Genomic DNA, 144,179 nt, shown 5'->3' on the forward strand with positions numbered 1-144,179 from the left:
GCTAGACTTCTCAAAGGAACGGTCACCCAGCTTCCTCAGATAGCGCTGGTCCCGGCCAATAGTCCATTCACTGGCTGCTTTATCGCGGAGGGAAAAAAATGCATTGCATCTAACAGACCTTCGAGTAAGTGAGAATGATTTCACCTGAACCCCTATAACCCTCAGCCTCCAAACCACATCCTCCACTGGCAACCTGGGAATGAGCACAGCAAACAAGCGGCAACAAAACCAGCCTTGGGCTGAGGACTCCGTGCAGAGGTGACGTGTACACGCACTCACTCCACCCCGCTCACGTGGGGGAAAGTGCTGCTGTAGGGGAAGAATGCAGCCATAAGAGGTGGATGCCCAGAGGGGCTGCCTCTCTCAAACCGGAGGCTGAGCGGTCACGAAGTCTGTTAACATCTTCTGCTGTAATGTTTAATACGGTTTGGTTGCTCCAGTCGGACCTTGATGACGATCTACGTGGAACACAGCCAGGGTAGCCTTGGGTAAGTCATTTATCCTCCATAGGCCCCTCTCCTCATCTGGGAAATGGACGTGTTGGGCAATCTAGTTTCCCTCTTGCTCTAAGAGAGAAACAAGAAGAAGTTCATTATAAAACACGGCGTGGAAAACGTTCACTTGTTCCTCCATGGTTTCTTTCATTCAGTAAACATTTACTGAGCTTCTACAATCCCCAAGGTTCTCTGCTAGGCAAGGAAAAGTGGATGTGACTATCGTCCTCTGGAAGCCCAGTGAATAGGAGAAGAAACTAGACATATACACATGTAGTTATACCATGCACAGGCAATAAATGCCCTAACAGAGTTATAACAGGCTATGGTGCATGGAAGCACTTCTTGTGGAAGACATCTAGAAAGCCCCATGGTGAAGCTGGGCTCAGACGGTGAAGAATCTGCCTGGAATGTGGGAGACCTGGGTTTCATCCCTGGGTCAGGAAGATCCTCTGGAGAAGGAAATGGCAACCCCCTCCAGTATTTCTGCCTGGAGAATTCCATCGACAGAGGAGCCTGGAGGGCTAGAGTCTGGGGGTCCACAAAGTCAGACATGACCAAGCAAATAAACACTTTCTTACACTTTCATGGTGAAGTTAGATCCAAATTGGATGCCAAGTGGATGTGCGAAGGTAGAGGTGGAGATTCCAGGCAGAGTGTACCATTAGCAAAGGTTCAGGTATTGGAGAGCATATGGTGTATGCAGACCCATTTCCCTGGAAGGGGGGCTGCAGAAGCCCCAGAGAAAGATGAAAACAAGTGTCTTATCTGGGTTCCTCTTACTTAAAAGCCAAGGTATGGCTTAAGATACCACAAAGGTTTTGGAGAAAACTCCTTTTATAAGTAGCCTCTTCTAAAAATACACAAATAAAGCTAAACATCTCATTTTTATGTTACTGGAATATACTTCTATGACAGCTAACTTAATGCCTTATAATATTCTTATTTGTTTGTTCCACCGGCTTGTTTCCTGCCTTGAGGACCAGCTTGATTACATTTGGCTTTTTTTTTTTCCTTCCCTGCAATTGGGGGAGCCACTTGTAATGCGTGCCAAGTCGCTTCAGTCTGACTCTTTGCGACCCCATGGAGCCTGCCAGGCTCCTCTGTCCATGGAATTCTCCAGGCAAGAATACTGAAGCGGGTTGCCACTTTCTTCTTCAGAGGATCTTCCCAACCCAGGGATCAAATGCATGTCTCCTGTATTGGCAGGTGGGATTCTTTACTGCTGAGACAGCAGGAAAGTTACTACAAGGATGGGGGGCCAGGCTTGGGAGTTTCCCAGAAGAAGCCATAGGTATCACCCAGCTTTACAGCACACACTCTTATTCCATTTAAATATACATGCAGTGACAAATATGTATTGATTATGTATTATATGTAAATATAGTATTTATGCCATATAACATGTATAATATACTATTCTATTATTGTATTCCCTACCCCCAGCAGACATTGGAAAGCTAAGAGAAATGGAAGCACTCACTAATGGTAAGAATACATGGCCTGATGCTACAACAATATGTTTTGGCTAAAACACAGAATTAAAAACTTCCAAAACAACCAACATTTGAATCAGCCAAAAAGGTTCAAAAGTTCAAATGAACTATTTAATGACATGACTATTTATGGGCTTTCTTGCCATCTGGGAAGGCCACTAAAGCAAAGAATCCTAGAACGCCGGGGCCAGAGAGACCGTAGGAATGACCTAACTTGCCCCGCTTTGTTCAGATAGGGAAACTGAGGCCCACATCAATAGTGATAAGTGTGGGGTGATATCTTCAGTACGGAAAACAGGTGAATTATTGAAATCTCTGTTATTAGTGCTTAATTCTAAGAAAATTAAGGATCTCTGAATTAGCCCTGTGGAACAAAGAAACACAGCTTCCATATACAAATACAGCAGTGATGTTTATACAAGCAGTGTTACAATCTAACAAGGCATAAAACATTGTATAAATATCATCTGAACAATGTTCCTGGGCTGTAACGTGTAATAGAACTATGGAACCGAGGGCTGGCATTTCAATGTATTCCAATACTTCTCAGAACCTCAGTTTCTTTGTCTGTAAAAAGGGGACAGCAGGTGTGCCTATTACACTTTCTGGTTAGAGGATGTACTGAAGTGTCCATAAAGCACCTTGAGTGACACCGAATACAGACTTCATAAAGGAGGGTCTGGCAGTAGCTACAGCTTAAGTGGTGCCTCATTTCCCTCCAGGATCCCCCAAAGTACTAAGAGCCGTGAGGAGCTCAAGCCTGGGCGCCCTGGCCTGGCCGCCTCCCCGCTCCCTCCCATGCCCGTGTGTGCCCTGAGGATTCCCACTGCATGCTAACCACCAAACTCACCAGTGACTCAGAGCTTGGACAGAATCCACAGCAGGCTGGAGAGCAAAGGCACAGCTTATGTTTCAAAGATTAACTAGCTACTTTTTTTTTTTTTTTTCTTATGATGGATACCTTTCAGCAATTGAGAAGAAACCTCAGGGAACTCTCTTAGAAGACCCAGCTTAGAAGACAGGATCACTGTACAGGGCATGAACCGTGTCAAAAAGCTACTCCCCTGTAGCGTACCAGGGCTGAGACAACACTGCCTCTAAGCAGCTGGGCAAGGCTCTCTCCCCCCGCAAAAGAGGCTGGGAACTGATCTGTGTGCCCAGCGCTGTTCCCACCTGCTGAGAACTAATCCCTTATCTCTCTGCTGGCCCCAGAAACCCCAAACAGCCCAGGCTTTTGAAAGGCTTTATCTCCTCTTTCCAGGAATTCCGCTCAGCCTCTCCGCTCTCTCCAAGGTGCCACGGAGCAGCTGCTGCCCGGTGAGCACCCGGGGCTGGCGATCCCGGGTCTTGTTGCCGCGTTTCCAGCCTGCCTGGGGAGAGAGCCATAGTTCCCCCCTCGCTCCCTGCGCTGCTGTCTCACAATTAGAAAATCCTTTTGGGGGAGCAAAGCAAAAGTCACACTTTACTAACAGCTGCTCCCGGTCGAGGGCAGAAGAGGAAAGAGGGAATTCCTACTTTTGCAATAAATTGTATGCAAATAGGTTCTCTCCCTGGCAGAGAGCAGGGAGCGAGTGCGTCTTTCATGAGCTAACGCTGTTCCGCTGGGAGGGCTGTTCCTTTAATTCACCAACTGAAAAAGTGGGAAAGGATGACTGGAGGCGAGGCGTCCCATTTCAGAGGAAGGAGCTCGCTATATAAGCCAGCCAAAGCTGGCTGCACCGGCCACAGTCTGCCTACTGTCACAAGCTCTCCCGCGCGCAGGCACTCACTCCGCGCGCCGCCGGTCCTCCTCCGCACAAAGACGGGCTCGGGAGGACACTGGGGGGCCGCGCGCAGGGAGCCCCGCTGCTCACATCCAGGTACTTGTTCCATGGAGCTGGTTCACTCAAGAATCTAGGGCTTTCCCAACTCCAGAAAGGTAAGTCTGTTTCACCCCATTACCAAAGATCACTATGATAGACTGCTTGCATTTCCGGTACCAAGTGGGTCGTGGTTTCCTAAATGATAAAACTTTGGCTTTATTTTGGTTGCTGGCAGAATGTATATGCTATGATCCGATGCACCTTGACTTGTTTCTACTTGCCCCCTTCCAGTCTTGGAGATTTCTGTCTGCTTGTTTTAGTTCTATGAAGAGTTCCACGTGCAGGGAACTTTTTAGGAAGTTGTTAGCGCTGCTATTCTTCAGAGGGAGAGTAAGAATTCACTCTTCACTGACTACCTGGCTGACTCACCTGTGAATATTTCTGTTTGAGAGTTTTAAGGTAGCAGAGTTTTACAGTGGAGTTTGCTCGTGGCCTTTCCATGGGATAGGTTAGGAGGAGATTCAAAGAAGATGGTAGAAGAACAATAAGATTTTACATCTCAGCGACCTTTACCTTACAGTTTACAAAGAGTTGTGTACCATCCCTAGGACATCCACCCTGTGGTCAGACTTGGAAGGGGATGTGGGCTGGGTGAACAGAGATGGTAACTCCTAAGGTCAGATGGACAAGTGTGGACTACAGGATGGGAGCGGTAGATTCTGAAGGGCCGCCGGGGGACTCCCCAAGGATGCCTCCTGATCAAGGATGCCTCCTGATCCCTGGGCTGGGCACCTGGGTATGTTTGAGGTGCTCAGAGTCAGCAGCATCCCATATCTTTCTAGAATCACCTCTCCCTTCCCACTTCTCATTGCAGAAAGCCCTGAGAGATAACTGCCCCTGGGGATGGGAAGCACAGCTCCCCTGGCAGACTGGAAAGAACATAGGGGGATTTCTTGGTTCCAGCAGTGTTATCAGGGGATTAGGAACTTGGTTTTTGAAGCCAAGGATCCCTTTAGTGTTCCCATAACTGCCACACCACACAGGACCCTGGTAAAAATATGTAACCTCTTCAAGCCTCAGTTTTCACTTCTTTAAAATGGGGACAATAACTTCTGTTGTCATTATAAGGAAATGAAATATAAAGAAATTGGAGGAGCAAGGGCTCCAGAACTGGAAGTCTGGGTGATCACTGTCATTGCCCCAAACTGCTACCACCTTGGGGGTAAAATGAGGCACTGCACCGATCTTGGGTTGTTTCTTGTGCGCGCCTCACCCCACCCCGACTCCTGCTCCCTGACTTTCTGTCCCACCAGGTCTGAAGGCACCTCTCTAGCTGGCAGGTTGGACTCTTGGCTGCATTTTACAAGCTGGAGGTTATGTTGGCACAGCTTGGGAGAAAAGGGAGCAGCTTGGGTTGGATGTAAAATGTCGAGCACTGATGCCAGAAGGCACAGGTTTTGAGTTTGGGCGTTTGCGGATTCCAAAGCTGTCGGTTATAAAGTACCATGCTGCCGCCGAGGGAGTCCTTGGAATGTGTTCCATCCAGAGGGAGAGTGGGACAGGGAGCCTCCCTTGAAGAATGAATGCCTCTTTTTCATGTTTTTGTGAACTTTCCCCCTTTAGGTGGTATTTTCTCATCTGTGCTTTAGAAATAAAACCTCCTGCCTGCCCCAGCCGGCTTCCTGCCTGGTCCTGAGATGTGGCGAGGCTAACTCAAGGGTGGGGGAAAGCTTTGCTGGGTGCTGTTGAAACCTGTGGAAGTCTGCTGGCAGTGTGCGCATCCAGCCCTTTGCAGCAGATAGAAGCGACTGCGCGTTGAAACTGTGTGTTGCTGGGAGGTGATGGCATTTGGGGGAAGAAAACGAATATGCCTATTCTCTGATTTGCACAAGCAGTTTGAACTGGATAAGAATTGAGAAGTGTGTTGCCAAGCTCTTCAGGTGTTAAGATCTTTTTCCCTATGCTTTGAAAAACCTAGCTTCCCTATCTCCTTTCACCAACTCCTCCCTCACCCAAAGGAACCAGCCTTCCAAACACTGGCTTTATCATCCATAGAGAGGAGAAACATCTGTATCTCATAGGGCTCTTGTGACTCTCAGTGAGATAATATATATCAAACTTGGTATAGCACCTGGCATGTAGTAAGAGCTCAACAAATGGAGGTTTTCCTTGGTTTTCCTGTTTATCAATTTGCAAGGACTTGGCCAAGATTAATGTTCTGAGACAGTGGTTTTCAAAAGGCAGTGGAAATATTCATTAAGTGAAATGGAAATGAAAATGAATCAGGCAAAATCCTGATATACAGCAGGTAAATGTGGGCCGATTTGATTGAAGCAGGTTTGGGGGTTCCAAAACTCACCCCAGGGCCCTGAGCCTCTGGGACACTTCCGCAGAATCTTGGACACGCAGAATACAGTTAAAAATTAGGAAGCCAGGTAGTGTGTGTTCAGGCTGCAGTTTTGCACTTTGACAAGGATTTGTGGCCCTCGCAATCCAGTAGAATTCCAAGAAGTTTCCCAGGTAACACAGCAGATAGACATATATGCCAGGGCAGGGCAGGGGCGGGGGTGGGGGGAGGGGGAGGGTGTTAAATATTTAGTAAAGCACGAGTTTGTAATTAACTGTCATGACAGCAACAGCCAAAACACATGGAAAGCCCACTCTCTAAATCTTTGTATACCTCATCTCACTGAAGATCCGCATGTGTCCGAAAGGGACCATACCCACTGGACAAACCTCGAAAAGCAGAGAGCGTGAGTCACAGATCTCAGAGGGATGGAGCCTTGTTTCAGACCCAGCTCCCCACGACCCTCAAATCGGACCCATTCGGCCACATTCCTGCTGAATGCTGCTGCTTCTTGAACTGCCTTTAGAAGGGAAAAAATAAAAGTTCTCTCTGACTAAATCTGCCCCTCCAGCCAGACTGTGGCCACCCATAAATACAGCAGTAGCCTGATCATATAACCAGAATGGAATTTGGAAAGGGAATTCAAGCTGACAGAATGAAAAACATATCCCCCTTAATCCTACCCTTTCTAATGCTCACAATGGACTTCGAACACCTATTCTCACCTCCCCTTGGATTTCTACAAACAGCCATGCTTTCTTAGAGGCAAAAGTATCCAGCTGGCTTAATACACAAGTCACGCTGAAGTCACGGTGGTTTGGAATGCAGAGTAGGGAACAGACATTTAAGTTAACTCCATATACAAGCCCTCTGTGATGATAAAACACACACACACTCAAAATAGTTATGCAGAACTATATATCATATGTGTGATAGGAGGGTTTGCCTTTGGTTCCTCATCGATTTCTCACTCCAACACTGCAAGTTGTGAATTACTGGACCCATTTCATGGCCAGAGAAATTGAGACCCAAGGAAGTTGAAATGATGCATCGAAGGGTTTCCATAAGTGAGGGCAGAGCTGGCTTTGAACCCAAACTTTTGGCCCAACACCCTACTATTTTTCCACTAGGCTGTATCACCTCCAGCAGTCAGGCTGGGCAGACTTCCATGAAGCCCTGAAGGATGTCTTTTAGTGGTTGGCCAAGGTGGCAGAGAAGCCCTCAGCTGGCTTTGGCGTCTATTGATTTTGCAGAATAGCCTTGCGTATATCATTTTTCATGGTGCTCAGAAAAGGTCAGCTCCTGGTGTTGAAATGCTCTGCCTGGAGACAGAAACGTTCAAATTTCACGCCTGGGAGAGAGAAGAATGACCCTAGAGGCAGCGGTCAGGTCATTATTGCTGAGTTTCATCCTAGAAAAGGAGGCACGCCCTTCGCCTTGTTGGACAGGTGGGAGCTCTGACTGGGAAAGCAGGGCTGTACCTGTACCTGCATCCTCTCTGAAAGCCAGGTGAATGAGAGCATCTGTTTTCAAAAGGGCTGATTGGCAGATGAATTGAAGTCAGGGTGCCCAGCCTTGGGGCAGTGAATCCCAGGAGATCAGGAAATAGATGTAAGCTCTGAGCCACAAATTCCCCTGGGTTATGGTCGAGCTCAGACTCCCTGCTGTCTCATGTGGAGCAGCTGCTCCAAGCCTCATCCTGAAGGTGAGTGTACGTGATGCTGTCCTGGACCACAGCCCCTCAGGTGTGCTCATCCACCACCCCTCTTCCCTGGGTGTTTCCATCGTTCCCCATGTTGCTCTATGTCCTCAGGCCCTCCTTGGCTTCACCAAGCCTCTATTTCTTCCTGCCTTTGAGAGCCCCTCTAAAAGCCCACCAGGCTTCCCTGGTGGCTCAGTGGTAAGGGATCCACCTGCAATGCAGGAGACGCAGGTATGATCCCCGGGTCGGGAAGATCCCCTGGAGAAGGGAATGGCAGCCACTTCAGTTTTCCTGTCTAAGAAATCCCATGGACAGAGGAGCCTGGCAGGCTATAGTCCATGGGGTCAAAAAAGAGTAGAATGCAACTTAGTGACTAAAAATCAACATGAGTCAATCACATCTTACTTTGAGAAGATCACAGGGAATCCCCTTGAATCTAATCCCAGGCCAGTATACACACCTTTGACATGTGGGAAGCATTAGATGAAAGTTCCTTTCCAAGAAGGAAAGCCCCTCTAAACTCCCGTAAACTCTAGGCCATAATTCCATTCAAAACGAAGAGCGGTGGCCTTACTTTCACAAGGGACTGTACATGCCTACATGCGTACCTGATTCTCACCCTGGTGACCAGATTACTTATTTCAGTTATGCCCTGAGCCTAGAAATCCCTTTTCTGTTTCCTCCCCTGTTGTCCCATTTTTCTGGTCTCTCCTTAACTTCAGCAGCAACATAAGTTCAACACCTCATCACTCCCTTTGACCCTCCATCCTGGAAAAAAAAGTCAGATGCCCACACTGAAAGCAGATCGGGAGTGGAAAATCCCTTTCATGTGTATTTTTAGTCTATTTGTGAGTGAAAATGAAAAAAAAAATCACTTCATGCCAAGTTGTTTCAGATTTTTTAAATATCCTGAAATTCACAGGCCCTTAATTATGCAGCCATGGTAACTCAAATAGCTTTGGATGGTCTTTTAACCTCCCCTCTGTCAAGAGCCAGAAATATTTCATAAGCTCTGAAAGTAGACGGCTTGTTTCAGCATTAACCATTGATCAACTGTTACCCTGGAGAAGGTGAGTTGGCAGCTACTAACTTCTACATGAACGTGTCCAAAACGTTCTAGGAGGGACTGACAATGGTAATAACTAATATTTACTGAGGACTCTACAGGCATTGTGCCATTAATCTGCAACAATTGCTTCCAGCAAGTAGAAATGCCTCTCAGTTCAAACCTAGGGGACCCGAGGCTGGATAAGTGTAAGTGGCTTCCCCAAGGCCACGCAGATAGTGATTGCCGGAGTCAGAACTCAAAGGCAGTTCCAAGTCCTGAGCACGTGGATATAACCGTCACACTCCACACTGAAGTCCTATTCATCTCTGACAACAGACGAGGTGGACAGAGAGCAGAGCCCAGAAAGAGGCAGAGATGTGTCCTTCAGACTCTAGTGTTTTCAGCAGGTGGCTGCCGCTGCTCTCTCCAGCTCATTCTTTCAGGGCCCACTCCCTGCAGAAACTGTAACGAAGTAAGTAGTGTGTGATCTCTAGCATAAAATGTTTCCCCTAGGGGCTTCCCAGGTGGCGTGAGTGGTAAAGAACCAGCCTGTCAGTATAGGAAACAAGAGACGTGGGTTTGATCCCTGGGTCAGGAAGATCCCCTGGAGAAGGAAATGGCAACCCACTCCAGTACTCTTGCCTGGAGAGTCCCATGGACAGGGGAGCCTGGTGGGCTACAGTGCATGGGGTCGCAAGAGTCAGACACGACTGAACAACTACGCCACCACCACCTTCCTTGTAGTATTCTGCAGTCATTGATTAGGGCCTATTGCCAGTGGCTTGGGGCTTTCCTGGTGGCTCAGCAGTAAAGAGTACACTGCCAATGCAGGAGCCTCAGGAGACATGGGTTCGATCTGTGGGTTGGAAAGATCCCCTGGAGGAGGGAATGGCAACCCACTCCAGTATTTCTGGCCTGGAGAATCCCATGGACAGAGGAGCCTGGCGGGCTACAGTCCACCAGGTCTCAAAGAGTCGGACACGACTGGAGTGACTTAGCATGCATGCACAGGCATGTTTCCCCTGCCAGGCTGGAAACCGCAGGAGGGTGAAGCCTGATCCAGGCTCACCCCTGCTGCCAGCCTGAGACATGCAGTAGGGCACACACACAGGTGAGCAAACGCTCGCCCTGCTGGCGGGCTCACACACCCCTCTGACAGTTCCCGCAGAGCTCTGCACCTTCCCCACGTACCTCTGTGCACCATAACGGCCCTGACGGTCTCCTCCGCCCACCACCTGACTGCAGTGTTGAGGACAGTCATCAGGGAGGCGGGAACGCTGTCTGCTGGAAGCTCACTCTCCCCAGAGCTTAGCCACCTGCTGGCCGGTGGCAGGCCCTCCGTAAAGTATTGTTGAAGAAACTCTGCTGTCCTAGTGGAAATGAACAAAAAGCACACCACCACTTGGCTTCTGAACTGGCTCCTATGGTGACAGAAGCATTTTCACATGCCAGACACAGTTCTGATAAAGCAGGATTCTCATACATTTACAAAAGTATAAAATAAATTTTCTGTGTATCACTCTCAGATTTTCCCAGCAACCAAATATTATTTCACAGCTAAGTGAACTGAGGCCACAAAAGGTTATCACCTGCACAAAGTAGAAGGTGGTGGCATTGGGATTCTCCGCCAGGAACTCCCCAAATGGTGCTTCTCTCACTGTGTCATTGGACATTCAGGTATTACTTCCATTTTCCAGATGAGAAAAGAGGTTAGAGGTAACAGGCTACTTGCTAGAGGAACAATCACATTTTTAAACAGTGTTCAATAGAGACAGTAATGCTTAACACAAATACAAGAATTTCCAATGGTAGACTTTAGACAGAGAGATATATCAGACAACTTAAATTTAATCTCCCAGGGATGTGTTCAGGATAAAACCATACTTGGTGGTAGGCAGGAAAAAAATGAGACTTCTCATGCTGGCCAATGCGGGATGTGGAGATGTGGGTTTGATTCCTGGATTGGGAAGATCCTCTGGAGGAGGAAATGGCAACCCTCTCCAGTATTCTTGCCTGGGAAATGCCATGGATGGAAAAGCATGGCAGGCTACAGTCCATGGGGTCGCAGAGTCGGTCACAACTGAGCATGCACATACACACGAGGCAAAAAAGAGATGGAACATTGAATCCTGAGTGCAATTCAGTATATTTTGGTTCAAAGCAGATTGAGTATTGAGTGCAAGTGCAAGTATTTTGGATCTAGCTCTATGCAGTGGATGCCACATAGGGAAATCCTGGCTATTGGCAGTGCCCTGGGAGCTCTGCTAGGCATGCCATGCAATAAGCATATGCAAACCTTGCTGCAGAAAGTGACACATCACAGCCAGCACAGGAGAACTTAGAGCAATACTGGACTCCCTGCCAGCCAGAGACCCTCAGCAGAGACCCTACCTGCATCCAGGGTAGGCCGGCACCACGAAACCCACCAACCACCACCACCACCAATAACAGCAGTGAAGTTTGTGAGGGCCTCCAGCCAAGGAAGCCATGACTGCCCACCCAGGGAGGAGACAGCCGGGAGGAGCACACACCTGACGAGCTCTGATGGTCCAGGAGAAATGCATCTGCTGAGGAGGTGGCTCGCAGTGGGCAGAGATACCTGCAGTGCTGCCTCCAAGGAAGTGGTCTGCTCTCTGAGGTCCTTATGTCCTGGGTCCTCGCGTGGATGCATAGAGGTAGCCCCATGCAGAGATGTCACAGGAGGATGTTCCAATTGATAGGTGGGGGCGGGAGGGGGGTTAAAAAGAATTTCCCTTCAGCCCATAGAATGTTGAAACTAAAAGGGCTTGTTGGTAGTCTCCAAGCCAGGGTCCTGGACAAAAGAATTGAGAGGCTCCTCCAAGGTGTTCTAGGGGCGGCCAGGTAGAGGTGGAAAGGCCAATCACCCAGCCTATTTCAACCAAAGCCTTTCCACTCTTTTTTTTTAAATTATTTTATAGTAGAGTGTAGCTGATTAAGTGTTGTGATAGGTTCAGATGAACTGCAAAGGGACTCAGCCATACATACACATACATCCATTCTCCTCTAAACTCCCCTCCCATCCAGCCTGACACATAACGTTGAATAGAGTTCTCTGTGCTATACAGTAGGTCTTTGTTGGTTATCCATTTTAAATAAGCAGTGTGTACATGTCCATCCCAAGCTCCCTATCTCTTTCCCCAGTTCGTCTCTCCGGCAACCGTAAGTTTTTCTCTAAGTCTGTGAGTCTGTTTCTGTCTTGTAAATAAGTTCATTTGTATCATTTCTTTTTAGATTCTGCATATAAGGATATCATATGCTATTTCTCCTTCTCTCTCTGACTTACCTTCACTCAGTAAGACAATCTCTAGGTCTATTCATGTTGCTGCCAATGGCATTATTTCATTCTAAAACCCTTCCACTCATCTCTTTGGGGCACTAGCTTCCTCATGAGATGTCATTTGATGAAAGAGTTCCACGGCCAAAGAAAAACAAAAGGTTTTGGAAATTGCTGGCATAATTTATCTTCCCTCATTTTAAAGATGGTGAAATGGAGACATGGAAAAGGAAAAAGTCCTTCTAAGACCTCATGCCAATTGGCAACAGGGCCAGCACTGAATCTGAGGTCTTCTAACTCATGCTCTTGGAAGACGGGGGCAATATAAAAAGTGTCAGAGCTAATACATTCTTTAGAAAGGAAAAATCAGCAGGGTTTTATTCCCTGAACAGCTTTAGAGCACATGGGCTGAGCCAAGGAGTCCTCTGTATTAGCGATCTATCATTACATAACAAATTCCCACAAAATTTGATCGTTTAGAACAACACACATTAATTATCCTGCAAGTTGCTGTAGGTCAGGATTTCAAGCACAGCTTAGGTGGACGTCTTGCATCATGGTCTCTCATGAGGCTGCAACCACAGGGTTGGCCAGGATTGGGGTCTCGTCTGAAGGGTCAACTGGGGAATGATTAAAGCTCACTTATGTGGTTGTTGGCGAGATTCAGTTCCTTTCTAGCTGTTGGTCTGAAGCCACCCTCACTTTATTGCCACGTGGGCCTCTCCAGCATAGACTCCAGCATAGCCTCCAGCATAGCTGCTTCATCAAAGCCAGCAAGAGAGATAGAGAACTTGCAAGCAAGATAGATATCACAATCTTGAGTAGCCTAAGGGTGGATGTGACATCACATTATCTTAGCTACGTTCCATTGGTTTGAAGGAAGTCTCTAGCCATCCCACACGCAACAAGGAATTACACAAGAATATAAACAGCAGGAGGTAGAAATTGGAGCCAATCCTTTACCTGCTATTCACCTGCTACTGCCTCCATCACTCCAATGTCACCAATGTCTAACAACTTAGTAAGTTCATCCAGCCCACCTGCTCTCATAGTGATGAGCAGTCAATACTTATGGTAAACACTAGTGTGGACTTTGTCTTATTTAAACTTCTTATCCATTCAATAGCAGGTGGAGCCTGGTATGTTGCATTAGAAGTTATAGGAGAGCCTTGAGTCCTCTTGAATATAATCCCAGGGTAGGATCTTCCAAGGAATGACTTCAAATGCATTTTACTAAAGGGCAAGACAATTCAAAGTGACCCAAACTGAAACTCACCCATCGTCCCCCTTCCCTGACCTGTTTCTCTCTTAGCAGATATTATAATGAAAACTTAACTCTAGGATTAACTCCTTATCTTTTCCCACATTTTTGTTACTATCCCATCATACACCAATTCTCCGGACTCTACCACCTTGACCTGTAAAAATCAGTTCACTGCCTCCCACCCTCCCCATCATCATGCTAGCTCAGACTGTGATGTCTCACAGATGGATGACTGCGGCATTTCCCTATTATTTCCCAGTCTTCCCTTTCAATCTGTCCCTCAGCATTGGATTATAGAAATCAAGATTCCCAGGCATAAAGCTTTTGTCAAATGATTCTCTTCTGGCCACAAAAGAATCCCTAGGAAGGCATCAGTTTTCCCCGTGGTCTGGGCCAGGTCTCCAAATGAACCTTGTACCTTCAGCTGTAATCTGTGCTTTCCACACCAACCATTTCGTGCTTTTTATGTTTTTCCAAATGCCATTCCTTGTTTCCCAGAATGTCCTTCCCTGTATTTGTCACCTACTCATATTCTTTTGTTAAAACTCAGTTCAGGACCCACCTCCTCTGTACAGAGTGAATGTCCCTTTGCTGTCATCCCATTCCATGGCATGTTTCTCTCTATCATCACTTTATCATCATGGAATTCTCGTCCGCTCATAGGTCAACTCTTCCTTTAAAGTTTTAAAAAGAAAGATCTGTCTATCTAGTTTTTCTAAAATCAAATACAACTGGAATAAAATCCATTGTGTTCCAGATTTGGATTTCCCTTCCTCACCAGAGCATGTTCAGAAAGCCTAAAACTTGAACTTGTTTTCATGCTTAGCCCTCTAGGCTCTCAACTATGCAAAGTGATGTCATAATACATGACTAGGGGAAGCCAGCCCAGCCCTGGGACAGGAAACCGTCTCAGACTGCAGACTTTAGGGAATGTCCTTGCTTTCAGAGGTGGCCCCCAGGATCAAAGTTTGCATTGCCTGGGATTTTGAAAAACCAGTACCAAGGACAGAGGAGGCCCGTCTAGGGATCTGAGGCTGAGTCACTAGAGACAGCGGAAAATCTGGCAGTTATAGCAAGGACTTGTCTACAGCTAGTGGGAGGAAGGGGAGGGCAGAGAAGGGATGGAGATAAGGAGTTTCTCTGTCTTAGCGCATGGAGAAATTCACAGCCCAGGGAAAGGGCTGGGTAAGGGTTAAGAGTATGGTTCTGGCATCAGAAAGCTCCAGGTCTGAGAGTTTGCTATTTGCTCTAAGCCTCATTTTCTTCATCTGTATTAAAGGCAAAACATTAGTAACACCTACTCCATAAAGTTATTGTGATAATTAAATGATATAGAGCAACTGCATTGCTTAGCCCAGAAATGCACTCAGTATCAGCATCCTATTGTTATTGCTGCTCTTGGTGTCTATCATTGAAGTAGTTCTTGGCAGTAAGACTGCACTAGAGGAGCAGTTCTCTGTCCAGTGGGACAGTCTCCGCATGAGATGCACCTCAAAAAATTGTTCGTACAGACTCACAGGCTTAGAGAACGAACTTATGCCGGGGGGGAAGGGAGGGGGAAGGGATGGTGAGGGAGTTTGGGGTGGACATGTACACACTGCTACATTTAAAATGGATAACAAACAAGGCCCTACTATATAGCGAGGGAACTCTGCTCAATATTATGCGGTAGCCTGGATGGAAGGGAAATCTGGGGGAGAATGGATACATGTATATATATGGCTGAGTCCCTTTGCTCTCCAACTGAAACTATCACAACACTGTTAATAGTCTATACTCCAGGATAAAAAAAAAAAAAGTTAAAAAAATAAGTTTAAAAAGTGTCTGTGGCCAAAAGAGTGGTGAACACTTGACACCGTCCTGTTCTTGGAAATTCATGGCTCATGTGTTCATTCAATATGTAATTCCAATTGCTAGAAATACAACAGAAAACAAGACATGTGGGGTCGTTTTATTTGTGGAACTTATGGTGAAAGAGTAGACGAAAAAAAGGAAATCAAACTTATGCTACGGTCTCCAGTAGATACTTGCTGAGAAGACGTCTAAAACGAGGCAAGGGATCAGACAATAGCTGGTGGTGAGGGGGGGGTGTTCTTTTAACTAGAGTAAGACATGGAGGTGACCTTTGAACAGAGATCTGAATGCAGTGAGGATATGAGATCTGTAGGCAGTAGTGAGGAATTAGGATTTTATTCATTGTGATAGGAAGCCACTGGGAGATTTGAGGTAGGAGAGTGCATGAGGTGAGACATTTTGTAATTTGTAATTAATTTTGCAATTAATGTTCAGCTTCGTTTAACCTAGTACCTTCAGACTTATTTGAACACAAATACCCTTTCCCACTTTCAGACCTGGAGCTTTCTGATGCCAGAGCCATACTCTTAATCCTTACCAGCCCTTAACCCTTAGCCCAGCTACCTAAGAACGTCTTAGAATATAGTCTGGTAAATTCTGCATTGGTGTACCAGGCTTCATAGATTATAAAAGGACTGTAAATTTGCTGTCTAGATCTATAGCAAAAAGCCAAACAAACTCAGGCTGAAACAGGCAAGCTCAGAGTGGGAAAACCTAGCTCCAGAGGTAGAGACAAGCAGAGCGTCCCTCTAATTAGCAGCTCTTTTTGGCTAAGACGGTCAGTGAGCACAGCCAGGCTTCAGCAGACTCTGGAACTCCATCTCAGGCCAAATAAAACTTGCCAACATCTGTCTAGCATCTAATAAGCATTTGCAAACAATACACCTTGGCTTAAGCATTCTCCAAGGCGGGTGGGGAGGGGGGTTATGAAACTCGAGGTCCAGCCAGACGCTCTGAAAGAAAGACAGGTCAAATATTTCTGCGCTTACACACGGACAGCCACCAGCTTGCTGTCGAAGCTCTGGGAAGTGGAAGCTGACAGTGTCTGCTCCCCTTATCAAGAAGTGCTAATTTCAATTTTCACCTCATATGAACTGCAGGAAATTTCTTGGTGCATCACCCCAGCGTAGTGATTGGAAACACATATTTTAGAGTAGCAAATCAGGGTCCAAAAGTGCCTTTGCATCTTCCGTCAGCTGCTGAAGCTCCCCGAGTCTAGATTTGACTTCTAAATAGGTCTATTAATACCTGGTGTCGCCAGGTATTAATACCTGTCTCACCAGGTTGTCATGACAAATGACAAGATAAATGATTATATGTTTTTAAAAAGCAGCTGGTATAAGGCTTGGAACAAAATAGGTATATAGTAGGCTTCCCCAGTGGCTCGGCGGTAAAGAATCTACCAAGGAAATGGCAACCCACTCAAGTATTCTTGCCTGGAGATTCCCATGGATGGAGGAGCCTGGAGGGATGCAGTCCATGGGGTCGCACAGAGTCAGACACGACTGAGCGACCAAGCAGCAACAGGCTTCCCCAGAGGCTCAGCAGTAAAGACTCCGTCTGCTAATGCAGATCCAGGTTCAAGCCCCAGGTCAGGAAGACCTCCTGGAGGCGGACATGGCAACCACTCCAGTATTCTTGCTGGGAAAATCCCACGGACAGAGGAGCCTGGCAGATGACAGTCCATCGGGTCCTTAAGCATCAGACACAGCTGAAGCTATTGAGCATGCACGCTCAACAAAATGTTAGTTTCCATCCTGCCCATTTCAATCTGTATTTGCTTTTATAATAAGGTCACCACTTATTAACTAATTACTATATTCCAGAAAGCATCAGGAAACTATGGGGTGACAGCTTATTTTGTAAATAAAGTTTTACTCGAACACATCCATGCTCATTCATTTGTGTCATGATTAGGGCTACTTTGCTATTTCAGAGTTGAATAGTTGTGACAGACCATCTGGCTGCAAAGCCAAACATATTTACTTAAGAAAAAGTTTACTGACTAGTCAGTGTATTAAATTTATACATGTAATTTCCAATCACTACAATGCTGAAAACTGGATATTTTATATTTATATGAATGAAGAAACTGAAGCAGAAATAAAGGTTCATCTAGTAAGTCTTCCTCCAAGAACATGAAGCCAAATTCTATACCTAAAGGACGCTTAGAAAAATAATAGAAAAGTTATTCATTTGTATAATCCAGCCTTGATTTGCTCCTGACTACCTCTGACTTTTATGTCTCTCAGGCTAAATTTCTTGACTTTTAGGCTACTGTTGTTGCTCAGCTAAGTCGTGTCCGACTCTTTGCGACCCATGGACTGCAGCACAACAGGCTTCCCTGTCCTTCACTATTGCCTGGAGTTTGTTCAGACTCATGTCCATTGAGTTGGTGATGCCATCCAACCATCTCATCCTCTGTCAGCCCCTTCTCCTTCTGCCCTCAATCTCTTCCAGCATCAGGGTCTTTTTCCAGTGAGCTGGCTCTTCACATCAGGTGGCCAAAGTATATGCTGAACTAAATGATCCTGTATAGAATGGTTCCCTCCCCCACCCCATGTTTCCTTATTTATCTATTGGTCTATTTGTTCATGTAAGTCCATTCTTTCAAAAATAAGAGCTGTAATTCCTAGACCCTCTAAAATGCTCTCATGTCTTAACTAACATCTTAGAAGTCAAACTTTTTTTTTTTTTTGGAAAGCATGTAGCATGAGGCCCAATCTTCATCCAGGAGAGATTTTTAAGCCCCCCCCCCACCCCCCATCTGCTACTTCTCACTTTATCTCCCTCTCACTTACTTGCTTTCTCTCCAGGCCAGACACATGGAGAATAGGCTGTTTCCAGGGGCTTTAGAGATTTGCCTGAGATATAGATACTATAGCTCATTTGGCTTTGTGCCTTACCTTCAAGTTCAAAACTGTATAAGAGCTACGTGCACCCCACATCTCCAATATCACCTTCCCAAGCAGTCCCATTTTAGAATTTCAGTAACTCTCTTTATATCAATGATGGTGGATTCCCTGCTGATATTTATTGCATGAATACTAAATCATTAAACTGAACAATGAATCTTGTTGCAAAAGGTAACGTAGTATAGCAGAAAAAGCCTAAGGTTTGGAATTATAAGACTCAGTTCTTTATTCCGAGTCAACTGATTACTGACCGGGAAACTTATTTAACCTTCTCAGATCTTCAGTTCTCTCTTCTTTTTAAGGTCGATTTATTATTATTCATGGCTTCTTTGTCACATGTGGGCTCTCTCTAGTGGTGGTGCGCAGGCTCCAGAGCGTGTGGGCTCATTACGTGGTGCACGGGCTCAGATGCTCCACAGCGTGTGGATCTTAGCTCTCTGACCAGAGATCAGACCCGCATACCCTGCATTGGAAAGCCAGTTCTTAACCACTGGATCACCAGGGAAGTCCTTAAGACTTCAGTGCTCTTAACAGTAAAATACAAACAGTGCTTCCTAAGTCATAAGGTTGGCGTCAAAGTTAAATGGCATCGCTAAAGTTCCTGGCCCAAGACAAATGTTCAATTGCTAGAGAGGCTCCATTCTGGAGCTACACACTTATCATGGACCAGTCATCATTGGGTATGTCATTACTCTCATCTAATATACAAGGAAATGAAAGAGGAGAAGGTTTAGGATTGCTTCCAAATCTGTACTTTCCCACTCTGTGCCACCAAACTTATGACATACTTCAAACAGAATGATCAAGTAAGTTTGGGAAACACTATGAATGTTCCCTTTCTTGGATATTTCAGATAAACACAAACATATGAAAGAGCCTAGAAGATCCTGAAGTAAAGAAGTCTGGGGTAATTTGTTTGGTTTAAAATAACATTTTCCAAGTAGGTTGAATTAGGAATCTCTTCTCTTTGCGTTAATAGCTGTCAACATGTTGTAAATAACACTCTAGAAAATGCTGCTTAAAGTTACCCAGCTAGATTAAACTCAAGGCAAGGGTTGGAAATCATCTCTATTTTTCAGGCTATGTGAAGCTTCTCCTGTTCTCTCTCTAAGTTATAAAGGTCTTTCATTGGCAGTAATTATTCTGGACCTTTATCACTGAGTTCTTTTGCAATTAGTCCTTTTAACTCAGTCGTGCAAACCACTCCTAGACATCATTAAAGGAAAGCTGCAAAACCAAAGGTTAGAAATGGAGTCTCTGACTCATGCGTCAGTCCACCCAAATTAAACCCCTGCTTCCTCTTTTTTGCTTTGTGACCCTGAGCTGTGTGAGCCTCTATTTCCTCATCTATAAACTGAGGAAAATAAAGTCAGTTACCTCAAAGGTCTTGGAGAAGATTCAATAAGAATCCACACAAGACACCTTAGGCAGTTCCTGGCTCAAATGTATTCAATCAACCTTAGTTATTATTGTAGCATTTAAATCACCCCTTTTTTGAGAAAGAAAAAGTAGACAATGAAGGTATGTCTGTCTTGCCTGGGATCATACTCATTAATTACTACAGTAGTTTGAGTTTTTTTCTGAGAGTCTAGTTTCCTGCTTCTAGTCTTGGAGGCATATTTCCATTTCGGGAGTCAACTTTCATCAAAATGTATCAGACTTTATTGAAGTTGATTCATACAGGCTTTTATAATCGTCAGTGACTCCATCTGGCTCCCTCTGACACAGGCATCAGTCAAGCTGCATTCCATCTATTTAAATATCAGCACATTGGGTTGGAAAAGATTGCCAAAGCTAGGTAGTCTTGCTATGCCAAATATTTGCACACATACTAACACCAGCCCCCACGTGTATACCCGTGGCAGACATTGCTAATCACAATACCTTTTTCCTTGAGTTCAAACATGGCCATAGACTCTTTCTCAAAGTGGCTCCAGGCTGCCATTATCAGCTGATTGAAATTGACACATAAACTGAAACTTGTCATCTCAAACCAGATTCAGCCTCTTAACCAATACTTGAGTGACCTCTATAATGTTATTATTTATTAAAATATATATATATACATGTTCAGTGTTATAGAGCTTCCTAATAGGGGAGGACAAGAAGGAAAAGGAGAGACAAGGAGAATAAATACTAACATCTGGGTAGCACTTATTATTAATACACCAGGCATTTATAACTCCTTATCACACTCTGTCTCCAAAAGCCCTGAAAAAATCTTTGTTACACTGAAGAAACCACAATTCAGAAAAGTTATAGGACCTTGTCAAGGGCTCCCAGCAGGTAAACAATTTGATTTCAGGTCTTCCTAACTGAGAAGACAATTTCCTTCTCTCTCCCAACATAATTCCCCTTAAGAGTTTCCATAGCCCCTCTCAAGGCTCCATCTCTGGCCTTAGGTGGCTATAACAAGTTCACAAAGACCACCATGTTATGCAGCTCTTTTTAGAAAAGTTTCTTTTTTTAGGGTTGAGTTGTGAGTCCATCTATCACCTGTCCTTCCTAGATAAATCTCTTTATTGTTGTACCTTGCTCAAGAGTTCAGGAACCCACTTTCCAATACTTGTGCAAGAGTCAACGAGATTTCTTAAAATTCTGGATGAAAGCCGAAACAGAGGAGGTCATTGTTCCACTGGGAAATGAATTCAAATCTATTTTTGAAACAGTTTTCCAGAACTTTATAGGAACCTATATTATTGCCACGTGGTCAGACCCACTTTTTTTATTTTATTTTCTTTTCTGTCTAGGCAAAGAAATAGGAGAGAGAAAGCAAGTGCTCTGCAGAATTTTTATTTCAAAAATTGAAACCAGACCATACCAGGGCAGTTTGTGGTCTGAATGTATCAATGGATCCAGTCATATTTCATCTGAGCTTTTCTTAGGTATACTAAACCACAAGTATGAATCTCATTATTGTGTCTGGGTGGAACTACTTTACGGATTAAGATTTGTGGGCTTAACTTGGTTGGTAATGAAACGTATGTTCAAGGGATGGGAGGGAGGAAGCCACGAAGCAGTTGTAGTGCTTAGCCCAAACTTTAAAGAAAGAAGCACTTAGGATTGTGCGGGGGTGGGGTGGGGGGTTCGTAATATTGGCCATGTGACTTGGGTCTAAAAAAAATGAAATCCAAAATTAGGTCCGGCAGAAATTTTGCCGAATCAGCAATGGACTACACGTCACTAGAACAAAAGCGACTCTAGAAGTGAAACCATACACGACTCCTTATTTCCCAAGAGAGTCTGCAGCCCCAAGAGTGGCTGTGACTTGCCCACAGAAATTGGCAGAAGCGTGGTTCACAGCTCATTGTGTAGTTTTTCAGACTACAGCACGTGCTACTATGTGGCCCCATGAGAGCCTCCAATCTCCAGGAGCTTAAAAATAAATAATGAAAATTCAAAATACAAAAGGAGAGAGAGTGTGGAAGGATTCCTAGTTACCCAGGATGCTGCCTTTGCACTGAAATCAGAGTTTTACACTATCTTAAAGGCCTGGTGAAGTCCACCTCCTGCCAAAGGTCCAGCTGAGTATACTTCAGTCAGCCAGAAAGCAGGCAGTACTGGGGCCTCCCGAGCTCTTGAGGTATTGATTAGAATCTCATAGGAAAGAGTCAGGTCTGTCTTGGATATTTTTTGTAACACTTGTGCTTATGGCATCTGGCACATAGAACCGATACAAGCTCACTAAATAGCCGAATGAGAAAAATCAACTAATTCCAGGAGTGGAGCTATAATGAATTCCTTGATACGTCGTGCCTTAAAAGAGATCACAGGAGAGCCAATTACATTAAGGCCATTATGAAACAAAGATTATTTGTTTGTTCATTAATTCCATGAAAATAAGCATCAGCTAACTGTATGTAAGCTCAAATCAAGAAATATATTTAGCTATATTTTATTCAAATATAAATGTACTGTGCATTGATGATATTCAGGACACAATACTTGGTGTTAGGTATTAAGAGATGAATGACACAGATATGGTTCCTGCCCTCATGGGGCTTGCAGTACACACACAGCCTAGCTGTTTGGAGATGAACTGCTTAGTTGAATGTAAGTACAAGATAGAATTTGCTTATTGCTCTAAAAGAGGAAGATATACATATATGATAAAGCTACCCAAATCATTTGTAGAATGACATGTGATGGAAATAATATCAGATCAATACTCAGACAATTCAGAAGAGGAAAAAAGTTACCTGAGAAAGCTACTAATAATAGATGATTTTTTTGGAGCTGGATGTTTAAGGATAGAGAAATTTGCCTGCTCAGATGGGAAAAGGACTGCTGAGGAGACTTCAGGGCATCTGAAATCCTTCCTCAGTGATAGCTGAGCTTGACAGCATCTCCAGCGTGTCTGTCAGCGTGCTTCCTTTCTACAGACCTGGCAGGTTCTGTGGCATCTTAAGGTCCCAATTCCAGGATATTGATAGTATTCCCCCCTCGAGCCAGGTGCTTGGAAGTTATATAGACAGAGCCTGGGTTTGGTCTTGAATCATAACTCCTTCCCTTGGTCCAGCACAAAAGACTTTATAAGACGGTGCTCAGAGCACTTACTTTGGACTTGGATGGACCCATGTTCAAGTTCTGACTCCACTATCTAATGACAATCTGAACTGGCATAGCAGCTCAATTGTCCTCTGTCTCAGCTTCCTCATCTGCAAAGTGAGAATAAAGATACCACCTCATATCACTTTGTAAGAATTTAAACTGGAGATTTAAAATGCTTGGCACAAGCTCTGGCAATTAAGCACTCAGTGAATGATAGTTTATTACTTTTTATTATCTTTGTCATCATTTCAATCTTTTCTTGATCTTACAAGGCCTCTTCAATTGGTATTTGGGGATTCTAAGCACTTCCTCCTCCAGGAAGTCCTCTGTGAACTTCCAAGCTCAGCGTGACACCTCTTCTCTCAATGCCTTCATTCATACTATCACTGCTACTGAACCTTGTGTTTGTTCTAATTTCTGAGATTTCTGGAGATAGAGAAGAGGTCCTAAGCTGCTTAGTTTCCCCAGCACCCAACATATCATGAGGCACATTATAAGTAAACTGCAGGTAGCTTCTGAAAGAGGCTTAACATTTCTATTCCTGCTACTGGCTTAGAGTGTGCTGGGACACTTAAGAATATCACATATATTCAATCCACAGTACAAGGATTTAAAGTCAGTTCTTCGAACGAAATGTGACTATCAATAAATAATCATTGTAAATGCCTAAAAAATAAAGTCAATTCTATTTCATGACCTTTCCAGAGGAAACTGTAATCTTTTTGATAATAGAGAACATGCTTATTTTCTTCACTTTTGCACCCCTCATGCTTAACTTAGGGCTTGGCACATGGCAGGTACTTAATTAAGGCATACTAAAAAGATATCTAATTGGATGGATGAATGGATGGATGGCAATTGAAGAAATCCTACAGGACCGTGAAATCTAAACATCTCAACACAGGTGCTCTCTAAGATCCCATTGCAGATCTTTCTTTCTGGGGACCATTACAGTGACCTCAGACTAAGAATTACTAGAAGTCTTTCATATGCACTTTTGTTGACAGCCTCCCAAGGGTCTCAGAAAATAGGTAAACCTTAATCAAATTCATTGACAAAACAGGTAGGATATCTGGGACTTAATGTTTGCTTTACACTAATAGCCAGTGAACCTCTTTGGGTGTTTCGGTCCAGGCATTCTCTTTCATGGCATGTATTACGTTTACTCAGGTCCTTGTGGCTGCCTGAAGTGTACAGTCGTATACCTGTGAAGTGGAGCGCCAAGGAATTGTGTAGGCATCGATTAGCAATGTCTGCCACGTACACGCTAAGGATGTGTGTGGGTGTCTCAGCTTTGCCACCAAGGACACAGTGATCTTCTTCAGTTCCCTCTGAAGTCTGATTTAGATGCTCCAATCCAATGTCTGTTTGTGTCTATGGAAAGTACTGAAAATCCGAGCCAAACGTTTCCCGTCAGAAGCAGTGTCTTGAAAAACTAAACCACAGGCAGTCTGTTGTGGAGAGAGACCTGGCCGGGCAGCGTGGACAACCATCCCAGTAGCAGCACCGCCTCTTGGCCCAGACCTGCCAGCAAAGAGCCCCACCCTGGGGTCGTGGGCTTGCTTTTCCTGCTCCTAAATGAGAGCACGTAGGTGAGGAGGAAAACCGGGACCACAGACCCAGCCTCCTCTTCTCCTAAGGACTTCAGCGTGTCCCTGTCACTTGGCAAACTGAAGTATTACAAATTGTGCATTTCCATGGAGAAAGCAAACAGTGGGCATGAGGGAGCTCCCCCAGATTCTCTTAGGAATCCCTCATCCTTCAGACTAGCCTTCCACAAACTGCCTTCTCCAAACAAAAGACACAAGTCACCACACAATAGCAATACACCAGCTACTAACTAAGACCTTCTTCCTGTCACCCACTGTCCTAAATATTCCCACGTGTTATCCCATTTGATCTCACTTTTTTCTCACTTTCAGTTGAAGGAACTTTATTGTGGGGTTCTTATGAGTGTTGTCATCTTACAAACAAGAAAGTTGAGGGTCGTGTGTATGCGTGTGTGTGTGGTCAGTCATGTCCAGCTCTTTGCCATCCTGTGGACTGGCATCCCCCCAGGCTCCTCTCTCCATGGAATTCTCCAGGCAAGAATACTGGAGTGGTTTGCGGTTTCCTGCCTCAGGGGATCTCCCTGACCCAGGGATCGAACCTGTGTCTCTCGCCTCTCTTCCACTGGCATTGTCTACCACCGCGCCACGTGGGAGGCTCCAAGGTGAGGCTCACAGAGGCAGCATGACACGTCTAAGGTCAAGGCCACCAGATGGAGACACATGCGGTTGCCCTATCCAACCACATTTGACCTTGAAACTGACAATTCCATTAGATTCAAACGAATAGCCAGTGGCAGGACCAGAATCCACAGTATTTGGCTGATTCTAGAGCAGATAACTCTCGAAAACTGCACAGACTCTCCTTGGAGATTTGTCAGGTTTAGCATCTATCATTCTTGCCTGTAAGTATCTCTTTGACTGTCTGTTTCCTTTCCTGAGCTGTGAGCTCTCTGAGAACAGGAACTATCCATCACTGGTCTCTGAAACACCTCTTGAGCTGTCCCACAGCCTGGTCTTAATCATCATTCACCTCCTTTCTGTTGAATGCAGGAATGAATGATTTTAAAAGCAATGTAATTCCCAGGGCTGTGAAATGACTGCTAGCTCCACAAGCATCCTAACTGGGTGCCAGCTACGCGCCACCGTACTACCCAAATGGATAAGTGCTGGAACTCCTACACCTAGGGCTTGGAGGGCGTTTGGTTTGGCAGGCAGCGTCTGCTCAATTCCTTTAAGACACAGGTTGTGCTGGACTCCCTCAAGTGGAAGGATCAGATGTCCTCGGAAAAAATCCACACTTCAGGCTGTTTCTTGGCTCCTCTCTCTTCCTGACACAGTCCAAGAAGGAATTTATGGATGTTGGGAAGGACAAGGGGTGAGGAATTTCTAGAACCTTTAAGAACGCCCGTGTAAGCAACTCCATGCCTAACTGGCTGTACACAATAAAATTCTCTTTCCTGTAAGCAGGAAGAAAAATGTGATCTGCCTCAGGTGTTGCCAAAATGATGTGGAAAGAAATTCATCTGGATTTTTAAACCATCAGGAATCTTCCTTGTTCCCCCAAGCCCAGGCTATTTGACGTAAAAGCCTAAGTCAACAAGATAAATGTATTCTGTGAGTTACTAAGAGTGAAGTCATAAGTATTCTGAAATATGATTCTAGCCAGTTGGAAGTTTTATCTTTATCTAAAAATGAAACTGTTTATTCTCCAGCTGTGACCCGGAAAAAATTCAGATTGTTGACTCCTTCATCTAAGCAGCGGTCTTTGTCCTGTGGTGAAGTGCCTAAAAATAACTGTTAGTTTATTTCATGCTGCTTCCAAAAGGTTAGCTATCAAACAGCTCTACTGAGGCACCTCAGAATATATGATTATAAACCAAAAAACTCTTGGGACGTGGCTGCCATGACCACACTGTGGTTTCCCCATCTACTGGATGAAGTGGTACCTCAGAGTAATGTCCCAAATAAAAATCTATAATGCCGAAACTTGGAAATATTGTCCTATACTGGCAACATCTAATAATGAAATAAGTGGAACAAGAAGTAATTTTTATCTTCCATCAATGATAAAATACTAACATATTAACACTTGCCCCCTCAAAAAAAAAAAAAGAGCCTTCAAGACCCTTGTTTTCATCTTTTTTTCCCCTCTTTTTTCTTTTTTTCTTTAATAGCAGGCAGCATAAGTGTACCAGGAATTTGCAGACCAAGGGACCAAATACAGAAGCCTATGTTTTGCTTAATCTTCGTAGATGACACGAAGCAGTTAGGCACCTGGCTTTAAAAAGACACAGCAGAGCTCATCCGGCTCACTACCAGCCCTTCACACTGACCATTACTGCTCTCCTTACTGCTTCTGTCAGCCCCACGTGCCCTCCTCTCCCCACTCCTGCGCACATCTTACACACCCCTGTACAACCAGGATGTCAGCATTCCGTATGTGCAATCCCACTTTCACCCGCGTCAGGGGGTCACGGAGGGAAGCTGCTGCTCCTGCTGTCATCTGCCTCAGTCTCCTCACCCCTGCATTCCTTGCCTTTTCTCATGCTGCTCCCGCTTTCTAGACACCCAATCAAGATAGGCAGGTGGGTGAGGAGCAAATTCAATCCCCCTACTCGATTGCATCCAACCACATTTTAGAATCCCGCCCAACCTTCAGGCTCATCTCAGGTACTACCTCTTTTAAGGTGTCTTTTTTCAGCCCCTCAAAAAAAAAATGTAGTCACCCTCCACTTTTAAACTTAACAGACTTGGGTTAACCAATCTCTTTTCTTACCTATTATATCATAATCATAGTCATGCTGAAACTCCCTGAATCTTCCATGCCTTCTGAGTGCAAACTTTCTAATCTATCTACTTGACCAGTGTCATTATTATTGTTTCTGTTATCAGTAGGTACCATATTAAGTACCTACTAGGTGCCAGGCACTTGCTAGTAGCTTTAAGTACACCTTCTCATCTTATCCTATCTTCTCATAACTATTAAATAGGCATTATATAATCATATATAATGTGTGTGTGTGTGTGTATATATATATATATATATATATATATATATATATATATATAGCCTTGTAGGAGATGAGGCAAGTGATACTTGGGGAAGCGAATGGCCACAGGTATCAGCTACAAAGTAGAAGAAATTCTAACATAGGTCTATTTCTCTGCAAAGCCCAGACTCTTTCTCCCATATTAGCAGCTTCATTGATAGAACTCTCCAGACAGCTGGAGGAAATGGACTGAGTCCCCTCAAAAAGTCTGGAGCAAGGCATTGCAGAGTCAACAGAAGCAGGAGAGCCATGAGCTGATCTTGACCAGCTCTACCAGCGCCCAAGAGAAGGGTGAGGCTGGGCAGGACAAGATGTTAGACATAGTCAGAGGGGTTCCTGGGTAACTTATCTTCGGTTTGATTTGAGCAGAATCTCATGGAGCACTTGGGGCTGTAACGTATGCAGAAAGAAAAAGAAAGAACACCTTGTATTGCAAGTGTAGGAGGGAGATAGGCTGATAACTTGGGGCATGGTCTATGTCCTTTCAGATTTAAGGAGGACAGTAGCCATAAAGACCACATATGTATCCAGGTACATATACTTGTACCTGGATATGTTCGAATATAGAAGGTATGAAATTAGTACACATACATACTTGTTTATGTTACTGAAAAGGAGTGATCTTATCTAGTCTCCTAGCCCCTGCAAAGGAGGTACACACCAATTTTATTATAATAATATAGGAATCCTAACAACCACCCTAACTTTCATTTTTAGACTTTCTTTGAACTCTTTAAGCCTCAGTTTCCTCTTTTGTACTATGGGCTTAATTTTAATATCACCAACCAGACTTAAACTAGTTCTGGTGAATAGAACTTCCTCCAATGATGGAATTGTTCCTTATCCACATTGTCTGATATTATGGCCAATTGTCACATTGCTATTAAGCACTTGAAATGTGAGTAGTACCACTGAGGATGGAATTTTCAGTTGTATTTTATTTTAATAACCACTTGTGGCTAGTGAGCGCCATACTGAACAGTGCAGCTCTAGACCAATGAATGCGAAGGATTTTCTTCCTCTTAACCCTTTCCTCTCATAAAGAAATCTTTAAGGTACTTTTCTTGTTGTTGTCTTTATTCTCCAGATGAATCATGCTTAAGAAGTTAACAGGAAAGGAGGCATCTAAAGAATCACCAGCACAATCACAAGAGTTAATCTGGCTCTAACATTTTCTTTTCATAAAAATAGAAAGCAGAGTATTTTTCTGCATTTAGCATATATGCCAAGACAGGTTACAGAGCACAGCGACATGCATGGCTTGGATAGAGCACCTTGTCCTGGATATGTGACCCCAAGAATCTACGTTTTGAACCAATACAAAGGCTGTGTGTCTTCCTGCAGCCCTCCTTTGCGAACATTGACAAACAGATCCTTTAGTCTGGCCATAGAAGACAAACATAGATAACTTGATAGACGGGAGATAGATAGGAGGTTTAGGTACAGACAGAGAGATGTAGACTCAGGTACAGGTGTAGGTGTGGATATAGATGTAGACATAGAGGTTAAGGTGTACATGTATCAGTTCAGTGCGGATATAGATGTAGACATAAAGATGAAGGTGTACGTGTATAGATATAGATAAAGATAGAGAGACAATCTCCCAAGACATATTCTCCTGGGAGCTCTGAGAAAGAGAGCTCACTTCACTACAGAACTCATCCTTGCTTAAAAAACAAAAACAAAACAAAAACACACTTTACATATGCCAAGGTAGGATTTTCAAGAGTTGGGAAAAAGAAAATCCTGGAAAAAAATGCTCATTGAAGTCCACATTTTTCAGTACAAAAGCTCTCACTGCTGCCAAAGACTGTCCTATTCCTTCCACACACAGTATCTCACACAGACTCCACAGCAGTCCTACAAGAACACTCAGAGCATGTTTTATTGAAGACATGACTCTGGCTTGCATTATAGCTCACAGTTTGTCCAAGGAAGTGGTTGAACAATGACTCAAAGTTAAGACAGTTTGTCTATATATCTGTGCTCTTCGGCACTCTTCATTTTATATGCCAGTGACTTGGAGTTTGCTATATTATTCAAAGCCCTTTCTATTGGGTAATTCCAATTAGAGATGTATTTCTCAAGTCCTTTCTCTACATCTGCATCTCTATTCCTGCTGGACTTAATGGACACAGCAGGAGAAGGAAAGGATGGGATGAATTGAGAAAGTAGCATTGACATATATACACTATCATGTGTGAAATAGATAGCTAATGGGAAGCTGCTGGATAACACAGGGATCCCAGTCTGGTGCTCTATGATGACCTAGAGTGATGGGAGTCAGACTCAAGAGGGAGTGGATACACACACACACACACACACACACACACACACACACAGTTACGATTATAACTGATTTGTGTTGTTATATGGCAGAAACCAATGCAACATTGTAAAACAGTTATCCTCCAATTAAAAAAAATTAGAAAAAGAAATGTATTTCTCCTATTGTGCTGAAATTTGCCTTCTTGTAAGCAATCCTCCTCTCCACCTGCAGTGTACACACATATTGGCGCTTGTTCTGTCCATTGAGGCCACAAAAGACAAGCCAGCTCCTGGTTCCCTGGAGTTTATACAGAGTAATCCTGTTCCTCTCCACCTTGGCTTTCTCAACTACAGAATAAATATGTACAGGTCTGCATTCTTTCCTCCTGTGAGATCTTTTCCAGACCTTCCATCACCTGATCACTTCTTAGGAAGATAAGAAGTGCTTCTGCTTGTGCTTTCTAAAGAATCATTCTCTGATTTTAAAAGCCCTACTATCAGAACATGATCCTTCATGTCTAACTTATATGTAACAAACTGCAACCTAAAGTAATTTTCCCCAGGTTTATCCTCAGAGGAGACATGAACCAGCCAGTTGTCTGTATGAGAATATTTTACATTTTTAAAGGTTGTTATTTGCTTTGTATATTTGCTTCTCTGGTGTAAATATTTCCAGTTCTAGTAAATTTATCTTCATAAGGTTTACCCCCTTACACATCAGTGATTTCTGCAGCTCCTCTTTGATCTAGATTCAAGTTGCTGCTGGGCTTAGGACTGGACTCAATGAGGAGGTTTAACTGAAGCAAAAGTAGGCTACTGGCTTGGACTCATGCTAGGTTTTTTTCCTCAGAGCACAAAAAACTAGCAGCTATTTTTTAATGTGTGCCTACTATGGCCTTGATACCATTTGGGGTGTTTTTGTGCAGAACTTTAATTCATAATTCCCTCTGGAAGGAGTTTGATCCCTCATTGTACAAGCGAGGTCATGGTTTAGAGAGGACTAATAGCTTGCCAAGGCTTCCTAGATGGCGCTAGTGGTAAAGAACCCACTCACCAGTGCCAGAGACCTAAGAGATGCAGGTTCAATCCCTGAGTCGGGAAGATCCCCTGGAGAAGGAAATGACAACCCACTACAGTATTCTTGCCTGGAGAATTCCATGGACAGAGGAGCTTAGTGGGCTATGATCCATAGGGTCTCAAAGAGTAGGACATCACTGAAGCGACTTAGGATGGATGGACAAGTAGCTTGCCCAAGTCATAGAGTTAGTGAGTGGCATTTGTACTCTGGTACGTCTAGACATTTTCCACCATGTTTAAGGTATAATGAGTCTTTCCTGAAGTGCAGAATTATCCCCCTGCCCTCATACCACCTGGAGCAAGTATGGGTAATACACAGCCCTCACGAATCACATTTCCTTCCTCCAAACAATAGAGCATTCGGCTGTGCCAGTGCATGTCTCTTATATACAGAGTGAGAAATCCTTACTCAAGCCATACTTTGGTCATTATTTCCCTAGACTCATTGCCTTTAAGTCTCAACCAATGATTCTAACAGCCTTTTAGATGGAAATTTAAGTCATTTAGCAACACACACAAAAGTCTTGGGTAAAAGTCCAAAAGCATTTCAAACTTGGCCTGTGGTCCTTCCTCATAAAAAAAAAAAAAAAAAAGAAAGCGAATAATTGATGGGAAGAGGGTGAGAAAGGACTCTGTGGAAGGCTAAGAGAGTTCAAACAATTGCAATAGAATACCCAATCAATAAATATTTGTCCAGTAAACAACTAAGATGGGCCAGGGTAGTTTGAAAGAAGACAACTTGCCAAGTTCTCCTCTTCATCATAATTTTCATTCAGTGGGCTTGCCTACATCAAAGATCCACAAATTCTTATTAGGAAACTAATTTGAATAATAAAAGCATACTGATGGCCACCTTCTCTCTGTCCTCATATGGCCTTTCCTCTGTGCACAAGATGGAAAGGCCAAGTCAGAGAGAAACGTGGAGTCTCTTCCTCTTCTATAAGGAAACCGATACTATCATCAGGTTAGGATGCAACCCTCATGACCTTCAGTTAACCTTGATTACCTCCTGAAGAGCCTTATCTCCAAATATAGTCACACCAGGGGTTAAGGCTTCAATTATGAGTTTGAGGGGAGGGGAAGATAAAACACTCAGGAAGAATAGTTCAAGTACTTGTTGATTGCAGAAGACAGCAAGGGCTCATGGATACCTTTTCTGAGTCATCTCTTGCCCTTGGTCATAGCTTGGATAACTTGTCCTGGAACATTCTGTCAGGTTCTTCTAAAAGCTAGATATTTTAAAGTTTTAGAAATAAAAAGGAAGAGAAACTGAAGTTCAAAGATCTAAAATACTGTTACAACCATCACATTACTAGTATGATGTTCAGCTGGAATAAAAACTCAATTTGCCTTCTAAAAATCTTGCATTTTAACCTTTGCTTCCCACAGCCGAAGTGAACCAGCAGATGGAGTTAATCTCAGATTGAAGTGTCAATAACGAAGGGAGAAATTATTCAACATCTATGGGACTGTGACCTTCACATCAAGCTCACTCAGCAAATATTGAAGGGACTCAGGAATATATGAATGATTTCCTTAATGTTTTCACTTACATCATTACTTTGACTCTGATATTATGATCTTCACTGTACAGAAGTAAAATAAGACAAATGAAAGTTATATAACTTACCCAAAGGCCCAGAGTTAGGGCTTAGATCCAAACCACATCTGATCTGTCTTATTCCAAAGTTTTGTCCTTTCTCCTGTCTCCTTATATTTCCAAATACTGAATTGTGAGTGAAATCATTCCTTCACGATTGCAAAATTCTTTTAGAGACCATTTTATGACCACACTTCAGCACATACTGAAGGAATAAAAGGAGATCTTCAAACACAGGAAATAGAACATCAAAATTAACTAAGAACTGCAGATATTCAACAGATTCAATTAGCAATAGATACTAACAAGCTTTTGCTTTTCTTTGTTTACGTGTAGGAGAGAACTACTTCGAGAAGATCAGGAACAACTGATTTGGATTCTGCTCTCTGCTTCCGAATCCCCGATTCTACCTAAGAGTGAGATACCCTAGGCCCACAAGCACCCTGAGACATTCAGCCAAACTCACCTCCGCCATGGGGGTCATGACTCGGCTATTGGCAGGCCTCTTCCTGGCTCTGCTTGCCCTTCCGGCCGAAGGTGGCGTCCTCAAGAAAGTCATCCGGCACAAGCGACAGAGCGGGATGAATGTCACCCTGCCAGAGGAAAACCAGCCGGTGGTGTTTAATCACGTCTACAATATCAAGCTGCCCGTGGGGTCCCAGTGTTCAGTGGATCTAGAATCTGCCAGCGGGGAGAAAGACCTGGCCCCACCATCAGAGCCCAGGGAAAGCTTCCAGGAGCACACGGTGGACGGGGAAAACCAGATCGTCTTCACTCACCGCATCAACATCCCCCGCCGGGCCTGTGGCTGCGCGGCTGCTCCTGACGTCAAGGAGCTTCTGAGCAGACTGGAGGAGCTGGAGAACCTGGTGTCTTCCCTGCGCGAACAGTGCACCTCGGGAGCAGGCTGCTGCCTCCAGTCTGCCGAAGGTAGGAGCTGGTGGCGGGTCCAGCCCTTCACTGTATGGACGGGAGGATGCCCACTGTGAGCCGGGCAGGATGTGTCAGTTGTCTCTAGAGTGGGTTCCCTGGGGAACCAGCCTCAGAAGGTGTTCATTCAAAAGAGATTTAATGGACAAATGACTGCGGAGAATGTCACCATATCTAGTAGGCTCTTGGAGAGTCATGATGACAAACGTTTCAGAGGAATTTTCAGGCCTCTGGGAAATCTTGCTTCGAAAAACCCTATCTTACTTTTAAGTACTGGTTTCTAAAACTAGGGCTTCCCTGTGGCTCAGCTGGTAAAGAATCTGCCTGCAATGCCAGAGACCTGGGTTTGATCCCTGGGTTGGGAAGATCCCCTGGAGAAGGAGATGGGAAAGGCTACCCACTCCAGTATTCTGGCCTGGAGAATTCCATGGACTGTATAGTCCATGGGGTCACAAAGAGTCAGACACAGCTGAGCAACTTTCACTTCACTTCTAAAACTTATTTGACAATGAAATCTGCTCATTCCATACCCTGAAACCCTAAGAATGCATTTTGAAATCTCTCACCAAAGAGCACTCTCTGAAAGGTAGTAATGTACCCACATCACCTGCTCATTCCATACCCTGAAACCCTAAGAATGCATTTTGAAATCCCTCGCCCAAAGAGCACTCTCTGAAAGGTAGTAATGTACCCGCATCACCTGCTCATTCCATACCCTGAAACCCTAAGAATGCATTTTGAAATCCTTCGCCAAAGAGTACTCTCTGAAAGGTAGTAATGTACCCACATCACCTGCTCATTCCATACCCTGAAACCCTAAGAATGCAATTTGAAATCCCTCGCCCAAAGAGCATTCTCTGAAAGGTAGTAATGTACCCACATCACCTGCTCATTCCATACCCTGAAACCCTAAGAATGCAATTTGAAATCCCTCGCCCAAAGAGCACTCTCTGAAAGGTAGTAATGCACCCGCATCACCCTGTTGTATAAATAAGGGAACTAAGGCCAGGAAGGACGTTGGGATTCCCCAAGGCCCTGACATAAGTGGCCAGGTTAGGACTTAAATGACAGTATTCCATACCCTGTTCTCACAAAGCTACAGCACCGCCTACAGTGATGTGAAATTTGGGGAAATAGGAAAAAACTTTCCAGTTTAAATGCAGCAATGATGATGATCACATGTGAACTGAGTCCTTTATGTATTGGGTTGGCTTGTAGCCTACAGAAAGCTCAAATGAACTTTTTGGCAAATCCAATACCAGGCAGTGTAATTCACTGTCTCATTTAATCCTCCCAACACCCCTTTGAGATAAGGTTTAATACCCCCATGCTATAGATCTAAGAAATGAGACTCAAAAAAGTTAAGCAACTGGCACAAAAAGACACAAAGAGTGATAAGAAACAGGAGCTTTGGAGGTGGCTGTGTTTCTCCAGAACTCTGCCTGTCTCTAGGCGCATCTTTTTTTTTAAGGAATTTTGCTACTTTGGAATTTTGTCTTCATTTCCATTCCCTAAAGTTGATAGACATACAGGGATTTCAACAAAGCTAAATCAGAGGTGAAAATCTCTATTTCTGCCACTCATTAAGAAAAAAAAACCCAGAAAGTATTTTGACAGATTATTCCAAGAGCAGCTCCAATCAAGAGCAACCCGAATCATCATAAATTGAGGCTCCTATAACTGCGTGGACACCAGGCCCTTCTGCAGTGGCCAGGGCAACTTCAGCCCTGAAGGCTGTGGCTGCATGTGGGAACCTGGCTGGAAAGGCTACTCATCATAATAATAAACCCTAATCATCATAAGTTGAGAGTACTGTAGGAATATCCTTTAGGTTTCCAAGGCAAAAAATAAAAAAAATGTTTACATACAAATTAGTTCATCTTCCACTTCTCTCAACCCCTAGTAAAATGCAGAGGGGATTTACAGAATAGCACTAATGGAACCCAAAATAATGGGTTAAAAAACTCATTAATGCAGTGCTATCCATTAGAACTTCGATCTGAGCCACTAACGTAATTAATCATAACTTTTCCAGTAGTCATACTAATTAAATGAAAAAAGAACAGGTAAAATGATTTTAAACATTCATCCAGTATAAGTAAATATTCTTTCAGCTTGGAAATTATACAAAAATTATTAATGGATATTTTACATTCTTTTCTTGTATGCTGTTTCTGAAATCCAGAGTGTATGTAGTTCACATTTAGAGCACATCAGAATTCAGGCTAGCCACAGTTTAATGGTTTAGAGGCCACATGCGTCTAACAGCTACCATACTAGATGACATAGTTTTAGATTCTCACTTTTCAAGCCAATTTTTTTCTTAAAATTGACTTCCTTCCTGCTGTCAGGAAGGAGATACAATGTATGAATGCAGCTGTATTTAGATGCAGATAAAAGGGAGCAAGTTTTGTTTGTTTCTTTCCTTTGGTTCCATGGAGGCCACACCAGCCATTGCTGCAACTTAAGCCAAGACATTATGGAGAAAGATGGATGCACATGAGCTTTGTGGGGGCTGAGTCTAATGGAAAGTTGTCCTAACAGAATTAGAAGGCCACTCCTTAGCTGCCTCATTTCAATTACTGAAAATTTAGAAACCTTTGGTCACATAAACACATATACTGACTTAAGTCAACCAAGACCCTCTGCAAGAGGAAATGAGAATTGGCACAACAGTGGGTCCTTAATGGCCTCATTTAACCCAATCGACCCCGGGTAAGTGGGCCATGGGTCCCACCTGACCGATGAAGAATCTGAGCTCCAGAGTGTCCAAATCACTTTGCAAATGCAGCGTGGTTATTGAGTCAAGGCATCAGAACTGAGTTCAGTTCAACAATTATTTCTTGGTGAAACACTTATTCTCTTACATGGCTAACCTTGGCTAACTATGGGAGAAGTAAAAACACAACCCAGCAAGATGCATTCCACAGGCAGTGGTTCGTAACCCTTGGGGTCATAGGAATAACTGAAAATTTGATGAAAACGAGTCTTCTCCCCAGGGATGGAAACACACACATGCACACACACACACACACACACACACACATAAACACACGTGTACACACACATACACACACACAAACACACACGTACATGCATGTACACACACACACACACAATTTCAGAGAGCATAGCTTAAGAACGCCTACCTAGTGTCATTGGTTGTGAAGGTATTAGTCACTCAGTCGTGTCCGACTCTTTGCAACCCCATGGACTGTAGCCTACTAGGCTCCTCTGTCTATGGAATTCTTCAGGCAAGAATACTGGAGTGGCTTGCCATTCCCTTTCTCCAGGGGATCTTCCTGACCCAGGGATCGAACCCAGGTCTCCTGCATTGCAGGCAGATCCTTCACCATCTGAGTCACCAGGGAAACCCAAAATAGAAGATCAGTCCAATGTGGGGCTCCAACCCATGACCGTGAGATTAACAGTCTCATGCTCTAACAGACTGAGCTAGCCAGGCAGCCCCACCTGATTTCACACAATAAGAAATTGATTTTCAAGCCAGATGGGGCCTGAGATGCCACCTAGCTCTAACAGAATTTGAATCTGAGTTTTGTGGGTAGAAACCAAGAAAGCGAGCTTCCCCTGCTCAAAGAGAGACTCTGTTCTCTTCCCTGCAGGCCGCGTGGACACCAGGCCCTTCTGCAGCGGACGGGGCAACTTCAGCACGGAAGGCTGCGGTTGCGTGTGCGAACCCGGCTGGAAAGGCCCCAACTGCTCTGAGCCCGAGTGCCCGAGCAACTGTCACCTGCGTGGCCAGTGCCTGGACGGCCAGTGCGTGTGCGACGAGGGCTTCACCGGCGAGGACTGCGGCCAGCTGGCCTGTCCCAGCGACTGCAACGACCAGGGCAAGTGCGTGGACGGGGCCTGCGTCTGCTTCGAAGGCTACTCCGGGCTCGACTGCAGCCGGGAGACCTGCCCAGTGCCCTGCAGCGAAGAGCACGGCCGCTGCGTGGACGGCCGCTGCGTGTGCCAGGAGGGCTTCGCGGGCGAGGACTGCAGGGAGCCCTTGTGTCTGCACAACTGCCACGGCCGTGGGCGCTGCGTGGAGAACGAGTGCGTGTGCGATGAGGGCTTCACGGGCGACGACTGTGGGGAGCTCGTCTGCCCCAACGACTGCTTCGACCGCGGCCGCTGCCTCAACGGCACCTGCTCCTGCGACGAGGGCTTCACGGGCGAGGACTGCGGCCAGCTCGCCTGCCCCCACTCCTGCCACGGCCGCGGCCGCTGTGACGAGGGCCAGTGCGTGTGCGACGAGGGCTTCGCGGGCCCGGACTGCAGCGAGCGGCGCTGCCCCTCCGACTGCCACGAGCGCGGCCGCTGCGTGGACGGGCGCTGCGAGTGCAACGACGGCTTCACGGGCGCGGACTGCGGAGAGCTGCGGTGTCCCCGCGACTGCAGCGGCCACGGACGCTGCGTGAACGGGCAGTGCGTGTGCGACGAGGGCCACACCGGCGAGGACTGCGGGCAGCGGCGGTGCCCCGGCGACTGCCACGGCCGCGGGCGCTGCGTGGATGGGCGCTGCGAGTGCCAGCCCGGCTTCCAGGGCGACGACTGCAGCGAGATGAGCTGCCCGCACGACTGCCACCAGCACGGGCGCTGCGTGAACGGCATGTGTGTGTGCGACGACGCCTACACGGGCGAGGACTGCCGCGAGCTCCGCTGCCCCCGGGACTGCAGCCAGCGCGGCCGCTGCGTGGACGGGCGCTGCGTGTGCGAGGACGGCTTCGCCGGCCCCGACTGCGCGGACCTCGCCTGTCCCGGAGACTGCCACGGCCGCGGGCGCTGCGTGGATGGCCAGTGCGTGTGCCTCGAGGGCTTCACCGGGCCCGACTGTGCGCAGCGCAGGTGTCCCGGCGACTGTCACGGCCAGGGCCGCTGCGTGGACGGCCAGTGCGTGTGCCACGAGGGCTTCACTGGGCCCGATTGCGCGCAGCGCTCCTGCCCCAACGACTGCAGCAACTGGGGGCAGTGCGTCTCTGGCCGCTGCATTTGCAATGAGGGCTACACCGGGGAAGACTGCTCCCAGGGTGAGTAGCAGCCTCCAGCGAAGCGGCATCTGGGGTTGGCATGTGCTGGAGATCTCTGTGTTACACCACACACACACAGGCACACACACAAGCACACGCTCTTTGAAGGAGCCCTGGTCTCTCACCTCTTTCAGAGCTACCTCTTTGAGGCTCAGAAGCTCAGAGAGGTTCTGGAGTTGTCCCAAGGACACACAGCTTATAGATCACACGGCTGGTACCTGAATCTGGGTAACTCGTCTATGCTGAGTTTCACACCCAGTGCCCAAGATAAGGTAGATGAAATGATTACCTCCCTTTTGCTAAACATCAACCTTCTTTCCTACTCTACACTGACCTGTAAAACTGACATGATATCTTAAACTAAATCCCTCTATTTGGATGGAGTAAAAATTCAACTCAATATTAATGGACAGTGAGATTACATAAAACAAACTGTTTTAAATGCATGCTCAGCTGAAGACCAATGTTGCTCACCTATGAAGCAGGCTTGTCTCTTAAATCATCTTTTGTTTCTGTCCTTGATCCCAAGGACTCTGAGTGCCTTAGAGGAGCATTAGCCCAGCAGTTAGCACAGGGCATTTATTCAAGTCAAGAGAAACACACAAAGACCAATAGTGTTCATGTTTAATGAGGGTCTTTGTATTACATATGCTCGTAATGGAGAATTTCAGCTTGATTAAAACCTTCAGCACATAAGAATAAACATGCGCCTCTGTGTATGACATGGCCAAGCCGGGGAAACCTGGGTGGAAGGAACACCAGTCTGGCAGGGAGAAGTGAGTTCCAAATCTGATGAGTAACCAAATTAGAGCAAGTCCCACTCACCCCTAAGAAAAGGAAAGAGTTGGACCAGGTGAGCCTAAAACCCCCTTCAGGGGCTAAGGATGTATGACTTGAAGTTCAGAGCAGAAAGCCAAGCTCAGGCTGCACTTTCTCCTGCAGATGGCCTGAATCTGAACTAAGGTCCAAGGATTAGAAAGAAGTTGAAGGCCACACTGCAGACCTGGAACTTTAGCCTGAAGGCAAGGGGCAGCCCCCAAAAGTTTTGAAGATGAGTCACAGTAGGCTGGACCTGTCTCTTCCTCCTGCCAATCACAGAGGCCCCAAATCTTCTAAAATGCAGACTCATCAAGTATGCCCCTGCTGCGACCCATAGAGTGTGTTTCTGACACCGTCTGACCCAAGCTGTCCTTCCTTATTCCTGCCAGTATCCCCTCCCAAAGACCTCATCGTGACAGAAGTGACGGAAGAGACTGTAAACCTGGCCTGGGACAATGAGATGCGGGTCACAGAGTACCTCATCGTGTACACGCCCACCCACGAGGATGGCCTGGAAATGCAGTTCCGGGTCCCTGGAGACCAGACGTCCGCCACCATCCGGGAACTGGAGCCTGGTGTGGAGTACTTCATCCGCGTGTTCGCCATCCTGGAGAACAAGAAGAGCATTCCTGTCAGCGCCAGGGTGGCCACCTGTGAGTGCACAGAGCCCCTCTTGGCCGTCTCAACTGCCCCCCGCCTGTCCAGTGCATAACCACCCCCACCTGCATGCGTTACTGCCTCACCCTTGCCCCACAGGTCAATGGCTGACTTCATACAGTTACCCCAGCTAAAGCTCTGGAATCCAGTGACACCCACTGAATTTAAAAAAAAAAAAGTTGAAATATAGTTGATATGCAATGTTAACTTCTGCCATATGACAAAGTGATTCAGCTACACACACACACACACACATATATATACACAAACACATATATATATGTACACATTTTCATTTTCCTACAGCTTACTGAATATTTTAAAGACACTCCTCACATGCTAACTCATATAACACACGATAACCCTATGAGACAGGAGCTATTGTTAACCCATTTGACAGATGAGGAAACTGAGACCCCCCCAAATGGTTAAGCCTCTTGTTCCAAACCAGTTAATAAGTGGTCGAGATGGAATTTGAACCCTGGCAGCCTTAAGTACTCTGTCCTACTATTACTTTTCTGTGGCACTCACTGTACAAATATTTAAAATATACAGAAGTGGAAACATTAAGTTTCAAGTTATTCTTCCTTTAAGAGTTCAACATCAGAAAAATCACCTCCACTTTTAAAAAGCAACTTGTGGTTAGAAATTGGTCCTTTTTTGCTTCATAAGAGTAACCTTGGCTACTTTTTATTAAACTTGTGCTTCAGGCCAGGAACCACGGCCAGCAGTCATTGTGGAATACATCATTTGGTCTCAAAACATTCCCCAGGGGCAGGCATACTTACCCTCCTTCTCTGGGGTGAAGAAACAAAGGTTCAGGGCATCTTGTTCAACTCAACCAAGCATACCAAAGTTGTAGTGATCGACTTTATGATCATTACATATGATCAGCCCATATGTCTGATTCTAAAGTCTATGCTCATATTAAGTTTAAGCATATGAAATTACAAATATTCAATCATATGGCTGGCCCTTATATTAATTTTCATGATGCCTCAAAGTCAACAGCATCCCAGAAGAACCCTTAAAAAGACTCCAGCTCTGACGATCAACCCCATGGGGTTTAGTGGAATCATGTCTGTCCTTCCCCATCACACATGGGCTCACCCTTACCTCCTCTCTGTTCTCCTCCTGACAGACCTGCCTACACCTGAAGGTCTAAAATTCAAGTCCATCAAGGAGACATCTGTGGAAGTGGAGTGGGATCCTCTGGACATCGCTTTTGAAGCATGGGAGGTCATCTTCCGGAATACGGTAAGGAGGACAGAAGAGGAGTGGGCATATTTGTCCATGAAAACCAGAAAGATGCTTGCAGGCTCTGCAGACTTTTCTGTCAACTCTGCTTCCTTGGCTTTGGGTGGGGGACAAGGCTCTAATTAAAAGGGCTTCCCAGGTGGCACAGTGGTCAAGAATCTTCCTGTGAATGCAGGAGACACAAGAGATAGATGTGAGTTCTATCCGTGGGTCTGGAAGGTTCCCTGGAGAAGGAAATGGCAACCCATTCCAGTGTTCTTGCCTGGGATATCCCATAGACTGAGGAGCCAGGTGGACTACAATCCATGGGGTTGCAAAGAGTTGGACATGTCTAGACACACATGAACTCAAGGCTCTAATTAGCCCCCTGTGGGTTTGCATATATTTTACTTGATTTTAAGAAGTCAAAAAACATAGCATTTAGGACTGAATGCCTAGACAAATAGATGGCAAGTCATCTCTAGGTTCTGATTACCTGTTACAGTCTTGGAAATCTCCACTCAGAGGCAAAAATGTGTATGTAATAACTGTATATGTAGTAACTGATTCTATACATCGGAAACTAACACAACATTGTAAATCAAATGTACTCCAATAGTGTTTTAAACAAAGAAGAAAAAATGGTGTCTGTCTCGAGTGCCTCCAGGCATATCCGAGATTGAGCATCCTTTCTGTCTGTGCCCAAAAACACATGAGACAGGAAAGTAGGTCCCTGAGTTCAAAGCCAGGCTCTCCACTTAAAGCTATGTGATGATGGGACAATCACCTGACTTTTAGGATGCCAGTTTCTTCATCTATGAAAGGAAGGATTGATTTCATAGCTCCAGAATGCCTGTGGTTCTCACACCTCTCAGTTATCTTCAGTGTCAAAGGGGTGAATAGAGAGGTCTCTGGGACGGAGAAACCATCTTGACAGATGTGTCTTTATCGTCTCTCCATCCTCAGCACCCACCATACTGACCAGATGCTTAGTAAGTGCCTAGTGAACAGATGAAAGAATGAAAGAGGAAAGAACGAACACAGAATGAATGAATCACATAAACGAAGGGTCTGACGTTGCCTTAGGTCTTACGAAGGTGCCTCTGTATTTCAGAATAAAGATGATGAGGAAGAGATCACCAAGAGCCTGCGGAGGCCGGAGACCACCTACCGGCAAACTGGCCTGGCCCCCGGGCAGGAATATGAGATATCCTTGCACATCGTGAAAAACAACACCCGGGGCCCGGGCCTGAAGAGAGTGACCACTACCCGTGAGTATTACCATCAATACCACCGTAAAGCTTGTTGTACTGCAAAGCACCTCTAGCTGATTGCATGCTCTCTTACAGAGCAGCAGGATCAATTTGCTTTTGCTGCATAAAAAACAAGCTCCAAACTTAGTAGCTTAAAACGATTGCACATTTGTGATCTGGGGCTGGACCATCTTCCTGTTCTCGACTGGACTCACTTAAAGCATCTGTGTGGGCTGGGGGACGGTTGCCCTAGGATGGCCTCAGCCCGGATGGTGTCCTTCTGCCCCACACATTCCCCCAGCCTCCCGCAGGCTAGCCTGGACCTGGCCTCACAGCAGTTGAGCAAGTTCATAACCAGCACTGCGGCTGGTTTGATGGTTTGATGGTCACTTCCATCAAAGCAAATCTCAGGGCCAGTCCAGATGGAAAGGGTGGGGAAACAGATCCATCTCTTTATGAGAGATGCTTCAGTGTGACATTTCAAAGGGTCACTGATACAGGAAAATACCTGAGATTCTGGCAAATGATCTACCACGCCGTCCGATTTAGTATTAGTAACCAATCTTAATGAAAGAGGTAGGGCAAATATTAATGCTGTTCTTTTTCAAGAGTAGAAACTGAGGCTTAGAGAAGCAGAATCAATTTAACTAACACCATGTGGTTAATCCTATCAGGGCAAGAATTTTAAGCCCAGGTTTAGTTTTATGACTTTAAACCCATTACCAATAACATTGACTAGGCTCTGGGTTATGTAGTGTTAATTCCATGACTTCAACAGGAATCTAAATAAAATGTAACTCAGTACTAAAGATGTCAGAACTTCTTGGGGGTCGAAGTGGCACTGTGAGATCATTTGGTGGGCGGGATAAAAATCCTGAATTTGGAATTGTTCTACAGAGAAGCAAATTTTTGTAAATAAATAAATAAAATTATTTTGTGCTGACATTTGGGAAAATCTCTTTATCTTCTGCAAGTAGCATGTATGCCAACTGCTTAAGGAATTGACTCTTCTTGGCAGGGAGTGATTGGAAAATTTACATCTGTTGACTAATGACAAGAAAGAACATCTTGCATTTAAATATTTGCACATTTTGCTGAACTCAGATCCAACAATCCAATTCATAAGACTGTCTTTTTTTATAAGCAAGTGTTTTCCATCATCTTGACACCATCCCACTGTGGTAGGTAGAAGACAGGTACCAACAAGAAAAAAAAAAAAATCATCAGAAAGGCATAGAAAAGATCAAACACAGAGACAGTACACTGAAAATACAAAAGGCATTTCTTTCTTCTGCCCTTTTCTTTTTAATCTGAATTTGGGGGTGGGTTGCTTTATTTTCTTCTTCTTGCAGGACAAACATCCCAACATCTCAAGTTTCATAATCACATAAATAATAACACTGAGAGACAGATACTTACCTGTTTATTTTGCTGCTACCTGATCTTTTTCCAAATTTAAAGAAAGGATCTTAATGTTTTCATTTTCAGCTCCTTCCCTCACAGCTCTATACAGAGGTTATATAACAATTTCTGACGTGTAAATGTTTTTGAGAGGCACCGACGTTTAAGGAGAAGGAACATGGGTTTTGGATCCAAACAGTCCTGAGTTTGAATTCTAGCTTCACCACTCACCACCACGTTAGGCAGAGTCACTTCTTTAAGCCTCAGACTTACCATCTGGAAACTGGGTTCATAGTATCTTCCTATGGCATAGTCATCAGAGTTAAGACTTAAAGGGACAAAGCACTGTGCTTGGCACACAGTAACTCAAGACCCTGTTAATCTCCTGGATTGAAGGGATCCCAATCTAGGAGAAGATCAGTGTCCTTAAGTGAATCTCTATTTCTTTAATGAAAGGGCTGTTAAGAAAGATAGTAGGTGTGGTTTGGGTGTTTCCTAGCACCTCGAAGAACATAGAACATGAGCTTCACTGTCAAATTGCAGCATCATTTTCATTGTGCATTTTATAGTTTCATCGTCTGTGAGCTGAGACTGATGTATCAACACCTAGGGTTCAAAAAATAGACTTTGCAGGTTTCTCACAATCAACTCTGAACTATTCCTCCATCTCATTCCCTTTATAAAACCAAGTTCCTTTCATTCAATAGTGTTTTCTCATGAATGCTGAAAATACAAACCTAACCATGTTTAAAAATGAAGAAAGAAACATTGACTGGATGCCTTAATGTCTTAATTTTAGGTTTGGTATGTTTTAATGCATTAAAATTTTTACATAATTAGAAAAAAATTAAAACATAGATGACAAAGCCTGATGCTTTGCTGTGGATTCAGAAAAGTCAAAGACCCACTCTCTGAATGAATGAATGACTATATAGATGGTATGACACAGTTTGAATAAACCGTAGGGAAATCTGTTTTGAAATAGTTAGAAAAGTATAATATTCAGAAGCTCTTCTTTTTTACTTTGATAAGAACACTTATCCTGAGCTCTATCCTCTTAATCCTGATGCTGGGGAAAACTGAGGGCAAGAGGAGAAGGGGATGACAGAGGATGAGATGGTTGGATGGCATCTCTGCCTCAATGGAAACACACTTTCCTGTGTGTAATACAGTATTGTCAACTAGAGGCACAATGCTATACAACACATCTCTAGAACTCAGTCATCTTACAAACTGAAACTTTTCACCCATAGAGAGGGAGTGTGTGTTTATCTGTTTGCAACAGGGTCAGAGAAGGGTTTGTGTTAGAAAGTGACATATAAGAGGGGTTTTGAAGGATGAAGAGGAGATTTCTAGGGAGAGGAGCAATCTCAGGAAGAAGAAACAGGGGAACTGAAAGTGCGGAGGCAGCAATGCACTCTTGGAGGAGAGGTACACTGTCAGAGTAGGAAGCACAAGGCAGGTGGGGCAGGAGGTGGGCGGTGGGGCAGAAGGAAGACCGAGATGAGGACTCAGAGACTGACAAGGCTTGAGATAGCCATAACCTTCTTGCTTGAATTATTTCCATCAAAGCTGACTTTCCATGCACATTATCAACACAGTCATTGCCTCCATTTGCTGCTCCATTATTCTGATGGAGAAGTCACCAATTAGGGAGTTTTGTCTCACTGGAAAACCAGAGAGACTGAGTCAGTTTTTCAGGTGAAACAGCCCCTGTGTGTTTCTTAAACTTATGATAATGATGATAGTCTAATAATAATAATATTTATGACTATTTATCATATAACTACTATGTAGCAGGCTCTGTGCTAGATGCTTTACATGCATTATTTCCATTAACATTTGAAAAACCAAACAAACAAACAAACAAATCTACAAGGTAGCAGTCATCCTCCCTACTTATAGCTCATCAGATAGGAAACTGAGATTCCAAAAGGCAAAATAAGTCAACTGGCCAGTATACACCTAAATGTACACTCAGGCACTTGGAAGACAGCGAACCCACTCTCTGCTCAGCCCTTGGCGCTGGCCGCAGCCTCTAAAGCTCCTGTCTCCTCTGCCTGCCACAGGCTTGGACGCCCCCAGCCAGATTGAAGTGAAAGATGTCACAGACACCACCGCTCTGATCACGTGGTCCAAGCCCCTGGCCGAGATCGATAGCATTGAGCTCACGTACGGGATCAAAGACGTGCCAGGAGATCGCACCAGCATTGACCTCACACACGAGGAGAACCAGTACTCCATTGGGAACCTGAAGCCGGACACCGAGTACGAGGTGGCCCTCATCTCCCACAGGGCCGACATGGCCAGCAACCCCGCCAAAGAGACCTTCACGACAGGTGATGCACCCCACTCCCAGCCGCTAACAGCCCCAGAAAGGAGGGATCGCCAGACTCCTCCCCCATGCCATGGCGGTGTCTCTCCCAGGCTCCTTTTACGATAGAAGAAAATGGAAAGATGATTTTTATTTTAGAATACCGTAGTGGTTGATTGTTTTTTCAAAGAAAAAAAATTATCCCCGATAACCTTCTACAGATAAAGAAAACTTTTTGCCTATATAGAAGATGCTGGTCTGAGATTCTCATTTTGGTTAAAATAGAATTCAACTAAATACTGTAATAGTAAAATGTAGTATATGGAAAACATGAATGACAAAGATGCCTTCCTACCTGTTAGACTAGGGCACTGTTTTCAAGGTACCACAGTGTCAATCATACATTCACTAAATATTTTTTTCAGAGCTTGGTAAGCTCTCTGTAAATCATTAAAAATCCAGTGATGAAGACAGCAAACCTGTTCTTCCAGTCACAGAGCCAATTTGCAAGTTTTTGTGTAGTTCTTATTAAGTACAAAATCAATGGCAAACATGAACGATTGAGGTATCACAGTGATTTAATATTGAAAAAAGTGTCCAATGTGTAGTATTTGTCCAGATGCGTGCTTTAGCTGTTGAGTCAGAGGGCTGAGTGGGTCATTTATCTCCAGTGGCAGGCACCTTTCACGTCTCACCATGAACTATCAAGGACTCCGAGTCTCCTGAGCCTGCTGTTCTCAGTACCAATGCCCTTTCCTCTCCCAAACAGGCCTGGATGCTCCCAGGAATCTCCGTCGCATCTCCCAAACAGACAACAGCATCACTCTGGAGTGGAGGAACGTCAAGGCGGCTGCCGACAGTTACAGAATCAAGTACGCACCCATCTCTGGAGGTGACCATGCCGAGGTAGAAGTCCCCAGGAGCCAACAGACTACAACCAGAACCACACTCACAGGTGAGCTCCACCTCCCCGACCCGACCCACCCTGGGGGCATGTCCCCACCTTGCAAACCTCCAGAGAGAGAAAAATAGCCAGTTCCCCATTGCCCCTCTGACCTGGGCGTCAGTGAGTCAGGCCGTGGAACAGTCCAGCCGTTGAGAAATCATAGCCTTCAGGACCTAGCTCAGGGCCTTTTTATAGTCCTCCAAAAGTTTGTCCAGCTTTGGACTGAATCTCAACCTGCTCGTTCTCTCCTAGGGCTGAGGCCAGGAACTGAATATGGGATTGGAGTGTCTGCTGTGAAGGGGGACAAGGAGAGTGACCCAGCCACCATCAATGCGGCCACAGGTGAGCCGCCTGGCTTCCCACCACCACGGGACAGGCGCTCAGACACGACAGGGAACAGGAGGCAGGACACCTACTTAAAAGCAAGTAGATGCCCAGAGGAAAACAAGGCTTCTAGGATCATCCAGCCCAGATGTTCACATTCAAAAGGAGCATAAGCCCCCGGCATCCAATGCTGACCACTTATACATATCCATTTTTCATCTTTCTATTTGGAGGTGATTGTAGATTCACATGCACTGTAAGACAGAACACAGAGAGATCTGTGCCCTTTGTCTAGTTTCTCCCAACGTAACATTTGTGTAACTTGAGAACACTATCACAACCTGGAAATTGACACTGATATAATCTATCAAGTTTATTCAGATTTCACTGGACTCTGTGTGTGTGTTTGTATGTGTATATTTAGTTCTATGAACTTGGGCGAACTCCAGGAGATGGTAAGGGACAGGGAGGCCTGGCGTGCTGCAGTTCATGGGGTCTTGACTGAACGACAACATTTAGTTCTATGTAATTTATCACCTGTAGATTTGGAATCCCCCACTTCAGTCAAGAACGAATAGTTGCATCACACTGAGTCCTTGCTACACTTTCCTATCACCATGGTCACCACCCTCCCTCCACTTCACCTTAACCCTTGGCAGTCACTGATCTGGTCTTTGTCCATTTTCAAGAATGCTACTTAAAAGGAATCATACAAGGAATCATGCAGCACACAAACTTTAGAGACTTACTTTTTCACTCAGAATAATTCTCTTTAGCCACCAGGGAAGCCCCATAGTTCTCAGCATGAGTGAGTATGAAGGTCCGTCAATTATGTCTGATTCTTTGTGATCCCATGAACTATAACTGGCTAGACTCCTCTATCCATGGAATTTTCCAGGCAAGAATACTGGGGTGGGTTGCCATTTCCTTCTCTAGGGGATCTTTCCGACCCAGGGACTGAACCTGGGTCTCCTGCATCAGAGGCAGATTCTTTACCCTCTGAGCCGTCAGGGAAAGAAAGGAAAGGAAAGTGAAGTCGCTCAGCCGTGTCCACTCTTTGCAACCCCATGGACTGTAGCCTACCAGGCTCCTTCATCCTTGGGATTCTCCAGGCAAGAGCACTGGAATGGGTTGCCATTTCCTTCTCCAGGGGATCTTCCCAACCCAGGAATTGAACCTGAGTCTCCTGCATTGCAGGCAGACTTTACCGTCATCCTAGTGGGAAGCCCCACTAATTCTCTTGAGATCCATCCAAATTGTGTCTTATGTCAGTAATCAGCTCCTTCTAAATGCTTTTGCGTATTATCTCATGGTATGGATATATCACTATAATATTTTTAATCTTCCCAAAACACAATGAGGTACCGTACAACGGCATTTCACACAGGTGAAAACTGAGACTCGGGTGAGATGCCTGAAGCCACACAGCCCCACAGCCGCCCTTCAGTCCCAGAAGCAGCCCTGCCCTGAAGCCTGAAGGGTGTTCAACATTCTGTTTTCCTCCCAGAGTTGGACACACCCAAGGACCTTCGGGTTTCTGAACCTACGGAGACCAGCCTGACCCTCCTCTGGCGGACGCCGGTGGCCAAGTTTGACCGTTACCGCCTCAACTACAGTCTTCCCTCGGGCCAGCCTGTGGAGGTGCAGCTCCCCAGAGACACCACCTCCCACGTCCTGAGAGGCCTGGAACCTGGGCGGGAATACACCGTCCTGCTCACAGCAGAGAAAGGCAGACACAAGAGCAAGCCGGCACGGGTACAGGCGTCCACAGGTGAGGTGGATGAGCTCTGAGCTCTCTCCAGACCTTCTGATGACTCTGAGGCTGGCAGACCCATCAGCCAGGTTGTCTTCAAATGAAAAGATCAGATGGGAAGACGAGGGACTTTCTCCACTCATGAATCCTCTAAATGCCATTTGAGTCACTTACACATCTTTTCCTCGTGTCCACTGACATGTCCATAGTGAAGTTCCCTAGCTGGACAATCAATAATGGCTTTTAAATATTTCTTCCTAGGAGAACTTAAAGCGTGAGAATTTGTGCTTGCCTTTGGTTCTTTTTGTTTTAATTTCGTGTTTTCATAGAAATGAATGTTATATTTTTTTTTTCTTGTTTTCCCCCTCTCTAGCACAATCCATTAACTTTTCATTTTATTTCTTTTCAAGATGACCAAGAGGTTTGGAGTAATTCTTTGGTTATTTCCCATTAAATATTTTTCTTCCAGGTCTTTTGCTCTCCTCTCAGGTTACCTGGAATGCCATATACAGTCCTGTGAGCCTGTCACAGAGCCCTTCTCATTTTTCTCTTACTCATTAAGTGATGAACTTTGTTTATCCATGACAGCTTAATCCTGACCTCCAGTATCCCTTGCAGTCCAAGTATCCTGTTCTTTGCACCTGCTCCCATGTTTCCTCAATGGCTAGATTGGAAAAAAAAAAATCAGTTCTTCTTTTATGAATATTCATATTTAACTTTGGCTCCCAAATAGTCAAGAGATATATGTGGAAAATGTTAATTCTTCAGAATATGTAAAGGGTTTAGTTTCAATTTGATTAGTATTTATTGAGAACCCATTGAATACATGGTATCATGCTGATATTTGAAGCACTATTATTTTGACTCATGTGCTCCTGCTCTTCGTCTGTGGGGAAGACCAGATAGAGTATTAGGTGAAACTTGCCCAAGGAAAGGAAGTAATTGGGGTAATTAGGATAAGCCAGAGAAAGTGTCTTGGCAGAGACACTATTCCAGCTGAATTTCCATAAGCAGAAAAGGGGTTGCAGTGATGGGCATATTTGGAAATGCCTTGAAGAGTCTTGGTCGTTTACAAATACTTTCACCTACACATAACGGAAATCTCAAATAACAGAACTTTAGCAAGACACAAGGTGGTTTCCTCTCTCATAAAGTTTAAGTTGGAGGTTAGGTGGTTCAGTGCTGGCACAGCAATTCCAGATTATCAGGGATTTGGGCTCCTTCTATCCTTCTGTTCCACTAGTCTTAGTCCTTGGCCTGTATTCTCAAAGCCACCTCCATGTCACAATATGGTTGCTTCAGTCCAGCCTTCACGTCTGTGTTACAGGCAGCATGAAGGAGAAAGAAACAAAAACAAAAGATAGCGCCTCCTAGATGAGTCCTTCTGGAATCCTCACCAATGACTTCTTACATTTTATGGGCCACTTCTAGCTGTAAGTAAGTCTAGGAAAGGCAGTCTTTGAGCTGTGTGCATTGCTGCCCACATAAAATTATAGAAGTTTGTAAGGAAGAGGGGGTGGGTATTTAGTAGGCAAAGAATAGCCTCTTCAGAAGGAACTTCAGCCTGCCAGGCTCCTTTGTCCATGAATTTTCCAGGCAAGAATATTGGAGTGGGTTGTCATTTCTTTCCTCAGCAGATCTTCCAGGCCCAGGGACTGAACCTGGGTCTTCAGTGTCTCCTGCACTGGCAGGAGAGTTTTTTGGTTTTTTTGGTTTTTTTTTTTTTTTACCAGCAGAGCTATAGATCCATTTGCTAAAGTGAACTTAGGTGGTCACTTCTACTGACTCTATGCATGGACTGCTTCCACCCAGTTATGAGATGGATCCTTGGGTGGGGCAGGGGTAGCTTCATCATAGATGAGGTGGGGAGAATAAATTGGAAAGAAAGAAATCTATGGTAGAGATTTAAATGGTTCAGCTTGTTAAACATGAGCTTGTTGCAAGATGTGAAGGGACAACAAATGAATCAGAGAAACAAGAGAAAGATTTCTTCTTTTTTTCCTCCTCCTCCTCTTCTTCCTTCCTTCCTCCCTCTCTGTCTCCCTCTCTCATTCCTTCTCCCTCAGCTTCACAAATGCTACATCATAGAGGATTTCCTGGCTCCTCTCAGGCATCTTACCCTCTGGCCATGACCACTTCATCGCTTATCTCCAGTAGGGAATCCCCAGGCTTCAGCAGCTCAGGGAGATGAAAGCTTTCAAGTGAATCACAGGCTGGAATTACTTTGCCTCTGACTAAGAGCCCGGTTTGGCATCGCGGAGGCTCGGCAGTTTCATTTTCCCAGCCGTGCCTTTTTAACACCGTTTCAAAGAAATCACATTGTATATTTAAAAACATTCCTCACTCATTACAAAAAAAATTGTGCAAAGTTCCTTTTATAGGTTCTTCCTCCACTGTCTCTGGAATATTTCTCTTTATGGCTTTCTCCATAGAACTATTTTATTTCATTAAGAGGGAGGTGGATATTTCTGTCTCCTGAAGTTATCTTCCCAATAAATATCTCATACGATATCTTCCCAGAAAATATCTCCCACATTTACTCAGTCAGTAATGCACTACAGCCACGTCTCATGCTAAGTTCTGGGGATACTAGAGCAATGAAGACAGGTCTGTGTTCCCAGGGAGCTCACTAGTAAACAGACACTTTCATTGCTGTAACTGGGGCTGTGGGGGTGCAGTGCGAGCAAAGGATTCCTTCTAAGTATCAAGAAAGGTTTAATATGGGGCAAAGCCTTTGGGCAGACACAGAGGAGGCAAGCAGGACTGTGTTGTGGAATACATAATGAAGTAGAAGTCCAGGCACTTGGCCTTGCTAAATACATGGGGAGAAAAAAGAAACAGGGACAGTGGAAGCCCTCGGGGGAATGTACCATGTGGCTCTGAGCCTTGAAATGTCAAAGGGCTGTAGGTTCAAACTCAGAAGAAAGGGGTTCCCAGCTCTGCCTCCTAGATTCTCAATAGCAGAAGTCTGCTCACTGTCTATGAGCTTTACAGAGAAAATGAGAAATCGGCTGCCCCAAAGCAGTTTCCCCAGAGAATTCCAGGACTCTAGTCGTAGCATTGAGCCAAAGCACAAGCCTGTTCCTGGATGCAGCATCAAGTTAAAAGTATGCATTACCTGACTGCCCATGATATCTGAAATATAATGCAGGGACCCTACCCCAGGCTGCACAGCCCTGAATAAACTGGTCTCTCCCATCGCCCTGACTTGGCTTGCTCCCACCACTTGTCTGCTTGCTCATTTCACTGTGGTCACCCTGGCCCTCTTACCGTTCCTTACATACGCCAAGCTGGCTCCTACCTGAGGGCCTTTGCACATGCTTCTGCTGCTGCCTATATTCCCCTCCTCTCCCAGGTCTTCACCCAGCACCTCCCTCATTTCATTCAGCTCAAGTGTCATCTCAAAAGACCTTTCTGTCTGCCACTCTAAAAGGATGTCCTGTCCTCATTTACCCCTTCAGACTCTTCCAGAGTTCCTTATGACACCTGCCTGGCCTGATAGCACTCGATATTTGGTTTACTTACCTATGGCCTGCCTCCTGCGTGCGTGTGTGCTAAGTCACTTCAGTCGAGTCCGACTCTTTGAGACCCTATGGACTGCAGCCCCAGGCTCCTCCGTCCATGGGATTCTCCAGGCAAGAATGCTGGAGTGGGTTGATACACCTTGCTCCGTGGCCTGCCTCCTACTTCCAACCAGAATGTAAGGCCTCTGTCTCTTTTACTCAGTGCTGTGACCCCAGCACCTTGAACATGTGGCATTGGCTTCAGGAGTCTTTGGGGACCCCAGCTCCTCCAGAGGCAGTATTTCCATAGAATCTTCTGGTCTTATGATTTCACCCCTGTAGCAACAGCCCAAATTCCCTCCCTTAAGAATTAAGGGAAGGGAAGTCATTCTCCCGGAGTCTTTACTTAAGCTTGTGCTCAGTTGTGCCCGACTCTTCGCAGCCCCACGGACTGTAGCCCACCAGTTTATGGGACTTTCCTGGCAAAAATACTGGAGTGGGCTACCATTTCCCTCTCCATAATTAAGCTTACTCTGGATAAAAGTGGGAGGAAAGAAAGAAGGAAAGATAGGATGGAGGGAGAAAGGAAGAGGGAATAAAGGAAGGAAAGAAATTTAAAAAGGCACTAGTGGTAAAGAACCTGCCTGCCAATGCAGAAGACCTAAGAGATGCAGATCCAATTCCTGGGTTGGGAAGATCCCCTAGAGGGGGGCATGGCAACCCACTCCAGTATCCTTGCTGGAGAATCCCATGGACAGAGGAGCCTGGCAGGCTACAGTTCATAGGGTCGCAAAGAGTCAGACACGACTGGAGCAATTTAGCACGCACACATCCCTGTTAGCACTGAACAAAATTAGTGTGTGCCAGGTGCCTCTCCCACACCCAGCACCTGTATTCTAATAAACTCAACAAAACCCTGCTTGAAGTGGAGGCCATGATTTGCTGTGAGCAGTAAGGGACATAAAACAGGGAGAATATGCAGATACACAAGGCCGATAAAGCATCTTTACACACCATGTAAGACTCAACAGTGATACCCTCATAATTCTCAAGGGTCTGGGGAAGCAGAGAGGTGGAATTTTGTTTTTAGCAACAGCTGCAAGTAATAGAGAACACTCTGCTCTAATTGGCCTCTTTGATTTTTCTCATAGAGCAAACTGAAATTTAGTCAAATATTTATCCATCCCACAAATATTTATTTCTTACCTGCCATGGGTCAGGCAGCAGTGGCATAGAGTACAGAAAGACCCAACCCCTCCCCTCAGGAAATGATGCATACTGCAATGAGAACAGAGAATCAAAACCAAAATTATAAGACTGTGACTAGTTTGTTTAGAGGCCAGTGTGGGAAGCTACAGGAGCACAGAGGCAATATCCATCCCAGACCTGAGCAAAGTGAAGGCAGGGTATCAGAGAATGCTTCTTGGGAGAGGTGGTACTTTACTGAGTCCTCAAAAAGAAACAAGAATTGGGCAAGTGGAGAAGGGAGTGATGACATTTCCAGCTAGAGGAACAGCATGTGAGAAGTTCAAAAACGTGAGAAACTTTATGTTAGCGCAGCACCAGCCATACAGCCTGCTGTATGATGGAGCTGGAGAGAACAGGGTTCAAGGTCACGGACATCATCAGTATCTTCTGCAAAGGGCAGTGAAGATCATGCTAAGGGGCTTGGGTTTCATTCTTGACAGTGTTAAGAGTCCCCCAAAACTGTTAGAGCAGGCAAAGCTTTGAATTTCCATTAACTTTACAAGAGGAGATCAAAACAATTTAATCTCCCCTTGGGTGGTCCTCAGGCTTGAATTTGGCCATTCTGCGGCTGTAGGAGAATCATTCTGTTTCCCATCAGTGAGCATTAAAAGCCGCTGCCTCATCAGTCAGCACTTGGTAATGACCATCTGCATGATGGTGGAAATCTAAAGATTTAAAGTTGGCACAGCCTGAAATTCCTCCAGGCCAGCTGGTCAACTCACCACGAGCCCAGAAATGAGATTTTGAAATTCTGATTTCCCAGGCCCACTGACATTGTTCAGAGGGTAGATGCCAGTGCACAGCTGTAAGAAAAAAGACAACAGCCTTTTCATAAAGAAAGGCCAAGAAATTCAGTGTGGAATATACGACGGAAACACTGGGCTTCTGGGGCAGTAAGCCCATTAGTATGTCATTTGCTGTTGAAATGCAGAGTCCGCATTTACACGGAGCCCGGTCTCCATCTCCAGTGTTGTCTGCTGTATTTTAATTCACATCATTCCCTCTCTTCTCATAATTCTTACCCACCTCCCTTTATTTTAACTACTGATTTTACTCATTGGAATTCCACTCTTATTTATCTGTGCAGCATTTGTTTATTGAAGTGCTTTGGGTAGGGCACCAATAGCCAAAAATCTTTGTGAACTATTATAATAGTAAATGACTATTATCATTTACTGAGCAACATGACATTATACGAAAATTACTCTACCAGCTGTACCAAGCGATGAAGCAGAATATGAGGGACATTGTATAATAGTATCTGAGGCATGGACAAAAGCTGATGCAAAGAGAAAAGATGGTTCTCATGAGAAAGAGACATTTTCTAAGGTGGATCTCCTCTTCTCTTCAATCATCTTTACTGCAGTAGCTTAATAGACAATCTGTAACCCTCCCTTGCCTGATTAGGTAATTCTTCCCACATCTCTTGCAACCTGGTATCTGAAATTTCTTCCATGGGGAAAAAAAAATATGTATTTTATGTCATAATTTAGAGAGAGAGCTTAAAAAGCAGTTACCTGAGAGGAAACACACTTAATTCACATGAAGGGGATCAAGTGTCTATGTCAGCTAAGTCCCTGACAAGCAGTTTTGACAGCAGCAGGAGAAAGAAAAAAGAAGAAAGTGGGATAAAAAAGGAGAGTTTATGAGCCACAGAATTGATTCCCTTAACTTTATAGTCTGACTTAGATTGGTTTTCGTCCCATGTCTCTTTATGAATGAGGGCTCTTGGCATATCTGAAAAGGTCACACTCCTGAGAGTAGTTGTGCTGAAAGTCCAAGTTCAAGGAAATAATCGCTACTCCTGGAGCACTGTGCCTAGCTGCACAGAGGACATTGGGTTGAAAGGTGGCTGACCATTTCTCCTTCCTTTCCCCAGAAGTATGGATAGATACATCACTTTGAGCTTGGAGCCCTCTCTTCCTCACCTAGACCCTGAGATGTGGTTTGTGTGGTTAAGACATGTCTATGTGGTCTCGGACAAGGGTTCCAGGAAACAGATTTGGGTTAAATGAAGCGTCTATAAGAATGACGGTCAAGGTCAGGTATGGCATATACTTTCTGAAAGGACTGTCAGTATTTTAGACTTTTCAGGCCATACAGTCTCAGCTCCGCTGTTGTAGCAATGCAGCACATAAGCAGCCATCAGCAGCGCGTGGATGCACAGGCATGGCTGCGTTCCAGTGGCATTTTACTTGTGACATCAAAATTTCAATCTCATTCATTTCATCTTCATGAAGTGTTCTTTAGATTTTTCTAACCATTTAAAAAATTTAAAAGTGTTGTTAGCTCACTGATTACCAAAATAGACAGCAGGCTGGATCTGACCCTCAGATCCTAGTTAGCAGTCCCCTGTTCTAGACCAAACAGGATTTGAAGTAGTGTCAGCTTTTGCCAAAGTAGAACAATCAGGAAGAACATTCCCCAGAAAGTAGCAAAGTCTGAATCAAATAGATTCTGGAGAAGAAACGTTTTCCCCTCTGAACCAATATCTTCAATCTAACTGCAGGCTGAGATTTTCAAATGAGAAGTCAGCTTTAGTGGACACATGAGGCTGCTTTGAAATAAGCAGCTATATAAAGTATATATGGAGAGAAACAGCGCATTCACTTATATGAACTCAAGGCAGTTCTTACTCCGTTGTTTAGAGGATGTTTCCAGAGAAAGTTCTTTCTTCCCAGGTGATGCCAAGACCACTTAGGCTCAGTCCTGGGAGAATTATCACCTTGAAGTGAGACATGTGAGTGTTCTGTGCTGTGCTTGTTCCAGAGATGAATAAAGATAGCAAATTCAGCTTTAATTGAGCTTAATAACTATTTCTCCCAGGGCATTTCTTTCTGTCCAATGAAGGAGAGCTTTGCAGAGACTCAGCTCTCTGTTCAGGATAGCCTTACTTGTCCCATGTTAATTTATCTCTGATCTGTCCGCAGTGGTTTATGTAAACTGATTTGAGCCCCACAAACTGACAAAAATCCCAGCATAAAGAGACTGTGAAACATGCCTTCCCAGGGAGATGGAGAAAGCGCAGAAAGGAAGGGACTCTAAGAGGAGCCAATTTTCTCAAAATACAGCAGGCTGGCCAGCTCAGACTCAGGATCCCAAGAGGAGCAGCTGAAGGCTTTTCTTTGTGATCTCATCCTTAGGATGAGAGACACTTTTCAAAATGGAAACTGCAGCCTAGAGCAGTGCCAGCGCAGACGTGTAACACTTTCTAAATCCACAGGACGCTGGTCAATGGAAAAACATTTTCAAAAGACAAACCCCAGTACGCAACAAGGCAAAGTAAGTATTATATTGAGTTTCCTGCTAGTTAGCATTTTGACAGCGACTGCATGGCTCAGGGGTGCGGTGAGTGAAGCAGGAGACCCGGCCCCCCGGCCCCTCAGCACCTGAAGTGGGTGTGCATTTCTGAGTTCCCAGACGGAAAGCGTTTTAGGCGTGGTTTAACAGACCCCATCTCTTGTCATTATTCAGACCACACCCCTGAACTGGAAAACCTCACTGTGACCGAGGCTGGCTGGGATGGCCTCAGACTCAACTGGACCGCAGCGGACCAGGCCTACGAGCACTTTGTCATTCAGGTGCAGGAGGCCGACGGGGTAGAGGCGGCTCGGAACCTCACGGTGCCCGGCAGCCTGCGGGCTGTGGACGTCCCGGGCCTGAAGGCCGCCACCCCTTACAGAGTCACCATCCACGGGGTGATCCGGGGCTATAGGACCCCAGTGCTCTCTGCTGAGGCCTCCACAGGTACCCCTTACCTTTCTGAATCTAGCTTCTGTTTTTCCCAACAGGAAATTGCCCAAGGATAATCAGACGCAGCTCGTTTCTGACCAGACTTGAATACCCCAAGTTATAGCACTATGGTGCCTAATAATGGGAAAAAATCGGGCTGCCCGGCTCCTGGGGCAGCTCTCACAGTGCCTGTCATGTGAACCACAGTATTTGGGGCTCTGCAACGCCCAACCTGGGGACTATGTACTGAGCCCCAGCTGCAGGGCCCTGGGCTTCACAGGCTTCCTCCTGGGGAGGGAGGCTAAGGCATTATATCTAAAAGGAAAAATAATCATAATAATCTTCTTGTCTTCTGCAGGCAAGGGCAGTTCCTTAATAAAATAAGATCACGAATGTTTTCCTACACCTCACCCCATCGACTGTATTTCTCAAATTTAGGAAGCTACGTGATGCACGGCTCTCTAAAGAAAGTCACATTCCTTTAAAAAAGTCATGTCAGGCCTGCTCTTCCATTACAGAGTCCCTGGATCAGCGTGTGCAATTTGATCATTAAATGAGTTCTTTGTCTTTCTCCAGGAGACACTCCCCACTTGGGAGAGGTCACGGTGTCCGAGGTGGGCTGGGAGGCCCTCAGACTCAACTGGACGGCTCCGGAAGGAGTCTACGAGCAGTTTCTCATTCAGGTGCAGGAGCCTGGCACAGAGGAGGCAGCCCGGAACCTCACTGTCCCTGGAGGGCTGAGGTCCGTGGACCTGCCTGGGCTCAAGGCAGCCACTCCCTATAGCATCACCATCCGCGGGGTCACTCGGGACTTCAGCACAGCCCCTCTCTCTGTTGAAGTTTTAACAGGTACTCTAGACTGCTTCACTAACTTGCTTCCTCCCGCTTAGGAGGGATCCACGCTCTTCCCTGCTCTGAACTGGGCTTCGCTCCTACTCCAGGGGGAGCGCCGTGATTCTCCCAGAGGCCCTGTCCCTTGTTTGGCCAGGTCCTAGTCCTGGCCTGGGAGCCAATTCCATGGAAAGCTCCATGTTCTCTTCTCTTGCATAAATTAAGAGGCGACTTTTCTTGCAAAGCAAGTTTCAGCCATATTATCTAAGAAGTTGGAAAGCACACTTGGCGAGTGGGGGAAGAAAATAATTGATCTGAGCTTATTTTAAGAACGCCCCAAAGGACTCCCTGAAGCCCCATCTGTATGTCAACAATGGAAGTTGTGAACAATTCTGAGAACTGTCTATGAAAGACAAAGGCTGGCTAGAAAGGCCCTGGCTTCAGTGCCAACAGCTAGAGTATGCTGGACACCTGCTGTAAATCACACATCTGTGATCCACACCAGCCAGACAGCTCTCGCAACCTCAGCTTCCATGCCATCTCAGCTGAATCCCGGAATGCCATCGCCTTTTTTAGTAACTCGGCAACCCTGTCTCCTTGTGCAGAGGAGGCTCCAGGTCTGGGGAACCTCACAGTGGCCGAGGTTAGCTGGGATGCCCTCCGACTGCACTGGACCAGCCCCGATGGGATCTATGAGCAGTTTGTCGTTAAGATCCGGGAGACTGACCAGCCCCGAGAAGTTCACAGTCTCACGGTTCCTGGCAGCCAGCACACCGTGGAGATTCCAGGCCTCAAAGCTGGTACCTCTTACACAATCACCCTGCTCGGCAAGGTCAGGGACCGCAGCACTCAACCCCTTGCTGTGGAGGTCATTACAGGTACACAACCCTCTTCCCCACACCAGGGACCCCAGCCTGTCATTGGAATAGAGAAAATTCCCCATGAGTCAGGGAGTACTCTCAAAGCTGTTGGCAGTCAGCATGAACACACGCTCTAACTCCGGAGGGTCTGAGTTGGAATTCCACCTTACTGGCTGCATATTCTTGGGTATCTCATTTTATACCTCCAAGCCTTCTTTTCTCACCTTTGAATAAGAGATAATACTCTGACCTCAGAACACTGTCATGAGCAGTAAATGAGGTAATGAATGAAAGTACTTCGCAAGGCACCCATTCTGTAGTAAATTTTGAATGGCAAATAGCTAAATTTATCCAATAGCAACATATCATAGTATAATTAACATACACAGCAGGGCTGCAACACAGAATAAGGTCAGAAGTTTCTAGAGAAATCTTAAAATTAGTGGCCTCAGAGTCGCTGATGGCCATCCATCTGGTAGTCAGACTGCTGCAGAATAACCTCTGAAATGATCTATCATCATCTGCTGAAGTTAGCCAAGTCTGTCTCTCTCTCCTTAGCAGATCCTTGAAGCAGGGCAAGAAAGGACAGTCATGTTGGACTTCAATGTTTTAGATTCAATTTGGAGAGGAAAAACAATTCATCTCAATTTGTCCCCTGAAAATATGCAACTCCATCTGTTACAGAAAACTGCTGGTCATGAGGTTGCTAGAAACAGCTCTAAAATGATCATGGAGAAATGGGTCTGATTTGGGGGATTAGGGGTTTTATGGGCTTCCCTTGTGGCTCAGCTGGTAAAGAATCTGCCTGCAATGAGGGATACCTGGGTTTGATCCCTAGGTGGGGAAGATCCCCTGGAAAAGGGAAAGGCTACCCTCTCCAGTATTCTGGCCTGGAGTGTTTTTATGCTGGGCTCTAAGCCCATGCCCTTCTCTACATGTCCTGTGTTTTAATCCCACCCAAATAACCTAATCAAATGAATTATCATTCTTGCTGAGATATACTGAATAAAACTGGTCCTTGCTAGAAACTATATAAGAAAAGTTATGTAACAGTACACCTTAACTGGCCAGATTATCAATGGCCTGTGTTTCCTAAAATATTATCAAACCAAACAGGAGCAAAAGGGGCCCTTGGGACACATGGGATCTCAGAGCAGGGTATAGTGATCTACATCTGTAGTTTATAAACTTTGTGTTTTTAGCAGTAGAATTCTTTTTGCATGGGCAGTCTTACAAGTAGACCCACTATATGACAAGTAAATGAGCAGCTATTCTTGGTGAGCTGGGAAGGAGGAGAGGGCCATCTGCACCCATGTCTCCAACCCAGTTCTTCCATAAAAGGACCAGTTCCACAGTCTAAATGCAGCCCCTCCAAGAGGTCCGGTTTGCCCAGATTCCCCATAAGCACTGAATCCTGGAATACCTGAGAACCAGTACCTCATACTTTTTCTGACCGAAATCTCGCAAATGTTTTCTTTTCTTTGAATCCATGGTCACTTCAACCTCAAAAGAAAAAAAAGGGGGGGCTGGGAGATTACATTTGACCCTGAGCAGCGGTGAGTTTTTCCTTATCTGGAACCCAAACTTTCTAAATCAGTAATGACTGCATTAAATCTCCTTCCTAAATTGTTCAGCTCAGTCACTCAGTCGTGTCCGACTCTTTGTGACCCCATGAACCGCAGCACGCCAGACCTCCCTGTCCCACATTGTAGAAAGATGAATAGTGGGTGCTGCTCTGCACCATCTGCAGAGCAGAACATAATTTTAACTTTCAGTTAAGAGTAGACACTCATTTCACACTCAGGGCCTTGCTTTGTGAAGCAAACATTCTTCATTCAGACACAAAGTGCTGTCAGGAGAAGCCAGGAGGGAACGTGCCAAGCCAAGAACCCAGTATGGAAACTTTGATCCCTGACAGATGGGAAAAGTCTGGAGATAAGACATCAGACTTGTCCAAACCTGATTCAGCACGTGATTTGTGCGCCCAGTCAGCTAGCCTCTGGGCAGCAAAGAGAGGATCTCTCCAGACTTCAGTGATGAGACTAAGTGGGGAATTCTCTCCCCTGTGACCAAGAAGTTCCAAGGAGAAACATCAAAACATCTCTGTATCCGTGGGTTCCACATTCTCGAATTCAACTAACCAACATCAAAAATATTAGGGACAAGAATTTCAGGAAGCTTCAAAAAGCAAAGCTTGAATTTGCCATGTGCTGGTAACTATACACATAGCATTTACATTGCATTAGGTATTATAAGTAATCTAGAGATGATTTTTAAAGTAAACAGGAGGATGCCCATAGGTGATATGCAAATACCGCATCATTTAGTGTGCATCCTCAGTTTGTTATCTGTGGAGGTCCTAGAACCAGTCCGCCAAGGATACCAAGGAACAAACGTATATCTGTTGGGCCACCACTTATCCAGCCCTCACTATATGTCAAGTATGATGTCAGCTGGTTGTCAGGTATAATCTTAGAGGTTTATCAATATTATCACTCAGTCACCACACATTCCAATGAAATGATGTGTGCTGTCAGCTCCAATTAAAGATGAGGAGAGCAAGGCTCAGAGTTGAGTTAGGTGACATGACCCAGATTATGCAGCTAGCAAACAAAGAGTGTTGGAATTCTAACCAAGGCCCATTTGCCTCCGACGTCCGTGTGTGGGGGGTGTTTGCTGCTCAGTCATGTCTGACTCTTCGCAACCCCATGGACTATAGCCTGCTAGGCTCCTCTGTCCATGGGGTTCTCCGGGCAAGAATACCAGAATAGGTTGCCATTTCCTCTTCCAGGGGGTCGTTCTGACCCAGGGATGGAGCCCAGGTCTCCTGCATTGCAAGCGGATTCTTTACCATCTGAGCCACCCTGTACTTTTAACCAATTCCTACTTCCCTTACCCTGACCCACAACGCCACCTTTCCCACGGCCTTTAAGGTGCTAGTCATGCATGGTCCTCAGAGACCTCCCAGTGGGTTGTCAATGGTTGAAAATATTCTGGGAAATATTGGCATCACCATGTCAAGGATAAACAACACAGATGATCCCCTCTCTGACCATCTTTATCTCCCTAAGAAAGCTGTGGCCAGTTACCGCAGTTCAAACTGGAAATTCCCTGAGATCAGGAATGCCCACACACACACACACAAGAAAACCTTTTGCCCCTTTCTGTCTTCCCTCGAGCTGGGCTGTGGGACGTTCCGTCCTCACATTTGGTTGGCAGGACTGACGCATTCCTCTCTGTCCTTCTTCAGCGGAGCTCCCCCAGCTGGGAGACTTAGTCGTGACCGAGGCTGGCTGGGATGGCCTCAGACTCAACTGGACCGCAGCGGACCAGGCCTTTGAGCACTTTGTCATTCAGGTGCAGGAGGCCAACGGGGTGGAGGCGGCTCAGAACCTCACGGTGCCCGGCAGCCTGCGGGCAGCGGACGTCCCAGGCCTGAAGGCCGCCACCCCTTACAGAGTCACCATCCACGGGGTGATCCGGGGCTATAGGACGCCAGTGCTCTCTGCTGAGGCCTCCACAGGTACCTGTTCTCCCTGCCCAGGGTGACTTCTCTCCAAGAGATCGTGCGAGGAGTCAGCTTGCATCCATACCTAAATCCTTTCCATGTGCCCATTAGCTGCTGACCTTGCATGCTCAGAGACCTGCCCGTGGGCTGTGCCTTGGTCGAGATGCCTTTGACATCTCAGGAATGTACGTGCAGATGTGGCCTTTTCTGACCTCTAACCTCTCCCAGACCTTACCTGTCAAGTCCTATAACTGCATCTCTTTTGAATGACAGCTTTCCATTTCATGATCCAGCTTGATGGTCTCCATTCGCTTCCCTTGTGATTGGATGTAACCAAAAGCCAACCTTCCCACTTGTGAGTTCTGATGGAGCACATGTTATTTACTGTAGTCTTTTTGTTGGAAGTTGGAAACGGTGCTTTACTATCCCAAATCCCTCAAGGATATGGGCACCGTGGTTCTTGCATTTAAAAAGAAATGTTTTAATTTAAATGTTTCTCTAAAATGAACTGAGTATAATAAGAGAACTGAATTACCCTCCTCCAGGCAGTTCTCTCAGATACTGAGTCATTGTTACAACATCAAATTAGCAAATAGCTAGACCAGAAAAGAAAAAAAAAAAAGATCACACAATTATGACTGGAGACTGTACCAAAGAAAAAGCCATTCATTAGCAGAAGTACACACAGCAGCATTTGAAGCAAAGAATGTCCCAGGCTATGAATGTCAAAGATCTGATGCCCTTTTTGTTCTTTTAATCAAGAGTTGCTCCCTGGACTATTGGCCTTTGGATGGCACACTCTCAGCCCAGACCCAGGAGGGTGTGCTTTGGTTTACTCATCAGTCTGATCCAATGACAGAGCATTCAGTGTTTCCTCGGACCTTGCTCAAGAGCGCAGCCCTCCCTGGCCCTGGTTTCCATGGCCCATCCTCCCTGTGCCTCCATTGGTCTGAAGTTGAGCAGAGGCTGCTTGGTTTGGTTTTGAATGTGCCTTTCCCATTTTCCAATAATTATTGCAACTTAAATTTTGTGTGAACTTTTATGTCCTAGTTGATTCTGCCAAAAACATAGCTCTCCTTTTCAGCCCCCACCATTTCAGTAATGCTCGCTGATACAAACATACAGCACAGGCAACTGATGTATGAATGCTGACCCTGAAATACCTAAAAATTGCAGCGGAGGCTGCCCTGGATGGACCCGGGGCCCTTTTATCTAATGTCCATAACCCGCTCCCTCTCAGAAGGTAGAGAAGTCACCCACCACTCTTCATCTTTCCTGTAGATCTTGTGGTTTGGGTGTTCTTAGTATTTTCATGTTTGGTTTTTTGTGTCTTTATAATGATACCAACATGCTTGCTTCTGATGAGTCGGTCTCTGGGGAGGAAGAGCCATAATCCCATCTGGTCTGCATTTCACCAGATCTCTTGGGAAGGGAAGCTTTCTCCTGCCCTGCTAGAGAGATAATAGGAGCTTTTCAAACCCTGCTCCTCCCTGCCCTCTGCATGTTTTACTCCTGTTGCTCAGAAAAGCACTAAGACAAAATGTTACTTCTTGGCTGAACAGGGCTGCCTGATGGCCTCTTCCTGGCTCAGCTCTCTTGGTTGGCAAGGCGATACGAGCCTTCTTGGCCCCCGGAGAAGCAGTTAAGAAAGGACAAGCTATTTTAACAGAATCTGAGAACAGCTGGCCCTTGTCAGAAGCACGATGAAAACACCAAGAATCACACTGACAAATTGCCAATTCCCTTTAAGTCACAAAATCAGAAGCCTCAAGGTACCACCTTGGGAGGGGAATGGCATCAGAATTATTTAGTCATCATCTGAATAGATGGGAACTCCCTCAAAGCAGAGAATATCTGCCTGTTGGCGGGAACCAAGTACATACACATGGTCTCCTTAGTGCAGTTTAAGAGATTGAAAGCTGCCAGCGCTCGTATCTTTTGGCCCACGGCCAGCATCCCTGAGGTGCGGCTCCCAAAAGCACCGGGGCTTCGGCAGAGCAGCTCCTGCCGTCGACACTCAGCCTGTCTCCTCACTCAGGCCAGATCTCAGGCAGGCCTTGATCAGGTGTGGCGGCTCCAGAGCAGGCAAATCTACTTACTATGCCTTCCTTTTTATACTTTTCCTTTGAACAAATCCCCCTTTTCCCTCCTATTGGCACTGATGGGTAACATTGCTTCGTTTTGCCCTGACCCTGAACTGTCAGATCTTTCTACTCAGCTATTAACAACTACAGTCTTAAAACCCAAGCCCCATGATTAATTCGGATTTATTTGTGTCTTCTCTCCTACCCCTCCTTCTTCAGCCGGAGAACCTGAACTTGGAAACTTAAGTGTTTCCGACATCACTTCTGAGAGTTTCAATCTCTCCTGGACCGCTACTGATGGTGCCTTCGAGACCTTTACCGTTGAAATTATTGATTCCAATAGGTTCCTGGAGACCATGGAATATAACGTCTCTGGTGCTGAACGAACAGCCCACATCTCAGGGCTCCGCCCTAGTAATGATTTTATTGTCTACCTCTCTGGACTCGCTCCCAGCATGCAGACCAAAACCATCAGTGCCACGGCCACTACAGGTACAGGCACATTCACCTATTCCTAACCCTCTCTCCAGAGTCTTTTTTTGCAGGGTGAAGGCACTCCTTCCCGCCCACAGAAGCCCAGGTCACAGGGCGGTAACTGTTCCCTGACACTAGGCTGGAGCACTGGTGACCATACCTCTCTCCCAGCAGCAGCCCACATGGTGACTTTCCTAATTTATCACTGACCAGGACATTTATAGCATGATATATAGTGTGGTCCAGATTGCCAAGCTGAATCTGGAAAAAAGAATTCTCTTCCTCAGTAACTAAAAAAACTCTGATGAGAGCTGTTCTGGACTTGGGAAGATGTCTGTATTGGTCAAAGAGGTCTTAAAAATTATATTGTGTGTTTTATGATGGTTTTTTGTCATTCCAGTGCCTTTGACTTCCCAAAACCCCAACATTCCAATGATTTAATGACCTTGAATTGGGAAAGTGATGACAGTCAGCAAAGGTTATTCATCAGATGAGTGTAGGAGGAAGTCACACTATTCAGACCACCCCAATTCAAGGCCACCTCTAGGAGAAAAGACCAGAACATGCTGGCTTGCTCCCAGAACAGTGAATGGTAGATGGCAGAAACAGAGTAGACATGTTTATATAAGGAACTTGGTTAACCAAAGAGTGAACTGCCCTCCGTAAGTCTGTGTTATCTATGACATACACACTATCAGAGATGCTGTCTGGAATGTAGCAAAAGACAATTCTATGTGAATTCAAAAAGGAGAGCCTTGTCCATTTCAAAATAGCATTCTTAGCACATTTTTGGACAATGCCTTCTCCTGACAGATAAAATTAGACATCACAAATGAAATTAAAAGTCATTTGTGGAGTAGACAGGAGATTCTCTTCTCACAAAAATGGGTCCCATATTCTAGGAGCCTTCAAGAAAAGGATTAACATTGCAGAATCCAAACTCCCTCATTTTAAGTTGCCCAAGGCTGAGGGAGGATCTGTTCTCATTCTACATGAGACTACAAATTGTTATCAGCATGGACTGCAGGAAGAACAGTGAGCTAGCCAGCAGTACCTCATTCTCATCCCAACCAGATGAAAGTTCATCAAAACCTACGAAATCAGTCAAACACATGTATTTCTTTCTCATGGCTCAAGTTGGTTTTCAAAAAAGGGCAAGTTCCTTTATCAGAAGGTAAAGGTTAAAACTTTATGGATTTAGTCTTACATGGTTTGATTTTGACCTAATAGAGTTTTACATTGATATGCTGTTCGTATTTTCTTTTTTTCTTCTCACTTTAGTAGCTGAACCTCTCCTTAGCCACCTCACTGTCTCAAATGTGACTTCAGGCAGTGTGGCCATCTCATGGAAAGCTCAGGAGTCTGCCTTTGATAGCTTCCTTGTAGAAGTTAGGAATTCTGACCCCCTCCAGGAGATGGTGGTCCATTCTCTGCCTGCGGCATCTCGCAGCTTTGTCATCACCAACCTCAAAGCTTCTTCTGATTACACTGCCCACCTCCACGGGCTGATTGGCAGGCAGCATGCTCAGACCCTGATGGCCCAAGCAACCACAGGTATTTCCCATGATGGGTTCTTCACTGTCCGGTGAACTTCCTCTGAAAAGGATTCCCCCCAAAATCATCTTTGACCCATTTTTCACCCTTCTGTTCCTCCATATCCTTCTCAAATTTGAGAGAACCACCCCAACTAGAGCTTTAAAAGAAAATCTCTCCCCCCAAATTAAGGAACTTTGGTGTCAATCTCTTTTTCCTAAATATCTGCTCACATCTGGCATTGCTCTGTTTGTCTGTATAGAGTTAACCTGGCATGCTTTGGTTGAATTTCTAAACCATCCTTTCATCTGGTCTTGAACATGATCATCTGCCTGTGGTCTTTCTAATCAGTTTTCCCATGTCTTATTTAAAGAAGTGTGTGCATGCCATTGTTGATTCCTCGGTCACAAAGATCCACATTCTCTTTCTCTCCACCGAGCTTTTGAAAGTGGTGTTACTAGCATGCAGAGAAAAACACCCAAAGCACACCCCAAGACTCACATGAGAGGACCCAGGGGTCTCATCTTATTCTTGAGAACTTTTATTTGCTTGCGTTCCCCAGAGACTGCTCTTTTTTGACACTGACTCTGTCAAGCATGTTTTGTCGTCCACTGACATCTATAACAGAGTGTCAGAGTCTTCCTTTCATCTGTCATCTTATCCAAATCTTGGTGCATGCGGTAAACATTCAGAGTATGAGGTTTTTGGAAATGTTTGTTTTTCCCAGAAGGGGACAGCATGCCAAGAAGTTGTTTCAAAGGGTTAGAAGTGGTAATAGAAAAACATCCCTAGCTTGCATGGAACACTGACTGGACCCTCACTACCATTCTCTGAGTTTCTTCTTGCATCTCACTTTGCAATTTGGTTGCATCCTTTGGGAGAGTTAGAGGTTCAGCTGACCTTGAAAACCCAGGTCTTATTCTGCATGATTGTTAATGTGTTGGCACTGCCAGTTTCCGTCCGGTAGCATAGAAAGAGTCCTAACATTCATCCTTAGTTCGGGAGATTCCTTCCACAGCAACATATAAGGAAAAAGCAGACAGAGACCCATTGGAGGATTTCACTTTTTCTGTGGTTGAAGTAATTTGCCAGTGCTGTAGCTGAAAGCTATAGCATCATTAACTTCTCAAACTAATTGCTAAGTAGAAAAATCCCATGACATTACTTCCGGCTACACTCTGCCTCTGAGCCAGATCCATTTGTCCTTACAGACTTCGTGGCTTCGAGTTATGCTGTGCAGTTGTCCCCTTAAAGTTTACCCAAATGAGCCCCTTCTTTCCTCTAAATCCTGGAGCTGCAGCAAAGCAACATCTGAATCCTTGGAAGAAAGAGTTTGCCTCTTCCCAACACTAAATCCTAATCCTAGTATCTCAGTTATCCTGGACTGTCGCTTCTCTCTAAAATACGTCTGGGTTGAACTTATTTTAATGTTAGTATTATTTAATAAATGTGCATTTAGGTGGCCAGACCACATACGTCTCAGTTGAAACTAGTAGTATAGTCCCCCCACATTAAAAATGAGTTGCTCTCATCACAGATCATCTAGATTTTAAGCGACAGGAGAAACTTAACCTCAGTGGAACCATCCATCTTTCCAAATTATCCAATAAGTGAATTTCATATCAGAAAATGCAAAGTCTAACTTCAAGTTTTCCTTTAACTTTTACATATACCAGGGATTTTTGAGTGGAGGACAGCTTCACCTTTCTAGTATTCAGAGTAAGATGTAGATTTTCTACATGGTGCATGCATTTGGGTTTCTGAATACTACAAAGGATTTCTCTTGTGTGGATATTAACCTTTAATTTCTACAATCCAAACAGATCAAAGACTAAATAAGGAAATTCCAAAATAGCATTTTCTAAGGCATGCTCCGTGGCACACCAGCAACTTGAGATGTTCAGAGACTATTCCTCCGTTAGGGCATCCATTCATCAATAAGTTCATGAAGTGCTATGCTTAGTCACTCAGTTGTAGCCAACTCTTTGTGACCCCAGAGACTGTAGCCCGCCAGGCTCTGTCCATGAGGATTCTCCAGGCAAAAATACTGGAGTGAACTGCCATGCCATCCTCCAGGGGATCTTCCCAACCCAGGGATCAAACTCAGGTCTCCTGCATTGCAGGTGGATTCTTTACCATCTGAGCCACCAGGGAAGCCCTGTGAAATGCTGGGCTAAAGGAAACTAAGTAGGTTTCTTTATAGAACCGGCTTTCCTTTAAAATGCTAGTACGCTTCAAGAATCTCTAGGGTGAGATATATTATTCAATATAACGTGAAGCTATCTTGTCTTGGAACATCTCACAGGGGTAGTGTCCCATCACAAGCCTTATAAAATGTACTCTTAATACATCTTTACAATATTTCTATCTACTGCTATAAGGCTTCCTTGCTTTTCTTTATGTATGACCAGCAAATGGTCACATCTCTAGTTTAAAAAAAAAAAAAAGTGCAAATCCACACCTGCAGAGAAAGTGGTATATTTCCTAGCATTATAACCGATGCAGGTGTGGACACAGCTTGATACACTAACTTTCAGTAAATATTTGGAGGGATTGATACTTTCATGTTCCATGGCTACACGCTGGGGAAATCATCTGCTCCCTCTAATAACGGTGTCTCTCTCTCTCTGCCCCTGTTCCTTTCCCCCTAGAGCCAGAGCCACAGTTGGGCATGCTAGTCCTTAGCAATATCACTCCTGACAGCTTCAACGTGTCATGGACCACTCAAGCGGGGCCTTTTGCAAAGATTGTTATCAATGTCAGCGATTCTCACTCGCTGCACGCGCCCCAGCAGCTCACGGTCTCAGGAGACGCACAGCACGCTCACGTCACGGGCCTGGTGGAAAACACCGGCTATGACGTTAGTGTGGCTGGGGCCCCCTGGGCGGGGGGCTCCACCAGGCCCCTCACTGCCTTTGTCATGACAGGTACTCTTTCAGAGGCTCTGGTTCTGTTTGGAATTCTAAACTGGGGGAGGGAGGAAAGGGGGTGGGCATTCTAAAGGGAAATTCAACCCGCAGTATAGTCTTCATTCCATATGTGAACTTCTACAGGAAAAGAGAGCCAGTGCTATTGCCAAGACAGACCCTTCACAGCCACTCTTAGGAAACGAAGACGGTAGACTCAACAGTCGTATAAAGCTGCCGAGGAGTTCTGTGCCCAGTTTTATAGGCTGTCTGATTCACAGTTTGGAGATTCTGGCTGGAGAGTGAGTTTTGAGTTGGTAATGGCCCAAGGCAGGAATTTTGTCCATAAATCATGCTAGGTAAAGCCGCCCATAAACTAACTGCCTCAGAAATAAAATGATTTACTTTTTCTCCCATAAAAGGGTTACTTTTTAAAATTGACATCTACAACAGATTAAGGAAGGTTCAGCCTTAGAGCAGATAAATCCCAATTTTAATTAAACCCAATCTATTTATTGAACTCGACTTCTTCCCTTTGAATTACATAAAGAATTGATTTTCTATTCCCTTTCCTGAAATTATCCTAAATCGATGGCAAAGGCTGAAAGTGGTATCAGTTTACCAAATCTCTAACCTGCAAAGCCTCAGAAAATGTTTAGAAGTCTCTTGCTTTCCACTAATGATCATTTTTAGGAGACCAACTTTTCTGGCTGATTTTCACATGAAACCAGGTGTCTCTTGAGGTCTAAATTGCTATAAATTGCTATTTATTGACATAAATAAGATATATCAATAAGATCAGCTAAGTATTTAATTGGAAGCAGCATAGGTTTCCTAGAAGAGTGAGGATCTTGAGCTCAGGCCTGGGTGGTTTCTAATTCTCTCCCACATCTTTTTAACTACATAACCTTGACCAGCTCTTAACTTCTCCGAAACCCCACTCTCATATGTATGAAAACAAAATACTAACAGGCACCTCTGGCAGTTTCAGGATTTAATGGATATGGTGAAATGTAACTGCCTGGCATCCAGGAAGCACTTCACAGATGCTGAGTCCTTTCCTCTGTCTCCCAACAGTATGAGAAAAGTAGGGTTCTTAAAGATAAGCAATGACAACAATAAAATAAATAAATAAAAGCAACAGCCTAGATAGAAACAAATAGATCTGGCAGTCATGACTATCCTATTATTTTTTAAGAGAACACTACATTGTTTTTACTGTAAGATCAAAGAGAGGTAATGTTTTCTGTACAGTCGTCTAATGTGAATTCAATTGTCCTGTCTTCAAATGCAGAATATGATCATTCCTTAGTGGGGCAGGGTGAGGAACAGACAGATGACGGAGAACTTCACTGCCCAGGAGGGAAAGCATGACTGGAAGCAGATCCTCAGGCCATTACTTGTAGCTTCTTGCAGGGTCTCCCACAGAGAGAAGAAAGAGGGGCTGGGAGAGCTGGTTTAGGGAATCCTGGATCCAGTTACAGCATTGTCTCAGCTAATCCTGGATGTGAAAAGACTCTGCAGTTTAAAAGAAGCATATTTTTTAAAGAGATTAAAAAAAAAAAAACCTGAACAAGAGGGACTATAAATAGCAAGCCCTTGATGGACTAATTAGCCTGAATGCCCTCCTGTTCTTTGGAATTCTCTGCTTTGATGGCCTGGAAGTTTGCAGAGGTCAGTTATCAGAGAAAGGCGCCACATATCTAAACAAAGTTCTGTAGCAGAATTTGAGACCCTTGTCTTGCAGACAAAGGAGTCTGTCAGCACAGTATATGTGATTTCATCTTTGCCTTTGATAGAGTTATGACTTAGAGGAGATCTTTTTTTTTTTTTAAGCCTCAAGACAAACACCATGCAGTTCAAAATAAGTACAGGAAATCCAAGCTGTGACAAAAGTTAAATCTCTGCTTAGGGGGTGAGGGCATTCATTCACTTGTTCATTCAGTCACCAAATATGTCTTTTTAAAACGTTTTCCTTTACAGTCCATGTATTAGACTCTGGGCACTAGTGTGAGGTCGTTTATCTCTTTGAATGTTTGCATTTAGCTTCAGTGAAATAGTAGGCTCTAAACTAGATGTGGCTAAAGCAGCCTTGGCCATGGAATTCCCATCCCCACACCTGCTCTGATAAAAATAAACCCATACACTCTTGCTGCGTTTTGTTTCACTGGAGGGAAGGCCCTGGACCTTCTCCAGTGCTCGCGCTTATGCCTCAGGTCTTGCCAGCACCGATGGGGTTGACCAGTTAGACTCTGGCTTAGGATATGGAAAGAACATTGAACCTGGGGTCAGACGACCCAGGCTGGATCTCAGCTCAGCCACACAGCGGACATGTCACTCACTTAGTCATTTAGTCGTGTCCAGCTCTTTGTGACCCTATGAACCATACCCCCCCAGGCTTCTCTGTCTGTGGGAATTCTCCAGGCAGGAATATTGGAGTGGGTTGCCATGCCCTCCTCCAGGGGATCTTCCTGATCCAGGGGTTGAGCTCATGTCTTTTGCATCTCCTGCATTGGCAGGCAGGATCTTCACCACTGCGCCACCTGGGAAGTGCCTTTACTACTGAGTCACGGAGAAATCCCTGACCTCTCGGCTTCCTTTGTTGTCATGGGTGGGAAGAGAGGACAGTAATATCTACTTACAGTGTCATCATGAGGGTTCGATAGGATAACAGACACGAAGCCTTGTCAGTTGAGAATTATTAACAGAAGTCCAGCTGATACAAGCTCACTCCTATAGGGAATCTCAATGTGTAAAAAGACCCCTTGGCACCTATGGAATAAGAGTACCTGAGACACAGATGTTTGGTGAATGAATGAATGAATAATGACAGAATTTACTGAACATCCTACCTTTATCCAGGAAAATAAACAGTGAAAGAATTAGCAAATCTTAGTATTCCTTACTAGGCCATAATCATAATTGGTTACATTTGGACACACAAAAAATTCTTACCTCATCCCTTTATCTCAGCTGGTGAGGATGTACATCACCAACTGGCCTGGCCAACTTAATTCTAAATAAGACCTAGAAGTGGAATAGAAACATACAAAATACACTGAAAAGGGAGTATGTTTTAAAAATAAATAAATAAATAAGCTGATTTTCTTCAAGACCACAAGTTAGTGGGAAATAGACAAAGGAGTCCAAGCCCATTACAAGATAATCAGTTTTATTGGGGAAAATCCATGGCCTTTGGAGTCAGACCCAGCTAGAACCTTGCTCTGTCACATACTAGCCCTGCAACTTCAGCCAAGTCAGTCAACTTCTTTTGAAGCTCGGTTTTCTTACCCATGTCGTGGGAATAACATCCATCTCATAGACTTGTTAAGAGATCTACACAAGACAACATCATCCAGCATCTGATAAGCTCTTACCAAAGATGCATTGTCTGAGCACGTTAACACGTTTGCTGATTGATTGTGCATCTCATCAGTGTTCGTGGAGACTTGTGCTGTCCCAGCAGAGTCAGCGCCGCTAACCTGAGTTCTTTTCACCCCTCCCTTCTTTCAGAGGCCCTGCCCCTTCTGGAAAACCTAACCATTTCCGACATTAATCCCTACGGGTTCACAGTTTCCTGGATGGCATCGGAGAATGCCTTTGACAGCTTCCTAGTCACGGTGGTGGATTCTGGGAAGCTGCTGGACCCCCAGGAATTCACCCTTTCAGGAACCCAGAGGAAGCTGGAGCTCAGAGGCCTTATAACTGGCATTGGCTATGAGGTCATGGTCTCTGGCTTCACCCAAGGGCACCAAACCAAGCCCTTGAGGGCTGAGATTATTACAGGTATTTTGGCTCAAGCGAGCCATTTTCTCCTCTTCCCGGTTCCCTCCGTGTAATCCATCTATGAGATCGCCATGGTTTTAACACCCTTGTCCATGTTTCCTACTTAATCCATAGATGTGGCCTAGTCTCTGTGTCCCCTCCCCTCCGCCGCCCCCCAGCACTCTCTGTCTCATGTCTCTAACGAGCGCTCCTTTCCTCCCACTCCAGAAACGAGGTCAAAATGTCCCCACTAGGTGTCCCGAATCCTTTGACCGTGTCTTGTCTGTAGCTCTTGTGTGTTTCCTCCACCCTCCACGTTACCCTCCTCTGTGTTCATCTGGCTGGTCCCCAGCTGCGTTTCCGCCTTCTCAAAAGAAATATACCAAGGAGTATATTTCAAAAACGTATTTACTGTATTTGTCATCTCAAGCCTCAACTGTGGTCTTGCCAAACTTGCCAGGTAGGCTTGTCATTGGAACACCAACTGTGAACTTATACTGGTAAACACTAATATCATTGAGATTCCTCAACACAGACTAAATCCATAATTTTCTGCACACTCATAATTCCTAGAGAAATATAGCATGAACTACTTTAACAGTCAAAAATCTGTGTTTCCCAAAGTCTTTCTAGAAGGGACTAACTCCACATTCAGAGGTCCTACTTAATAAAGAAGTTCCATGTTCAAATAAATTTCGGAAACACTGAGTTAAATATAAGTTTAACAAGATCCTTGACCACAAGGCTTTAGAGAACATTGTAAAGTGCATGCGTCTCTCCAAGAGGGACTTACCTAGGAAATATTTCCCACATTTATTTGACAATGGATGACGATCAAATAGATATAATTTGCTCTAAGTGTACTTTGGGAAACTCAGCTCTAAACCTATCTCAACATTGAGTTTTGTCTAGTTAAGGCAATCCAAGATAGCAACTTTGGATCTAAATTATGTAGCACAAGACGTTCCAAGCCTTAGTTCTACCATCTGAACACTTACTTAATGGTTAACAAAAAGCAAGCCAGTCAAGAGTAGGAGCCTCCTTTAGTATAGCAGCTCCAAGAAAAAGAGCATAACATTTATAACATTTTAAAAGCCAAATGCTCAAGATCAAGGGAAATATAATCAGCTGTATCATCATGGACAGCTCTACAGATCGTTAATGCTGGTTTATTTGTCTTTGCAAAAAGAAAAGAAGAAGGTCTCACAGACATGGGCATTCAGCCACTGGCAGACAGAGAACAAATGTAAACAAGTTACTGGCTTTGAACTTGTTTAATAATGCAGGGAAGGGGTCTTTGCTGAGTCCAGATGTGGATTTATAGAACTGCTTTTAGACAAAACTCATTCATGTAAGCACTCACCTGACTTGTACTGAATGTATCAACCCCATCTTTCTCCTCTCCTCGACCTACTAGACATGTCCATGTTGAATCATTTTATTTTCGGTATCTCAGGACACTTCTCACTCTGAGAGCCGGGACATGACTGCATATCAATACCCCCACCAGAGAGACTATGGCACGGGCTGCGGAATGATTTCTCTCCTTCCACCATTCTCTTCCCTTCTAGAAGCCGAGCCGGAAGTTGACAACCTTCTGGTTTCAGATGCCACCCCAGATGGTTTCCGTCTGTCCTGGACAGCTGATGAAGGAGTCTTCGACAGTTTTGTTCTCAAAATCAGAGATACCAAAAAGCAGTCCGAGCCACTGGAGATAACCCTACTTGCCCCTGAACGAACCAGGGACATAACAGGTCTCAGAGAGGCCACTGAATATGAAATTGAGCTCTATGGAATAAGCAGTGGAAGGCGATCCCAGCCAGTCACTGCCATAGCAACAACAGGTACCATATATAAATGGGAGAAAATAGAGAAAAGTTCTCTGTTCCTCCTTTCACAGGGCTGGGAAATTATTAGAGATTTGCATGCAGACAAGCTTGTGTTTGAATCATGACTCTTGATTATAGACTGGGTGATTGTTATTGTGATTGCGGCTAAGTGTTTATGCAAAAAGAGTATGATTCCACTTACCTAACAGTGTTGTGAGGATTAAATGAGATGATTCATGGAAAGCCCATGGTGAGGGCCTGGCACACAGCAAGGGCTGAGCTAATGAGAGCCAGTAACATTTTCATTATTGTCATTAAGATAATCATTACAATCACTGCTTTTTCTTCAAAGTCCAAAGACCCTTCTTTCTGCCTGTTATCATGTTTTATCCAGAGATATACTTCCATGTTCTTTGGTCATTTGTTCAAACTATGCAGGGTATAATGGAGAAGTGGTACCTCCACCTCTAAAGATGAATACTTATAAAATCCTACATGTGAATAGTCAGTACCTTAATCAACAAGGAAAAAACAAGCGGTTAACAGATTTGGCAGGCTCACGCATTTTATTTTATCCTCACAGCAACTCTAAAAGGCATGAGAGGCAGAAATGAAAATTCTATTCAATATGAGTTCTTTCCAGAAGAATAAAGAAAGATGGTCATAACAAGATGGCTTAAAATGATAATACTAAGATTAACATGATTCTTTAAAGAGAAAAGGACAGACCTTTAATGGCAAGGTAGGGTGAATTCCTTCAGGAAACCGAGGAAGGTACAGATATGGAGCATTTGCTAGAGACAGCTGCTTCAGAGGAACCAGAGGAAACAATCATAAAACCAGAAGCAGCAGTACAAGGGACTTGAGGAATGATATATCCCAGACCCTTCTGTTTATGCATGAGGAATCTGTGACCCAGAAGGGTGAAGTGATTGGCCTAAGGTCACACAGACAGATTTGAGGTAGAACCTAAATACCAAGCTATTTTACTACTATTAAATAGAGACAGGCTAGATAACATAACCAATTACTATACACACTTGCCAACTCTGACTTGCAAAGAGCACAACACTAGTCAATACCTTCCCTTTGTCCAGAGTATCTTATGAAGCCAACTTTCAGGACCAAATGAGCTCTGAGAAGCCACCTGTAGAAATAAAAATTGCTATTTGTAGACATGGAGGAAATGCTGAGATCCAGGCAGTAATTCAGCCAGAGGAAATACCCTGTTTCTTACTAACACAGATACCCTATCTCCCAGGACATGGGTCCCCGTCTCCTCCTCCCTGTGGCTTCCCATAAAACAACTTTAGATGAGAGGCAGAGGCTGGTTTTGACCCTGGTTTATAAACACTGCTTTTCAAAGTTTACTTCTGATCGCTGATTTTGTTTTGCTGATCTTTCTTTTTCCCAGAGGCTCTGCAGTTTTAAAGCAAAAAAGAGAACAAATAATCATGAGCTCTTTTTTCAAGAACAAAAGAAAAGGCTCTGTAAGATAGCCCTTCTTTGACTTCTTTCTCTGAGGCATTGCATTTCACAGCTGAAGAGACGCGTCTGTGGCTGCGTGTGTAGTGTACACACGTGTGCTCTGGTGCTTGGACCGGAGAGGTGACTCTGGAGCACAGTAGACGTCTCGGTCACCTCATCAGCTTCAGAAAGTTTCCCTCTTGCTTTTTCACTCTGTCTCCTCATAAACCCTTCTTTCTGCTCCTCTTTCTCCTTATGAAAGCTGCCGCGGCGTCTTCTCTCACTCCCTAAGCACAGGCTGGCAGCCCCGAGTGCCCCCGCATCAGAGAAGGTGGCTGGAGGCAGAGTATCCCAGTGGTTAAGCCTAAAGCCTCTGGGCGGATCCCTTGGAGTCTGATCCCTGTTCCTGAGCAAGTCTCCTTCCCCTCTGAGCACCTGTCCCCTCACTTGGCCAATGAGCTCTAACTCAAAGGTCAGCCAAGAGATTCACTTCAGATCAGGAATGTTGAATATTTTTCCTTGCCCATTGTAACAGTATTAGCTGATACTATGTTTGGGTGACTTAATGTACATTTTTTAAATGGTCCACTTGGTTGAAAATTTAAAGGTTAAAAAAAAAAAGATATACAATGAGGTCTTATTCTGCTGTCCCCACTACTAAGTTGCTAAACTAGAGGCAGTCAGTATGACTACTTTCTTCTGAATCTCTGCAGAAATACGCTTACAGACAGACAAGATTAGACCTAAGTCTACTCTCCTTTTTTCCACCTTTTTATTGGCACAGTGATTAACATACCCAATCTTTCACACACTGGTGTGTGTGTGTGTGTGTGTGTTCCTTGCTTTTAATAGATCTCAGATATAGCCCCACATATCTTATTTATTTAAGTATTCCCCTACTGATAGACCCTTAGGTTATGGGTTGTTCCCTCCTCTGTCAATCTCTGCATTTACAGTGGCTTCTCTTCCTTTCCATGGATTGAGCCACTTCTTCACAATGACTTTGGTCCCCCTTTGGGAAGCCCAGAGGAGCTTCTTTTGTCTCCGGGAAGTTAAATGCCAACACACCTCTGTGTACCATCTGGATGGTCCCCAGAAGAGAAAAGAAAATACTTCAAAATCCGAAACCAGAGTCAGATGACTCTGTCATTCTCTTCTGGAGGTTTCTGCTGCCTACCTTGGGGATAGTGAGGACCCTCAAATGTTTCTTTTACCCTGCCCCATCACCACCCCAATCGTACATCCCTTCCGCACCCTGAAGCCAAGGAGGCAACCCCTCCCCAAGCCCCAGAATATACCCCCTCTCACCCCCTCTCACTTTTCCCAGCCAGGCAGCCTCCCAGCCTCTCCACTCAGTTCCAGTTCAGCTGCAAACTTGACAGCACAAACCGCAGAGCTGCAGTAGCATCATGTCTGGGGGCCTGGGTCAGCGGGGCTACGGAGACACGTGCTCAGCAGTCCTTCCCTCTGCAGGAACCAGGCTGTCTGTGCCTGGTGCCTTTGGCTCTGACTCTCATTAAGTGTAAAGATGATAACCACCTATCACAGAGCTTGCACTCCATGCCACCCGCAGCACCGCAACTGACACGCTACACGTGACAAAGACAGTCCAACTGAGCGCCACACTCAGCCCCGTTCCACAGAGACCCACGGGGCTAAGGTGTTGTTATCTCGTAAAGCCAGATGGAACTCAAACCAGGTCAGCGTACCCACCAAGCCCTTGCTCTTAAATCATACTGGCTACAATAACCATCTCCTTAGCTTCTCACAGGATTCACATATATTAAGTGTTTATAAAAATATGTTGAAGGTAAAATGTTTTTAAATGAGTGTGAATAGTCACATTATTAAAGACATTTGCTCCAGATTTGAGGAAGCAACATTTTATGCAGAGAACAAACAGAAGTCCTCTTCAACCTCCTTGAGAATTTCTAGCAATTTTCAGTGTTTCCCTAATGGAACTTTTATTGAAAACCTAGAGTCTATTTAGAAAGACAGTCAGAGGCATTGCCTTTCCTGGGTCTCCCTAGCTTTTCAGTCGGTATAATTTAGTTATTCCATAAGGCCCAGCTTTCAGGTTCCCATTGGCCATCTCTTCCATTTCGGTCCTGGAGACTTGTGGGCCCTATTTACGGCAGTAGGACACATGCTAAAATAACAAATTGTCTTCCACACCTAGGAAGGTCTGTTGTCTAAAAATACCGTTGACCCTAGAATTCCACCACTACTGTGCCATTCTTCAGATGACACGTGGCTATCTGCCTGCTGTCACTTTCGTCAAGTACATCCCTCAGGAGTGCATGACAGATGAGGTTACTAATTCTCATGGTTTTTGTTTTGTTTTGTTTTCTAAGACAGGGAAGATAATCTTGCCATCTTGCAGATGAGAAAACGGATCTAGATAGGGAAGCTGTGGCAAGATGCACTTTCTAAACTGTGCCAGGACCTGGCCTGATTAATGTCACAGAGCGAAGGTCGGAGTGGACCAGGCTTGCAGCAGGAGAGCCCCCGTGCGAGTTTATACACCTCACTGGGGTTTGTTTTTCCTCATTCTGCCTCATCCAGATCTTTCCTGGGTGACTACCTCAAAATTCAAGTGGCCCATGGGAAAAAAAAAAGTCACTTGAGAAAGAAAAAAAAAAGCATGTTTACTGCATTCTCACTGTGTGCCAAGTTCTGTGCTAGGGTTTGACATCCATCATCTCTGCTAATCCTCAAAACATTCCTGAAAGTGGGCACCACTTTTCCCACTGGAAAGATGGAACAAAGGAAGCTCCTATAAGTCACGGGAGCTGCCCCTAGTAGCCCAGCCTGGCCATGGTGTTTGGACAATCAAGATCATCCCACTCCAGAGTCATGCGGCTACCAGAGCTCTCCAAGGAGAAGGCAAAACCCCAGGCAGCCACAGAATCTGGGGGTGGCTAGTAGATCACAGGAGAACGCCGTCGGAGGAGGGGGAAAGGGCAGAAACCGAGAGGGGAAAAAAGCTCCCCAAAGTGGGCTGTGGGTTTCAGAACTTAATGATCAACGTGGGCTGCAGAGGGGAAAAGATGAGGAAATGAGCTCCCTGGAGACCCAAAAATTGTTTCCTGGATTGTACGGTTAAGCATGGTCAGCTGAAGAGGGCAAAAAGCTAAGCCAAAAACTACACAGAGAAAAGCCAAAGGAAACTGGGTTTGCGGGGGAGGTGTTTACATAGCAGAAACTGTCCCCCAGGGCACGGCTTTCCCCGCAGGTAGACCCAGTGTCCAAGGGGGGCTTGCCTTGGGGATGGTTCTGAGCTCCCTCCTCTGGCTGCGAATCTCCATCCAGTTCTGGGAATGAGTTTGTTGAGGTCAGTTTCCACGTAAACATTATTTCCATGATCCCAGGGCTATGCCCAGCTCTGCCACCCAGCCCTGGGACTTAGATCACATCACGAGAATATTCACTGGAGAACTGAGCCTCAGTTTAGTCTCCTGTAAATTGGCTACAACCACACCTTCTTCTCCGTGGTTTCTAAGTGAGGGTTAATCCTTATAAAGTGAAAGAACTGAGCACTTATCAAGTCTTGAAAGTGAAAGTGTGAGTCGCTCAGTCATGTCCAACTCTTTGTAACGCCATGGACTGCAGCCCACCAGGCTCCTCTGACCGTGGAATTCTCCAGGCAAGAATACTGGAGTGGGTAGTATTCCCTTCTTCGGGGGATATTCCAGACCCAGGGATCAAAGCTGGGTCTCTCACACTGCAGGCAGATTGTTCACCATCTGAGCCACCAGGGAAACCCCCATCAATACTTGGTATCATTTAACACCAAATTTTCTTTAATCATAAAAGGAATTAAAAGGCAAAGATTTGGGGGGAAAATGCTAAACATCAAAAATGAAAGGAGGGTTATTTGAAACTGCGAAACTACCCACTTACGCTCACTTTTTAGACGGCAGCCATGGTGCTAACATTCCTCTTGGATGAAACCAAACGGCAGCCCTGCAGCTCTGGGCCCTGTACCTGAATGAAAGAGCGATTGTTTCCATCAAGTCATAACTTGACCACAGATCACCACATCCTCCATCCTAAAGGCTTGGCTTGGATGTAGACTGAGCTTTCGTGGATGAGGAATTCAGGAAGAGCCGCTGATGAGCAAGAGAGTTAACTGCTTCTGGGTTGTCTCCTGTGCTTCCTCCTCAACAGCCATGGGCTCCCCGAAGGAAATCATTTTCTCAGACATCACTGAAACCTCGGCCACTGTCAGCTGGATGGCACCCACTACCCAGGTGGAGAGCTTCCGGATCACCTATGTGCCCATTGCAGGAGGTAGCGCACGTGGTGGGGAGAGGGGAGGGATCTGGGGTGTTCGGGTGGAACTGTGACTCTGACAGTCCCGTCCTCCTTCTTCACAGTTGAGACCATCTGAATAGACTTCATTTGTAAAGTGCTATGAGATCCTGGAAAGAAACTATACTGCGAGGGATCATGCTATAAAGATCATTTCCAGTCTCATAATTCTAAAATTCCATGAGCAGTAGATCCCCAACAATGTCTTCACACAAGGACAGAAGACTCTAAACCCACTGACCTTTTTTTCTTGGCAAAACTGATCTTTGCCTCTTGGTCCCCAAACCTGTCTGTCTCAGCAAAGGATGGGAAGCTGTGACTTCACAGAGTTGAAACTTCTAGGTCAGGCACATGGGCCATAATAGAGACCACAAGACCACGGGGCGGGGGTGGGGGAGGAAGCATATTCAAATCTGTCTAAAGACATTCTGGGTATGTCTTTAGACATACATGGATAAGGAAAACAAGTGTATACAAAGATGATCGTCTCTTCAGAGACATGCTGTAGCATCTCTGTAGGATACCCAAGCTCCTCACCAGCCCCCAAATTCCAAAAAATATAAATTTTGGACTTTTTAATAGATATAAGAGTACAAATTAGACCATGACCATCTTCTTCAATAGTAGAATATCTGCTAGTAAGAGATAAGTCTATATATAGTTAAGCGAAAACAATGGATTAAATAGGTCAGATTTACATTACATAGTGAGCTTCCCGTATATTTAGTGGGAAGAAATGGATAAATAAAATTTATACAACATGCCAGCTCTCTACTGAATGGAAACTTGCCATTTTTAGCACATTGTGACCTCATAATTTTTCCTCCCCTGGCTTAGCTTTTGGCCTCTGCATGGATGGAAAAAAACATTATACAAGGAGTAAAACCTCTTCTCTTATGCCAGAGGGTAGGAGCAAATGAGAAGTAAAGAAAATGGTGTTGGATAAAGGCGTAGTGTCACTGCCAAACCAGATACGCCATTCTTGGGACAGGTGTGTTTAAGTTCCAGTGAGGTTCACCGTTCCCTCCTGCTTTTCCTGTGTTCCAGGTTCGCCCTCAGCGGTGACTGTGGATGGGACCAAGACCCAGACCAGGCTGCTGAGACTCCTACCTGGAGCGGATTACCTGGTCAGCGTCATCGCCCTGAAGGGCTTTGAGGAAAGCGAGCCTGTCTCAGGGACGCTCACCACAGGTGTTTTGCTCACCTTCGGCATCATTGCTCATGATTCAGCAGTTAGAAGACAAACGTTTTTGTTTGGAAAATTCTAGTGGAAAGTGGGCTGGCTCGGGGGCACCAGAGGGCTCATTTCTGACACAGTTGTAGCCTCTTCTGAGCTTCATGCTCAGCCTCCCTGGGCCGCCATGTCCAGGGAATTGTGCGGGGAAGGGCAGAAGCTGGGGAATCAAACTGACCTGGTGTGAATCCCAGGTTCTTCCACTTCTAAATACAGAGTTGTCAGTTAATGTCCTGAGGGTCTAGTTTCCCTCTCTGTAAAATGGGTGCAGTTCTTCCTCCTTTGCAGGATGCTATAAGAACCTTAGAAAACTGTGTATGTAAAGCATCTGTAAATACGGATCATTGCACGCATTAACTCACCTCCTTCCCTTCCTCAGTAGTGCAGGGACCACCAGAGGACCCCTCCAAGCAGATGCTTCGCACAGACACGTGAATGGTGATAGCTATAAAGTCACAGCTCTCGATTTGGCAGCTACAGTATTTCAGGGCTATTACTCAACCATTCCCATGTAAACTAATATAGCTAACATCCTTCTCACAGCTAATATCCTTCCCATTTTACAGAGGAAAAAACTGAAGTCAAGGCAATTACATGCCTTGGCCAAGTCCACATTAACTAGTAAATGCTGGAAGCAAATTTGAACTTAGGTCAGTCTGCCTCCAAACTATGCGCTCCTCTTAGATAAAGGATGATTTTCCTATTAAAACCTGATTTGTACAGCACATTGTAAGGAGGGAAAAAATAATGAATTGCATTGAAGGAGAATGAAGTGGAAAATTTCTCTTCAGGCTCCCATGTCTCTAAACAATTTATCCTTTGATATATGAGCAATTATCCAGCCTAATCCATTAAGGGATCTGAAGAATGGGCCTCACAGGAAATTTCAAAAATATCCTAATAGTCTAAAAGGGTTGCTAATATGCAATTAAAACCTCCTGTCTGAACCCAGAGTCCTGCCCACCCTGCCACACAGATCCTCATCCCCCGCCTAGAAATCTTTCATTTGTGGCTTCTCCATGGCAACTGATTGCAAAGCCTGGATCTTTTGCCTCTGGAGGCCCCATTGTCCTCATTGTTAAAGGAGATTCTGTCCATGTAAGATGAGACAGGAAGGAACCCCGGATGGACAGGGTGGGTGCCCTCAAGTTACTCTGCTGCTTCCTAAGACCCTCAGGCCAGTCGTTTTATCTCCTGGGGCTCAGGCACCTCAGCTGTGAAGTCAGCTGACGATGGCTGCCCTCCATCTCCCAGGGCTGCGGTCCCGGCGTAACTGAGTCATAAATGTGAACGAAATCGGAAACTAGTCACATGTAGGTTGGTTTCTAAGAAGGGGGTGCTGGGTTGTAGCAGTGGTCAGTTCAAAGGGCCAAGAACTGTGACTCTCCATCCCTTCTCAGCACAAGTCATTTAGGAATCATTCTGAAGACTCCAAATAACTTTAATAGTCATGTTAAAACCAACTGCAATTATTGAGTGCTGCCCGAGCACATTCCACACACATCGCCTAGTTCATCCTTATAGCAGCCACTCTGCGACAACCAAGAGTGAGGTGTGGAGAAGGAAAATGTCCCAAAGGCACACAGACCCACAACAGGGAATCCAAGGTAGAGCCTGGGACCACCGGCCCCCGGAGCCTGCCTCCGTGTTCTCCATAGCCCACTGAACCAGAGCTATTACTCAAAACCAAAGACGTCATAGGCAGCCTTCACTCTGTACCTGTCCTGTTTTTCTAAGTCCTTTCCCTGGAGAAAGTAACATGAACTATAAATGTAAATCCTTGTCATGTGTTCAGTTCTTTGCAGCTCACAGAGCACCTTTCCACCTATAATATCATGTGAAAACCAAAGTATTGCTGAAGACAAAGCCAAGCAGTTTCTGTACCCATTTTACAGATGAGAAACAGAGAGCCAAGATGACCCAGACAGCAAGGGAAGGAGTCAGGTCTCAGACTCAGGTCATCCTGGCTCCAAGGTCAGAACTCTTCCATGCTTCTGACACTGTGTCCCTCACCAGGAGTCCAAGAGCAGGGCAGACAGCAGAGTAGCTATGGTCTGATGGCTGATCCCGTGGCTGACTATCTCTCCAACACATCACTATCTTTTCTTGCAGCTCTGGATGGCCCATCTAGCTTGGTGACAGCCAACATCACTGACTCAGAAGCCTTGGCCATGTGGCAGCCAGCCATCGCCCCTGTGGATAATTATGTCATCTCCTACACAGGCGAGAGAGGTAAGGTCATGTCCAAGACCCTTCCCTCTCGGAGGAGTGTCTGTCCAGCTCTAAACTTCCTGTCTCCTTTCTTTGTGCCACTTTTGGTTGCTTTTGTTGTTTAGTCACTCAGTCATGGCCAACTCTTTGTGACCCCCATGGACTGCACATGCCAGGCTTCCCTGTCCTTCATCATCTCCTGGAGTTTGTTCAAACTCATGTCCATTGAGTCCGTGATGCCATCCAACCATCTCATCTTCTGTCATCCCCTTCTCCTCTCACCTTCAATCTTTCCCAGCATCAGGCTCTTTTCCAGGGAGTCATCTCTTTGCATCAGGTGGTCAAAGTACAGGAGCGTCAGCTTCAGCATCAGCCCTTTCAATGAATATTCAGTGTTGATTTCCTTTAGGGTTGATGTACAAAGATGCAAGGGTAGGTTGGTGAGTCCAGCAATGTCCTTGTGGTTCTCAGTTGCCGCCTGAGAACAGACTCGTGGGCTGGGACAAGGGCTGGTGAATGGATGGGTGTGAAGGGTGCTGTGAAAGTGGTGGTGAGAGGGGCCCAACCTGTATCTTCCTGCTGTGGTCAAACGGAAGAGCATCAACACCACGACTATATCAAGGAAGCCGACAGGCCATTTAAAGAAAAGCAGAGGGTGCGTCTCCAGGCTGTTCCTCCTCTCCTGCTGGTCTCTGCCGTCACAGTGAGCCACCCTCTACAAGCAGAGCTCTCACCTCTTTCTCACAAAGGAGTCCACAATCTAAAATCTTAAATAGGCTACTTCAGGCAGCTTTGGGGAGACTGCATTTCCTGGATGCCGCAGACGGGGCCAGTTAGAGCTGATCTGATTAAGAAATCAGAAGTGATCTCTCCTTGAATTTGCAACCATCCGTGCTCATTTACTCAGCGGGCAGATTCAACATTGATAACTTGTTTGGGCACCAGTGAATTACGGCCAGTAGCACGTAAAATTAAATACAAATAAGAGAGAAAAGAAAGAGAAATTTCTTTTCAATGAACAAATCCCTATTTTTCATGAACTAGATTAGGAAAAAATATGTTATTTTAATCTCACAGTATATGTGAGTTTCATATCTGCTGTTTCAGTATTGTTCTACTTTCAGTAACATGAGAGCAAACCATAAGCTGTGTGGGGGTCTCTGAAAATCTTAACTGAGCCCTGGCAACCTCTTATGAGAGAAAGTTCCTTGTGAGGATGGAGGGAAGGTGGGGTGGGGCTAGAGGAATTCTTGGGTTTCTTTTTTTCTACTTTTTTATTTTTAAATATCCCCTGTGAGCAAACTCTTGCAGGTCAAGGAAGATGATGTTGTCTAACCTAAAATAAACCAGAGTATAGTTCATGGGAATCATGGAAACTGTGGATGCAGGCATAGACATGAACTCATCCAGAATAATGTGTGTGTGTGTGTGTGTGTGTGTGGAGGGGGATCATGGATGACAAGGAAGGTGAGCATCTCATCCCAGTTTGCCCCCAAACTTTCCCAGTTTTAGCCTCCTGAATCCCATACCCTGGGAAAGCTCCTAGGCCTTGGGCAGCCAGGCCAGCTGGTCACCTGTGACGAGGAAGGTGACACCTGGGTGCCATGGTGTGGGGTCCACCCTTGGTCCTGACCCAATGAGACTGAGAGCCAGTAATCAGGCTTTGGTCTGTCTATGACACCTGATTTTTCTGGTTCCCCAGCCTAAAGATATGACATCTGGCAAGTTATAAAAGGACATGAGAGTAAGTGGGAAAAAATGGGAGAGCAAGCAGTGGGACAAATTAAATCTGGGTAGCCTGAGGCATGGGGATGTTACCTGCAACTCTCCTCTAGCTGGATCCTGTGCAACACTGTCCCAAGGGTACCACGTGCAAAGTCTTCTGACCCCTAGTTCCTCTTCCTTCTGATTTGGTGCCTGGAAAAATCCAGTCACCATAGGATAAATCCTCTGTATACGAAGTGAGTGCTCAAGAGGGAGAAAGGAGTGTGAGTCATCTCAGAAATCAAACGTGCTTTTCTGCAGGACTGCTGAAAGCTTCTGGGTTAGGAGGTGTGTGCGCTGTTGGCCAAGCCCACTGATGGCCCAGGCAGGGAGGGATAACTACCGTGGTGTGTATATTTCTTGTATAGTGCCAGAAATTACCCGCACGGTGTCCGGGAACACGGTGGAGTATGCACTGACCAATCTTGAACCTGCCACGGAATACACGCTGAGGATCTTTGCAGAGAAAGGGCCCCAGAAGAGCTCAACCATCACCACCAAGTTCACCACAGGTACAAAGACACCAAGAGCTGGAAAAAGCCCACCCACTGCCTCTATCTTTAACAGTGTCCCTCTCCATCTCTTATTTCTCAAGTCAGCTCCCTGCAATGTGATGACATCAGCAGCAACTCAATCCACCAGTGCCCCCTCAATCAAGACCTTAAGAAACACACCATTTCCTTTTGAACTGAAATGACCCTGCTCTCCCCACAGACTAGGAAATGATTTTAAGAGGAGGGCTTTTTAAGTGGAAAACCAGTCCCCACTGGCCCTAAACCCAGTAGTTAATGATCCATGTTCTAGGCAGGGAAATATTTTTAAGAGAAAGATTTTAAAGGCAAATTTTCCTAGATGTCCGCTGGGCTTTTCATATACGTTGAGATCTTTTTTTCAGACTGTGACGGGCAAAGGAATGGAAGCAGTGTCTGCTGAGTAGGGGTGAGGGCCAATACCAGCATTCATCTGTCCTCTTTAGAAACAAAGGGAGGCATTCTGATTACGTTCATAGCTGTGTCTTTCTCCCCCAATTCAACTAAAGCCAGTTGCGATCCTATTGGGCTCAGGAAAACATGGCCCTTAGGATGAGCTGAAACAGAGAACGTGTGTCTTTAGAGGTCACGTGGCTCAACCTCGTCATTTACAGATGGGAAAGGTTTCACCCGAGGTCATACAGGTCAATGCTAGGGAAAGGGCTTGAACTCAGGCCTCCCGATACCCAACCAGGGACTTTATCCTACACCCGATGACTTGTGCTATGCTGTGTGTTCAGTTGCTCAGTCGTGTCCAACTCTTTGTGATCCCACGGACTATAGCCCTCCAGGCTCCTCTGTCCATGGGGGATTCTCCAGGCAAGAATACTGGAGTGGGTTGCCATGGCCTCCTCCAGGGGATCTTCCCAACCCAGGGATCAAACCCAGGTCTCCCACATTGAAGGTGGATTTTTCACTGTCTGAGCTACCAGGGAAGCCCACACCTGCTGATTTATTTGATATTAAAAGTCTTCTCTTCTCCAGACCTCGATTCTCCAAGAGACTTCACTGCTACGGAGGTTCAGTCGGAAACTGCCCTCCTCACCTGGAGACCTCCCCGGGCATCTGTCACTGGTTACTTATTGGTGTATGAATCCGTGGATGGTACAATCAAGGTATCTTGATATATATAAACAAATCCCCATGACTGAATGAAACAGTTACATGAGTCTCAAAGTCAGGAAGAATTATCTGAAGTCTGTTTCTCCTACTCTAGTGTGACTGGGGAGCTGGAAAGAAATCAGTAGGAACTGGACACCATGCCAGACTTTCTGAATCATAAGTTGTAGCCTCCCGGTCTCATTTTAACCAGACTCCAGTTTTGATAGCCAGCCAAGGTCAAGAACTACTGCTCACAAGACTTGAGGACATTTTAGGAGCTGGACTCTTTGTCTTTTAGTGTTTTATTGAGTAAAGGCCAAAGGCTTCTTCTGCATCTTTGCCATACATCTCACAGATGGCATCATTCCATTATATAATGATATACATATCACCATGTGCTTATGACATCAACTGTTTACAGCAGTTTTTAACTTACATTCTCTACCCATGATTTTTTTCCTTCTACTTTTTAACTTGAAATAACTTTAGAAAGTGAAAGAAGTTTTCTAACCTTTACCTTCTAAACGTGTTTTAATATTGGTCACCATCCTTTCCATTTCCAAGATCTTTTCCTTTTTTTCTGCACGTTGACCTTTTTCTAGCATATTGTTTCTATATCTTGTATCTTCTCTTTACCTCTAAGAATATATGTTCTTGGTCTTTTCTTCCTCTGCCTGCAGAGTGTTTCCTCCAAGATCTCTTTTCTGGTTTGCAGCTGTTTGGTTTGATTTGGGCGGCCATTTTTCATGTTGGAGACTTGCCCCTAATGTCAGTTGACCTTTTCGTACTGGAGCCAAGAATGAACTGGCTGATTGGGAGGTCTAAGTGCACGGAAAGGCTTGTCAACGTTGGCACTCGCTATAGAGTGATTGGGCACAGTCAGTTCAGTTCAGTCACTCAGTCATGTCTGACTCTTTGTGACCCCATGGACTGCAGCACGCCAGGCTTCGCTGTCCATCACCAACTCCCGGAGCTTGCTCAAACTCATGTCCATTGCATCGGTGATGCCATCGAACCATCTCATCCTCTGTTGTCCCCATCTCCTCCTGCCTTCAATCTTTCCCAGCATCAGGGTCTTTTCCAATGAGTCAGTTCTTCACATCAAGTGGCCAAAGTATTGGAGTTTCAACTTCAGCATCAGTCCTTCCAATGAATATTCAGGACTGATTTCCTTTAGGATTGACTGGTTGGATCTCCTTGCAGTCCAAGGGACTCTCAAGAGTCTTCTCCAACACCACAGTTCAAAAACATTGAATCTTTGGCACATACCCAACAATTTTCTTGGGAGGGTTTTCAAGCATCAGGACTATAAGCCCTTTCTCTTGAGCTCGTCACTCTTCTTGGAGGATCCTCCACCAAACTCCTTCACACCAGGCTGCCAGAAGCCTCGCTGGAGAAGAAGCCTGGGCTCCCACTGTGTATACACCTTCAGTTCTCCTCTAGCCGGTGCAGCACCTGAGGCTCCCCCGCAGCTGGGCATGATAGAGTTGAATCCAGAGTCTCCTCTCTAGCTCAGCCTGTCCAGAGAGGAAACCTCAGCCTTTCACCTGGGCTGGGAAGGACAGTCATCCAGACTGCTGGGGGATGGAGAGAACTAGGAATCTGTTTATTGTACGAAGTTTTAAACAAAGCTTCGTTCAACCACACCCCACACGGGCCTTCAAAGGCATCTTCGCTTTTGCTTGCGTCCCTTTCCCGGGCTTGCCGGGGTCTGCAGCGCTCACCAGCCAGCCTCTGAGTGGCTCCAGCCCCTGGGGCTCCCTCTGTTCTGTCGCCTCGGCTGTCACCCCACCATCCCACACTTCTCACCGATCAACATTCTGGTGACAGCGCGTGCCTGTTGCTGTCTCCTCTGACACTTCCCTCCTCCTGTGGGTTTGTGCTTTATATCTCTTCCTCGCATTTCAGCGGGTATCAGAAGCAAGTAGAAATAAACTGGCATGTTCAATATGCTATGGTTAACCAGAAATGAACACATCTCTAGATGTCATCATGGCCCTTCTAGGAGTCGGCGTAACAGTGAACTAGTTCACTGTGTGAGCAGAGACAAGTCCCTCACCTTCTCTGGGTGTCAGTGTTCATATCTGTAAAATGAGTGCATTGGACTCCCCAGTCTGTGAGGGCCCTTCCCGGTCAGGCATCCTGTTTGCCTGAAGTCCTGAGTCTCATTTCGGTCTACCCTAATTGCTTAGAAGGAGACTTTGTGCAGCAGCTTAGAAAGCTGATAGGTAATGGTATCCCCAGGTAATTTAAGGAAGCCAGCTTTGTACCTTACCCTTCCACGGGGACCAGACCTGGGAACTACACAAAAGCCACCGGGTCACAGGCATCAAATGGGCTCTCACCTGGGTCTATTCCCTGCATGTCCGACCCCCAGCTTTATCTGTTTCACTCAAGAAAATCAGCCTGGCAGAGGAGGAAAAAGTCCTGGGCAGGAAGTTAGGAGACAGATGCAAGACCACCCCATCACTGACAAATTATGGAGTGAGTGCAGGTCTCTTAGCTTCTCTGAAACTACTCACCCCTCCATACCCATCCACCCACACCCACCCACTCCCACATTGGAAAGAATCAGAATGTCACATTGCTGGTGGTGAGGATGCCAATGAACCTTCCAGGGGCCCCCACACTGACTCATTACTGCCTAAATCCAAGCAGCTATGTTTGCAGGTTGTAGAGAGCATCGTTGTGTTTGGTTTGCTAGGAATGTAGGTTGAATTCCAATCCCTGACAGCAGGGTTATCTCCTAAAAGGTGATTTCGCAGGCACTAGACATTTTGAAAAAGAGGATCTGAAAAGAATGAGGATCTCCTACAAAACTGCAGCTGATCCCGTCCTCTGGACAGCAGCATGGTGACAAGTCACAAACTGCAAGCGTAGTTAGAATGGGCCTCCAGCAGCTATGCAGCTCTGCCTCTCCTGGATATGTCCATTCTAGACAAGAGACCTGCTGGGTCAGCTCACGCCATCATCACGCCCCTGATCAGGCTCTTACGATTCAGTCACTCTAGGATGGGGCCCAGCCACGGTTTTATTTTAAAGCTTCCCAAAGGGCTGTGAAAAAGAGCCACGTTAGAGACGACTGACCTAGCTGGTCTCAAAGTATAAACCTTTGCCCTCTGCGTGATTCATCTTCCTACCAGATTAAGCTGAGATCATGGTATTCACTTTTTCAAAGACCTTTCCAGGAACCTCCATTCCTTATCATGATAAACTTCAAAGTCCGTAGGTTGACACTGAAGGTCTTTTATAATCTGGTGTCTGCCCACCTCTTCTGCTGCTCCCCTCAGTGAAGTACGGTTGCAACAGCTCATTGCCTCCTCCTATGACTTGAATTTGCTCTGACCCTTCTGGCCCCAGGAGCTTTGATCACAGGGCACCTGCCTCAATTCTAAGTCCCTGACATGACCATGGAACCTGGCACAGAGTGGGCCTCAGTGGATTCTTGCTAAAGGAAGAAATGAGTGGATGGGTGAATAAAGGAATACATCGTCTATACCCTGCGGATTTACGTGGCCAAAGGCTATTATTGTATCTTTCTTCTGCCCTTAGGAAGTCGTTGTGGATCCAGATACCACCTCTTACAGCCTGACTGATCTGAGCCCATCCACCCACTACACAGCCAGGATTCAGGCACTGAATGGGACCCTGAGGAGCAAGACAGTCAAGACCATCTTCACCACGAGTAAGGGGCTCAAGGGGCAGCTGGGCCTTGAGATCACACTCTGTGAGACTGAACCAACCCTCCACTTCTCCTCTGACTGCAACTTTAAATGCTTCTGTCACATTTTGATAAGAATCAAGTACCTGCAATTACCTGAAAAGCCGGAGGAATGTGGATGTAGCAGGTTACAGGGCAGGTGGGAGGGCAGGAGGGCCAGCAGTGGGAACAGCTGGATTCACTCCCCATCGCCACCTGCTCTGTGTGATGGAGGAGAGTTACTGCCATTCTGCAAGTCTCCGTATCTTTATCCATATGATGGGATTAATAGTGATCCCTTCTTCATAAGGGCCTTGGGAGAATCTCTGTATTGAACTCCTAGCCCAGTGGGTAGCCATTGTTGGGGCTCCTTATAAGCTCAGCTTTCTCCTTTAGCATGTGGGCATTTACAAAGCCTGCTCATCCTCTCAAATCACAAACAGGCCTCCCATGTAGGCCAGGATTATCATGCCCAGCTCTCTGGTGGGGAACAGAGGCCCCCAGAGACTAAATGACCCGCTCAGGGTTATACCATGAGTTAGAGTCTGGTCTAGGCTCAGGTGTGCCAGGAGCAGGGAACCACACCCAAACCCAGCCGCTGGATGTTCTCTGCAGATGGCAAATGTGCAAGAGGTTCTATTAATGGAGAAGAGGAAGGGAGGAGGGGGGCTTTGGAGAGCCTTGAACTGGGTATACAGACTGTATCCCAGCACTGCCTCCTGCCCTTCACACTTCACTCTGGTCACTCCGCACACACCTGCTGAAGGAGGGGCGGATGCCAAAGCACCTCTCTTCCAGATCTCATGCCAGGTGCTAAGAGCACCAAAAATTTGAATGTGCCCTAAAAATGCTCTCAGACCAGGTTGTGAAACAGACAAGAAAATACCTAATGAGGCAACCTCAGGGGAAGGTAACATACACTGAGGAGGTCAGAACAAAAAAAAAAAAAAAAAGAGCTGCTATGACCATCACTTTTCAAGTCTACCTGCTAATAAGCATAGTCCCAAGATTGTCCGTTTCTATCAAGTGTTGAATTTTTCACACCACATTACCACAAATAGAAATTCCCCAGACATTCCTGTGTCAGCCTTCTAAGATTCCCAGGTTCAGAGCAGTTATGTGACTTCTCCAGTGTCCGAAGGCAAGGAAGGAGCACGTTCAGGACTAGAACCCTTCCTTGTCTTTGGCGTCAGAATCCTCTGAAGAGTCTGAGATGCATGCAGCCTGCCAGAGTGTCACGCCCCGGGTGCTAGAGGCCCAGGCATCCTGGCCAACACCTGGGTGTCCGGCAGGTGTTCAGCAGGTGTTTGGCAGGTGTCCGGCAGATGTCCGGCAGGTGTGCGGCAGGTGTCCGGCAGGTGTGCGGCAGGTGTTCCACAGGTGTCCGGCAGGTGTGTGGCAGGTGTCCGGCAGGTGCTCGGCAGGTGCTCGGCAGGTGTCTGGCAGGTGTCCGGGAGGTGCCACCTGGATGCTCCTGATTGACCGCAGCCAACCTGACACACAGCCCTCAGGCAGATCAGTGTGCTTCCCCCCGATATCAGGGTGGCTTCCATCAGTATAAAAGGCTGAAAGGGGTCCCTTTATCCATGACCTCTGCACCTCGCTGCACTCCCACAAAATAGCTTTAATCCTCCCCCTTGCACACCAGAGTAGAGTCTCAGAGAGGTGGAGCTGCTTATCCTTAGGTGTCTAGCCAACAAGCACTTGACCTGTGACTTGAAAGCTCCTGCTCTGAGAATGACTCCTTCTCATCCTGCAGCTGGAGTCCTGTACCGATTCCCCAGGGACTGCTCCCAGGCAATGCTGAACGGAGACACCACCTCTGGCGTCTACACCATTTATCTGAACAACAACAAGACCCAGAAGCAGGAAGTCTTCTGTGACATGACCTCTGATGGGGGTGGATGGATCGTGAGTACCATGGAGACAGGCTCCAGGCCTCTCAGACAGGAGGGGTGGGGGCAGGGGAGAGGCGGGGAGGTCTCCTCCGTGCCCTCTGACCCTAATGTGCCTGAGGGTTTGCAAGACAGTGCCTGTCACATGGAAACACTCAGGAATTCTCTCTTAAAGAAATGGGAAGGAAGCTGAGGATAAAAAGCAGTTCCCCATTTTCTCATAATTTATCTCATTTGATCCTCAGACAGCTCTGTGATGTATAAATGGCCGTGGTCCTCGAGCCCGTTAAGTTTACTGATTAACACTGGCCATCTACCAGGCACTGCCATGCTAAGAGTTTTCCATGAATGATTTCAGTCCCATTACCATATGAGCTAAGTAGTACTTTTTAAAATTACGGCTATTATTCAGTCTCTCAGCCGTGTCCGACTCTTTGTGACCCCATGGACTGCAGCATGCCAGGCTTCCCTGTCCTTCACCATCTTCCAGAGCTTGCTCAAACTCATGTCCATTGAGTCAGTGATGCCATCCAACCATTTCATCCTCTGTTGTCCCCTTCTCCTCCTGCCTTTAGTCTTTCCCAGCAGCAGGGTCTTTACCAGAGTCGGCTCTTCACATCATGTGCCCAATGTATTGGAGCTTCAGCATCAGTCCTTCCAATGAATATTTTAATTATTAAATTTTATTTTTTCGGAGCAGTTTTAGATGGGCAGCAGAATTGAGCAGGAGGTTCACTGAGTTCCCATATCCCCCCTGTCCCCAAAAGTATGGCCTACACGGACACATCACAATCACCCCAAGCTCGATGGTGGTCTTAATCATCTCTGTTCCTCAGGGGAGAACGCTGAGACTCTGAGAAAGGTGATGTGCGTGTGCCGAGTCGCACAGCAGATTAGTGAGGACAGAGGTGGGGCCAGGTGCCTTTCCCACAGTGAGCATTTCCTCCTCTCAGAAAGATGTCTTCTCGTTCCTTCAATGGCTTAAGCTCATCTGGATTCACTGCTTGTGTTTATAGGTGTTCCTGAGACGCAAAAACGGACGTGAGGACTTCTATCGAAACTGGAAGGCCTATACTGCTGGATTTGGGGACCTAAGAGAAGAGTTCTGGCTTGGTAACACAGCCCGCATGTTCATTCCCCAAATGCCCACTCCTGCCCTCCCTGTTGTCTGTCCTAACCCACGCCAAAACGTGGGAGAAAAACGGATTAGGAGGAAACGACAGCTCTGGTGGTCGACACAGAGTATCAGATTCTCAATGGAAAAGACTTGAAATTCTCTGGGTCATTAAAAATAAAAATCTGATCAGAGGAGAGCCAACAGCACGACCCTAAGAATAAGCCTAGCCTCAAGTCACCCCCTGGGCCACTTAGAGAGTTATCCTCACTGATGCCCTTCACCTGTGCTGACTGGGTCCCTCCGAGCCACAAGCGCCAAGCCTCCCAGCAGCCCCACAGTGTACAAAGTTCCCATCTTGCTCCTGGGAAAACAGCCCCAAAGAGGTTAAGCTTCGGACCGTAGGGATCTAGCCAATACAGACGTGAGTGGCACTCGAATTATCTCAGCCAGCACTACAGGGGCATCCCCCATCCCCCACTGTGACTCACCTGCCCCTGGCACAGGGCACCTTCCTAGTTCCAGCGTCTGAGCCTGGGAATATCTGCCCCATTGCCTTTCACAGGTAACGAGCCTTAGAGTGCAAAAGGTACCCTCTCCACCTCATTTCCTTTGATTTTCATAACACACCAGGAGACTGGAAGGGCAGAGAGGCCAGCCCAACTGGCCTCAGACACGGCGTTATGTGTCACCTGGCGTGGCAGCAGTGAAGAGCGGAAGCCCTTCAGTGCACACGGAGCCGCTGCTCTCACGCGGGAGGAGGAACGGGCGCCTCGGTCACGGTGCTTCTCCGGTAACCCGCGCCTGTCGTCCACAGGGCTGGACACTTTGAGCAAAATCACAGCCCAGGGGCAGTACGAGCTCCGGGTGGACCTGCGCGACCACGGGCAGTCGGCCTACGCCGTCTACGACAAGTTCAGCGTGGGCGACTCCCGGACGCGCTACCGGCTGAAGGTGGAGGGGTACAGCGGCACAGCAGGTGGGCCCGGCGGGTGGGCACGGCGGCCCGGCGGCTGGGCACGGCGGGTGGGCACGGCGGTCCGGCGGGTGGGCCGTGCGGTTGGGCACAGCGGCCCGGCGGGTGGGCACGGCGGGTGGGCCCGGCGGCCCGGTGGGTGGGCACAGCGGCCCGGCGGGTGGGCACAGCGGCCCGGCGGGTGGGCACGGCGGGTGGGCACGGCGGTCCGGTGGGTGGGCCCGGCGGGTGGGCACGGCGGTCCGGTGGGTGGGCACAGCGGCCCGGCGGGTGGGCACAGCGGCCCGGCGGGTGGGCACGGCGGGTGGGCACGGCGGTCCGGGGGGTGGGCCCGGTGGGTGGGCACGGGGGGGGGGCACGGCGGCCCGGCGGGTGGGCACGGCGGGTGGGCACGGCGGTCCGGCGGGTGGGCACGGCGGGTGGGCACGGCGGTCCGGCGGGTGGGCCGTGCGGTTGGGCACGGCGGCCCGGCGGGTGGGCACGGCGGGTGGGCACGGCGGGTGGGTGGGCACGGCGGCCCGGCGGGTGGGCACGGCGGGTGGGCCCGGCGGCCCGGCGGGTGGGCACAGCGGCCCGGCGGGTGGGCACGGCGGGTGGGCACGGCGGCCCGGCGGGTGGGCCCGGCGGGTGGGCCCGGCGGGTGGGTACGGGGGCCCGGCGGGTGGGCACGGCGGGTGGGCACGGCGGCCCGGCGGGTGGGCACAGCGGCCCGGCGGGTGGGCACGGCGGGTGGGCACGGCGGCCCGGCGGGTGGGCATGGCAGGTGGGCACGGCGGCCCGGCGGGTGGGCACGGCGGGTGGGCACGGCGGCCCGGGGGGGGGGCACGGCGGGTGGGCACGGCGGTCCGGTGGGTGGGCCCGGTGGGTGGGCACGGTGGGTGGGCACGGCGGCCCGGCGGGTGGGCACGGCGGGTGGGCACGGCGGTCCGGCGGGTGGGCACGGCGGGTGGGCACGGCGGTCCGGTGGGTGGGCCCGGTGGGTGGGCACGGTGGGTGGGCACGGCGGCCCGGCGGGTGGGCACGGCGGGTGGGCACGGCGGTCCGGCGGGTGGGCACGGCGGGTGGGCACGGCGGTCCGGTGGGTGGGCCCGGTGGGTGGGCACGGTGGGTGGGCACGGCGGCCCGGCGGGTGGGCACGGCGGCCCGGCGGGTACACACAGCCACTCGCGGAGCCCACGGGCCCTCGAACACGTCTCGGGGTTTCAGCTAGTTCCCCCGCTCAGCTGTCCTTCCTGCATCGGCCCATCCACTTATCCACAAACATTTGAGAGGTGCTAATCTGGCAGAACTACAATTTAAAAAGACTAGGTAGATACTTGGGAGAAGGCGATGGCACCCCGCTCCAGTACGCTTGCCTGGAAAAATCCCATGGATGGAGGAGCCTGGTAGGCTACAGTCCATGGGGTCGGGAAGAGGCGGACACGGCGGAGCGACTTCACTTTCACTTCTCACTCGCATGCATTGGAGAAGGAAATGGCAACCCACTCCAGTGTTCTTGCCTGGAGAATCCCAGGGGTGGCGGAGCCTGGTGGGCTGCCGTCACAGAGTCGGACACTACTGAAGCGACTTAGCAGCAGCAGCAAGTAGATACTTGGTCACCAAAACCTAGGGTAGGTTGGGTAACACGACATTTCAGATGTATTTGCAGCTACCTACTGTCACTCAAAAACTGTCTTTTTCTACTCCGTGTTTAGATACCAGTTTTGGACAGAGAGGCAAGCAGTGTCTTGGGTACTCTCGAGCCTCTCTGTTTATTACACACATGTGACCCTGGGGATCCTGTTAGTGAGCCGACGCAGCGTGTCTGGGGTGAAGCAGAGATGCCCCATTTCTGATAAGGGCCCTCATGATACCAGTGTTGGTGGTACTGCTGGTCCACAGCCTGCACTTTGAGTAGCAGACAGTCCACACCTGGATGAATCTTTTCTAAGGCCTTCCTGCCACATGGCCCTCCAGCCTCAGCTGGCACATCCCCATGACCAGAGAAGCTCCCTACCTCCCTGGCAGTCCTTCACTCTTGGACGAGTACAGAACCTAGTTCAGGTTTCGAAGATGTCTTTGACTTGAAATGACCTTTGCGTGGTTTTCTAGTGCCACATTACAAGAGAAACCAATAAGGAAACCATATGCATTCAGGCAAATGAGGTGGCAGCCTCTTTTTGCTGATATTTCGTATGCATTGTGCAAGTGAAAATGTTCATCTCTGTCGTGTCCGACTCCTTATGACCCCATGGACTGTAGCCCGCCAGGCGCCTCTGTCCATGGGATTCTCCAGGCAAGAACATTGGAGTGGGGGTGCCATTTCCTTCTCCAAGGGATCTTGCCAACCCAGGGATCAAACCTGGGTCTCCTGCATTGCAAGCAGATTCTTTACCATTTGAGCCACCAGGCAAGCCTCATTTCATTTGCATTATATATTATATAATATATGATACACCTGTGATACATATACAGATCATATATGTATGGTATATATACATATCTCCAGGGAGATATTGCTATTATACAGGTGAGGAAACTGAGGCTCAGAGAAGTTTGGCAATTTGCCCAAGATGTAACAGATTGAGGAAGATGGGCCCAGGGGCCAGCCTGGCTGCTGACAGGTGGTTTTGGTAACAGGGGAGATCAGGTGTAAGAGCGTGACCACCCCATGCCAAGCCCTGCCTGCTTTGGTGTGGCTTCCCATCACGTTTATGACAACAGAGGAGACGGGTGCTATAGCACATCCCCAACCTCTGGGCCCTGAAAGAACACAACCATGATGGGAAAAGTCTCCAGGTATGATTTGCCAGAAGCAGGTCTCAACCTAAGAGTCGGAGCTCTTTAGAGATCAGGTTGGTGGTAATGAAGAGAGAGATCCGGCGTGAACATTGTTTTCATTCTTGCATCAGTCAAGGAATTCTGACATTTTATTACCTAGCAACAAATACCTCTTTTGTTGAGAGGGCTTCAGGCAAGGAAGATCTTGTTACAGGGCAAGCAAAGGCACCCTGGGCAAGCAGGCAGCAGGAATGTGGCCTCCACCCATCTCTCTCTGTATTTTCAAGAGAAAATGAGCCATAATCTACCCCTTCATTTCAGAAGCTCACCCTTGGAACCGCCTCCTCCGATGTGTACTGAGGGCAGCCAGCCCCTCCCCAGGAGAGCATCTTGTTTCATCACACCTAGCTTCCAGCCTTATGCTCTTGGTAGCTTTATCAGTTAACAAGGCACTCAAGTCCCTGTGGATAAAGAATCTGCCTGCAATGCAGGAGACCCAGGTCTAATCCCCAGGTTGGGAAGATCCCTATCGAGTCCCTATGATAAATTGCTACAATATATCAGGATAGAATGCCTCAATGTCTTGAAACTTTTCTGCCCAGCATTGGCCAGGGTTGGAAGTGAGAGAACACCGAAATGGTGCTTAAACACTCCTAAAATTCAGTATATTAAATTACAAGCTAGATTCCCATGTAGCACTACATGTAAACAGGCTTTTTGTCTAAGAATCAAGGGAAATTGGTCCCATCAACACTTTGAAAAATAAATGTACAATATACAAGCTATTTGGTGACATCTAAAACCTGAACGGTTTGGTTGTAAGTATAACTCTGTAGGCTGAGACTTAAGGCAGACTGGCTCAGGATAGCTCTGGAAAAGCAGCATGGCAGAGTGGAAAACTAAACTCATTAGAACTTGCTAAATATTAGATGTGTGAGTGAATGAGCGAGTGACTGTGAGTTAACGAATAAGTGCGTGTATGCTAAGTCACTTCAGTCGTGTCCAGCTGTAGCCCCCCAGGCTCCTCTGACCATGGGATTCTCCAGGCAAGAATACTGGAGTGGGTTGCCATTTCCTCCTTCAGGGGATCTTCCCGACCCAGGGATTGAACCTGTATCTCCGACGTCTCCTGCATTGGCAGTCAAGTCCTCTACCACTAGCACTACCTAGGAATAAATGGGTAATAAATAAATATATCCCTGGAGGAAGGCATGGCAACCCACTCCAGTTTTCTTGCCTGGAGAATCCCATGGACAGAGGAGCCTGGTGGGCTGCAGTCCACGGGGTCTCCAAGAGTTGGACACAACTGAGTGACTAAACCTAAATAAATACATGAAAATAATAATGAAGTCTAAATACTTGCATTTGGGGGGAAAACACATCATTATTAAATACAGATTTCCCACCTTACTCTCTGAGTTCCTTTACATCAAGTGAATGCAAAGAGTCATGAAAGTAACAATCATAGCTGTTTGCACACCATACCACCTGTTCGGCATACACCTTCATATCAGTTGTTCCAATAGCCCCCTGAGGTGAATCCAATCAATGTGCTATGCTAGTTCCATTCTACAGATGGGAAAACTGAGGTTCCACAAGTGGCTTGATTTGTGCAAGGACACAACTAGGGTATGAAAAAGGTGGGATTGGAGCAAGACCCTCCACACGTACCTGCAGCCCTCTTTCTACCACCTTGTGCTGCTTCCATCAGCAATGAGGCTCCAGGTGGCACTCATGTACTATCCAGGCCTGTGCTGGATCCTAATCCTGGGCCTCTCATTCGAGACCGGCCCACCCCAGCATCGGTCGTCACCCTGGTGCTTCCACGGCCCACCCGGATCTCCAGCTCTCAGCCGTGTGTTCTCTCTCCCAGGTGACTCCATGGCCTACCACAACGGCCGGTCCTTCTCCACCTTCGACAAGGACACAGACTCGGCCATCACCAACTGTGCCCTGTCCTACAAGGGGGCTTTCTGGTACAAGAACTGCCACCGCGTCAACCTGATGGGGAGATACGGGGACAACAGCCACAGTCAGGTGAGCACCGGCAAGGGCCCGAGCGGGGCTGAGACGGGGAGGCAGGGACCTCAGGGGCAAGGCCTCAGGTGTCTGCACCTCAGGGAGAACTCCACGGCACCACGGGCCAGGTAAGACCATAGCGACAGTGTGTATTCACCCATGAAGATCCCGAGGAGAGCCACTGGTCAAGGGGATGCCAAGCATGCAGAGCTTTCCTCGGATTATCTGTGTCTGAACCCCACAAGGAGGCTGCCTGGGTAAAGCAGGGGTCATGCAGGCCCTGGCCTAGAGGCACCTCCAGAGCCCCAAGAACATCTCAGAATGAAGATCACAGATTTTAAGGTCCTTCCTCTTATGAGTCATAAGACCAAGGTCCAGAGAAAGGTGACTTTCATGAGGTCATGGACCAAAGGTGGGGACAGAGCCAAATCCTCCAGGCCACCCCCGGCCCCAATTTCCCTGCACCAGACAGGATGCTGGGACACAATTTCTGCAATCATAGAAACAGATTTTTTGCAGTTTCTGTGGAAATGGGTGAACAAAATCAATTTCAACTATATTATCACACTGAGCCCTGCCTACACTAGCAGGTGCCTGAAAAGTGGACGAAGTCAAGTGGGCCCAGCTACTTAACCATGATGGTCCCTTCTCAGCAGCCGTCCCTGCATCACACAGGAGAGAACGGTATTCACACAGAGCCATCCAGACTGATGCCCGGGCTGGGTCTCAGGGAGTCCTACCCAGACTGCAACCCAGGTGGTTGTTGTTGTCAGTCACTAAGTCACGTCCGACTCTTTGTGACTCCCTGGACTGCAGCATGCCAGGGTCCTCTGTCCTCCACTCTCCCCTGGAGTTTGCTCAAGTCCATGTCCACTGAGCTGCTGATGCTAGCTAACCATCATCCCCTGCCGTCCCCTTCTCCTTTCATCTTCAATCTTTCCCAGCATCAGGGTCTTTTCCAATGAGTCAGCTCTTTGCACCAAGTGGCCAAAGTGTTGGAACTTCAACTTTAGCAATAATCCTTCCAATGTAGATGCAGGGTTGATTTCCTTTAGGATTGACTGGTTTGATCTCCTTGCAGTCCGAGGGACTCTCAAGAGTCTTCTCCAACACCACAGTTCAAAAGTATCAATCTTTGGCACTCAGCCTTCTTATGGCCCAACTCTGACATCCGTACCTGACTACTGGAGAAACCATAGCTTTAACCTTTATCGGCAAAGTGATGTCTCTGCTTTTTAATCCACTATCTAGATTTGTCGTATCTTTCCTTCCAAGGAACAAGTGTCTTTTAATTTCATGGCTGCAGTCACCGTCCACAATGATTTTAGAGACCCAAAAGATAAAATCTGCCATTGTTTCCACTATTCCCCCTTCCATTTGCCATGAAGTGATGGGATCTGATGCCATGATCTTAGCTTTTAATATTGAGTTTTAAGCCAGGTTTTTCACTCTCCTCTTTCACTCTCATCAAGAGCCTCTTTAGTTCTTCTTCACTTTCTGCCAATAGAGTTGAATCATCTGCATATCTGAAGTTGCTGGTATTTCTCCCAGCAATCTGGGATCCCTTTGTAAGAAGGCAAAGGTCCAAATCACACCAAATGACCGGAGGCACTCCGATCGGGGGGCCTAGGTAGGATGCAGCATCTCATCATCTTGCTTACTTATACTTTTGTTCTTGGGCTTTTTTTTTGCAGCTGTTGGGTTGCTGGGTTTGGAGTTTTTTTGTTTTGTTCTTATCAGCTGCATGGACAAAGGATCCCGGCGGTTGCAAAAGAGTCGGCCACGACTTAGTGACTAAACAACAACAACAGCTGTTATTATTGATTTGATACATGTGTTTATGTTAACCACCTGCAAATGAGTGCTGTGACCTTAAATGTACACCTTATCTTGACATAATTTCTGACACTTTTCAAAGTGTCATCTCCTTCTCTCTCTGGTGTACATCACCTTTGCTCTGTGAGGGGACCAGACCGTGGCTTTTCGCATCTATTTTATGGAGGAGGCAAGACTGAAGGACACATCAGGACAGAGCATGTGTTCTCTCCGCCCTGTCTGTGGCCTCGATAATGCGTCCACTCAGAACTGCCGCACTCCTTTACCTCCTGGGTCCCAAACATCAGTGTAATACAGAGTCCTTCGGGAGGGGAATAAAAGCTACATGCCAGAAGGAAACTTCCTTTTCCATCGTTCCATCCAACTCTGGAAGAAGGAGCTGACATGAAAGGCCACAGAGCAGTCGCGGGAGCGCAGTCCCAGCTCCGGCTCTGCTCTGGCTGTCGTGAGGCCTCCGTGAAGTCACTTTCCCTCTCTGGCTTCCGTCTCCACCACAGCATGAGGAGGACTCACTTCCAGCTCTGAACCTCAATCAGAGGAGAGGACGAGGGCAGGGGAAGGGAGCACAGGACCAAGCTGAGTGAATTACAGATGCATCTGCCCCTAAACTGAGTCGGGTATTCTCAGATCCCATCCGCTGTCGGGTTCAGAGGCTGGCCAGTATTAATAAATGCCAAAAATTAGCATTAAACAAAGCATCTATATTCTCCCCCATCTCGTCAGCCGCTCTCTCCTCTGTGGACATGTTCCATCCCAGCCCTACGGAACCTGAAGAGAAGAGGCGCGGAGCGGGGTGGGGGGTAGGGGAGACCCCACAGGAGGACTCCCTGATGCTGACCCCCACCCAAGGAGGACAAGGGGTCTGTGGGACTCAACAGGCAGAGTCGACCACCTGTCGACTTTGCTGAAGAGCCAAACCAGGCGGCCCTGAAATAAATAGAGGCTTTTCTTGAGGAAACTCTTTGGCCAGAGTTCTGAGGCTACGCCTCCGTACTTGAGACAGGGAGAAATGTTTTCTGAGCACCGCTGATGGGCCCAGGCCAGTGGCAGCTCCTTCACAGGCTCATTTCACCTTCACAGCATCCTTCCGAGGTTAGCATTATTAGCCCTAAAGAAGGAAAATAGTAAAACCGGCGCCCAGAACCTTTTGATAACTTGTTCAAGACATTTATCTCTCAAGTGAGAACACAAAGATTCAATTTTATGTGTCAGGTTGCAAAACTTGTGTCCACCTATGTTCTTTGAGCTGTACCATACCAACGCCTATTAATAAAATATGTCGTAGGAATGTATAGACCCCACCCCCCGCACCCGCCGCCTATAGCTACTCAATTCCATAAGCTCTGATCATGACCCGAATTCCTACAGCACGTAATCCTAATGATGGCCAGTTTCATCCGCCACAACTTTATCTCAAGATGGCAGATCAAAGTTCAGAGCAAACTCAGGTGAATTCTGCCTAAAGTTAAAAAAAAAAATTGATTCAGCCAGATCTTTTGAAAGTTTTCATCATACAAATCAATAAACAGATCAGCAGGATACAGCCGTGAGCTTCCAAATGGTTGAGCTGAAGCAAAGCTCATCTTTTTCCTTTAAATTAATTTTTATTGGAGTATAGTTGTTTTAGAATGTTGTATTAGTTTCTACTATACAACAAAGTGAATCAGCTACATGTGTGTGTATATATATATCCCCTGGAGAAGGATATGGCAACCCACTCCAGAATTCTTGCCTGGGAAGAATATATATATATACAGCCTGAGTATAGCCAGCTAGGCTCCACTGTCCATGGGATTTCCCAGGCAAGAACTCTGGAGTGGGTTGCCATATCCTTCTCCAGAGGATCTTCCTGACCCAGGGATCAAACCCACATCTCCTGCACTGGCAGGCGGATTCTTTCCTGCTGAGTCAGCACGGAAGCCCCACGTCCATCTCCATCCGCTCATTTTTGGACTTCCTTCTCGTTTACATCATCACAGAGCATTGAGAAGAGGCCCCTGTGTGCCACAGTAGGTTCTAGTTAATAGAACCTACTAGTAACTAGATAGTCACCTATTTTATACATAGCTGTCAATAGTGTATATATGACAATCCCAGTCTCCCAGTTCATCCTCCCCTTCCCCCTTGGGATCCATATGTTTGAAACAGGGCTCATTTTGTCCCCCTAACTACATAGCAATGGTCAGCGAATACCTTGCCTGATGGAAACCAATCTGAAGGTCTTCTCTCCTTCACAGGGTGTTAACTGGTTCCACTGGAAGGGCCACGAGCATTCAATCCAGTTTGCTGAGATGAAGCTGAGACCCAGCAACTTCCGAAACCTCGAAGGCAGGCGCAAAAGGGCATAAGTTTCCGCGGACAACTGGGGGAGAGGAGTAGGGCCCAGAGATCGAAGATAATTTTACCAAAGCATCAATGTGAGCAGTCCGACCATTAAGCCACACCTGGGCGTCTGGCAGGAGCTAAAGTTGACCATGGACCGTCGGGGCCTGCAGCGGCAGCGCTGGCCTCAGCCACTCCGCGATGACTTCCTTCACACCAAAGACCACAGTGTCCAGCAGGTTTCCATTCTGTTGTTTGATTCAGCAAAAGTCTTTCAGCGACAGCATCACAATGATTTTCCTTCTCTTGGGTGGCTCTGGGGATGGGAGCGGGGCAGGCTGTACAGTGGGTAGTTTGTCTTAGAACCAGCTGTATTTTACACAAAGCTGTATAATTAATTATCATTATTTTTGTTAGCAGTGATTCATGTGTGTCTTGAAGCCGTCCCTTTTTTTATGTTCAGAAAAGCAATGCTGTTTCAATTTTAAGGATACAATTAATATTATTAATATAATAATAATGATGATGATGTAAACTAAGGATTTTTAAAGAGATCTTCCTTTCCAAAACACATCTGGACAGTACCTGATTGTATTTTTTTTTTTAATAAAAGCACAAGTACTTTTAAATTTGACTATTGCTTTTCCTTTCATTTTTTTTGTCAAGCCTGAATTCCACCAAAGACAAAGTATCTGAACAAAGTGGGAGAGGAGGGAAGGGAGAGGTAAGGAGGGCTGGCGGCCAGGGGGAGGGGAAGGAGGAAAGGGAGACTGGGGGCTGGGAGAGGGGAAAATATTTTTGAATTTGAACAAGTTTGGAAAGTGCTTGTAACTTAAGATTCAGGGACTTCCCTGGTGGTCCAGTGGCTAAGACTGCACACTCCCGGTGCAAGGAGCCTGGGTTCAGTCCCTGCACAAGCAACCAGAACCCCCATGGTTCAATTCAAGTTCCCAGGAGCTGCAACGAAGACCTGGAGCAGCCAAACAAATTAATGTCTAAAAAAAAAAAAGAAAGATTCAGCTTCCTGCTCAACATTTCCAAAACTAGCAGCTTATTCTTTTAAAAGATACCTTTACACCCGTTTTCTAAAGTAATCTCCTAAATGCCACAGATTAGCTGACAACTGTGACCGAGCAAAGGTGAGAGTCCCCAGAGGCTTAAGTTCCAGCCTCGGCTCCACCATTCCTTAGCCTCTCCAGGCCTCAGTTTTCTCACCAGTCAAGTGGGGATACATGGATGTCTGAATTTCGTAGCATTTCTGTGGAAAATAAAAGAGGTCATCCCATGAGGCCCTTTGCAAGGTGCCGGGCATAAGTATGGGTGATGACTACTCTCACTGGATACAAGTGGACCGGGGGGGCGGGGGGCGGGGGGGGCATAGGATGGAATGACCTGTCCGTGGCTACTTTGTTGTTATTGCTCAACTCTCAGTTGTGTCTGACTCTTTGCGACAACATGGACTGCAGCACGCCAGGCTTCCCTATCCCTCACCATCTCCCAGAGTTTGCTCAAACTCATGTCCACTGAGTCAGTGACGCCATCCAACCATCTCACCCTCTGTCATCCCCTTCTCCTCCTGCCCTCAGTCTTTCCCAGCATCACAGTCTTTTGTGCATCAGGGTCTTTTCCAATGAGTCTTTGGATCGGGTGGGCTATCTGCATCAGGCGGCCAAAGTATCAGAGCTTCAGCTTTAGCATCAGTCCTTCCAGTGAAGATTCAGGGTTGATTTCAGTGGCTACCAGCCCAGTTAATAGTAGAACTAGGATTTAAACTCAGGTTTTCTGGTCCCCGTGTCCTTGCTCTCCCCCAAGTCCCTGATGACAATCCCTCCTTCCCTGGGATACATGTGTCGCGCTGTAGAATGAGGGGTGTGGGGAAGTCACCAGGATCTGTCATGAGGCTCATATGACCTGAAATCTTAGAGACAATGTCTCCTAGGAATGGCCCCTTCTCTCCCACTTGACGCCCCCTAAAAGGAAGCAAGCCCTGCGTCACCCAGTTTGGTCTGAATACCTCTAGTGATGGAGGGGACTCACTGCCCAGAATAGCAGACCTGTTTGTACTCAGACAGTGTGAGTCAGAACCACACATTACACATTTCTTTTTTCAAACAGGGATTGGGGGTGGAGGGAGGGGGCGATTCTCTGTTCATTCTCTTAGGGATTTTCAACAAATCGACTTTATTTAATGGAAATGTTTGGGCTGATAGGCCTCATTCAAATGGAATGCGATGGCTCAGAAAGGAAAATCAGAGGAATTCATGGTTCCAGCCAGCTCCTTTGCTGCTGAGTTTATCTTGCTTTAATAAATGCTGTCATGTTATATACACAGTTTGCTCCTTCAGATCATAAGACTTGTTGCCTGCAAGCCAGCCATAGCAACACTAGCCTTGCTGTGTAAACCCAAATAAACCGGCTCCCTGGAACAACCAAGCCTCATGTGGGGGGCCTAACCCTCTACTGACTGCCGACTCAGGAGCCCCTGAACCTCAGCTTACCCCTCCCAAGAAAGACAGATACAGTAAGCTGGTAAGGTGTTCCCCAGAAGCTACGCAAGTCCAAGTCTCTTGGTGAAGAGGCCACATCAAACACATCCTTATTCCTGGCCTTCGGAAGATTGCAGTCATGTCCACACAGGGGCTAAGTGGGCAGAAGGCCTGAGGCCATGGCATTCAAAACCTCCGCAGTGGGTTTCTGCACTCCACAAGTACTGGTCCGAAGTGTGAGCTCAGTATTTCTCAAACACATCTTTCAGTTACTGGCTCTGTGGCTTTGTTCAAGCACCCGCCTCCACCTTGAAAGGTCTTGTGAAATCCTATCCCCCCTCAAGGTGCAAGCCTGTCTCCACTCCCAAGATACACTCTGTAGCTCTCCATCGAAAGCGCATTTCCACGGTGTTTGGTCTTCTCTTTGCCCGTCCCCATCTGCTCTGCTCCCTGCTACCTGCTCTGTATCCTGAAGACCACCCTTCAAGAATGAGACGATGGACTCTCATGCCCCCAGGCTTCCAGCGGCAGCGCAGGGACTTGGAAGGAAAGAGACTGGTGGCGATGGGGTGGGGGGTGAGCCGGGGAATTCCTTTTCCGGGGCCATCTGTAGGCCATCGTGGAGGGCTGGCCATCGAGATGGGTGCGAGTTTCCCCTAGAGGAATCTCAGCCCCCGTCGACTGTCTCCACACAAATCCCTCTGCAAGTTTCAGGTAACTGCTCCCCCTCCTTGCCCCTTCCAGCAGCGGTGGTCTCTGCATATCAGTTGCTACCAGACCTGGGGAATCGTGCTGGGCCCTCTGGTTCTCCTCCAGCCGGCCCACTCCGTTGGAAACAGTCCCTTACTTCAACTGTTCTGGGGCACCGTGACAGGCTCGCCCACTCCTGGGGACACGCAGACACCCTGCAGCACCACTACAGTTACCCCATCATTTCTACTCACACCCCTCTCCCTGTAGTAGACGCTGGTCATTTAACGACTTCCCAGAATCTCAACTCCTTTCTAGTTTTGGAGAATCTCCCACTGGATGAGAACCCTACCTCCCACCATGGAAGCCGCAGGGGGAAATGCTCTGTCCTCCTCCCTGTGGGAGAAGCGTTTGGGCACACAACCTGAGCACAGCCCCCCGGACACCTGGGGAGGGACATCTGACCTTTAGCAAGGAACGCAGGCCAAAGAGCCTCTGGGCTGCTTCCCCACAACCACCTTCAGCATCCGCCCGCAGAGCCCCATCCTTTGGGACCACGATCCAGCCCACCTTCTCGCCTTCCTGGCCTGCCCCGCCCCCGCCACTCTCCTGCCCAACACACCTGAACGGCCCCAGAGTATCCAGGGGGTTCCCTGGGGGCTCCGCTGATGGGCTCTCATCTCCCAAGATTCTCATTTCCCTTTTCATTTAAAAATCCATGCTGAGTAACCCACACGTGCCCAGCACTAAGTGAACAAACCAACATGCGTCCCGCCTTCATGCAATCTTCATGCAACCTTCATGCCAGGAAGAGGCTGGCATTATGCGTTATACATTCACATCAGACAAGCAAATGTATTACTGCAGACTAAAGGCACGTTATACATTCACATCAGACAAGCAAATGTATTACTGCAGACTAAAGGCACGCTTTGGAAGCAAATACAAGAGACTAGCAGAACATCTAACCGGGACCGGACTAGGATGACTTCCCTGAGGAAGGGCAGGTGAATCACAACCTACATGATAAGCAGGAGTTAACCAGTGAGAGAGGGAGCGGAGGCAGAGGGCAGCACATTCCTAGAGGCCCCGGGGCTGCCAGGCTGCTCAGAAAGAAAGCCAGAGGCCCGGGAGCAAGGGAGGTTGCGGCAGCAACAAGAACCCAATTCCACAGGCTCTCTGGGTCCAGAGTAGGGATTTTGCTCTTTTCCCTGAATGCAATGGGAAGCTACCAAGGGATTTTAAGCAGAGGAGTATAATGCTCATGCTGGTCTTGTTTTAAAAAAGAAAAAAACACACATCTTTTTGAGAACTAAATAATGCCGTGTGCAGCAACCTGGATGGACATAGAGATTATCATACTGAGTGAAGTAAATTAGACAAAGACAAATATCACATGATATTACTTATATGTGGAATCTAAAAAGAAAAAAAAAAGAAAGAACTTTTTTCCAAAACAGAAAGAGACTCACAGACATAGAAAATGAACGTATGGTTATCAAAGGGGAAACAGGAGCGGAGGGAGGGATAAATTAAGAGGTTGGGATTAACACATACACACTACTCTGTATAAAACAGACAAACAACAGGGCCTACTATATAGCACAGGGAACTCTACTTAATATTTTATAATGACCTATAAGGGAAAAGAATATGAAAAACAACATATATGTGTAAATGAATGAATGTGTGAATCTCTATGCTGTGCACCTAAAATTAACACAACACTGTAAATCAATTATTCTTCAATTAAAGAAAAAATCCTTTTGCTGCAGTTTTTATTTGGGCTGGAGGTACAGATGGGAGAGTAAGTAAGAAGGTCACTGCAGGAGTCCAGGTTAAAGGAGATGGAGTTTGCGCAAGTGTGCTCCTATTAACAGACACGAAGCATCCGGTTCTGAGAGGTGTCTAAAAGGGAAAATCCATAGGGCTCGAAGTCTCAGCAAGTTTATCTGTGTCTGCTCCTGCTGCTGTTTAGTCACTAAGTCCTGTCTGACTCTTTGCAGCCCCCATGGAATGTAGCCTGCCAGGCTCCTCTGTAAATAGAATTCCCAGGTAGGAATACTGGAATGGGTTGCCATTTCCTTCTCCTGGGGATCTTCCCAACCCAGGGTTCAAACTTGTGTCTCTTGCTCGGTAGATAGATTCTCTACCACCGAGCCACCAGAGAAACCCTGCTTCATTGCGACCACGGGGAAAATCCCCTGTAGGAATTGAGGGCAGCTCAAAAACAGGCGTGCTATTCAAGCCTACACCCCTGTTTTTGAGGTGCCTTCGATTCCTACAGGGGATTTTCCCCGTGGTCTCAGTGAAGCCAGACTAATTAAGGATGTGGCGAGCTAGAGTCAAGGCTGCATTAGCTCCCGGAACGGGGAGGGCTGCAGGGCCTGGCAGTGCGAGGGCACTGCTCTTCAGCATCTGGGTAGGAGCATCGGGGAGCCCCTCGAGGTTGCTGTGGCTGGCATGAGGCCTGCGGTGATGCCAGGGCAAGCTGAGGCTGGACACCACAGGTGAAGGTGTGAAGGGTGAAGAGTGAAGCCTCTCTTGAAGGCTTTGCATCTTCTGGGCAGAGCTGAGAGTGCCAGAGGTGTTTAGGCCAAGAGACACACAACCAGCATCACCTTTGAGAAAGCTCACTCCCGCACTAGAAAGGCATCTGTCCGTCCACTTGTGTCCACTGGGGCCCGGGACTGCCGCCGCCTGCACCTTGCCAGGATCTGGGTGCTGTGGTGTATCAGGAGTCAGCATAGGGCTCACTCCCTCGTCCTCCTCCCTCCCCAGGAGTGTTAGTTGCTCAGTCGTGTCCAACTCTCTTCCACCCCAGAATAGCCCGCCAGGCTCCTCTGTCCGCGGGAGTCTCCAGGCAAGAATACTGGAGTGGGTAGCCATCCCCTTCTCCAGGGGATCTTCCTGACCCAGGGCTCAAACCTGGGTCTCCTGAATTGTAGGCAGATTCTTTACTGTCTGAGCAGAAGAATGTAGAGCTGGGAAGGGGAACAGGGAGAAGCTATCCTCTTGAGAATCGCTCCAGCCTCACCAAGACTGGAAAATAGATGGCAAGATGTTACAGAAAGAAAACACCCAGAGAGACACACATCACACACAGCCAAAATAAGTAGCTCCCACAATTGGCCCAGTACGTTTGCAGTCACAGAAAAAGTTGTGTGTCAGAGCTCTGAGATGACCTCTCCAAGGTCACCAGACCTGAAAGGCCAGAGCTGGGACTGAAACCTGAGTCTGTGGGCCCCTGGGATGCAGCACCTTGAGGCGCATCCATCCATCTATCCATCCATCCATCCGCAGATCTAGCCTGTCTCCACTTTTCCGCTCAGCACACAGAACACCTGCCGTTTGCCGGTCCCCTCACAACACTCACAGTTTGCAGAGCTGATGTGATCATAACAACCTCTTTAAGTAGTCATGTTTGTAGTCAGGACTGAGCTTGAATTCCAAGTTTTCCACTTCCTGAATGACCTGGATCTAGGTACTTAATTTTTTGAGCATCCCTAAAAACGAGAATAAAGAGGACATATGCTGATGCGAGTTGGTGATGACTTAAAGGGCTTACCTGATGGCTCAGATAGTAAAGAATCTGCCTGCAATGTTTTATGGGCAGTGCCTGACCTGGAGAAAATGCCCACGCAGATGATCTTTTAACATTGAAAGATTTTTGTCCAAAGCCAAGCACCTGGGTGGAATACTGCAGTCAACCAGCAGATGGCAGCCTCTCCCGGCTTTAGGAGAGCGCTTCCTTGTGGATGTGTTGATGGAGCTAGGGGCTCCCAGACTCACAGGACACTCTCAGGAAAACTCCTTCTCTGCTATCACTCTAGTCCCTTTTTCCAGGAGGGGTTCACAGCCAGTCCAAGGCAGCAAGGCACGGCAGGTGCCCCTTCTGCCCTCGCCTCCCCTCTGCTACACAGAGCCTCCCATCAACAACCACAAACCCTCTTGCTCATCACCTCTTGCAAAAGTACGCTGTGTGGGGAGATGGGCAGAACAGAGTAGGGACAGGGAGGGAAGGTTATGGCCCGTGTGTCCAGTGTCCAGATTCTGCCAGGACCCCTGGCGAGGACCCCACTTCCCTGGCATGCATCCACATTTATGGATGTCCCATCACTAATTTACTTTTGTGTGCTAATCCCCAGTCACTGCTTGTGAAGGCCAAATTCAAGTTTTCTACTTCTCTATGCCTTTGGTTTGTCCCAGGCCTTGCAGCTACAAGACTTCTGTCCTCCTTCCTGACTGCTTCTCACTGCAGACAGAGGGAGGCTCATTTAGACTTCAGACTAACACCTGTTGCCCTTACTCGCTATTGTTTTATTTTCTCTTAGCCTCTAAAGCCTGGTGTAGACAGCAATCACTCCAGACTACCCTGAGCCACTTGGGCAGTGTTGAAAAGGAAGCCAAGGACCCTCTGCCCCAAGGCCTGGCCCCCCAGAGCCATCCTCCTGAAATGCTGAGTCATGTTCTTCTGCTTAAAAGCCTCCAGAGCTCACCTTCCGGCTTAGAGCAGAGCCAAGGTGTCACAGAGGCCTTCGAAGCCCCGAGTGATCTGTGTCCTGATGCTTCCCTGGCCTCAACTCCTCTATCCTGATCACAAGACACTCTGACACACTGGCCTCCTGCTGTTCTGTGACTCCAGCAATCAGCAATCGCTCTCCCACTGCAGACCCTTGGCCTGGAATGTTCCCCACCCACCCAGGCATGGCCCACTGGTGCAATGTCCTTCAGGCGTCCTCCCAATGTCATCTTCTCAATGAGCCTTTCCTCATCTCCTACCTAAATACACACGTGCTCTTCCATCCCCAGGGCTCTATTTTTCTCCATTGCATGTATTTCCACTGGACAAGCTACTGGTCTGCTTACTTGTGTGTATGTTTTCCAGAACTCAAGCTTCGTGACAACAGGGACTTCAGATGCATTTTCCCTCTGCTGTATTTCAGGACCTAGAACGGAGCCTTTTCCATTGTTTCTCAGTCATTACATGCTAACAGAATGCATGATCAGACCTAGGAGGAGGGGTCTTTAAACCTCATTTTATTTTGCTACTCAGCTCACTGGCTTTGTTCCCAGATCATCATTGTGGAAACAAAGAAACTCAGAAAAGAACCAAGTTCTCCCAAGTGGCCAGGCAGTCAATATGGATTCAAACTCAGTTCCCATTCACCCACCTTGTCACCCCACTGGGTCAGATTCTAATAGCAGGATTTTAAAAAACAGAAAAGGAACTGCTCTGTCAAGAGCCCCAGACAGCAGCCTCTCCTGTGACTATGGGATGAGACTGTCTCACAGCCAAGGAGAGAGAAATCCAGTAAGACATTCAGAGGAAAAACACCACCATAAATATCAGTCATTTCAAAGACAGAGCACTATACGTGCCCCGTGAAAATGACTTCTCCAGGGACTTTCCACACATGTGGCCTCTTGCAAAGCATCCTCCAATTTTGGACAGAGGCCCCACCACCCCACCACACTAAGAACCCTCCTTTCTCAAGGGCTGATGGGCAGTGAGCAAAAGCAGCTGACCTCTCAAGTTTTTTTATTTACAAGCATTAACTTTGAAGGGTTACTAAAATAATAGAAAGAAAGAGAGGGAATTTTCCAGGTATGGCTGGAACATCACTGAATTGAATTGACCTAGGTGTGGGTACAAAAGCTTATCCAAAAGTGCCTCTGCTTTCCGGAGCAAAATGGGGCCTGGATTACCCCCAGTTACCTCAATGCCCCGGGGCACTGAGTGTCTCTGTAGCTATGCTTTCCCACAATCAGGACTTCTAAGCAATTGGCAGAAGGCGGAGTGGAGCAGGTCCCAGGTGTTCAAACAGAATTTGAGAGAAAAGGACAGAGCAGACCCAGCTCAGTGGAGGCAAAAGACTGCACTCAACCTGGACACCCTTCAGGTAAGCATTAGAAGTAGCTTTGAAAAGGCATGCACCTCCACCCCAATCCCAGTTCAAAGCAGCAAAGGGCTTCCAACTCAGTTAGCTCACACGGTTAGCTTCAGAGCAAGCTGAGAATTCTCATGGAATTCTGCACAACTATGGTTTGTTTATTAAGAAATCAATGTATAATAAGGGCTCTTCCCCAGTGGTTCAGCGGTAAAGAATCTGCCTGCAATGCAGGAGACTTGCAGGAGATGCAGGAGGTGCAGGTTCAATCCCTGTGTTGGGAAGATCCCTTGGAGAAGGAAATGGCAACCCACTCCAGTACTCCTGCCTGGAAATCTCCATGGACAGAGGAGCCTGATGGGCTACAGTCCATGGGGCAGCAAAGAGTCAGACACGACTAAGGAACAACAGCAAATTTATAATAGCTGCCTGGAGTTATTGGGAAGAAGGGTGCAGTCACAAACAGGCCCATTCGAAGAGGCTGCACTCAACTAATAGATGTTTCGTGAATATATTTATCTTATTTTCTTTTCTTAATTTACTCTTGGCTATTCTGGGTCTTCACTGGTGCTCAGGCTACTCTCTAGTTGCAGTGAGCAGGCTTCTTACTGCATCTTGTGGCGCACAGGTTCCAGGGTGTGGGCTCAGCAGTCGTGGTGCATGGGCTTTATTGCCCCTCAGCCTGTGGGATCTTCCAGGACCAGGGATCGGAACTCATGTTCCCTGTATTGCAAGGTGGATTGCGAACCACTGAACCACTAGAGAAGTCCCAATCAATCTTTCCGCTTTTGAATGCTGCATATAGAGACAATCAGGATCGTGAGAATTCTAGAATCCCCAGCTCTTTAGACAAAGGAAAATGGAACAGCCCCCGCTCACTGCAACAGGGGAGAAACCCTCTGTTTCCAACTCTCGAAGGTCTGTCATGGAAAGGACAGAGCAGACTTACTCTGTTAGGTGACAGAAGAAGAATGAGAGCCCAACAGTGAAATGTATACGAGGACAAGTGGCCCTCACATCAGAAAAGAAATTCTAGTGACCAAAGAAGTCCAGAGAACAGGCAGTCACAGAAGCAGTGAGCCCCTGACGGTGGAGGCATCCTGGGTCTTGGTAGTAGCCAGACATTAAACAGAGTAGTGTAAGGTCCCTTTCAGCCCCCAAATGGACTTATTCGGCACCTCTGGTTCAGCTACAAGGCATCTAGAATATTTCTACTCCAGGCTTTCAGGCTCCATCCTGAGTCTCTAATACAACAAAAGGAAGGGCTATCAGGAAAGAGTTAAGATGCTACGAAACACAGATGTTGGTCTTATGAAGAACGTGGCCCCTTGGGGAGACAGAAGTGGTTAAAAACAAAAGAAAAATCATGTTGACTGGCCCTTCCTCTAGGGAACACCATGGTGGGGGAGCTATATTTGCAAGCCGGCAATACTACGAACCTCCTAAGAATTCCGGGTTTAATTAGTTTCTCCAAAGCCAGCTCCTTATAGAAAGAGAAACCTGCACCCTCAACTCCAACTTGTCGCCGGAGAACCTCACTGCCTCCCCAGGCCAGGACTTTGCTACAAGGGATTGCTTGAGGCCAGATTTCACTTTCTAAACTTCTCTTGGGAAATTACAGGTTTGCTCAGAGACATAGTCTCCATAAAGGAGATCTTCAGTGTAAAAAGTATTTAACATTATCATTCAGCTCCCTTTCTCAGTTAACACTTCATTCTTTCTTCTCTACTTAACCTAAAAACGAAGAGCATTCAAATAGAATGCAAATGGCTTCATGGACAGAATATAATACATGTTTTTAATACTAAGGCTTGAGATTGATTATAACAAGGCCACTAGGCAAGAAATTAGAAAACGAATTCTACCACCAGACTGCAGATGCGGTGAGGGCCTGAATCACTTCTTAGCAGAATCAGGCATGGAAGACAGAGATGTGCTAAATCGATGAACAAACCGACTGATGGATGGTTTCAACTTCTAGTTCTGCTACAGAACCAGTTATGTGACCTTGGTTAAGCTACATAACTTCTCTAAGCCTCGAACGCTCTTAAATCAGAAATAATAATAGCTACCTCAAATGACTACGAGTCCCAGAAAGTGTCTGGCATAGACTTGGTGCTTAGTAAATGGTCTCCTCCTTCCGCTCCCTAGGACCACACTGAACATGGTGATTGGCTAGTGAGCATCTCCTGGGTGGTGTATAGATGGGACTGATGTGAATTCTTGCAGTTAATTCAGGAGTAGCAGACAGGCGCGTTCAAGTGCCCTAGGTTCAGGCAGCTGCTCCACGGAAGAGTTTGGGGCAGAGGGAGGGAAAGAAATCTAAAATTTAAGTATACGTCTGCTCGGTGAGAGGCAACTAACACTCATAATGTGTTTTTCATTTACACGATGATTTTTAATTTAGTATTTCAGCCCAGAAAGCAAAGTCCCTGGATCTTCCAGAGGAGTCACGTACGATTCACACATTTGACAGCTTTTCATTAATAAAACTGGATACATGGCCATAGTAAACTCCACTCAGAGTCATTTATACGTAAGGGAACCACATAATAGATTCCTGTTGTGTCTGGTCCCCCCCTCCCTGCCCCCAATGATTTCATTTCTGCAAATGAACATGTACCTGAGGTTGTGATCAGGAAGAGAAACATATGTCATCAGGCATGTTCCCTCACTGTCTGAACTGTGACTAAATTAAAGACAGGCTCCTTGGCCACCAGTCAAATCGTCACAGCTCAGGTCTGAATCTACCCCTCCCAGATCCTTCCTGTTTCCTCGTGCACCCCCGTGACTCAATCTGGCTTCTGTTTAGCCCATAGGTAGGTAGGCTTAGCTGCTAAGTTGTGTCTGACTCTTGCGACCCCATGGACAGTAGCCTGCCAGGCTCCCCCGTCCATGGGATTTCCCAGGCAAGAATACTGGAGCGGGTTCCCATTTCCCTCTCCAAGGGATCTTCCCGACCTAGGGATTGAACCTAGGGGCCCTGCGCAGCAGGCAGATTCTTTACTGACGGAGCCAGCAGGGAACTATAAACCATCACAAATCTCTCTGCGGAAAAGTCAGAGAGAAGACAACTAAAAGGAAAACGTGCACACCAGCTCCCAACATGGGTTCCTCTAGTCTGAAAACAATACCTGACTTCTCTCCCTCAAATTCACCATCTTTAAATGAGTGATGATGCCAAAAATAATATCATCAAACAATTGAAACAGCTCTAGATATATGCCAAGTACTATTGTAAGTGCTTCTCGGGTAGAAACACGTGTAATTTTCACACACACACACACACACACACACACACACACACAGATCCTAGGAGATAAATAATGCCAGTATGTCCATTATCCAGAGGAGGAAATCGAGACACAGAAAGATTAGATAACTTCAAAAATACACTCTTGAGGCAGTGATTTACTTAAAGCAATTAAGATTAAAATGAAACACTTTAACTTAGAACCTCATCATCCAGGAATCATGAAGACGGCTGTGGACATAGTCTGTCCTCTGTATCTACAGCTCCACATTCCCAGATTCAGCCGACCATGGATCCAGCAGTACATATTTATTGAAAAAAAAATAATCCCTCTATACAGGAGGTGAATAGTTTAAACTGCTGTTCTTCAAAGGTCAACTGGACACTTGATACACTGCCAAGGCTGGCCATGCAGCCAGCCCACACAGTAGACCCTGGTTTTAAGGGTACAGAGTAAGTCTTCCCTCTACCACTCAAGCTTCACTCTCAGGAACTGCAAAACCCGACTGTACAAACAATGAAAGAGGTTGTTGGTTGTAACTGAGTCAGAAGGGAAGAAGATCCATACACTTAAGGGCCCGCAACCCGCTATTTTCTCTGTCTACCAGGCCGACACGTTGCTTTGCAGGCTTGACTTGAGGCCTGCCCCCCAGCGTGGGGAACTGAGACAGGGGTCTCGAGGTCGTTGAGAAGGGAATCCTGAGCCGGCCTACGGAGGTGTGGCCGCTCTCATCTGGGGCTTGGCAAGCTCTGGTCACTAGAGGGCAGGGCCCTGCGCTTCTGCAGTCCAGAATTCTAGGGGCCACTTAGGCCACTTCCCCTTTGCACCAAGACTCAAAGAGAGACTCTGTCCCGGTCTTAAAATCCCATCACCTTCAGGGTTTCAAAATGACCTGCAGGATAGAAGTGTGTCTTCACTGAGGTGTGCACACATACCGTCACTTCTCCCAACCTTGAATGACATCACTGGTGTGGTCACACTGGGGGAGACAAACCTAGAGCTGGGAAACTGACCTTCAAATGACAAAGCAGAACTAGGAGGTACATCCTGTCCTTCCCCAAGAGACTCCTGCACGCCCGGCACTGTCTGTGGAAATGACACCGGACCTTCAGCCTCCTCCTGAGTTCCCACTTCCTACTGCCTGGTTAGTTTTTGCTAGGTGCTTCCCTCGCCTGCGTTCCTGACCCTGACATTTCCTACCCCTATATCTGACAATCAGTCAAAGCTTCAGCACTCCTTTGGCACCTTCTCCCTGGACCAGCACTGACGTTTGACCCCTAGTTTTCTGTGAAGATGAAGAAGGAAATGGCAACCCACTCCAGTATCCCGTGGACAGAGGAGCCTGGTGGGCTACAGTCCACCACGGACAGGGCTGAAGCAACTTAGCACACACACACACTTCTGTAAAGAGGGTTCCCAGGTGGTGCTGCTAGTCGTAAAGAACCCATCTGCAAATGCAGGAGACATAAGAGACATGGGTTCAATCCCTGCATCGGGAAGATCCCCTGGAAGAGGGCAGAGCAACCCACTCCAGTATCCTTGCTGGGGGAACCCCACGGACAGAGGAGCCTGGTGGGTTACAGTTCATAGGTTTGCAAAGGGTCAGACATGACTGAAGTGACCTAGCACGTGTGCACTTTTGTAACCACCCCAACCCAGGCCTGCTGCAGGCCTTGTGTGAACCTGTCCCCACACCCAGACAACCTATCTAGGCTAATAGGTGTTCAGCTCCACTGGCCAGTCTGCCAGAGAAGGGTCTGGAAGGAAAAATGGGGAGAGGAGTAATCACAGCCGGGCACCTTCAGATAGGAGGCTAGGAAAGCCCCTTTCGAGAAGGTGACTTTTGAACCTAGACCATTAGAGTGAGCAGGGCATGTGCGGAGTGGAAGGCCCCGAGTGAGAAGCCGCTTGCTGAGCTGGCTCCAGCGGACTCTGCCTGTATCCGACATCCTCCCGGCTATCGGGTGGCTCCAGTGGGCATCTGTCCTTCAAGCACTTGCCTCTAAGTCTCCCCACCCTCTGCCCCAGGGCTTTCTTCAGAGCCTGGGAAGACTTCTGGGGTCTAACTCAGGGATGTTTCCAAAGTGGGAGATAGGACTGCCCTGGGAAGTTTTGACATCCCCAGTGGGATGAAGACAGTGCTACAACCTCTCCATCCCCGGGACAATTTGAAGGCGCAACCAGCAAGGCTTCTCACAGGAGCCCCAGGGGGATGGAACCACGGCTGCCCACGACAAGAACTGCAGACCAGAGCCCGCGCTGGTCCGCCCTGCCACATCCTGCCCACACCCTCACGCCTGTATCCCGGGACCAGGTGCAGAGCTCTCCTCTCAGGCTCAGCCCCAGGCCTGCTCAGGGTGGCTGTAATGAGCAACAGGAGGGCCATCTCAGACCGGGTCCATGAGCTCGACATGAGCCGGACCGTAAGCGGGCCGTGGGGAGGCTCTTGACTTCAGGCTGAGCCGCCCGGCGGTAAGGACGGAGGAGCCCTGCCGTCTGGGAACCAGCCCACCAGCCCTCGGGCGGCAGTGGTGGCTGGGGGGTGGGGGTCCTGCCTTGGCTGGATCCGCTGAGAAGCCCGCTGAGATGCAGGGAAGGAATTGGGACAGACAGGGAAGGGGACACTGAGGCAAAAGTCCGCTTATTGAAATGGGGCCACCCGGGAAGCCACAAGGTAACGTTCTGACTCAGCCCTTATACAAGTGCCCAGAACTCATGTCTCTAGCATGTTGGACATGGCATAAAAAGAACCGCAGCTTTCCTGACAGCCGCCTCTTTTCACTGTGCTCAGCAGTTTTCACAATGAGACTCTTCGGTTCTCATAACGGCCGTGTAAGGCATTCTCCCTGTGGTGTAGATGAGGAGGGTGAGCCCGCTGAGCGCTACAACCTGAGACTCTGGATCCCCAATTCCACGCAGCAGGCCAACCAACTCCCTCCCAGTCTGAGCCCGCTGAGCGCTACAACCTGAGACTCTGGGTTCCCAATTCCACGCAGCAGGCCGACCAACTCCCTCCCAGCCTCTAAGGGCGCGGCAGCCCGGCTTCAAGGTCAACCACTGCCCCCGTGGCTGTACGCTTGATGGCTCCAGGTGGCAGGGGCGGCGAGAGGTGGGAACTGACTGCCTGTGTCCACATGCACACACACAGCACATGGACACACGCATCTGGGGAGAGATGACCCCCTGTGCCTCAGATGCAGCAGGGGTGACCGTGCCCGAGGCAGTCACACGGCAGCTGTCTTTCCATCCATGAGTGAGGCTTCTCAGATCTCCTTTCAGGGTCTGAAGTAAAGAGGTTCTAGGTCAGGGTGGACAGGCTGCTGAGTTCTCTGTCACTTGGAGAAGAAACCACAGCCATGCTTCCATCTTCAGGGCACATGCCCGTTTATAAAACATAATCCTGGGCCTGAAATCTCAGGGCTGCAGGTGGGAAGAACAGGCTGCATTGTCCCCATTCCTGAGAGGAGTGAACAGGATCAAGGGCACTGAGAGGCAGGCCGGTGTGGTTGAAATACTAGCCCTGGGCCATGGGGCCAGCAACGCCTCCTCCAGCCCTGCTTTGCCCCTAACTGCCCGGGACTCACAGCTCCCTCTCCTCACCCTGGACACTGACGTTGCAGGCTGGGGGTGGGAGATGGGAGAATCTGCAGATAAAGGAGCCTGACTCTCCCAGCAACCCCAGAGAGCAGAGACCAAGCCTACCCAGCAGGAGCATCAGGCCATGATATGACTGAGCCGCAAATCAGAACAGCATTTTCCACCTGGTGTCATGGTGTCTGTCGTGGCAGTGAGCCAGCCCCTGGCCAGTGCAGTCTTGTGCCGTCAAGACAGCTTTCCCCTCTGACCTGAGTCCAGAGGACTCAGCGTGTAATCTGGCACTTACAAGTTGGACTTTCCTGCAGGCGTGTTCCCCGGCTTCTCTGGTATCCGCTCCTGCCGCCAGGCCTTTCCCCGTGCCCTTCTGCTTCGGCCCGAAGATCAGTGAGACTGTAAAGCCATTCACCACCTGCTCTCACCCCATCAGAGGAGAGCCAAAAGTCAGATCAAAGGGCTCCAGACCTACACGCAGGAGACTGGTATTGACTTTAGCCTGGCTTCTAATTCACCACTTGCAGCCTGCGACCTCGGCTCCTCAGTCTAGCTTTCCCATTATTATGGGAATGACAGGGTCTGCCTCACTGATACCGAAGCATCTTGCTCACATTTTAAATCCTAATATGTATACCCAAGGCCCAAGAGAGAAAGATGTAGGTTCATTAGTCAAAGCTGTGGGATAATTAATGAAGGTGATTTCCCCAGGCTCTGAGGGAAAAAAACACAAACGGTTTTGTTGAGGTGGAGAGAACTGTCAGCTGATGTCATGCTGATGAAGGCGAAGGATCAGACCGGCTTCACATTAGCAAGTCCCGGTGTTGGGTAGGTAGAGGAAGAGGGTGGCGAGGCCACAAGCTGCGGGGTCCGGACAGACCCGGGTTCAAATCCTGCCTTCACCCCCAACTGACTGTGATGGCAGGAACTCACGTCGCGTCTCTAAGCCTCCGTTTGATCACCTATAAAAGGCTATGTCTCAGAAAGCTGCGGTAATTAATTAAAAGAGCTCATTTGAGTAACGCGTGTTGCAAGTGGTGGCAGGGACTTGCTTTACTCTCGTCATGCTGGAGTGAGGGAAGAAGCTGGCTTGGGGAGGCAGGGGAGCACTTCCTTCATCCGTGTGTCTGTCCATTCATCTCAACATTCTGTGCTAGGAGCGGGCGGTACAGGGGTGCCAGCCCACAGCCTCAGGGAGCTCAGCGCCTGAGCAAGAGACAGACACACGCCCAGGTTATCCAGGGGCCGGTGTGAGAGCAACCGCATACAAGAAAGCCAGCAGTCCACTTCTCGAAGCATGACACAGAGAGCCAAGCATGTGTGTTGACGGACACGCATACTGCGCCCCCACTTACTTTCAGCGGGTATGTTCCAAGACTCCCAGCGCACGCCTGAAATCAGAGGTCATGTGGAACTCTTTACACACGGTGTCTTGTCAGCGTCACGACTCTTGCACTTCGGGCCCATGACGGCGACTTGAACGCAAGTACTGGGACGCCACAATAGTTGATCTGACAACGAATATGTCTACAAAGTGACTAATAGGAGAGACACGCTGGACAAAGGGATGAGTCATATCCTGGCTGGGATGGAGCAGGACAGCGAGAGATTTCATCAGAATGGCGAGCAAATAAAAACATATATAAATTGCTCATTTCTGTAATTTTCCACTTAGTAGTTTTTGGAGCATCATTGACCACAGGTAAAGTGAAACTGCAGAAAGTGAAAGCACAGGTCACGGCAGACCACCGTACAGAGATGTCCACTGAAATTTGGCTACACGTTTTAAAGTAAGGAAGAAAACAAAATGCCTATCAATGGGAAAGTAAATAAAACGTGGCAGCTGAATAACTAGAATCATTAGAATGTAGTCTCATTAAGAGTGAATGAAAAATGCAGTTATTGAATTATATATACTGTTGGGTACCATCTGGTTGTATTTTAATACACATACACAATATTTTGTATTTTTCATGGATGTGTGCATTTGTATAGACAAAGGTATTTTCCAGTGGACAAGAACACACATCAAACTCATGAACCTGGTTGCTTCTGGGGAAGACAGGAAGAAAACGGGTCTAGGGATAAGGGTAAAGGGGGACTGTAATTTCATCCGTAGTGTTCCACGTGTGTCTAGAAAACTAGAAACAAATATGACAAGGCCTTAGAATTTGTTACTCTGGATAGTGGTAATGCATGTGATATTATTCTTTATACCTTTCAATATTTTTTTTAATTTCTTAAAATAAAAGTAGTGGAAGTGTAGCAATGCACTGTGCAAGGAAGAGTGATGGGCGTGTCCCTCCTTCAGTTTGCCTACGCTGACCTTGGAGTGAACATCAGCTTTGAAGTGTGTTGCTTTCTCTAACGAACCCAGAGATCTAATCTTCAAGCCAGTGAGCCAGATAAAAATGTGGACTTTAAGTTTTATATAATTTATACTTAATTTGCACCAATAATTGAAGTAATAATAAACGCTTTAGAAACTTCTCAGTTTCTCTACAAGAGAAAGGTCCAACCTCTAAAGCGATGGTTTGAACCTGCCATCCCCCATTCTTCTTCAGGAGGGCGCCTAGGTGCGGCTCATGGAACCTTAGGATGGAAGGGGAACACTGGAGCCCCGAGGCCAAAGCCTGTTGGAGGCTGGTATCAGCAGAAACACCATTGAGCTTCCTGGTTCCCGACTGACCTTCTAGCACTTAGAACCTTACGAAACACATGCCGCTGGAGGTCTGTGTGTTTCTCTCTCTCTTCCTCTGCTTTGGCAAAGTCTGGTAACTCGGCCCTACCACCTCTACGCCTTTCTGAGGTCTGGCTGTGAGTCCACTGGGCCTCAGATCAGATGGTTTGTTATCTCTGCAGTTCTCCACAGAACAATCCTGGCCCTGCTATGATGGATCTGCTAACCAGTCCCTGACCCCAGCACCTAGCTGTCCACAGCACAAGGGAACGGAAGGCAACTTGAGAGGACTAAGCCTCGTGGCCTCCCAGATGCTGCCTGCTAAGTTTACTGTCAGATACCTGCCCTTATGTTTGTCTGATATCCTGTGAGGCAGTTCTGTTGGCAGCTCCCCAACCAGAGAGTGGAAACCAGAACAACGTTCTGTTCTAGATGTTTCTTTCATTTATCTAAAGTACTTCTGTTTTCTTGGTCAAATACCGACACAGATGATTCAGGCGCTCTCCTTCCCTCCTAGTCTCCTTTCCATAAAAGCCTTGGCTGATGTGATGGTTAATTCTGTGTGTCAATTTAGCTAGGCTATGATACGCAGATATTTGATCAAGCATGTCTGGATGTTGCTGTGGAGGTATTTTTTAGCTGAGGTCAGCACAGGATGAGATGGTCAGGTAGCATCGTTGACTCAATGGACATGAGTTTGAACTAATTCCAGGAGGTAGTGAAGGACAGGGAAGCCTGGCATGCTGCAGTCCATGGGGTTGCAAAGAGTCAGGCAAAACTGAGGGACTGAACAGCAATAAACATTTAAATCAGTCAACTTTGAGGAAATATATGGCTCTCCTTAATGTAGGTGGGCCTCAACCGATCATTTGAAAGCCTCAAGAAAAAAACTGACCTCCCTCAAAGAAAAGGGAGTTCTGCAGGCGGACGGGCTTCAGACTCAAGCTGCAACACCAGCTCTACTTGGGTCTTCGAGGGCCAGCTGATCACCATTTTTTTTCCTCTGGTTTCCGAGGCCATGGTCTTACTCAGGAAGACAGGACCTGGGAGGATGGGCTTGAAAGAGGTAGCAGACTTCAAGGAAACGATGGTTAAAAGAGAGACATTTAAATCTGTTACTACAAATTCTCATTGCTCATACACTATGTGGCCTCGGACAGGTCTTTTCACATCTCTGAGCTTCTTTTAGTCTCACAAAGTTCCTCTGCTAATCAAGATATGATCAAGATATTATCATCCTTCGTGGTAGTACTTGTTTTTGGAGATTATACCATGTACCAGTCACAGGGCAAAGTTTTCCTGGGATCTGGGATGGTGACTGTTGGAGTTTGAGGTTTTGCAGAGGTGGGGATCAGATGGTGAAGTCAGCATTCGGGGACCACGGTGAGGGTTGCAGAGACAGAAGTGCACTAGAGAAGTGTTAGGTGGCCCAGTCATGGCTGGATTCTAAGATCCAGATGGAGGGTAGAGCTGAGGCTAGCACGTGGTCAGCTGTGATAGGACCTGCGCTGTGGAGGCAGCGGGATCACAGTGGAGACACAAAGAGTAACAGCAGCTATTTCTTCCCTCATCTCTTATCCTGGAAGATGGGATTCCAGTACGCTTGTCTTTGATCCCCCCTCAAAACCTCTGTGCTAGCGCCAGCTTCACCTTCTGCCCTGCCAGGTGAGGAGCGAATGTTCTAGCAACTACACGCCTGGAGTCTGCGGATGGGGAATTCCCCTGGAAGCCCAGAATGAGCCCAGGCCAAACTCTGGGCTTTTTTCTGAGCAAACATTTTGAGAGAAACCAAACATGATGATGTGGAAGAGCGACCGGGGCTGTCCCCTCTCACAGAAGCAGGGCTGATGAAAACACAGGGATTAGTACAGATGAATCATTGCCAGTCCTCTCCCTGAGAGCGTTTGCTAGTAGCAACCCAATAAAGACCGGATCTCCGAAAGCGCTGACAAGTCACCCACCGGGCCTGGGAGTTAGAGATCGCTTCCGAAATTGGTGGGAGGAGAAAGCGGGAGTGGAGACATGGGGGCGTATCCCCCTTCCAGAATTCATGTTCCTCCTTTTGGTAAGATAATTTCCTACTCGTTCAGAAGTGTGGGTGATTCTAGAATCTAGATGAATTGTGCCTGCAATCCCAACCTTCTGTCTCTCCAGTGTGGGTGGAATTCATGCTCCCTTATGACCTCTGCCCTTTGACAGCAAGAAGGGGTATGCTTGGGGACAAAGGATGGGGGTTTCTGCTCTGCTTTGGGTTATTAACAGTGAGGGCAAATGAAAGGTCTTTGGAGCACTTCCTTAGACAGAAACTAAAGTGAACAGAGCTTTAGAAGAGGCAATATTCCATTTGGTGTCTTGACTATGATGGTTTCTTGACTATGATATTATCACAAATATCACACCAGTATTTGTGATCAAAATATATAGAACAATACCCACAGGCACAGAGACAGAACGAGAGAGACAGACAGAGAAGTACAGGCAAATGTGGGGAAATCTAAATAACAGAGGGGGTTGTGTCAATTTCAACATCCTGGGGTCAATAGTCTCTCATACCATAGTTTTGCAAACTAATTCCATTGGGAGAAATTGGTAAAGGGTACACAGAATATCCCCTTATTATTTCTTAAAAAAAAAAAAACAAGTTTATAGAGGTATGCATCATATAACATAGAATTCGCTCATGTAACTTGTACAATTCAATAGCTTTTAGTATATTCACAGAATTGTGTATCCATCATTACAGTTTTAGAACATTTTAATTATCCACCAAAAGAAACCCTGCATCTTTTATCTATCATTATTCCATACCCCCCTACCCCAAAGCCCTAGGATTAGTACATTAGTACTTTCTGTCTCTGTAGATTGGTCTGTTTTGGCTATTTCATAGAATTGAAATCATACAATAGGTGGTCCTTCGTGACTGGCTTCTTTTACACATTTGTTGTAGCGTGCATCAATATTTCATTTCCTTTTCTTGATGAACAATATCCCATTGTACGGATATACTGCATTTTATTATCTATTCATCAGTTGATGGACATTGGGTTGTTTGCATTTCTGGCTGTAATGAATATTGCTACTATAAATATTTATGTATGAGTTTTTGGGTGAACATATCTTTCAGTTCTCTTAAACATACACCTAGGAATGGAATTGCTGTGTTTAAGCTTAATCTTTTGACAGACTGCCTAAAACAGCTCCACCATTTTACATTTCCATCAGCAGTGTGGGAAGTTCCCAATTTCTCCATATCTTTGCCAGCACTTGTCATTTTCTCACTCCCTTTTTTTATTAGAACCACTAAAGTGGTTGTGAAATGGAATCTCACTGTGGTTTTAACCTGTGTTCCCCTGATGGCTCGTGAGGTTGCCCATCTTTTCATGTGCTTACTGGTCATTTGCATATTTTCTCTGGATCAATATCTTTTCAAATCTTTTGTCCGCTTTTTTAGTTGTTCATATTATTGATCTCTGGATTATTTCTAACAACGCCATAGTGCTATGAATCTACAATTATCTCAATATAAAATTTAATTTTTTTAAAGAAATAATATTGGGGGAAATGGAGGGATGCTTAGGTGAAAAAAGCAGCCAAGTTTCAACAAAGAGGATATACAGATGGAAATCAAGCACATAAAAGATGTTTGACATTATTAGCCATTAGGGAAAAGTAAATGAAAACCACAGGGGATATGACTACATGCCTGTCAAATTGGTCAAAATAAAAATTAATGACAAAACCAAATGTGAGTAAAGATGAAGAGAAACTGGGTCACATACATGGCTGGTGAGAGGCGTAAGCAACATAACCATTCTGGAAAACAGTCTGGCAGTTTCTTATGAAGAACATGCAACTGCCCCCAAAACCGGTAATCACATTCTTAGGCATTTATTCTAGAGAAATGAACCTTTAGGTTCATGCAAAAACCTGTGTAAGGTTATTCACAGAAGCCTTATTTGTAAAAGCTGAAGACTGAAAACAACCTAATAAAAAGCTGGACAGACAAACCACAGAACAACCCGTCAGGGTAAGAGAACAAGCTACTGACACACCAGACAGCTCGGGTGAATCTGCAGAGGGTGAAGCTGAGTGGAAAAACTGCCTCTAAAGGTTACCTACTGTGTGATGACGTTTATGTAGCATTGGAAATGAGAGAATTATAGAAATGGAGAACAGATTAGTGATTGCCAGGTGTCAGGAATGGGATGCAGTGCAGGAAAGTGGATGCGAATATAAAAGGACAAGACCACTGGACAGACCCTATGAACTGTATCAATGTCCTGTGCCCCGGTTGTGATATGGTGTGACAATTTTTCAAAATGTTACCAATGGAGGAAAGAGACAAATCCAACAGCACACCAGATCTCTTGGACTTGTCTACATTATTTCTAACAGTAGTAAATCTACAGCTATCTCAGAATGACAATTAATTTGAAAAGAGAGGAAAAGGCAGTTCCTTCACAGATCCACTTACATTTCTACCAGTTATTAGTCGTGTGATTTGGGGCAAATTAACATTCTAGTTTTTCCACCTGTAAAATGGGGATAATATCTACTCTTGATGGTGGTAAGGATCAAATTTTTTAAAAAGTGAAAAAAGCTTGTAACTAACAAAGCATTACAACTGCTGCTGCTGCTTCACCTGCTCCTACTTCACTCGTTACTAGAATGTTCTCTGTCCTAACACACCCCCTTAGTGGGGGCTTCAGTGTCTGAAATGTCCACTCACCATCATTCGACTTCTCTGTTGATGACGCAGCCATTGGAAGAAGGATACCAGGACATGCTGCTTCATGTTTGGGGCGGAGTGACAGTGGTTACTAACCCAAAAGCATTCAAGTGTTTCGAAGGGTTCAAATCGGGAGGAAACAACCAAGATCCAGGCACTCTTCAAAGCCTCTCGAAAAGGAGGGCAAGGAGGGGCCACCACCCCGAAATGCAGTCACAGGTGATGGACTCTTTGTGCCTGCAGGTGAGGATTTTTGACCTACTTTCCTAAATATAAATTTCCTCTACACCTCCCTGTCTGCTGAGCGAGAATAACCATGCCTTCCTCACAAAGCTAGTCTGAGGATCACCTGGTGAGATCATTCAGTGTTTCCCAAACTCCAGTCACTCCTGCACTAGCATCTTCATTTTTACCAAATTCACTTAATTTGAGAATTGTCATTCATTTACTTTTTTTTTCCCATTAAATCAACTCTCTTCTTTATATAACTACCCTTGTTTGTCAAAGGAAACAAAAACAGATATATGTTTCTTCACATTTTAACATCTTTAAAGGCAGCATGTTTATACTCAGTGGTGTATGACAGTCAATCAGTATAATTTTTTTTCTTTCTTAACGGAATATACAACAATGATATGTGTATGATCAGCAACATTTAGATTCTCTTATATATGGAAAGTCACTTCTTTAAGTGGAAATACAGGTTGTTTATTTAAAATAGATGGAAACATTTAAATAGATAGGTTTTTATTAAATTACCTTTTAATTGAATTTCCAACATAATTAAATTTCAGCCAGAGTGTGCTGCCTGCAAACATGTCAGCCTGAGGCCTGTTCCTGATCTATTTAAAAGGAAAATTTAGTGAGCAAAGGGGGTTAGTAATGACTTGCTATCACTAAACTGATAGAATCTTCATGATGTAATATAGTATATCATTCCCTGTTGCTAATAGTTACACTGTGAAGCACCTAAAACTCTCTCCATTAGCAGCAAGCGTCTGCCTTGAATCCATTGTAGGGATGTGGATAAACCTGGAGCCTGTCATTCAGAGGGAAGTAAGCCAGAAAGAGAAAAGCAAATATTGTACATTAGTGCATGCATATGGAATCGAGAAAAATGGTACTGTTGAAGCTATTTGCAGGGCAGGGAGAGAGGCGCAGACGTGGAAAACGGACATGTGGACGTAGGGTGGGGAAAGGGAGGGTGGGAAGAATCGAGAGAGTGCTGACACATCTACACTATCGTGTGTGGCACAGACGCGCGTGGGAAGCTTCTGTATCACACGGAGCTCAGCTCGGGGCTCGGGGCTCGGTGACGACCTCGAGGGGTGGGACGGGGGTAGGGTGGGAGGGGGGGTTCAAGACGGAGGGGCTGTGTGCATACGTGCAGCGGATTCACTTTGTTGTATGGCAGAAACTCATACAACAGTGTAAAGCATCTATATTCCAATTATTTAAAAGGTTAAAAAAAAAAGCAGTGAGTAACAGCAGATAAAACCTGACTCACTGCTTCTGGGAATTAGAGATGGTACACTTGCCACCCCTAGCAGAATAGAAGGGTTCAGTGGAGTGAGTCCATAGCGATACTACGTAGCATTTAGAAAAGTCAACTACAAGGTGGATAGGGTCTCAAAATAAAATATTGACTGAAGGAAGAAGCCAAATAAGAAATGTATCATGGCATCACACATGTAAATGAAGAGCTTACAGATTCACCATAAACACTACACATTTTTTTAAATATATACATATCTTTATGATGAAGTGTGAAATAGGAGAGGGAACCAACAGTGCAAGGAAGAAAATAATATAAATAAAATAAAAACAAAATGAAAGGCTGTTTGAACCAGTGATGATACTTAGCTCTGAGAAAGAATATAGGAATAACTCAACTATCCTTATAAAAATATAACTCAAAATGTAAAACTCCTATCATTTCTCATAGAGTATACAGTAGGTACTCAGCAAATGCTAACTGCTTGACTTTAGGATAATCTACAAAGACAGTCTGGAGTGTCTTCAAGAATTCCAAGCGGTCCTGAATTCCCAGGAGCTGTTTCTAGGTTGACGTCACACATCCTCTGAGCAGCCCCGTACATGCGTGCACACACACACACACACACATCCTCTGAGCAGCCCCGTACATGCGTGCACACACACACACACATCCTCTGAGCAGCCCCGTACATGCGTGCACACACACACACACATCCTCTGAGCAGCCCTGTACATGCATGCACACACACACACACACACACACACATCCTCTGAGCAGCCCTGTACATGTGTGCACACACACATACATCCTCTGAGCAGCCCTGTACATGTGTGCACACACACACACACATACATCCTCTGAGCAGCCCCGTACATGCGTGCACACACACACACACACATCCTCTGAGCAGCCCTGTACATGCGTTCACACACACACACACACATCCTCTGAGCAGCCCCGTACATGCGTGCACACACACACATCCTCTGAGCAGCCCCATACATGCGTGCACACACACACATCCTCTGAGCAGCCCCGTACATGTGTGCACACACACACACATCCTCTGAGCAGCCCTGTACATGCGTGCACACACACACACACATCCTCTGAGCAGCCCCGTACATGCGTGCACACACACACACACATCCTCTGAGCAGCCCTGTACATGCGTGCGCGCACACACACACACACACACACACATCCTCTGAGCAGCCCTGTACATGTGTGCACACACACACACATCCTCTGAGCAGCCCCGTACATGCATGCACACACACACACACATACACCCTCTGAGCAGCCCCGTACATGCGTGCACACACACACACGCACACACACACACACATCCTCTGAGCAGCCCCGTACATGTGTGCTAGAAGTCAAATCCTAAATTGAACTTGATCTTACCCCTGCCCTCAAGGTGTCTGCACTCTAGAGGGAGGGGCTGGGGAGACAGCCACCTCCTGGACTCTCTAGCTCAGGATGACCCACCACCAACAATCACTCCTCCCCAACACCATGGGGTATCCAAAGCCAAGCTGACTTCTCTGGAACAGTCTTCCAGACTAAAGAGTTGATCCAGGCAGACACTGCGGGGGGACTGAGCTCCAGTATCAGATATTACAGACGGGAAACTGAGGCCAGAGAGAGACAGAGATGTGATGGAATCACACAGTAGGAGGCAGTTCCATGACTGGAACCAGCTCTTTTCCTTCAATGCACACACACCTCCTCCTCTCCTCCATACACAGTCCACAGTGCCCTTTATTCAACCTACCCACATAAACCAGTGGCAAGGCTGTTGAGATAGAATTTCCATCCTTGATGTGGCAGCTATTCCTGTCTAGGGTGCTGCTCACCAGCCACTGGGGGACTGAGACATCAGGAGTCCATGAATATCCTAGCAGACTAGACAGAAAGAAGCGATGACTGCCAAGGGTATCATTTCTGACTGCCTGATCACCAAAGATGATGAAGATGATCACCAAAAATGACGGAGAGGCAGGCCCATCAGCTGCCCAGCATCTTTGACTCAGAGAAAGGATGGGTGGCAGATATAATAAAAGGGGTGGTCGGGAGACGGGGCCGGGGCATAAGTCATTTTATGAGTGCTGTTTCATATTCCCAGTGTATACTTTTATCTCCTTCTTACAGAAATTAAGAGACTTCAAAAGGCTAAACAACTTGCTGAAATTGTTCATAAAGCTAGTGAGAGGCTTAAAAGGGATTTCACAGAGGATGTCTGTCTCCAAAGCCTGGGTTCCCCAATCTCCACCCTAGACTGCTCTCTTTGACCCCCAAAAGACAGTAAGAAGTTCCGAGGAGGTTTAGAGAAGGAGTTAAGATATAAAGTGGGGCGGGTGGGGACCCGGGAGGATTTTACGTGTCCCCACCACTTGACAGAGGTCTTAAATGAAGACTCTGATTGGTACAGTGGACTGGGGAGGGCGTTTCAGCTGGAGAGAATGCCGGCTAGAGAAGGCGATGCAGGCTAGGTGTGCCAAGCGGTGGTAGCGCTAGAACCTGGGGGGAAGTGGGTGGAGCAGGAGCAGGTCCGCGGGTGTGAAGGATGGCTCCGAGCTGGAGGGGAGCACTGGCGGCAGGAGGAGGGGTCTATAAGCATCACAGCGGGCACTGCAGGGGTCAGTGGAGGGATTTTAAGGTGGAGAACGGCTTGAGCAATTCCCTATCTTCTGCCAGAGACCCCTGTGACTAACAGAGGGAAGGGTCAAGAACACAGGTTTGGGGTCAAGCTGACTTCAGTTTGAGTCCTAACCTTGCTATGAAATTAGCTATCATCTTGGGCAAGAAGCTTATCCTCTTAAAATTACTTATAACAGGCCTGGTAGGTAGTGTTAACAAACACACAATAAGAGCTAACAGTGATGAGGACGATGATGACAATGAAGAAAAGGTGTGATGACAGCAGGGGGGGAAGGAGAGGAGGAAGACAGTGCAGTAAAAAATGTGGTGGCTGCAGGAGCCAGGACTCAGGATTCTGAGAAACGGTCTGAAGATATGTTAGGAATCTCTCCGTTGCCAAGACCTTTTCCTTCTGCTTTGTCTGTTCTGTAATAATTTTGCAATAGTTGCCAGTACCTTGCTGGGCCTATAAACCATAACCGTGCATTGAGAAACCCCACACACTGTACACAACATTAGATGCTAGAAGTCAAATCCTAAATTGAACTCGATCTTACCCCTGCCCTCAAGGTGTCTGCACTCTAGAGGGAGGGGCTGGGGAGACAGCCACCCGGAGCAGAAGAGTGGAGCCCCTGACTATTAGGTTGGGCTTCAAGTGAAGAGCCGGGTGCTGGCGGGGAAGGGGGAGGAAAGAAGAGGGGCCAGGTACAAGAGAGAAGCGGGCACCAAATAAAAGGCATCAGGAAGAAAGAACAGAGGCTCCAGGAATTCAGCTTACTGAATCTGAGAGAAGACTAGAAAACCAAGTGTGAAAACAACAGAAACTGGGCAGTTCCAGGGTTCTAGGCGGCAGGAAATAACCAACAGTTTTGACCATACCTTGGGATGAATGTACTCCAACTATTTTTCCATCTTTGTCTCTTTTGTTCAGGATGCAAAATCCTGAAGGACCATCCTTTGGTTTCAGGAAAGCAGGAAAAGAAGGATGCTCATCATGGAAGCAGGTTCATTTCCAGAAAGAAAATCTGGTCACTGTTGCCTAAAGTGAGGAAAAGACATAGATATGGCCAAAGAAAAATAAATACTGGCTATAGTTCGGACAGACACAGCTAGTTTACCACCCAGTCTCCTCTGATTTGGTTCAGAGGCAAAGTGCCCAGTTTAACACACACACCAACCCCACCCCACCCCCCATCCTCCCAGACACTCTTGCAACTAGGAGTAGCTGAGTTCTATTTCTGGCCAATGAGACGTGGGCAGAATCCAATGGCTGGGGCTTGTGGGTAACCTCTTTGAAAGAAAATGCCCCCTTTGGCATCTGGTCCTTCCTTTCTTGGCACCTGAAAGCAGTCATAACGCCTACAGGAGCAGCGGGCATCCTGTCACCTGAAACTGAAAGCAACATTCTAGAGCTGGAGATGGGAGAGTAGAAGGAAGGAGCCTGGGTCCCTCGATGACCGTGTCAAACAACTGCCTTTATTACTGTGGAGACAGGTGGAAACTCAAGCAGACTCCAGAATCCATATTGCAATTCATTTGAGACCAGTGTGTGTGGTGGGGGGAGCTGGGGGAGGATGGTCTCCTTTCACTGAAGCTCAGTTCTCAAATGACTCTATGCAGGAAGCTTTGCCTGAGCTCAGAAAAAAATCAAAAGTCCCCCATTTAGTAGGTTTGTGGCTCACCACTCTTTTCACCCTGGGCAGTTACCACAATTATCGGCGCCACTGTTGATATAAATGCCTGTGTCCGTTACCGGATTCTGAGCTTTGCAAGGGTCCAGTCATTATCTCTATTTCTCTCCATACCCACATCTGCAGCCATATCTATAGCCATATCGATATCTACATATCTATCATCTATCTGCCTAAAACCATTTTGCTCCTGGTGCCAGCACAGTGCTATCTATAGCACCAGTCTTCACATCTTTGCTAAGTAAGTGAATAATTGAATGAAAGCCATCAGTAGGAACCATATCTTCAGGCTCCACTATCATCTTCATTTCTACTAAGAAGACTTGAATAAACCAACTGGGGACTCCTCAGTTCTTTATAAGAGCACAGACACCTCTGAATACTCGGGGACTGACTATCCAATGTGTTGTCTCTCCAGGGACTTCCTTCAAACATCACCTGGCTTCTCCTGATGCACACAGATCCAAAGGGCACGTCTATTTCCCTCTTTGGGAGAGCTTTGGCGGTAAAACACGTTGGCTCCACCTGAAGCTTGGGGAGCAGGCGGGTGTGATGGCTGAGGTTCAGGTTCTCCGCCATTTCCCCGACTGACCCCCACCACTGTTTGATCCCTGGGGCTGGTGGCGGCAAGCAGCAAGCCTCTCTGCAGCTCTGAATCCGGGCTGCTCGTGCATCTGCCCTGTCAAAGCCACATCAAAGGCTTGAGGAGGGTTACCAGGTCTACACTGGAAGGCCTCAGGAGCCACAGCTCAGGGGGGCTCCGGGTTCCTGAGGCAGCCACTGGCTACCTGGGGGGCCGGGTACTTTCCTGAGGAGAACACATCATTCGGCTTTTCCTGTCCTTTTACTGTAAACTCTTGGTTTATTACGCACCTAAGAGGAAGGACAAGGGGAGAGAGAGAGACAGACAGACAGACAGACAGACAGGGGAGGTCAGATCTGAAAGAAGCACAGCAAATAGCAACGGATTCTTACACATTCTGAGCACTGAGCCCTGAGCCCCCTTCTGAGAATCAGAGCCTTGGGCCCAGAGAGGGACGACAGCCCAAGGACCAGGAGGCTGAAAGCTCAGGAAGGGAAATCCAGGCCTCAGGATGCCTTGCCCAATGCTCTTGCCACACGTCCTGACAGCCACTCTTCCTGAGACCCCCGAGGGAGGAGGAGAGGCAGCTCCATGCACTGGGGGCTGAGCAGTCCATGGCGAAGCGGACTTAGATGCCCTCCACTCTGGGGGTGCCAGCCACTGCGGCGGGCGTCATAGTGAACACGGAAATGAAAGAGCCAAGAGCTGCGCCCTCCCAAAGCTCCCAGTCCACGGGGGAGCCAGCTACATGCCCAGCTCAAGCCAATGTCAGGCCCACCGGGAGAGAGTTAGAGGTGCTCAGAGGAGGGAGGGGCGGTGGGAACGGGAGAGATGTGGCGGCCTGGGAATCAGCGAAGACTCCCTGGCCTGCGGGGTGAGCATGTGTTCACTGGAGGAAGAAAGGTCACTGCAGACAGGGACACACACAGCAAAGGCCCCGAGTGGGGAAGTACGCGGCACATCCTGGTGAGTCACCGCTGTGATGACGCGTGGCTCGTTTGCAGGAGACAGTGACAGAGAGCCAACTGTGAAGGTAATTCCAACCAGCCCTGCAGCCCCCCCAGCCAGGAACCTGGCCTTGTTCATGTCCGAGTACCCAGTACAGGGCTGAGCATAGAAGAACCAGGCCCTGAATGAACAGCTTTGGGGCCTGACTGTGAAACCCTGGGGCCTTAATTATGTGTGAAAATGTGTTAACAATGTCATCTGCCACCCTGGAGTCTGTGCAGAAATCCACTCCTGCTCCCCACCAAAGACCACTTACAAATCAGTGCCTCTTAAATACCCCTATTCTCAAGCACAGACATTCTAGATCAAGACTTGAGGACAGGTGGCCAAGCTGACTCCATCACTCACCTTCAGGCTTTATGAAAGGGCTTACAATCCATTCTTCCAAAGGATGAAGAGATCAAAGAACTGGGGCTTTTTTAGAGAAAGAATTTGCCAAGGATTCAGCTTTCCTTCACCCCATCCCATCGAAGGGGACGAAGGGGAGTGCAACCCCCCCCCCACCCAGCCTCAATCCAAACAAAGGGTCTTTCCAGAAGCTACACGGGGCGCTCCACCTGAGGTCACTGAACTCTGGTAGGGAAGGGAAAACTATCTACCGGATCCTTCAAATCTCAACTTATTTTACTCTTTGCATGTCTGAAGTTGAACATAAATAGAATATTTGTACAACATGCTTTTCTCTCTCCTTCGAGTGATTTGGAGGTTTATCCTTGCTGCTATACATACAGATCTAGTTCGTTCAGTTTTAAGTGCTATACGGTATGCCATTGGACTTTCCTGGTGGCTCAAGGATAAAGAATCGCCTGCAATGCAGGAGACTCAGGAGACCTGGGTTAGATCCCTAGGTCGGGAAGATCCCCTGAAAAAGGGCACAGAAACCCACTCCAGTATTCTTGCCTGGAGAATCCCATGGACATAGGAACCTGGTGGACTATAGTCCAGTGGGTTGCAAAGAGTCAGAAGCAACCAAGCATGCATGCATGCAATCATGTTTCATTTATGCATTCCTTGTTTTATTTCTTCTCTAAACTACAAAATGAATGCATAATCTATACAGAAAAGTTGGAATAGACAAGAAGGGATTTTTTTAAAAGGCCTATTACACAGAGCAGTGATTTCAACGAATCAATCTGAAATCAATCTGCATCCTGAAGGTTGGGGGCAGAGGCAGGAGGCAAGAAAAAGAATCCTAGTTTGAGACAACAATAACCTAGTCACACAAGTGATGACTGGGAGCCAGGCTTCAAAGCCCAGTTTCTCTCAGACTGCAAACCTGAACCTTTTTTTCAAGGTGCCATATAATATATCAGCTATAAGGCACCTGTTAAGACATCAAACAGGGTATATGTTGAAGGCATGGATTTTAAAGTTATGCTAAACCATTCCTCTGTTTAGATATGAACAAACAAATTACTTAGGAAAAAGCACCTTCTGGGATCCCTGACTTATGTAAATCTAGGTGATAACTCGGGAGCAAGGAGAATCAGGAGCAGAATTTCATATTATTGCACCAGAACTGTTACTTCTAGAGACCAACTGTATACAAAGTCACTCACTGAGAAATAGGGGTCAAGTTATATAAGGGGTACAGGGCGGGTCTTCTGGGAGCGAAGTAAGCAGAGGACTCCACCGCTGCTCACTGAAATTCTATCAGAGGTCCAGGGAAAGGTAACAGATACCAAAAATAAAATTCCCTTTAGGGAAAGGAAGCACAAGCTAGTATGCATATGCATGCTAGCTTGTTCAGGTAGAGTGAAGTGAGGTGGGTAGAAATGCCTGGGCTTGTGGACACAATTTTAAAAAAACCATCACTTTGGAGACAAAGTGATATTTTCAGCCTGGACAAGAACCTGGACCAGTAAGCACTTTACTGCAGACAGGAAAACCCACCACAGGGCTCTGCAAGGCTGCTCTCCAATAGCGCCACTGTGTAGCAGGGAGAAGCCGATGCTCAGATCCCAGCCTTTTTTCTGGGCTTGACATCTAGAAAAGGACTGACTCACCTTGATCTGAGTAAGCATCTAATGTTTCTAGAAAATCTGGAGAAGTGGCAAGAGTCTGAAAATAAAAAGGAAATACTACATTTCCTTCTAGTGGGCAAGTAGGCTGGCAAGCAACGATGAGTGTGAACTTCCCTATTCATATCCTAAGCAGGTGGTAGATATTTTAGAAAAACCTTTCCTGCAAAGCTGTCAAATTCGGTTTTCACCTACTTTCTCTAGTTCATCTTTCAAAAGTCAAAAAAACTGGGAAGCTGTTGCCTAAAGCCATTCTCGCCCACCACTCAAAAACAGCCTTAAGAAAGAGAGAAAAAGAAAACAATACTTAGCTATTTTTGTGAATTCCATGCACATCTCATTAACATTGGATTACGATATTCTTGGATTACTTGATTCTTGGAATAAAAATAAAGAGTGTGGCAGAGGAAAAGAAAATTGAAGGCATTAAGGTCTAGGAACTGCCTGATATTAACATAACTGACTTCTAGTACTGATGCTGTCCTACCCCACAGCGCTAATCTACAAATCCCCAAAGTCTTTCCTTGCTCACATGGAGTAAAGCAGAATGGAATTTATGCAGCTGGATGTGAATTTTTTGCTCTGCTATTGATGAGCTCTGTGACCTGAGACAAATTACTTAAGCTCTTAAAACTTGTAATGGGCACAATCACATAGACAATATACTTGTATTGACTCTGGGTATTATATGTGATAACACTTACTAGAAGTTGGTGAGAACACAGTAGTGGATGCAGGAGACGTGCTTATTTATCTGTTCCTCCCTTATTCCTCCCATTCCTCTGACTCCACCCTGAAAGTGAATAATGCCCTGCTTGCTCAGTCCTGTCCGACTCTCTGAAACCCTATGCACTATAGCCCTCGGGGCTCATCTGTCCATGGAACTCTCCAGGCAAGAATACTGGGGTGGGTTGCCATTACCTTCTCCAGGGCATCTTCCTGACCCAGGGATCGAACCCAGGTCTCCCGCATTGCAGGCAGGTTCTTTTTTTTTTTTTTTTCTTTTTATTAGTTGGAGGCTAATTACTTTACAGTATTGTAGTGGGTTTTGTCATACATTGACATGAATCAGCCATGGATTTACATGTGTTCCCCATCCCGATCCCCCCTCCCACCTCCCTCTGCACCGGATCCCTCTGGGTCTTCCCAGTGCACCAGGTCCGAGCACTTGTCTCATGCATCCCACCTGGGCTGGTGATCTGTTTCACCCTAGATAATATACATGTTTCGATCCTGTTCTCTCGAAACATCCCACCCTCACCTTCTCCCACAGAGTCCACAAGTCTGTTCTGTACATCTGTGTCTCTCAGGGAAACCCATAGGCTCCACGCTAGAAAATCCGATTTGTGGACTACAGGCTAGACTGAGGGACGGTGATGCAAGCAATCCTCCGCATTCCACCTAGAGATTCTCTCAGTGGGTGCGGCCAGAGCCTGCACAGCAGTAGGGGAACTAGGCTGCAAGCTGGGGTCTCCAGCCAGGCCACAGCACTCTAAGATGGAGACCCCCAAAGGCCTGTGTCTGCCTGGAGCAATCCCGTTGACTGAATAGCTCTAGAATTCACATCAGGTGTGGGAGTTTATGTTGGTGGTGGTGGTGTTTAGTTGCTGAACCGTGTCCAACTCTTCGAGACCCCATGCACTGTAAGCCCGCCAGGCTCCTCTGTCCATGGGATTTCCCAGGCAAGAATCCTGGAATGGGTTGACATTTCCTTCTCCAGGGAGTTTATGCTAACCGATGTTAATATCAATTTGAAAAATTAAGAGCTATTCTCATAATAAAATGGATTTGAACTGGTTCCTAAACATGTTTATATGCAGTATCTCTTTTGGTGTTTACAACAAATTCATGAGGCTCATTGGGCAGGTGTAGATTTCTCACCTTAGCAGATGAATAAACTATAGCTAAAAAGTGAAACATTCTGCTCATGGTTTCACAGCTAGTAAGTAGTAGAGGTAAAACCAGGAAGATCCCCTGGAGAACGAAATGGCAACCTACTAGCATTATTATCTGGGAAATCCCATGGACAGAGGAGCGTGGAGGGCTACAGTCCATAGGATTGCAAAGACTTGACTTAGAGACAAACAACAACTGCAACAACCAGAGACGAAGCCAAACCTAGAAAGTTCATCTTTATAGTGACCTGCTTGGTCAAGGTATCCTCAGTTTTTATACCCATCCATCTCTCTGAGTATCAGCAGTATGACTTATTTTAGTGCTGGCTACTGTATCCTGTCATATGCCCCATAGGTTACCCATTCCATCTCACTAATAAGTGCATTTTCTAGTAATCTTGAGATGGTTAAAGAAATGCAAAGGGGGGAAAAGGAGAAGTAATCACAATCCTTTTCATTCACACTTCATATTAATTAACACTTTCTACAAATGATACAGTCCCAACTCTGCAGTAGTTTTTGAAGCCAAGATCCTGGACATCCCAGTATATGCTAGGAGAGAATTATATTCACATAATTTCATCTAAAATTATAGCAGCAAGTATTCCGCTTGCTATAAACAGAAAGACATCTTCACTAAGAAACACATGTTAAATATGGCAAAGTAATAAAAGTGAAATATTCCATCATTCCAAAGTATGTATGTGTGTGTGTGTGCGTGTGTGTGTGTTGTGTGTTTGTGTATGTGTGTTCCTATGCTTTTCATATTTTCTCTGCTTATAAAACTCACGACCCTGACTCTACTCCGCTTAAACTCACCCTTTGTGGGCAGGAGAACCCTAAATCCACTCGTTGCTTCCTTTCTGCTTATAGAGTGCAATGTGGGGCCACCATAACTAGGAATCTATCTGGGCAAAGATGCAGACAATCTGCTGTTTCAAAATTTCTTCCTGGTCTTTTGATAAGCATCACTGGATCCATGCTTTATGATGGCAACCCCTCCTTTAAAAGTAGACAGACTCTAGGGGACTGCCAGTTCCCCAAAGAGGACTCCATTTAGCAGGCAAAGTTGAGTTTTTACTGTCACATAAGGGAAAACACCACCCGGAGAGGTTTTTTTGTGTCTCAGAAAGGGGAGGTCAAGGGTGACATTATTAGAGAGTCCTGTGTTCTGAACTCAAGTGTTTCAGGAAGATCTTTGTTCTAATAGCTTAGGAGTAGAAAGGCTAGAGTCCTGAAGGGTGTGTTCATGAGTAAACAGTTGCTTGATGAACAAGACAGTTTGCCCAGTTGAGCAATTTATTGTCCTGAGAAAGGTGATATTTGCCCAGGTGAGTATCAATCATCCTGAGAAGGACAAATTTTTTTTTTAATGAGCTGCCTGAGGTTCAGAATGAAGTTACTTACTGGTTTGTCTTTCTGGGCAAAAATTTTCTGGAACAAATTGTGAAGTCATGTTGGGCCTCAGCTTCAAGTATTGATCACGGAGCTTTAGCAGTGCAGGTGTCTCCACCCACCCTGGAAATCAGAGGATGAACCCAGAGAGGAAACACTGCCCTCCATCCTCACCAAGTCCTGTTCCCATGATGGGAGTGCTCCCACAGTGGGAAATACCTACCGTGCCACTGACTGAGCTGCCTTAGAGAAATAATATCTGTATTAACATGAGAGGATGAAGATGAGCATCAATGATGTGTGTATATGTGTGCTTGTGTGTGTGTGTGAGAGAGAGAGAGAGAGGGAAGGGGAATGGAAACCAGGAAGAATCCTCAATTTCCACCTCTCGCTGGCAAGAATAATTTAATAGTCATCAAACTTGGATATTCACCCAACTGGAGGAGAGGGTGTATGGTTTGGCTCCTGGAGGGATATGGGCACATGTCTGGAGATACATCCATCCATCTCAGCCGGGAGAATAGCACACTGGCATCTGGTGAGGAGAAAACAGATGCTGCTGCTGGGTACCTTACAAAGCCCAGGACAGCCCAGCCCCTGCCTGCAACAAACGATCACTGAACCCACGAGCTCGGGAGTGTAGAGGTCAAGGAATCCTGAACTAGATGAAAATCAATGCTCACCCAAAACATACAAAAAAGGAGGGGGAGAAGCAGGGACTAAAAGATGTCAAAGCAAAGACAGGCAACATGAGGACCCTCTGGGAAGGAGTCAACTTAAAAAGAGGATTAGGACAATGTCATACATAGTGTTAGAAATCCTTTAGGCTTCCACGCTGTAGTGAAGCACCATTTATCCTTAACACTTCAGGCTCATGGAACAATTACGTATCAGAGAGTTTGGGGGTACCCATACTCACACAGTGACATAACACGTGAGCTGGGTCTTGAACTCAGGACAAGTAACTGCTTACCCTTCCACACCTTGTGTTGCATTCAGCTAGTTCATCCAATTATTGTCTATAAAAATACATTTCAGAAGATCTAGTGTGTAAATGAACTATCTTCCTTCGGATCCTGGACATAAGAATCTCCATTTGCTCATGTAAGAGGTGTTTTAAATAGCTTCCTTAAAATTGCCATGATTTGTGTAAACTACCCATGATACAATAGCAGCTTGCCTGAGAAAGAGACAGATAGTCATAAAATAAATGTATCAATGACATCTTGCTGGAGGCACCGAAACTATAAATATAATCCCGATGTCACTTGCTTCCCCCTGTCCTTTAAAATCCAGATAAACTGGCTCCAATCATTAACTTCATGCTCAATGGAAAAGCAAAGCCTTTGAGATTTCTATGGATTTCCAGCAACAGATTGCATTCTGAGGTCTCCAAATCTGATCCCTGATTCTTCATGTGCTGTTTATACCATGTGACTACAAACCAGGCAAGAAATCTACCCCTTCTTCAACTGTCTACACACATTCACACATGCGTGGCATCTTGCACAAAGAGCTGATAAGTATAGGATAATTACTTGAAGATTTACATAGAGATAGGAAAGGGTTACCTACCAACAGCTTCAAACCCAACATTGAAGATCTCCCTTGTGAAAATTTGTTGGCCACCCTGCCACCAGGGAATTCCCACAGGATGTTTTTCCCAGGGTCACATCGAAGTCATAGAGGCACTCCCTCCACGTGCTCACAGACCACAGGACCTGGAGAGGGAAGCAGTGGTTTCGTTGCAGCTCTAACCTGGCCCCTCAGCCAGCCACCTTGAGCCACTGCAACCTGCAGAATCTATACACAGTGGCTCTGGCCTTACTCCGTGTGGTCCTCTCGTCTCTAATCCCTCCTCCCCCACTCCCTTCTTCTCTTCCTCACTGATACAGAGACAGAGACAGATCTATGAACTCCTCGTGTTCCCAAATTGGACAGCTTAGCTAGTTGTTTGTTTTGCTTGCATTCTTACCAGCCCCCTTGGAGTCTTACCTGGCACTCAGAGTAACCTGCAGGTGACCTTTCCAAGTAAGAATGATCACTTCGTAGATGAATTCTGGTACCCAGCTATTAAGACAATAAAAAGTTTCCTGAGTTAGAAAGCAAAAACAAGTGATACCTTTGTGAAAGATATGTGAAAGACATATCTTTCACAGAGGGAGACACGTAAATATACCTCCCTGTAAAGTTGATGCTGGGGTCACTCTTTGGGGTGGATGGGATCATAAAGTCCTGTCCAGCGCCCCATCCAGTAGCTGTCACTCTTTGATCCATGTCCAAAAAGGGGCTGACCAGCGTCTGCCTGATGGAGAGTCCTTCTTTCCCACCGCAATTCTGACCTGCCATCATTGGACCTGGATCCATAGGCAGGTGAGGGAGAGGTGATATTTCTGTGGCTCCCACAGCACAGAATTTGAGGTTCTTCACTCTTTGGAAGCCAGCTAAACCTCTAGCCTTCCCGCCTTCCTCTTTCCTCTACATAATCCACTTTTCATGCCTCTGGCCATGGTATACATTGTTTTTCCTGTCTGGAATTAATATTTCTAAACCTGGAAAAGCTCTGTTCATCCTTCAAATCCACTACCACCTCCCCAGGTAGAGTTGTTCAACTGTTCCTGTGTTTTCCTTTTCACATATGCTGACGTATCTTTACCGTACAGCATACAGCAGACCATATTGGAATGCTTGTTAAACCCTCTACCTTCCCCTATTACATAACAGAAACTTCATCACCGATTTCTCCTGCTTTTAACACAAAGTCTAGGCCACTGTGCATAACATACATCGTTTTGAATTACTGTACCAGAACTGTATCTCCTCTTCCCTGGGCTAGTCTTCAAAAGCATGAAGACACTGACCTTGATCATTCTTAGTCATCTCTTCTCCCGGTTAGATGCCTAGACTCTTTCACTCATCTTTCCTTCACATGGACCCTGGTTCCCCTTCCATCTTTGTCTCTCCGCCTTGTATGTGTCTCCATTTCCCAAGGTCTGACACTGGGGACTCAATGTCATACTTTCAGGAGATCCCTGCAGGTTCCCAAGAAATGGCACCTGGAGGAAGAAATGATGGTGATCGTGCAAATATTCAGGAGTGCACTCCCTGCAAGAGCAGGGACAGGGCCCCTCAAATCAGGCAGTGCCAGGCCCGCAGAGTGTGTAGATGCGTGCATATATGATCAGTTGCTCAGTCGTGTCTGACTATTTTGTGACCCTGCCAGACTGTAGCCTGCCAGACTCTGTTCATGGGGTTTTCCAGGCAAGAATACTGGATTGGGTTGCTATGTCCTCCTGCAGGGGACCTTTCTGACCCAGGGATTGAACCCAGGTCTCCTGCATTGCAGGCAAATTCTTTACTACTGAACCACCTGGGAAGCCCAGGCCCCTGGATCTACCTCAACAGAAGACAGGGCCCCGGGACACAGTGGCCACACACTGGGCTTCCTCCAGAGTCCTCCGAGCTGTGAACTCTATCCTGTGTACTCTATTTGCACAACGGCCAACTTTCAGATGTTTTTCTGCATGACTGGAAGGATATTTACACTTTTATTATAAAATTTTGTCATCTCACACATGCTATTATCAACTGTTTTCTTCATGGAAAACTTATGCTGTGCACAAAAATAC

At 46.6% G+C, this 144,179-nt stretch overlaps 1 protein-coding gene and 1 long non-coding RNA gene across 14 annotated transcripts; one reads left to right on the forward strand and one right to left on the reverse strand.

Moving 5' to 3' along the window:
• The first annotated feature begins 3,651 nt into the window (after nucleotides 1-3,651).
• Nucleotides 3,652-105,129, forward strand: TNC (tenascin C). Of its 12 annotated transcripts, XM_070459211.1 has the most exons (29): nucleotides 3,652-3,908; nucleotides 32,650-33,243; nucleotides 36,867-38,276; nucleotides 39,485-39,748; nucleotides 40,894-41,009; nucleotides 42,103-42,259; nucleotides 45,712-45,981; nucleotides 46,726-46,911; nucleotides 47,155-47,244; nucleotides 48,734-48,997; nucleotides 57,205-57,477; nucleotides 58,039-58,311; nucleotides 58,899-59,171; nucleotides 62,404-62,676; nucleotides 64,965-65,237; nucleotides 66,501-66,773; nucleotides 73,172-73,444; nucleotides 74,995-75,267; nucleotides 80,890-81,012; nucleotides 82,081-82,224; nucleotides 84,380-84,499; nucleotides 86,611-86,754; nucleotides 87,757-87,887; nucleotides 91,426-91,558; nucleotides 93,333-93,484; nucleotides 94,485-94,581; nucleotides 95,400-95,561; nucleotides 100,192-100,355; nucleotides 104,411-105,129. In XM_070459211.1, the coding sequence occupies exons 2-29, from the start codon at nucleotides 32,787-32,789 to the stop codon at nucleotides 104,519-104,521; spliced, it is 6,879 nt and encodes a 2,292-aa protein (XP_070315312.1). In that variant the 5' UTR covers nucleotides 3,652-3,908; nucleotides 32,650-32,786; the 3' UTR covers nucleotides 104,522-105,129. The 12 variants fall into 12 exon arrangements, with proteins under 12 accessions (XP_070315312.1, XP_070315315.1, XP_070315314.1 ...); XM_070459214.1 differs by lacking the exon at nucleotides 57,205-57,477 and having other exon boundaries at nucleotides 3,658-3,908; XM_070459213.1 differs by lacking the exon at nucleotides 73,172-73,444 and having other exon boundaries at nucleotides 3,659-3,908.
• On the reverse strand, nucleotides 8,533-14,953 carry LOC139032392 (uncharacterized). 2 transcript variants are annotated; one of them, XR_011484915.1, is made up of 5 exons: nucleotides 14,011-14,953; nucleotides 13,148-13,417; nucleotides 10,479-10,620; nucleotides 10,081-10,259; nucleotides 8,533-9,351 (listed from the first exon to the last, which is right to left on the reverse strand). It is a non-coding gene; the product is annotated as an uncharacterized lncRNA (long non-coding RNA). The 2 variants fall into 2 exon arrangements; XR_011484914.1 differs by lacking the exon at nucleotides 13,148-13,417 and having other exon boundaries at nucleotides 14,011-14,940.
• Nucleotides 105,130-144,179: the final 39,050 nt, after the last annotated feature.

Source organism: Odocoileus virginianus, chromosome 31 (genome assembly GCF_023699985.2).
Source record: "Odocoileus virginianus isolate 20LAN1187 ecotype Illinois chromosome 31, Ovbor_1.2, whole genome shotgun sequence".
NCBI classification, from domain to species: Eukaryota; Metazoa; Chordata; class Mammalia; order Artiodactyla; family Cervidae; genus Odocoileus; species Odocoileus virginianus.

What these genes read in the sequence shown, in the direction of transcription:
- TNC (XM_070459211.1), top strand. Translation starts at nt 32,787, where the DNA reads ATGGGGGTCATGACTCGGCTATTGGCAGGCCTCTTCCTGGCTCTGCTT. An exon ending in ACGGGTACAGGCGTCCACAG is followed by an intron (nt 48,998 to 57,204) that starts GTGAGGTGGATG and finishes GTCATTATTCAG; the next exon opens with ACCACACCCCTGAACTGGAA. An exon ending in CTCTGCTGAGGCCTCCACAG is followed by an intron (nt 57,478 to 58,038) that starts GTACCCCTTACC and finishes GTCTTTCTCCAG; the next exon opens with GAGACACTCCCCACTTGGGA.